This window comes from Papio anubis, chromosome 13, assembly GCF_008728515.1.
Source record: "Papio anubis isolate 15944 chromosome 13, Panubis1.0, whole genome shotgun sequence".
Classification (NCBI taxonomy): Eukaryota; Metazoa; Chordata; class Mammalia; order Primates; family Cercopithecidae; genus Papio; species Papio anubis.
In genome coordinates, this window is record NC_044988.1 from 97,137,475 (window position 1) to 97,265,720 (window position 128,246).

At 53.2% G+C, this 128,246-nt stretch overlaps 6 protein-coding genes across 23 annotated transcripts in view; 3 read left to right on the forward strand and 3 right to left on the reverse strand.

The window, feature by feature from the left end:
* Window positions 1-30,020, forward strand: part of STXBP1 (syntaxin binding protein 1) — an 81,678-nt gene extending 51,658 nt beyond the window's left edge. The window contains exons 7-20 of one of the 2 annotated variants that reach the window (XM_003911919.3): window positions 47-195; window positions 2,093-2,177; window positions 3,251-3,381; window positions 5,081-5,188; window positions 7,225-7,285; window positions 9,641-9,706; window positions 10,784-10,864; window positions 13,406-13,544; window positions 14,245-14,354; window positions 15,754-15,855; window positions 17,472-17,557; window positions 19,749-19,903; window positions 21,709-21,834; window positions 28,093-30,020. In XM_003911919.3, coding sequence (XP_003911968.1) covers window positions 47-195; window positions 2,093-2,177; window positions 3,251-3,381; window positions 5,081-5,188; window positions 7,225-7,285; window positions 9,641-9,706; window positions 10,784-10,864; window positions 13,406-13,544; window positions 14,245-14,354; window positions 15,754-15,855; window positions 17,472-17,557; window positions 19,749-19,903; window positions 21,709-21,818 — 1,383 coding nt within the window. In that variant the 3' untranslated portion in view covers window positions 21,819-21,834; window positions 28,093-30,020. The remainder of the gene's footprint in view (window positions 1-46; window positions 196-2,092; window positions 2,178-3,250; window positions 3,382-5,080; window positions 5,189-7,224; window positions 7,286-9,640; window positions 9,707-10,783; window positions 10,865-13,405; window positions 13,545-14,244; window positions 14,355-15,753; window positions 15,856-17,471; window positions 17,558-19,748; window positions 19,904-21,708; window positions 21,835-28,092) is intronic. The other variant, XM_003911918.3, reaches the window with a different exon arrangement.
* Window positions 30,021-46,222: 16,202 nt separating this feature from the next.
* Window positions 46,223-53,660, forward strand: CFAP157 (cilia and flagella associated protein 157). Its single transcript, XM_021927630.2, has 9 exons — window positions 46,223-46,497; window positions 49,073-49,344; window positions 50,246-50,399; window positions 50,878-51,145; window positions 51,457-51,587; window positions 51,844-51,994; window positions 52,356-52,522; window positions 52,667-52,853; window positions 53,471-53,660. Exons 1-9 carry the CDS (start codon window positions 46,262-46,264, stop codon window positions 53,540-53,542), a joined length of 1,638 nt encoding a protein of 545 aa, XP_021783322.1. The 5' UTR covers window positions 46,223-46,261; the 3' UTR covers window positions 53,543-53,660.
* Window positions 53,436-55,652, reverse strand: PTRH1 (peptidyl-tRNA hydrolase 1 homolog). Of its 3 annotated transcripts, XM_031654537.1 has the most exons (5): window positions 55,190-55,652; window positions 54,621-54,840; window positions 54,240-54,339; window positions 54,016-54,061; window positions 53,436-53,919 (listed from the first exon to the last, which is right to left on the reverse strand). In XM_031654537.1, exons 1-5 carry the CDS (start codon window positions 55,325-55,327, stop codon window positions 53,737-53,739), a joined length of 687 nt encoding a protein of 228 aa, XP_031510397.1. In that variant the 5' UTR covers window positions 55,328-55,652; the 3' UTR covers window positions 53,436-53,736. The 3 variants fall into 3 exon arrangements, with proteins under 3 accessions (XP_031510397.1, XP_021783323.2, XP_031510398.1); XM_021927631.2 differs by lacking the exon at window positions 54,240-54,339 and having other exon boundaries at window positions 53,580-53,919; XM_031654538.1 differs by lacking the exon at window positions 54,016-54,061 and having other exon boundaries at window positions 53,580-53,919.
* Window positions 55,653-55,665: 13 nt separating this feature from the next.
* TTC16 (tetratricopeptide repeat domain 16) lies at window positions 55,666-71,931 on the forward strand. 4 transcript variants are annotated; one of them, XM_031654536.1, is made up of 14 exons: window positions 55,666-55,818; window positions 56,423-56,668; window positions 56,986-57,076; window positions 57,283-57,426; window positions 59,758-59,858; window positions 59,947-60,076; window positions 63,068-63,282; window positions 64,054-64,298; window positions 64,700-64,841; window positions 65,873-66,081; window positions 66,542-66,788; window positions 66,945-67,176; window positions 69,926-70,013; window positions 71,013-71,931. In XM_031654536.1, the coding sequence occupies exons 6-14, from the start codon at window positions 59,948-59,950 to the stop codon at window positions 71,741-71,743; spliced, it is 2,238 nt and encodes a 745-aa protein (XP_031510396.1). In that variant the 5' UTR covers window positions 55,666-55,818; window positions 56,423-56,668; window positions 56,986-57,076; window positions 57,283-57,426; window positions 59,758-59,858; window position 59,947; the 3' UTR covers window positions 71,744-71,931. The 4 variants fall into 4 exon arrangements, with proteins under 4 accessions (XP_031510396.1, XP_031510393.1, XP_031510394.1 ...); XM_031654533.1 differs by having other exon boundaries at window positions 56,496-56,668; XM_031654534.1 differs by having other exon boundaries at window positions 56,496-56,668; window positions 65,916-66,081; window positions 66,646-66,788.
* Window positions 71,863-76,585, reverse strand: TOR2A (torsin family 2 member A). 3 transcript variants are annotated; one of them, XM_003911916.4, is made up of 5 exons: window positions 75,460-76,559; window positions 74,651-74,916; window positions 73,727-73,902; window positions 72,908-73,035; window positions 71,863-72,623 (listed from the first exon to the last, which is right to left on the reverse strand). In XM_003911916.4, exons 1-5 carry the CDS (start codon window positions 75,608-75,610, stop codon window positions 72,379-72,381), a joined length of 966 nt encoding a protein of 321 aa, XP_003911965.1. In that variant the 5' UTR covers window positions 75,611-76,559; the 3' UTR covers window positions 71,863-72,378. The 3 variants fall into 3 exon arrangements, with proteins under 3 accessions (XP_003911965.1, XP_017805470.1, XP_017805471.2); XM_017949981.3 differs by lacking the exon at window positions 74,651-74,916 and having other exon boundaries at window positions 75,460-75,844; XM_017949982.3 differs by lacking the exon at window positions 72,908-73,035 and having other exon boundaries at window positions 72,488-72,623; window positions 75,460-76,585.
* A 1,928-nt stretch (window positions 76,586-78,513) lies between these two features.
* SH2D3C (SH2 domain containing 3C) lies at window positions 78,514-120,258 on the reverse strand. Of its 10 annotated transcripts, none has more exons than XM_021927620.2 (12): window positions 120,072-120,256; window positions 115,873-116,350; window positions 103,423-103,462; window positions 92,436-92,564; window positions 89,922-90,376; window positions 87,897-88,021; window positions 84,981-85,516; window positions 83,251-83,366; window positions 82,276-82,447; window positions 80,745-80,919; window positions 80,180-80,386; window positions 78,514-79,121 (listed from the first exon to the last, which is right to left on the reverse strand). In XM_021927620.2, exons 1-12 carry the CDS (start codon window positions 120,106-120,108, stop codon window positions 78,946-78,948), a joined length of 2,646 nt encoding a protein of 881 aa, XP_021783312.1. In that variant the 5' UTR covers window positions 120,109-120,256; the 3' UTR covers window positions 78,514-78,945. The 10 variants fall into 10 exon arrangements, with proteins under 10 accessions (XP_021783312.1, XP_021783313.1, XP_021783318.1 ...); XM_021927621.2 differs by having other exon boundaries at window positions 80,745-80,856; window positions 120,072-120,254; XM_021927626.2 differs by lacking the exons at window positions 115,873-116,350; window positions 120,072-120,256 and adding an exon at window positions 113,006-113,313.
* Window positions 120,259-128,246: the final 7,988 nt, after the last annotated feature.

Sequence of the window (128,246 nt, forward strand, 5' to 3'; positions counted from 1 at the left end):
ACTCCGATAGTTCGCAATATGTATTAATACTTTTTCTCCTCCCCAGGTCTATTCCTTGGACTCTGCTGACTCTTTCCAAAGCTTCTACAGTCCCCACAAGGCTCAGATGAAGAATCCTATACTGGAGCGCCTGGCAGAGCAGATCGCGACCCTGTGTGCCACCCTGAAGGAGTACCCGGCTGTGCGGTATCGGGGGTAAGACAGCGCACCTTTCTGCCAGAGTGGCATCCTGTGTGTCCCCCAAGCGAGGAGCTGGCCTGGACTCCTCCTCCGGCCTTAAAGTTCCTTTGACAGTTGTCTCAAGAAGATCAGGATTTGAGCATCTCTCACTTAAAATTATTCTTCCAATGGTTTTGTTATCTTCTAAATGCTATAGCAAAATATAATAATACATGCAGAAAAAAGCACAAATCAACTATTGAATAACGAAAATGTGAACCTCTATGTAATTGCAACTCAGGCTGCCTACCATTTTTAATGTCTTTCTAATCTTTAAAGACAAATACTATCTTTACTAAAGATGTTTCAGAGTAAGATAAAACACAAAGAGAGTAATTCTCCAAAGGACATGTTCCTCAGATTTTATAAAGCCACGCATTCCTCTCTTGCTTGCTGTGTGCTGAGTGCTGGGGCACCTGAAGCTGAAGACCCAGCCCATGATCAGGGAATATGGGTGGGATTGCCTTCCAGCGTGTGTGTGCATGAGAGATGCACCCCTGCAGGCTCGACCCTGCGAGACAGGACACGCCAAGTGCTGGGGGCAACCACAGTAGGGAGAGGGCCCTTTGAGCCAAGGGTGAAGCCAGTCTGCAGACCACAGGTGACAATAGGCTCATGAGGAGAGAGGGGCCAGCATTTTGTGTGTACAATTCGCTCTTGCATTTGGTATAAACAAAAACTTGGAGTTGGGAAAACGTGGGGCACATTTGGGGAAGACGGGTAGTCTAGCACAGTGTATGTGTAGGGCAGTGGCATGGGATGAAGCCAATTCTGGAGGTCTCGGAAGTCAGGTTTGGGATTATGTCCTTCAGTGGTTATCACTGGAAACCTATGGGGGATTTGGACAGGGGGGTGACCACAGCACTCTGGGAAAGTGAAGGCTGGAATATGAGCAGGAGTCAGGGCAAGGAAAAACCAGAAGGGGTGGCTAAACAGGAGGCCACTGCAGAAGGAACAAAGGGCCTGGTCTTGGAGTGATGGGAATGGGGTGGACAGGTAAGGATAGAATCTGAGAGGGTGCAGAGGTAGACTCGTAACTGCCAGCAGGTTAGGAGTAGGGCAGGAAGGGCTTAGGCTGCCAAGGCATTGTGCTGGGTTAACCAAGAACTTGGTGTTGCCACGGATCATGGGTTCACCCATCCTGTGGCCTCATTGTCTGCTGGAAGTTGTGGCCATAGAAAACACCTCGTGATTGCTGTCCCAGTGCCTGGCTTCCCTCCACTGTTGGTACTCATGACAAAGCCGGCTGGCAGTTAAGAAATGGGACCTAGGTGGCGTCTCCTGACTGACCAGCAGGAGCTCAGGCTGGTAGCAGGGCTGCTGCAGTGCTGCCACTGGCCAGGAGGCAGGCAGCCACCGGCCCAGCATCAGGTCAGGTGGGGGCCAGGGAGTGCCATCAGACCCAACCATGGGGAAAGGTTCAAAGGTTCTCACATTGTTCTGGCCATGCCAGCTGAAATGTCACTCTCCAACAAACAAAACAATACAAGACCCAAGAGAATGTGAACTGAGGGAAGTGAGAATCATGGGAGTTAGGCTGGGGGCCTGATCGTGGCAAAAGGTTGACTGACTGGTCAGGGCCCCCAGTGGAAGTGCGGTGGTTTATCTGAAGCTGCTTGGAAAGATGTACGTTTCCACTTAGATAATTCTGGGAAAAAAGCAATAAGAAAATCACTTATTTATGGTCCAGGCACTGAGCTAAGTGTTTTATTTTGCTTTTCCTTTTCTAATTATACTCTCATTGTAAAAACACCAATACAGATGATGCTCACATCTCCCCTAACCCCCTGCACTGCTTGACTTCCTTTCCCGGGGGCAGCTAGCACCATCATGGTGCTGGGTGGTTCATGCTCTATCACTCCTCCTTTGTCAGGGAATACAAGGACAATGCCCTGCTGGCTCAGCTAATCCAGGACAAGCTTGATGCCTATAAAGCTGATGACCCAACAATGGGGGAGGTAAGTCTGGCTTGGACCACATTGTTTTCTTACCAAGGACCGCAGTGTTTGTGTGGCAGTCCCAGAGACAGCTTGGTTCTGTTGCCACAGAGTGTATGTCAGTGCTGCTTTTCCCGGGGACTGGCCTCCAGCGAAATGCCCGAAGCCCCTGGGGCAGGGCGATCTACATGTGTTCAGCGTGGCCAGGGTGACCAACTTGTTCTGTTTGCCAGGGCTTTCCTGATTGCAGCTCTGAATGGCCCACGTCCTGGAAAACCCACAGAAGCACAATAGCAAACCAGAAAACCAACACTGACACGCTCTTCAGAGCTCATTCAGCATTCCCTCGTTTTTACACATGCTCTGTGTACAGTCCTGTGCAGTTTTACACATGGATAGATTCATGTAACCATCTTACAATCAAGATACAGAGCTGTTTCCTCACCACCTTGATTTTAAAACTAAAAGTCCCAGGTCCTGGGAACCCGCTCAGTCCCGGGCACACTGGAGGGTGGTTGCCCCATTTGTAGTTGAACTTGGGCAGCACGCTCCTACAGAAACTCACTTCGGCTCCTAGCATTTCATATCTGCCTCTAAGTGCGCTTGCTATGAAATGGAAACACTGGAGTCTTTTTTTTTTTGAGACGTGAGTCTCATTTCCCACGCCTAGGTTGAGGCAGGCTGGATCTCCGGGCCACTGCAAGCCCACTTCCGGTTTACTGCATTCCTCCTGCCTCAGCCTCCCAGTGGCTGGGACTACAGGCTCACCACTCCTCGCCCGTGCTAGTTTTTTGTATTTTTAGTAGAGACGGCTTCTACCTGTTAGTCAGGGATGGTCTCGATCTCTCCTGACCTCGTGATCCACCGCCTCGGCTCCCAGTGCTGGGATTACAGGCTTGAGCCACGCCCGCCACCCTGGAGTTCCTTTAGGGTGTTTTTGGTGATCTTGTCCAGTGGTAGACTTCTGTGCTGCGTTAATAGCTTTGCACCTCAGAGTTTGCTTCCTGCTGCCCTCCTTTGCAAGAGGGGTTCACTAGGTGGAGAAGCCGGAGTTGGCTGAGTAGCTTGTGAAGCATCTCCCTGTTTTCCCCCAGGGCCCAGACAAGGCACGCTCCCAGCTTCTGATCCTGGATCGAGGCTTTGACCCCAGCTCCCCTGTGCTCCACGAATTGACTTTTCAGGCTATGAGTTATGATCTGCTGCCTATCGAAAATGATGTATACAAGTAAGTATAGTGTTACAGACCCCAGAGCTCTGCACATGAACCAAAAATATGTCTAGAAAAAGAACGGGTTTTTTTGTTTGTTTTGAGACGGAGTCTCGCTCTGTCGCCCAGGCGGGAGTGCAATGGTGTGATTTCGGCTCACTGCAACCTCTGCCTCCTGGGTTCATGCAATTCTCCTGCCTCAGCCTCCCAAGTAGCTGGGGTTACAGGTGTGTGTCACCATGCCCAGCTAATTTTTTTTATTTTTTTTAGTAGGGATGGGATTTCACTGAGCTACCACGCCTGGCAGAAAAAGAGCGTTTTTTGTTTTTTGTTTTTTTTTAAGACGAAGTCTTGCCCTATCACCCAGGCTGGAGTACATTGGCACGATCTCAGCTCACTGCAACCTCTGCCTCCCAGGTTCAAGCAATTCTCCTGACTCAGCCTCCTAAGTAGCTGGGATTACAGGTGTGCGCCACCACGTCTGGCTAATTTTTTGTATCTTTAGTAGAGATGGGGTTTCACCATGTTGGCCAGGCTGGTCTCGAACTCCTGACTTCATGATCTGCCTGCCTCAGCTTCCCAAAGTGCTGGGATTACAGGTGTGAGCCACCGTGCCCAGCAAAAGAGTGTTTTTAACCCTAGGAAAAATGGTTCATTGATACAGCCTTGCAAATTAGCCTGTAAGTTCTTCTGTGAGTTCCACAGATCCACGTGGCATTTCTAGGCAGGAACTCATGACCTGTCCTCTTTTTGGGGAGGACAGGCACTTTAGGTCTTCATTTCCCGGCTCACATCACCTCAGGTCATAGCCTACTTGGATATGTTAATATGTTGATTTTGTGTTTATGTGTGTATCTCATTCAGAGGTGAAATTTTTATTTTCTGTTGCACTGGTTCTGCCTCTCTGGAGGCAGAGTTGAAACTTCTTGTTTATAGATCCTGAAATATGGTGATGATGAAATATATCAACAGAAGTTTCATACTAAACTTTCCTTACAGAGAAGCTGTTTTCTTCATTTATAAAAAACATTTTTCTTGGTAACAATCATCAGAAATTTAGTTTCTAAAAACTAGTTTTTCCTTTTATGGAACCACACTGCATGAGAAACAGACTGTATGAGAACAGACATTGTTCTCATGGCATTTAATAGCACCCATCATAAAGATAGTGGTTTCAAAATGAAGATTCCAAAAATATGAGTGAATCTCGGTTCTCCCTGTTGGTAGCTATAATTTGTGCTTCCTCCAGCTGTTTGCGATTTCCCTTGTGATGGGTGCCGAGGGCCCATTGCAGGCAGCTGCTGGAAGCTATTTAGGCACCACACATTGAGGATGACATCCCAGTGCCTTTCCAGAGGGACAGATATGATCTTTACCTTTCCCCTATAAATAACTAAACTCATGTATGACCTGACTTCATGCCCTGGACAGGCAGCTCAGGTGGAGCTTGTATCAGCTGACCCAGAAGATTTTAAGACAGAGTTTCAAGTTGGTTGACTTTGAATAGAGCTTTGAGTCTCTCCTACCCAAGGAATTGCAGCCCAGGTCAGTGCTGCCACAGCAGGCCTGACTGACACGTCCAATGTTCGGGACTTGCTGTGACGGCACTTGTGAACATCTGACAGCTGAGGGTGGTGAGCTGTTGCTGTAAGCTGAAGAGGGTTCGATGACTGTTGTGGAGACAGTGCGCTCCAGCTGAGTCCCGTCTCCATTCTAGGTACGAGACAAGCGGCATTGGGGAGGCACGGGTGAAGGAGGTGCTCCTGGACGAGGACGACGACCTGTGGATAGCACTGCGCCACAAGCACATCGCAGAGGTGTCCCAGTAAGAGCCCCCTACCCCCTTCTCCAGCGAGGCCCCTCTCCCCAGCTGCTGTTGATGATGTGCTCACTCTGGGCTCCTCGTGGGGGCTCATCCTTGTGTGAATTCGTTTCCTTGGCAGAGTCATCAACATGCTAACCCATAATGATAAATCCCTTCTGTTCTCTGAGCTTGAGCTACTCCGACTTCGTGAAGTTAGAAAATCAATTTTGTATTAGGGCTGCTTTTAGGATTCTTGGAAAACATATGTAGCTCTCTCAGAAAAATGCATTACAAACATTAAAAATTTAAAGCTAGTTCATTCCGTTGAAAGACCCAAACACCACAGTATACAATTGGACTTTCTTTTTTATAGCTGCTATATTCAACCTTCCCTGTTTTACCTACAGTTCCTGAGCAATAGCTGATGTCTCCTTACTAAACTGTATCCAGCTCTGAAAATGTTTCAGAATGTTTCTAATATTTAAACATTGTTGTAAGACCTTTAAACTGTAGATAATGATTCTGCTTTTTCAGAAAGACACATTCTGCTACCCTGAGTTAGCGATATATTCAGGAAATTTCCCAGGAAGAGTGAGAAAATAATACAGCCTTGGATAGTTCTGTTGTTTAGAGAAGAGGTCTCTAAACTTTTTTGATCACTCAGCTTAAAAAGATATTAACCCATGGCCTGGCATGGTGGCTCACACCTGTAATCCCAGCACTTTGGGAGGCCGAGGCAGGTGGATCACCTGAGGTCAGGAATTCGAGACCAGCCTGGCCAACATGGTGAAACCCCATCTCTACTAAAAATACAAAAATTAGCTGAGCGTGGTGGCGTGTGCCTATGGTCCCAGCTACTTGGGAGGCTGAGGCAGGAGAATCACTTGAACCTGGGATGCGGAGGTTGCAATGAGCCAAGATTCCGCCATTGCACTCCAGCCTGGACAAAAGAGCAAAACTCTGACTCAAAAAATAAAAAAGATATTAATCCACATTTCAGTAAATTAAATGTATTTATGAATTTAAAATATGCTTTATTGTACTAATGTGTGTATTTATAACATATATATATGTTTGTATATTTTTCAAACATGAATTATGTTTCACTATTTATATTCCAACATAAATTTGAAAAGAATGAGGTAAAATAAACACAGATATTCTAATATTTTCTTCTCTTTTCTCCTTGAATAATCTGGTACACCCCACTCTGGAGATCACTGGTTTCAAATATTAATTAGAAAAGCTACGTGTCTCTCTTCTCTCTTAGAAAATAACTTCTTTTCTTTTCTTTTTTTGTTTTTTTTTTTTAAGACCAAGCCTTGCTCTGTCACCCAGGCTGGAGTACAGTGGCACAGTCTCAGCTCACTGCCACCTCTGCCTTCTGGGTTCAAGCAATTCTCATGCCTTAGCCTTCCAAGTAGCTGGGATTACAGAAGCGTGCCACATGGCCGGGCACGGTGGGTCACGCTTGTAATCCCAGCACTTTGGGAGGCCAAGACGGGCGGATCACGAGGTCAGGAGATCGAGACCACCTTGGCTAACATGGTGAAACCCTGTCTCTACTAAAAATACAAAAATTAGCCGGGCGAGGTCGCAGGTGCCTGTAGTCCCAGCTACACGGGAGGCTGAGGCAGGAGAATGGCATGAACCCGGGAGGCGGAGCTTGTAGTGAGTGGAGATTGCGCCACTGCACTACTGCCTGGGCGACAGAGCTAGACGCCGTTTCAAAAAAAAAAAAAAAAAAAAGATGTGCCATCATGCCCAGCTAATTTCTGTATTTTTAGTAGAGACGGAGTTTCACCATGTTGACCAGGCTGGTCTCGAACTCCCAACCTCAGCTGATCTGCCCGCGTTGGCCTCCCAAAGTGCTGGGATTACAGGTGTGAGCCACCACACCTGGCAAAAAGTAACTTTAAATGCATACCTTACTGGCAGGAAAACCACTTTAGGAGTACCACATATTCCTAAAGGAAAAAATTGCATGACTCCTATAGCATCCATAGCAAGGCCTATGGTGTTGCTGTGAAACTTAGCTGCCTCCTTTTATTTTCCAGGGAAGTCACCCGGTCTCTGAAAGATTTTTCTTCTAGCAAGAGAATGAATACTGGAGAGAAGGTAAACCCATGCCATCGCTCAAATGCTCAGTAAATTAGTCCCTGCTTTCTCTCTAAGAGCAGGGAAGTTGCCTCCTCTGAATAGGACTAGTGGGTTAGAAAGGTCATATCCCTTTTTTCGTTTACATCATTTTGCCTTATTTTTATTTTGTTTTTATTATTATTATTATTATTATTATTGACAGAGTCTTGCTCTGTTTCCCAGGCTGAGGTGCAGTGGCAGGATCTTGGCTCACTGCAACCTCTGCATTTTGGGTTCAAGCAATTCTCCTGCCTCAGCCTCTTGAGTAGCTGGGATTACAGGCATGCAACACCACGCCTGGCTAATTTTTTTGTATTTTTAGTAGAGATGGGGTTTCACCATCTTGGCCAGGCTGGTTTTGTACTCTTGACCTCAAGCGATCCACCCACCTCAGCCTCCCAAAGTGCTAGGATTACAGGTGTGAGCCACCGCGCCCAGCCATTTTTACACTTAAGATACAGATCCAGGCTGGGCGTGGTGGCTCATGCCTGTAATCCCAGCACTTCGGGAGGCCAAGGCAGGTGGATCACAAGGTCAGGAGTTCGAGGTTAGCCTGGCCAACATGGTGAAACCCCATCTCTACTAAGAATACAAAAAAATATCTGGGTATGGTGGTGGGCACCTGTAATCCCAGCTACTTGAGAGGCTGAGGCAGGAGAATTGCTTCAACCCGGGAGGTGGAGGTGGAGGTTGCAGTGAGCCAAGATTACGTCATTGCACTCCAGCCTGGGTGACAGAGTGAGACTCTGTCAAAAAAAAAAAAAAAGATACAGATCCAGAACCCCTAGATTTCGATATTTACAGAGAACTGCTTTTTGTTACTCTGAGGGTTAATATTTACTGTTTTGGATCATGCTTCATTTTAAGCCAGAAGAACAAACTGCGAGACCTTTTTTTAACTTGTAGTGAAATTATAATTTATGGCCGGGCGCGGTGGCTCACGCCTGTAATCCCAGCACTTTGGGAGGCGGAGGTGGGCGGATCACAAGATCAGGAGATTGAGACCATCCTGGCTAACACGGTGAAACCCTGTCTCTACTAAAAATACAAAAAGTAGCCGGGTGTGGTGACGGGCACCTTGTAGTCCCAGCTACTCGGGAGGCTGAGGCAGGAGAATGGCATGAAGCCGGGAGGCAGAGCTTGCAGTGAGCCAAGATTGCGCCACTGCACTCCAGCCTGGGTGACAGAGCAAGACTCCATCTAAAAAAAAAAAAAAAATTAGAATTTATAACCTACCTTACCTGAGCCTCTCCATATCCTGCCTGTTTATCAGAGGTGGCGCACCTTTCTTAGTCAAGGGAAGTGGAATTACCAAAATGCAACTCTGGTTGTATTACTCCCTTGCTTAAAACCATTTAGGGACTTCCTGTTCCCCTTAGAATAACTCCCATCTGCAACACACACACACACACACACACACACCCCTACACCCCTTCCAAAGCCCAGATCATGAGCCCCACAGGCCTCTCTCTGGTCTCATCTCTGCCCCTGTCCTTCTTGCCCTGCCTTCCTGCTCCAGCCATGCCAGGGTCCTCTTGCCTCAGACCTGGCCAGGTTCTTTGGCTCAAGCATCATTTCCTCAGGGAAACCCTCCCGGGTCCCCTACCTAGACTAGGCAGACGTCTGTGCCATGTGCACCCACACTACCTGGTGAGTCCCCTCGAAGGGCCCTGATCTCTGCAGTGCTTTATCTGGCTCCTCTCCTGGATGCTCTGATTCTCTGTGAATCAGAGATTCTTTTTTTTACTTTTGTCCTTGTATCTCCAGCACCTAATAGTTCCTGGTATATAGTAGTAATTCGGTAAATTTTTGTGGGGTAAATGGATGGGATTAGATGGCCTACACAGTTAGAAAGCACACAGACCCATCTTGCCCCTCGGGTGCAGATTCCCACCCTCTCTGACCTCCCTGTTCTCCTGTCCACGCAGCCACAGTCTTTCTGCCGGGAGAAAGTGCAAACTTGATGCTAAGGCTGCTTGAGCTGAGGATGAAGAAAAGCAATGAATAGAAAGATTTTTTTCCTCACCAAGAATTAGCTCTCAACAGCTTTCTAGTTCAATAAGCATAGAATAAAATGTAACTTCTAGAGACTTCAGAGTTCAGTTCCCAACCTGTAAGGCAATCATGTTTGGATCAAAAAAATTTTTGAGCCAGAGGCCTGGAAATCTAAACACACATGATCTTGTGTTTCACAGATTCATTTTGAGGGTTACGGAGAGTGCACTTGGGAACCCTAGTGAGGGCGGCTGTCCTGTCCTGTGCCCGCCAGCCTTGCAAAGCCTCCTGACATCAGGGCCATTAGAGTGACAGCATATGCTTTCCTTTCCCTTACAGACCACCATGCGGGACCTGTCCCAGATGCTGAAGAAGATGCCTCAGTACCAGAAAGAGCTCAGCAAGGTATGGCAGCCCCAAATCATCTGTTTGAATCATTGAGTAGAAACAACCGCAAAAAGACTTCTCAAAGCCCTACTACTCTAATTGATCTATGGAAAATCACAGATTTTGAGTCATCTTCAATTTTTATTAGAAAAGAAAATGAAAGTCTGGGATAGGCACCTTATTTCCTGTCACTTTCTTTTCCCCTCTTTATGTTTTCCGTCCTATTCCCCTGCTGTTGGCAGGAGGCCTCAGTTTACCACATGAGCCTCTCCACAGGGCTGCTTGAGCATCCTCCCAACAGGGCCACTGGCTTTCCCCAGAGTGAGCCGTGTGAGAGAGAGAGTGCTAGGAGGAAGTCACAATACCTTTTCTGTCCTGATCCTGGATGCCATGCATTATCACTTCCTCCACATTGCTTATTAGAAGCAAGCTACTAAATCCAGCCTACAGTTAAGGAGGGAATGAAGCTCTGCGTCCTGAAAGGAGGAGTATCAAAGAATTTGTGGATGCATTGTAGTAATAAAACCATCATTTTTTTACTGGCTGGGTGCGGTGGCTCATGCCTGTAATCCCAGCACTTGGGGAGACTGAGGTGGGCGGATCACCTGAGGTCAGGAGTTTGAGATCAGCCTGGTCAACATGGTGAAACCCCATATCTACTATAAGGACAAAAACTAGCCGGGTTTGGTGGCGCATGCCTGTAATCCTAGCTACTCGGGAGGCTGAGGCAGGAGAATCACTTGAACCCAGGAGGCAAAGGTTGCAGTGAGCCAAGATTGCACCACAGCACTCCAGTCTGGGCAACAGATGAGACTCTGTTTCAAAAAAATAAAATAAAACCATGGTGCCACCTGCCCTCATAAAGGAGTTCTCCTTCCTCTTAACTCTTCGAATGTGGTTTGTCCCTCTCTTTTGACATGTAACATTTTCTACTTTGTAGTGATTGTGTACCCGCTTGTACACACGTTTTACCTCCTTTCTGAGGCTAGAGACTCCTTGGTGCCCAGCGGTGTTTTATACATAATAGGTGCTCAGTAGATGTTGCATGCATCCGTGATTAGTCCCTTGGTCACAAACTGTTGTGCTTTTTCCTAGTACTCCACCCACCTGCACCTTGCTGAGGACTGTATGAAGCATTACCAAGGCACCGTAGACAAACTCTGCCGAGTGGAACAGGTAGGACTCTCCTCCTTCTGCCATGGCAAGTTTTTGCCAGGTCCATTTACCCAGCAGAATTTTAACATCTGACCTTGAACATCCTGCAGAATCATAGGAAATAGAGACGGGAAGGCCTGCTAGATCGTGCTGTCTCAACTCTGGAGCCAGTGCGGTTGCACTGTCCATGGTAGGGACTAGATTGGTCTGGAATGCTGTGCCGTTTGGATTTTGCATGCCTATTTTGAAAGGCTCTATTTTCCCTGGAATGACTGAAGAAAGATGTGTGGGGTTCTGAGCCCTACGTTGACAGGGCTGGCAGAATTTTATATTCTGAATGTATTCTACTCTTGCCATGGCCAGGCCAGCTTTGGAGACCTTGAGCCTGACAGAGGGTAGAGCAGTAGCAGTCAGAAATTTGCTAGGATTGTAAATTGAGAATTTGGGATTTGAGTTCTGTCTCTGTCACTGATTATTTGATGTATCTGCTTCTTTGTGTTTCATTTTTCTAATCTGCAAAAGGGAAATCAGTGCTGACATTTTTCAAGGCTGTCTTGTGGAGTCACTAATCCTAGCTTAGATTCATCCTAATTCTTTAAGTGTTGCAACATTATAAAACCATCGTTCAACTTCTAAGCGAAGAAAGTTAAAAGATTCTGAAGCCGGCTGGGCGCGGTGGCTCACGCCTGTAATCCCAGCACTTTGGGAGGCTGAGAGGGGTGGATCAGAAGGTCAGTAGTTCAAGACCAGCTTGGGCAACACAGTGAAACCCCATCTCTACTAAAAATACAAAAATTAGTCGGGCGTGGTAATGAGTGCCTATAATCCCAGCGACTTGGGGGGCTGAGGCAGGAGAATTGCTTGAACCGGCAGGTGGAGGTTGCAGTGAACAGAAATTGCGCCACTGCACTCCAGCCTGGGCAACAGAACGAGACTCCGTCTCAAAAATAATAATAAGATTCCGAAGCCTCAGCTTGGCCTCTTTTCATGGAAGAAAAAAATTCAGGATCTCAGTGTGAAGCTAAGATTTCAATCCTCTGGTTTGATGTGACAGGCTCAGCTTAGGATTGTAAGCCCTGTCCTGTATCATTGAATATTTTATAAGGGGAAGCAGCCCTGCTAAAATCCATCAATTTTACAGGGGATTATAGCAAACACAAGGTATCCTCTCAAATAGAACCTGACCATCTAGAAAATAGGTCATACCTAAATCAGTAAAAATGCAACTTGGGATTAATTTTGGAAGTTTACAAATTTTCAGAAGTGATCAAAAGTATGGTTGAACTAGTTGCATGATTAAAATCATGTCCTGCTAGTCAAATGTCTGTTGAGGCTGGTGGTAGGACTGAAAGGTGAAGGGGCCTGTGAGAGGTGTCCTGCCTTCCTGGGACACAGACTGGAGACAGACTATGAACTCGAGATCAGAATTTGTCTGGACTCTTGGGGTCTTGAGAGAAAAAAGGAGAGCCTTCAGGCAACCTCCTGAGAGCCACAAAGGAAGCTGCAGCTGAGTCCTGGTTGGCTGAGACCAGCGTGCTGCCTTCTCTGGCTCTGAGTCTCACCTGCATCATGAAGTGGGGTCAGAAGCTTGTGTTCACTTCACTCTTTCATTTCTAGTTTTTTCAGCTCTTATCTTCCCCTTCATCTCCTGGGGTTTGGATTTGCCGGTTTGGGGGCTCTTTTTTTTCCCTTTCTCACACATGGAACATGGCAGAAAGATTAAAAACAGGTTAAAACCCTGGAGCAGTTCAAACTCAAAAAGCATGTGCTTCAATGAGAGGGGAAGCAGAGTGGAAAGAATCTGCCCATGCAGAGGCATCCTAAAATCCCAGCACTTTTCATGGGGGGGAAGCACATCCCTTTAAGCCCTGCTCCCTCATAGGGCCTTGTACCTCTAGAGGGCCTACCAAGATTTAGTCTTTTTTTTTCTTTTTTTTTTTTTATGAGCCAGGGTCTTGCTCTGTCACCCGGGCTAGAGTACAGTGGTGCAATCATAGCTCACTGCAGCCTTGAACTCCTGGGCTCAAGCAATCCTCCTGCCTCAGCCTCCTGAGTAGCTGGGACTACAGGCATGCGCCACCATGCCTGGCTAATTTTTTTTATTTTTGGTAGAGATGAGGTCTCCACTGTGTTGCCCAGGCTGGTCTCAAAACTCCTGGGCTCAAAAGATCCTCCCACCTCAGCCTTCCAAAGTGCTGAGATTACAGGCATGAGCCACCACCCCCAGCCAGGATTGAGTCTTTATCTGAGAAGCTGGCACAAGTATGCTGGCACTCACCTACAGTGAACAGCCTACTTTAAAACAAGATGGGAAATCATTGTGGTTTCTGTCGGGCAAGTGGCACTCAGGGCTTTTATCCACCCTCACTGATGCTGTGGGAGACAGTGCTGATCACACTCCTGCTAACTACAGTGCATGATGAGAATAGAAGCACCTGTTTTAAGACCTTCCCCAACCAAGCTGGCAGTTCTAGACATTTGTGGATCCTGAATTTCCTAAGAGCTACCATCCCTCCACACTGTCACCAGAGAGATGGGGCCAACGAGATATGTTTTCCATAGGACCTGGCCATGGGTACAGATGCGGAGGGAGAGAAGATCAAGGACCCTATGCGAGCCATCGTCCCCATTCTGCTGGACGCCAATGTCAGCACTTACGACAAAATCCGCATCATCCTTCTCTACATCTTTTTGAAGAATGGTAGGGCTGTGGGACCTAGAGAAAGGCACAGGCCCTGTCTTGGGGAAACTGAGACAGCTGAGAAAGAGGAAACAAAGTAGAGAAGTCATTTAAAAGATACGTACTGGGGAAGGGAAAGAGGATCCCGCGGGCCCTTCTTGTTTGGGGAAATACAGTGTAGTCAGATCATTGCAGCTAGAGGCTGAATGTTCCCCGGTCATTGTAGAGTTAATAAATGGTGTGGAGTAGATGGAAGACGACAGGGCTGGGGAGGGAAGGAACGCTGCTTGGCCTCGTGGCCAGTTTACCAGAGCTCTGCCCACCAGGTATTTTTAACTTGCATCACATTGGTAATCTCTGCCTTTAAAAACTGACTTTTACCCAGTTCAATCACAGTTGCCCAGGAATGTCCATTGTACAAAAGATAGATAATAAAACTCTCGTCCAGTTTGACTTGATTCAGGGTGCGGGTGGGCAGGGGTTGCTGAGAAGCCAGGGGGCAGATGGAAACACAGACTGTGAGGAGCAGCTGCTGATGGTCTTCACTCAGGCAAAGTGGCTGGAGGGGAATCGGGATCCTCATGTTGTCCTCACCGACAGTGAAGCTGATGAGTTAGAGGAGCAATGTCCACTAACGCTGAGGGGAGAAGGGCCACCATCCAGCCTGTCCCATTGGGTGCATGGGGGCTGTGTGTGGTGATCGGGTGTCTTGTGCCCTCAGGCATCACAGAGGAAAACCTGAACAAACTGATCCAGCACGCCCAGATTCCCCCAGAGGACAGTGAGATCATCACCAACATGGCTCACCTTGGTGTGCCCATCGTCACCGATGTAAGAGGCCAGCTCAGGTTCTGCAGGGAGGCGGGAGGGGAGCTGGCAGATCTGTCTGCTTCTGCTCTCTGACTGACGTACAGCATCCTCTGATACACACTCGTACGTCGAGAGAGAGAGACACGGAATCAGAGGATAAAGGTGTAAAGCTATATATAAACTAGAGGCACAAAGCCAAGAACTAGACCTGAACAGCAGTGAGTCATTCACAGACGTGAAAGCTGAGCTGTCTTGGAACCAAACCATAACAGGGTCCCCGCCGTTTTATCTGTCTTGTCTCAGCGTCCGTCTGGCCTCACCTTTGGACAGCTTAGCCTCAGCGTCCCCTGTGAAGATGAGAATATGATGCTTAGAGCTAGCAGTTTGGCCACCTTTGAGTCTACTGCACTGGGTTGGTTCAGAGCCAAATTAGGGCAGATTATCTGGGAGGCCTGGACCATGTGATGTGCTCTAGAAGAGGTGGGGTGAAGCCTCCAGGACCCTTGCAGAGGACTCTGCCATGAGCCTCGTATGTCGCAGCCCCACTGTGCTTGTCTTCTATAGGCACAGCACTAACAAAGCTAGGGTTGCAAATATTCTCCCTCTGGAATCTTATAGACAAAACTGTTCCAGTGCCACCAGACCATAGCCCTGTAACTAGCAGGAGTTTGGCATTTTTAAACCCTTGCTCACAAGAGGGATCAAAATGAGAATGGAGACATGCATTCATTCAGTACAGCTATGCTGCTGAAATCCAGTACGGCATGCTCCAAGTAGTATGCCCTCCTCTAACAGGCAGCAAACTACTTTTTCAACTGCCTGGTGTTTGTTGTTTTTTTTTTTTTTCTAATGGCACTTACATACTTGACCTATGTTTGCCATTTTTTATGAGTTGTTTTTTTTTTTTGTTTTGTTTTGTTTTTTTTTTTTTTTTTGAGAGAGAGTCTTACTCTGTCGCCCAGGCTAGAGTACAGTGATAAGATCTTGGCTCACTGCAACTTCTGCCTCCCAGGTTCAAACAATTCTCCTGCTTTGGCCTCCTGAGTAACTGGGATTACAGGTGCACACCACCATGCCTGGCTAATTTTTGTATTTTTAGTAGAGACAGGGTTTCGCCGTGTTGGCCAGGCTGGTCTTGAACTCCTGACCTCAGGTGATCTGCCCACCTCAGCCTCCCAAAGTGCTGGGATTACAGGTGTGAGCCACCACACCCGGCCTTTTTATTACTTTAAAGAACAAGTTTGCTCCAGGTTCCCAAAAGGGCACATTTTGGGCTATTCCAAGGAAAACCATGCCCCCCATTACTCTTTGCCATTGCTGCCTCTGGGGTCCTTCAGAGAATTTCTAGAGAGTAGCAGAGGTCACCTAGGGCCCAAGTGGCCCTGACTCAGGTTCTCACCTGGTGTGTGTGTGCATGCAGTCCACGCTGCGTCGCCGGAGCAAGCCGGAGCGGAAGGAGCGCATCAGCGAGCAGACCTACCAGCTCTCACGGTGGACTCCTATTATCAAGGACATCATGGAGGTCAGTGCTGGGGCGTGGGGAGGAAGAACCAGGCCCAGGGCCCTTGGATTGTCGGCCTGGATGCTTCCAGCTTCACCTGCTGCGAGGTGCCACTGACTTCACGGGTGCTGCCTCCACTTGAGGATTCCCATCCAGGCCTCCTTCAGCCCTCGTGGCGCCCCTTGCCCTGCGGGTTTATGAAGAGCTGATAGACTGTTAAGCACAGCCCCAGATCTATTTGTCGTTATGTCTTGGAGGACTCAGCTCCTATAACAGAGACCCCTCTAGGGTGCCGCATCCAGAGGGGCCCAGGTGCCTCTCAAAGGTCAGATGAGTGACATCATATCTCCACACAGGTGGCTCAGCACACCTCCCCAGTGCAGCCCTGCCTGCCCTGCCCTGCCCTCCTCCTGTTGCTCCCTACCTGAGCCTCCACACACAGCAAATCAGACTCTGCTCCTCTGGCCAAAGCAGCCCCTTGCCTGGCATGTTCTCACCCTTCCACTTCCCTTCCCAGATCCTGCTTTCCATCAAAGCCCCTCTTGAATCTCACCATTTCCATCTGCTGCCCCATCTGTCTGAGCACTCAGCACACGGAGGCCTCCCCTGGACTCCTTAGTGCACATGTGCCACTCGGTGCCTTGGGTCGCCTTTTCGTTTGTTGGTCCTGTCCCCTCAGCTGCTGTGTCGTCTGCACAGAGCCTCTAGTGCAGCAGGTGTTTTTGCAGTTGTTGGCTGGAAGGTGTATAAGGTGGTGGCCACCACCATAGCCCTGTGGGGTCACTCCCTTCTCTCCTTGTAGCGGGAAGAGACCCTGCATAGAATCCCGCACCACTAGATCTTTCCAACTTGATTGGTGAACAAAACTAGGGTCTAGAGAATGAAGGAGTTTTTCTTGGGATCCCTTAGTTAATTCCTGGCAGCCCAGGTGTTCCTATTGAATTGTACATTAATATAAATGTATTTTAAATATATAGAGTGAGTCAGCTCCCATTTTTAAAATCCACAAACTAAAAGGATGAGTGAACATGAAACATCTAGAAACCTATTATATCTCTTTGCTTGTTGGGATAGCCAACCCCTCTGTCTCATTCCCTCCTTTGTTCTCTGCTCCCTTTTGCTCCCCCTCCTCTCCAATCCCCTAAAGAGACATGTGTAGGCTTCATGTGGGAGCTGTAAGGAAGAGTGTGGATTTCTAGGCAGCAGGAGGTAGATGGTGAGAGTCCACCCACCAGATAATTAGACACTTGGAAAACGGAGTGGGTAAGACTCCTTTGTGCAGGAGAGACTGCTTGTGCCTGGTTTCTACAAGGCTGATGGCAAGTATCAGGAATTTATTGGACAAAATGCATCATTTATAAAACCTCACGTAGATTATGAAAGTGAATAAACTGGAAGAGAAGCAAGAAAAAACTTCTCTTAAAAAGCAGGCTATCTCAGCGTCCAGACAGTTACAAAGCATCTGGTCTAACCGAGCCCTGTGCTAGGCACCTCTGGCCGCAGGGAAGGGAGCTCTGGTTGCTGCAAACCTGGCCATGGCTTTGCCAAGTGACATGTTCTCCAGATCATCTGGCCTTGGTTCCCGTCAGCACTTTTCAGACAGATGGCAAGCTAATATCTGTCTCTTTTCCTTCTAGGACACTATTGAGGACAAACTTGACACCAAGCACTACCCTTATATCTCTACCCGATCCTCTGCCTCCTTCAGTACGACTGCCGTCAGGTAGGTGAAAATCCCTGAGCAAGGACAGAGCGGGGCCAGCTCTGGTTGGATGTCAGCTCTGCAGCAGTCCCACTGTGTGGCTATGTGATCTGCCAGAACCCTCTTGCTGCTGCTCCCCACAGCTGCAGCGTGGGCCAGGTCCGCACAGTGGCCCCACGGCCCTTCCCCCTCCAGCATCCTGTTCCTCTCTGATTCATCCCTCACACCTCCCTCCCTTACTCCGCATCAGCCGTGCCAGCTTCCTCGCACTTCTCGAACAGTCAGGCCCACGTCTGCCTCAGGACCACTGCACTTGCTTTTCCCTCTGCCTGAAATTATCTGTCCCCAGATATATCTGCATGGGTTGGGCACGGTAGCTCACACCTGTAATCCCAGAACTTTGGGAGGCCAAGGCGGTTGAATCACTTGAGTCAGGTATTTGAGACCAGCCTGGCTAACATGGTGAAGCCCCATCTCTACTAAAAATACAAAAATTAGCTGGGCATGGTGACTCATGCCTGTAGTCCCAGCTACTCAGGAGGCTGAGGTAGGAGAATTGCTTAAACCCGGGAGGCGGAGGTTGCAATGAGCCAAGATTGCATCACTGCACTCCAGTCTGGGTGACAGAACAAGACTCCGTCTCAAACAGACAAACAAAAGATATGTCTGCATGGCTTGCCGCTTATCTCCTTTGGTCTTTAATCAAGTGTTACCTTCTCCAATCTTGCCTCACCACCGTGTTTAAAATTGCAGCGCATCAGCGTTCACAGCTTTACTCCTGCAGTCCAAGTGTGGAGCAGCCCACATGTCCCCCAGCTGACAAGTGGGTACCACACGTGGTCTCTGCACACAGTGGCTCCTGAGAACAGTGAGGGCTGAGCACGCACTCGGGATGGTAGAGTTATCAGCTCGAGAGGGCAACCCTGGCACTGCAGCTTTGCCACTCCTGGCACCCCAGGATGTGCACGTCTCTGTCCCTCCTCTCCTACTTTCCCCGCCTGTCTTCTCTCTTGCGTCTCCTCTCTCTGTGTTCACTTTTGGCCTCAGCTGGGCCAGAGGCCTGTGGCGGCCTCTGTGTCATTGTGCAGCCCTTCTCATGGCAGCAGAGGCAAAACGAAAATTGCCAAACATGGCATAAAATACAAAATCCCCAGTAGCGCCACAGTCAGGCTGGGTGATGAGAACGGGATGTCAAATGATTGCACAAGGAACGAAAGTGACCGTGAGATTCTCTGTTGGCCCAAACGGTGCCCCAGGCTTCTTCCTGGTTTGGAAAGTGACTGTAAGGCTGTCATGAGTCAGGAAGAAAGGTGATGCATTGCAGTGGCCAGAAAGGACTTGCTCCTTTCATCTCATTTTTCTCATTTTCTTAACCTGGGAACAACCCATTTGTTCCTATTTCTCAGTCAAAGGTAAAGGCTATTGAAGGAAACCCAGGGACAGAGGGAGGCCCCTCTGGGAGCAGCCCCACCATTGAAGTACTCTTCTTGCCTGGCTTCACCGCGATTTCCAGAAGGCAGCTCAGGGATGGAGAAGCCTCCCCCGTGGTGCCTGGACAGGGTTGCAGGGCTTCCCTGTGCTTGGCCCTATAGCACAGAGCTCTTCATCAGACCAGGATTTGGGCTCACTTCCTTCTCCCTACCTCCCCATTCAACGACGACCTTTTGGTCAAGGCCTGTGTCTCCTTGGGATGTGGTACTGGGGAGGCCCTCACTCAGTACATGTTTTCAGGGGATCTGTGTGCCAGCCTGAAGACAGCTCTTAGACTGTCATCACTGCGCAGTGACAGCAGAGTGTCCCAGGCAAGCTCAGAGGCATGCACGACTTGGGGTAGACGTCTGCATGAGCCTGTAGCAGGGGGATGCTACTGAACTTGACCCAGCAAAACGTCAGAGCTGAACTGATCCTGTCTGTCGCCTGCATGTTTCTAAGAGTGACAAGGTCACAGCAGCACAGGCGTTCATAGTGACTCTTCTCCTGGGAACCAGACCACTTGAAAATTGCATTGCAGTGAAATTCAGCCAACACTCACTAAGCGTCTACTCTGTTTGGGGCACAAGTGTACAGACCTAATATGTAAACAAACCACTGGGGTATGAAGCACTAGATGCCGTGAGTGCAGATAAACTGACTGATATACGTGCACTCTCTCTCTCTCTCTCTCTCTCTCACTCTCACTCTCCCTCCCTTCCTCTCTCTCTCTCTCTCTCAGCGCCCGCTATGGGCACTGGCATAAGAACAAGGCCCCAGGCGAGTACCGCAGTGGCCCCCGCCTCATCATTTTCATCCTTGGGGGCGTGAGCCTGAATGAGATGCGCTGCGCCTACGAGGTGACCCAGGCCAACGGAAAGTGGGAGGTGCTGATAGGTGAGTGGCCATGCTTCCAGCGGAAGGCGCCGCCGCATCGCACCTCAACTCCATTCCACGCTTTGGTGTCGCATTCTGTCATAGACTCCCTTGACCCACAAAACTTAGTCTCTGTGGACAGCAGAAGCTAGGGGACAAGGGTTCCCTCCTTGGTCTGCCCTGCTGCATCTCTCAGTGGAAGGCAGCCTCATGAGGTAAGAAGTGCCTGATCGCAGGGTCTGGCAGACTCAGGCTCAGGTTCCTGCTCTGCAAACTGCAAGTAGGGGACCTTGAGCAAGTGGCTGGAGCTCTCCAACCATTTTTTTACTCAACAAAATGGGATCAGTAATACTCACAGCATGGAACTAGGCCCAAGATGAGGTCTGTCAGTTTCCTGGCATTGGCCTCATGCCCAGGCAGAAATGGGCAGTGAATGGCAGTCAATCGCTGCCCTCTTCACTTGTCAGGTGGAGATGGACGGACAGCTGTGAGCAGGTGCTGCCTGAAACTACTGCCTGACCGTTGGACTCTGCTCAGGGCTACCCCAGCCACCTCCAACCACTTTCTAGCTCTGCCATGCCCTTTCTCGTATTTCCTGTTCGTTTTCCAAAAGAGAGGAAGCGACTCGTAGGAGCTGACTTAACGCAGCAGGAGCTTTTTCTCCTTTCTCTTGCCTTTGGGGGCTTCTATGATGTTTAGGGCTGGAAGAAGATGAATGAGCTAAGAAAAGTCTTGCTTTCTCCAGATGCCTCCCTTTTTGTTCTGTTTTGCCCTTAACAAAATGGAGGGAACCCACCAGCCTGGGGGGCCCTCTCAACACTGGCAAGAAGCTGTCATGTTCACTACCCTGGCTGGGCTCTGTTCTCAGTGGAAACAGGCTCACGCTGAGCAAGAAGAGGCGAAGGCTCTTGGCCTCCATTTGTAAAGGGGTGTGCTCTGCACCCGGTGGGGAATTATACTCTCCAGGGCCAAGGATGGCTTCTCAGGCCACTTACACATGAACTGCTACAGGGAGAGGCCTGGAGCTGCCCCGGCTGGGAGGCATCGCTGACCTTCTGCCATAGGTGCCCACCACTGGTCTTAATCCCAGGCACAGTCATTATCTCAATAACAAGTGGCGGTTTTATACTTCCAATTTGGGGTGAGCAAGTCACAGCACCTCCACAAGGTATCCAAGTGAGCAGACTCCGTGGACCAGTCCACATGGCTGTTCCTGGGTTTTTCAAGATGGATCTGGGGCTGTCAGCCGCCTCTCTGAGAGCACAATCCGGTGGGGAGACTGTACCTCCCCGCCACAGCCCTCCAGCTTCCCGTGTCAGGTCACCAGCTCTCCACATAACTGTTTCGCCCTCCCGTTGTGTAGCCCCTGTGAGAAAGCCCTCTGCTTCCTGCTTGCATATGTGTTGCATGAATGTAGGGAGTAATTCTGGAGCTCAAACACAGCTTTTCTGGACAGAAGCTGTCACAGCCAGGCTTTGGGTGTAAATCTTCCCCTTCATCTTTAGACCTGACTTGAGGTTCCATATACTGGGAGGTGGGAACCTGGGGGTATGAAGTTGCCCATGAAGATTCATGGAGGGGCCTTGCACAGACAGCTGACGTCCGCTGTGTTGCCTCCCCTGCTTTGTGCATGCCAGCCGCCTTGCTGCCATGTGTGTGCGTGCACGCTTGTGTGTGTGCGCTTGTGTGTGTGTGTGTATGCATGCACGCATGTGTGTGTCTGGCTTTCTCATACCTCATTGACTGCATAAAATGTAGGCCTAAGTTGGCATGTTCCTGTGACGTACCTTTGTTCAAGCAGTCAGCTGGCCTCTGTTCTCCCACAGGTTCTACTCACATTCTTACTCCCACCAAATTTCTCATGGACCTGAGACACCCCGACTTCAGGGAGTCCTCTAGGGTATCTTTTGAGGATCAGGCTCCAACAATGGAGTGAGAGCCAAAGAAACAAAGTAAAAGCAGCTTATTACAGAAAAGAAACTCTTCCACTCTGAAGGGCTTTCTTTGATTATTCCGTCACTCTTTTTCTTTATTTCTTCCTTTTTAGTTTATTATTTATTTGATTTTGTTTCAACAAGAAAATGCTTGCAGTTCTCAACACCGATTGAAAATGTGTCCAGTGCTGCCCTCACAGCCCTGCCATGAACCCTCCGGGCTCCGACCTGCTGGCTCACTCATGCCTTGGGTTCCACACTGCTCAGTCAGGCGCCTGCAGGCCGCTGGGTGGAAACCAAAAATGATAATGACTGCTGTGAACAGTTGTCAGAGAGGGAGCTGGAATTCTGGGGGATGCCTGAGGCACAGTGCCCAAGCCTGCTGGTCTGGGATGCATTTGTGGCCCCCACAAGGAATTTAAAGTTCCTGATTTTGCTGGGTGTGGGGGTCTGAGAGCGAGGCCAGTGGACATTTGGGGAACACCTTGTCCAGGAAGGCAGGCGGTGGTGGAGATGGCTGGTCATGAGGGAAGCTTGGCAGGGAACACAGAATAGACCCCAGGTCAGTGGCAGCTGGACAGATGGTGTGAATACCTTTTTCCTAGGACAGGCACTTCTCAAGAAATAAGTGATAAGGAGTAATTGGGTCACAAGCCGCCATCTCCTTGGGGAGCTCCAATCGTTAGTGGGAAGAGCTTTTGTTTCATGTTCCTCTGTAGGAAACAGCACTTAACAGTCATTTGCTCTTTTAGTAATTACTTTTAATTCTGTGGATCCTTTCGAGAGTTGAGTAGTCATACCCCTCTCTCTCCCACTGAAGGTCCGAGAGCCTTTCAGTAGAAATGTATTCTCTTTTTTTTTTTTTTTTTAAAAGATGGGGTCTTGCTGTGTTGCCCATGCTGGAGTGCAGTGGCTCTTCACAGGTGTGATCACAACACACTGCAGCCTCAAACTCCTGGCCTCAAGAGATCCTCCTGTCTCCACCTCCCAAGTAGCTGGGACCATAGGCCCACACCGCTGTGCCCAGCATAAACCTATTATTAATGCTCTGTGTGGTTTTAGAGAGTGTATTCTGTCTCCCACCAAGCTTGTTACCCAGAACCTGTTGTCTGCTTAGTAGACTATCCAAATTTTATTTTATTTATTATTATTATTATTATTATTATTTGAGATGGAGTTTCGCTCTCGTTGCCCAGGCTGGAGTGCGATGGCGCGATCTCGGCTCACCACAACCTCCGCCTCCTGGTTTCAACCGATTCTCCTGCCTTAGCCTCCTGAGTAGCTGGGATTACAGGCGTGTGCCACCACGCCTGGCTAATTTTTTTTTGTATTTTTAGTTGAGACGGGGTTTCTTCATGTTGGTCAGGCTGGTCTCGAATTCCCAACCTCAGGTGATCCGCCTGCCTCAGCCTCCCAAAGTGCTGGAATTATAGGCATGAGTCACCGCGCACAGCCGACTATCCAAATTTTGATCTTCAAAATTGTCCTCATTCCCTCCTCTCTCTTTCCATCCTTCAGATATGATGGGAACCTCCTATGTGTTTAAATGGCAGGCTTCCATCATCACATCGGTGACTCCTTAGCTTGTTATACATTCTGTCATGAGGCCATATTTTGTGTACCTGACTTTGTGTATATTATTGACAATGGACCCTTGAAAAGCCCCTTCACCTGAGCCAATATGTGGCCCAGTGAGTCACAGAGCTTGAGTCCCCTGTGAGCAGTGGAGAGAGACCTGGACTCAGAGCCAGGAGGACTGGCCTCCACCCCAGCTCCTCCATGGGCACCTGTATGGCTGTAGGAAGATACCCTCGCTCTCTCGGCCATAGCATAGGAGCACAGGGAAGCTGGATCGCAGTGCCCCCAGGCGTGCAGGACCTCTGACATTCTGTACATTCAGTGATTACGATTTGTGCCTCAAACCGTGCAGTCCTGCCCACTCTCTCACTCTCTGGTGAGCCTCAGGGGAATGGCCCATCAGAACCTTGGCTAGGTGGCATCAGCAGCTGCTTGTGTATGTTAGGAAAATGATGCTTCCTCCTAAAAGTAGGAACAGGAGGCTACGCTGCTTATCTCCTCCTCTCTCCCTTCCTTGACATGAACGTCAGGGCAGCAGTGTGCTAAGGAACTGAAAGTAGCTGGGAAAGCAGAAAGTGGACCTGGTTATAGCCCTGGGCTATAGCTCCCATCCTGCGTGGGCTGGCCCTCCCTATAAAGCAAGGCCAGTACGGGGTGAATAAAAGCCATTCTTTAAAAAAAAAAAAAAAAAATCATTCCTTAGAAGCACCTTGATAGGTTGTAAATCAGAGACATCTGGTTCTGTGTGCAGACTGCAGGTAGGTGGATGGATTTGCTGCAGTATGTATTTTAAGACTTCTAGAAAGACAAATGTTCAGTCGAGTCTGCAGCAATACCAGACCACTTGCAGCATCTGAAAGCAACACAGGCTCAAACTGCAAAAGCTCCTGCTAGGATGGGCTTCCCTGCTGGGCTTCCCTGCTTCAGAACAAGCTTCTCCTTTGCAGAGTATTTTCCTTTGCATTATATTTGATCAGCACAGTAGGTCTCAGCTGCCATCAAAACAAAGAGAAAGTAAACAGACTCCGTATATCCCTGGCTTCTGAAATCATTTGCTGAGTGGTGTTGGGTTTTAGAGCATTCAGTTAAGCAAGGCACAGAGCCCTAATACCAGTGAGGTCAGAAAGCAGATTAAGGTCTGACTTGCCCTATTCTGTTATGATCGGCCAGGTGACCAAAGTGCAGGACAGTGCAGACCATCAGAAAACCTGAGTGTCCTAAAGACCAGTATTGTGACAGCATATCTTTTGTGTCTTTTTTCTTTCTTTTGAGTCAGGGTTTCACTCTGTTACCCAGGCTGGAGTGCAGTGGCATGATTTCAGCTCACTGCAGCCTGGACCTCCTGGATTCAAGCGATCCTTCCACCTCAGCCTACCTAGTAGCTGGGACCACAGGCATGCACCACCACGCCCGGCTAATTTTTTTGTATTTTTGGTAGAGGCTGGGTTTCACCATGTTGCCCCAGGCGGGTCTTGAACTCCTGAGCTCAAGTTATCCTCCAGCCTTGGCCTACCAGTTGCTGGGATTACAGGCATAAGCCACTGCGCCTGGCCCAACATATCTTTTAAGAGAGGATGAGTTTTCCTACAGCAAATGAGAGGGTTCCTAGCAGACACCGTGCATGGGTGATGGGGCAGCACCCTCTCTTCCCGGCTCCTCTCCCTCCTGTAGCTGAGGCTGGCTCCCCCGAGGTCAGGGTTAACCAACAGCTCTCGCTAAATCCTCACCAATCCCTCCACGTTGTCTAAGAAATGAAATCTTTTGATTAGATTTTCACCTCTCTGCTCTGGTTGGTTTATGATAAAAGTACTCTTCACTGGGGAGTACCCAAGAGATTGTCAGAAGCAAATGAGGGAGAGCTGAAGACTGGATCAGATCTTTGTACTACATGGGGGCCACCTGGGAGAAAGTTTGAGGGTTTTTATATTGATTACTTTGCTTCATTCCACATTGGGATCAGGTACGTTTCATTTTTCTTTGGTACTCAGATTTGAATCTGAATTCAGGCCCACCTATTGCCTGGCTGCTATTTAAGCATCCACCTGCCCATCCCCTCCCCTCCCCTCCCAGGGGTCCTGAGAATCAAGAGTCTGGAGGCACTGCTTCTCCTGTCTATGCCACCCACCCTGAGCAAGCACCTGACTGCTCTGGCCTTCATGTGTCCCATGTGTAGGATGAGAGGGGAGGGCCGGATCCCAGTTTTCCAAACCTGGCTGATGATCATACTTACCTGGGCTGCTCTTAAACGTACACGTTTTCTGGCGCCACCCTGCATATTCTGAGTCAGTAGGTCTGCTTCAGCCAAACTCAAGACTGATTGGGCCAGCTAGCCTGCAAGAACACTTCCGGTTTTCAGATTCTGTCCGCATAGAAAGAAGGATTTTGTCCCATCAGAGCTTGCTGTGTCTGGCCCACAGCTTTGAAAACATGTACACAGTCATGTGGGTGGGCGTCAATTTAGTTTTTAGAGACCACTGTTTACATTTCATAATCTTCCAGTTATAGGGACTAAATAGGACCCTCAGAGCAATAGAGCCCACTTGCTGCTCTGTTCTGGAAAACCACTATGGTCAGTCATCTGTGGATTCAAAATGAGAACGTGTGCAAAATGTGGATTATGGACTCACTCAGCTTAATTTGCAATGTTTATAGTGGTGAGAAGCTTGACCAATTTATTAACACAACACGGATGATTGAGTGTGAAGAATTGGCTTTCTGATGGTCAGCATTTACACCAGCTAGTCTGGTTCCCTTAAGGAAACTACACAGGTGAAGTCCTAGGCCCATGCCTGTTGCCGAGGCTTCACTGATTGTCTCCAGTACTCAGTCCTAGAATTGTTCTTCAGTCAAGACTGGGAGCAATGAATGGTCAGTGATTAGATAATATGAGAGACTTCTAGTGCATGAATTCCCTAACCTCTGTCTGGTCTCCCCCAAATCCTAGATTGACATATCAGCAGAGACAGGGAGGACTTGGGAATCAGCATCTGATCAGAGGAACTCCTTCAGATGCAGCCTCTAAGATGAGTCTGCCCTGTTATTTCCTGGAGTCATTTGGATGGCTAAGGAGGGCCTCGGGGACGTTTTCTCTGGCACATGCGCTCCTTGCTGTTGCCTTTAACGAGGAAGCTCCCAAGCGAATCCCCACACTCTGCAGGACAGGCCGTCTTTCAGCATTTGGACACGTGGGCTACATGGAGTTGCAATTTGGAGGCCCCCCATCCTGGCAATGGTTCACTCTTCAGAGTCTGGGGCAAGCCTTGTAATGTGCGTCCTTTCTCCTCATTTGTACATCAGCCTTTGGCCTCTTTTAGGACAAGCAGGAGGAGTGGTAAGGTCACAGAAATGAGTGGACTTCAGGGGAAAGGAGTGCTATAAAGAAGCCCAGGGACACACTCCTGAAACCTGCATCACATTTGCTGAAGGAGCCTCGGGTCTGCAGAATAATGAGTCAGCTTTCCAGCACAGGGCCCCTGCAGGCCGCATGCACAGGGCGTCCATCTGAGGACAAGTTCCTTGCTCAGCCAGGAGTGGGCAGCTGGGGCCTGAACTGCAGAGAAAGGGATGTTGGAAGAACAGAGAGGGCTTTCCAAGTTTCTGCTAGTCTGGAGTGACCAGGAAGGGCTGCAGTTCCAGCAGTCTTGGGTCAGCTGAGCGAGTAGTCAGTGGTCAAATGCATAGGGACCCTGGTATTGGAGTCATGCCCAATGAGCCAGCCAAAGCCTTCTTTTGCCTGCCCTTGAGGTGGAAATCTGGCATCCAGTGGTTTCTGCTCCCCTGCTCCCATGAAGGCCCATTCCTTTGCCACGTCTCCAGGGAGGCACATTTTCAAGTACGGGTCTCTTTTGTTCCGTTCTTCTCTCCCACCAGGACCTTTCTTTGAAGCGCACTGCTGCATGCGTGCGGGCCTCATGCTCACCCACACACCACCCCGGTCACCTGTCTTCTGTTTAAGTCCATGTCCAAACCACACGACCCATGCATCTTTTTTTACTGCACTTACTAGATCTCTCTCTCTCTCCTTATGAAAAAGACTTTCATTTATTTTTATTTTTATTTTTGCAGTAGAAGTATATCTAATTCCATTAGCTTAAATTTTTGCAAGCATTTCTAATCTCTTACAATACGCGGTCTCTGCAAGGTAAGGCCTCAGGTCCCCTGGCCCTTTCCCTCTCACACCTGAGGTCCCACCCACCAGGGCAGTACCAACTGGCTGGCTCCCAGAGGTCAGTGGATTCTCCCAGGGGGCTTTGCCTGTCAGCATCCTCTCCCAGGCACCATGCTTTCCACACATGGTCCCCCTACCAACTCTGGCCCCATTTTCAACCTTTCCCCCTTGCCATGTTTGGAATTTCTCTCCCGGCTTCACTTGGAGTTTGAGAGTGAATTAGAAATGCAGCTGCCCATCACCTGCAGATGGCTCTGCACCCTGATGGCGAGGCGGCTCGTTCCTTGGTGCAGCCTGGGACCCTGCCTGAGCCAGAGGATGTGTTTTGTTTATCCACAGCCCCTGAATATCTCCCAGGCCTATTGCAATGGGACCCCAACCCCAACCCCCGCTCCCCTCCCTGCTTCCACTAGACCCAGACGAGGGTGGGGGAGGGGGGTGGGTGCAGATCTGGCAGTCGAGAAGCACAGGAAAGGAAAAGTGTTAGAAACCAGAACTGGCAAGCTCACTGTCTTCTCTGCCTCCTCCAGGATCCACGCACATCCTCACCCCACAGAAACTGCTGGACACGCTGAAGAAACTGAATAAAACAGATGAAGAAATAAGCAGTTAAAAAAATAAGTCGCCCATCCAAACACGCCCCATCCCACAGCGGTCCACAGCTTCCCACCACCGCCCGCCTCAGTTCTTTGCGTCCGTTGCCTCCCCAGCCCTGCACGCCCTGGCCGGCACTGTTGCCGCTGCGTTCTTGTGTTCAGTGATGCCCTCTTCTTGTTTGAAACAAAAGAAAATAATGCATTGTGTTTTTTTAAAAGAGTATCTTACATATGTATCCTGAAAGGAGAAGTTCATGTGCAGTTGGTGTGCAGCAGGAGAAGTTTCTGGACTGTTAGGATGAATGGACGCCTCCTCCCCGTTATTTAAGATTTGTGACCTTGTACATAACCCTGGGTGACATGTGCACATTGCTTGGGTATGGAACGGTAGAAATTTGGGTGTTTTTAAAACCTTGTTTGGGGTTGTTCCTGTCCTCGTTGAGAATCATAGAGATGTCTGTGTTCTTGGAGTATTTCACACTGAGGACTAATCTGTTATCTTCATTCCAGTCTCTACCCCTCAGGGCCTGCTCTCATCCAAATAACCTGGGAGGTGACAATCGGGACATCTCAGGAGGTCCGAGGTGGAACAGACCTCTTTGCCTTTCCCAGTGTCTCAGGCCCCCAGTGGTGTGGCTGTGGGTGGAGGCTGGGGTGTCTGCACGAAGCCAGGCCAGCGTCCTCCTCCACAGCCCGTAACTGTCTCCTCCCCGGCCTGTGTCCACAGTGCTGGGATCCTGAGGGAAGTCCTCCAGTCTGTCACAGTGCCCCGACAGGTGAGAAGCAAACTCCCGCTGGGAGCCTCCATCTCTTTGGAAAAACAGTCCGGAGCCTGTGGCCCAGGCCCTTCTGTCCCCAGGCATCACCCCAACAGCTCATTTTCCCTAGTCAGCCTTCGTTCAAGGGTCAGGAATGAACCAGAACAGATGGGTTCTGGAGGTGCCTGAACAGAGGGCTGTGGCTGTGGAGAAGGTTCTTGGCCCACTGGATTCACACAGACCCTGTACCCTCTCGGCAAGAATCTTCAGTCAGATTATCCTCAGTTTCAGATACTTCGTAATACCTTATTTCGTGTCGTGTGGGGTCATACGTCATCGTGTTTGTAAGAGAAGATGGTCATTTTATTCTCTGTATAAAACTTAGCTCTAAAGCAGAAACTAAAGCAGCAAATGCAGGAAAGGCTGTCTCGCCATCCTCAAGACTCAGCAGCTCTCATTCTCCAGTGGTGAGCACACCATTTGTCCTGCTGCTGTTGTGAAATATAACAGTGGAAGTCACAAAAATGTCCCCTGCCCAGCCCCCTCGCCGCCCTTGACCTCCTGCAAGCCATGTGTGTATTACTCGTCTAGTGATGTCCTCGCAAAGTGCTGTACACGAGCTCGGCGCCGCCTCCACCTCCCTTTCAGAGCCTGCCCCCCGCCCTCTCCGCTCGCTGCATTGTGGTGTTCTCTTCTCAAGGCTTTGAAATCTCCCCTTGCACTGAGATTAGTCGTCAGATCTCTCCCCGTCTCCCTCCCAACTTATACGACCTGATTTCCTTAGGACAGAACCGCAGGCACCTGCTCCGGGTGTCGTACTCCCACTGCTTGTTCTGTCCCCTCCCTCGGACCAAACAGTGCTCATGCTTCAGGACCTTGTTTGTCAAAGATGTTGGTTTCCCTTTCTCTGTTATTTATATGAAAATAATTTATCAAAAGGATATTTTAAAAAAGCTAGTCTGTCTTGAAACTTGTTTACCCTAAAATTATCAGAATCTCAGTGTTTGAAAGTATTGAAGCACAAACATATATCATCTCTGTACCATTCTGTACTAAAGCACTTGAGTCTAATAAATAAAGAAATCAGCACCCCTTCCCGGTGTCCAGGGGCCTGTAGTCTGGCTTTCCTTTGGGCAACAGAAGGAGAAAGCTTTTACAGTGGTTCGTCACAGAGGAGGCGGCCACCCCGAGCTGTGGCATGGTCAAGTCAGGTCCCCATGGCTTGCATTAAATCTGTAGCTGCCTCGCACTGGGGACTAGCCATGGAACTTGTCTTGGGCCTCTAGCTGCAACAGGACGCTGCCTAGAGATGAGGCCATTCTTCCATCGCGTTTCTCCTTATCTACAATGCCTGCCTCCCTCCTTCCCTCCCTCCCTTCCTTCCTTCCTTCCTTCCTTCTTTCCTTGTTGGAATTACAGGCACCCACCACCATGTCCAGCTAATTTTTGTATTTTTAGTAGACACGGGGTTTTGCCATGTTGGTCAGGCTGGTCTTGAACTCCTGACCTCAGGTGATCTGCCCGCCTCAGCCTTAGAATGCTTTTCTAATGCAGACACTGCGGGGCTCCATCTTTGCAGATGCTCCCTCTCCAATCATGTGGTGCCTGTGTATTTAGGGCACGCAGTGAGGTCACTTCACCAGCATTACACCTCTCCTCTGCTCCTGCTGCTGCACCACCCACCCTACGTGTACAATGAACTTCTCTCCAGGATGGAAGCTGGTGCGTGTCCTGCTTGTCTTGGAACCTGCTCATGACCTGAGAAGACTGTGATGAGGTGGGCCCAGCTCTCAGAGTGGACCCTAGGTGAGGGTTGAGGCCACACAGGAAACTCGCTAGAATGCTGGGCGCAGGGGAGTGAGACCCTTTGCAGGGACTTCTGTCTCTACTTCTTTTTCCCCATCATTCTCGTTCTGATCCTGATCTCCTTTACGGCACTGAGAAAGCTACCAACTCGACGGCAGTGGCTGGAATTTGCACCACCATAGCCTGCTATAGTCTGGTAAGACATGTCTCATACGGAGGTAACAACCATTGACTGACCATGCCAGGCCCGTCACATACTTGCCTGTTAGGCAGATCCTCTCCCATTCTACAGACGAGGAAGCTGAGGCTCAGAGAGATGCAGAAATTCAGAAAGCTCACTCCCCTGACACCCATTGTCTTGTTGTTTTGAGACTGGGTCTCACTCCCTTGCCCAGGCTGGAGTGCAGTAGCCCAATCACGGCTCATTGCAGCCTTGATCTCCCGAGCTCAGGTGATCCTCCCACCTCAGCCTCTCGAGTAACTGAAACCACAGAACCACAGGCACGTGCCACCATGCCCAGCTAATTTTTGTATTTTTCTGGAGAGACAGAGTCTTATTGTGTTGCCCAGGCTGGTCTTGAACTCCTAGGCTCAAGCGATTGGCCTGCCTCAGCCTCCCAAACTGCTGGGATTACAGGTGTGAGCCACTGGGGCCCCCATTATCTTTATCATTAGTTAGTTCACCAGCAAACAGAAGGTTTTGGAACGAGATCCAAGATTGGAATTTTAAAAATTCTAAATTGTTCTAAGCCAAATTTACATTAAAGCAAAAGCAGCACTGTTTGCTGCTTCCTGGGATCATCTGTCCCTCCAAGCTCATGGGAGTGGTTTTCTAGTATCTCCCTGGTTGTTTCTGAAGTCTTCTGTCCCAGCTTTCGTCACCTCTCTCCATTCCACCCCTTCACTGCCACCCAAGAGCAAATGAGTGTGGCCCTTTAGGTTCTGGGCCAAAGCCCTGGTCCTTCTGTTACCAGCAGAGATGGAACCCACAGGCTAAAAAGTCTCCAATGGTGTTAAATATCCTTGGAGGAGCAGGGAGCTCCAAAACAACCCAAAGCACCAACTGAGCCATTCTAAAGCCACGCCTGTGAGCTGCAGCCAGACACTGTGCCTTTCCGGAGGCCCTGGTCCAGGCTGTGGGGCTCAGCAGAGACTGCCAGGGGCCTGTACACCCCCCTCGGAATGACACCAGGCATTTGTTCCTGAGGAAGCAGAAGGCCAGAGTGGTTAGGCGCACAGACTTTAGCATCAGCACACCTGGGTTAAATCCACCCTTGGCCTCTTTCCACATGATCCTGACAGGTGACTCTGTTCCCTCCTGTACTGCCCGTGGAGGCGGGAAGCTGAGCCCAGCTCCCAGGAAACAGTGAGGGCTCAGCCATTGATGATGATGATGGTGATGATGAGTCCAAGCCAAGCCTGGGGAGAAAAGAATAAATAGTCTCATAAATTTAAAAAAGCCCAATGCTCATCAACAAGAGAACAGATAAACTGTATATTCACCCAGTGGTGAGTTTAAGGCAGTTAAAAATGCATGACACACAGTTGCATATATCCACATGAATAGATCTCAGACACTTGACAGTGAGTGAAAAGAGCACAGCATGGGAGGATACAGACAGGATGGTGCATTTATATAAAGCTTCAATGTTGCAGGCTGAAAGAGTGAGGGTCGTGATGAACTCAGTATCCTGGAGCCTATATGAGTAAACAGCAAACTGTTCTCATAAATGCAGAATGTTGGCAAACTGACAAACAGCGTCTGCCGCCCAGAAGGAATGCAGAGGGCAGTCATGCCCTAAGCACAGTTTTCTTGTGATTAGGTGCATCTGAAGCCTGTTAGCAATAATGTGAACCTGTGATCAATTAAGCAGCTGACCAGTCATTACCTCCTCCTCCCTGCTCTTTCTACCCCGTAAATACGAAGGGCTGTAGAAGCTCAGAGCTGCTGCTTTTGCTCACTAGAAGCAGGGAGCCTTCTTGCCCCGACCACTTCTTTAAAACAGTTTAAGTTTTCATTTCTGCGTTCGTCCTTCATTCAGTCCCGTAGTAACCGTGGCAAACCACGGCACTTCAGAACCTCATAAAAAGCACTATATATTGTGGATACATATGTTGTAAATGTGTGAAAACACGTGTGGAAATAACAAATACCGAAGTCAGGATAGTGACTGGCCAGGGGGAAGGGATGGTTATTATTGTTGTCTTATATCTTCAATTTCAAATGAGCCACGGGCTTAAAAGTGCTTCATTGAATTAAAAAAAAAAAAAGTATTAATACAATCATTCTGATTGTGGTTATACATTAAGGCCAGGCATAGTGGCTCATGCCTGTAATCCCAACACTTTGGGAGGCTGAGGAGGGCGAATCACTTGAGCCCAGGAGTTTGAGACCAGCCTGGACAACATGGTGAAATCCTGTCTCTACAAAAAATTTAAAAATGACCCTGACATGGTGGCATGTGCCTGCAGTCCCAGCTACTCAGGAGGCTGAGGTGGGAGGATCACCTGAGCCCAGGAGTTCAAGGCTGCAGTGAGCTGTGATTGTGCCACTGCACTCCAGCTGGGACAACAGCAAGACCCTATCTCTAAATAAATAAATAATACATGGCACTTATTATGTGCCAGGCACTGAGTGCTTTATATGTGACTTGCTGAATCCTCTCAACAACTCTACAAGTTAGGTGCCATTATCAGCCCTACTTACATATGGGGAAGCAAAACCACACAGAGACAAAGCAACTTGGCTAGGGCCCTCCAGTTAGTACATGGCAGAGACTAGATTTAAACACAGCCGTCTGACTCCAGAGCCCTCCACTATCACAAAAACATTATCAGCTGGGTGCAGTGGCTCACGCCTGTTAATCCCAGCACTTTGGGAGGCCAAGGAGGGTGGATCACTTGAGGTCAGGAGTTCAAACCCAGCCTGGCCAACATGGTGAAACCCCGTCTTTACTAAAAATACAAAAAAAAATTTAGCTGGGCATGGTGGTGGACACCTGTAATCCCAGCTACTTGGGAGGCTGAAGCAGGAGAATCACTTGACCCCGGGAGGCAGAGGTTGCAGTGAACCAAGATTGTGCCATTGCACTCCAGCCTGGGGAACAGAGCGAGACTCCATCTCAAAAAAGAAAGAAAACATTCTCGGTATAAGCAGAAAGTGGGATTCCAGTGTGAATACAGAGTGTGAGTCTGTATAGGCCGGAACAAATGACTCGTGAAGGACGATGATTTTACACAAGCAACAAAAAAGAAGAAAAAGAATGGAAATAAAGTGGTACAATAAAAATTTGATTTTCCTGGGCCAGTGAGTTATACCTGCCTGGTCCCCTGTGCGTTACCTGTTATAAAAGAACATTGTCAAAGAGTGGATGAACACACTGAAATATTTTAGTTATTTCAATTATTTCAATCAAATATTTCAATCAATTTCAAATGAAGCACAGTAACCTAGTCCATAAGCCAAGCACATTTTTCCAGACCAAGCACTAAAGAATACATTCTAGGCTGGGCGCGGTGGCTCAAGCCTGTAATCCCAGCACTTTGGGAGGCCGAGACGGGCGGATCACAAGGTCAGGAGATCGAGACCATCCTGGCTAACATGGTGAAACCCCGTCTCTACTAAAAAATAGAAAAAACTAGCCGGGCGAGGTGGTGGGCGCCTGCAGTCCCAGCTACTCGGGAGGCTGAGGCAGGAGAATGGCGTGAACCCGGGAGGCGGAGCTTGCAGTGAGCCGAGATCGCGCCACTGCACTCCAGCCTGGGTGACAGAGCGAGACTCCGTCTCAAAAAAAAAAAAAAAAAAAGAATACATTCTAGAATGAAACTGATGAATTCCATTGCTAAAGGTTGGGAAGAAACCCAAACTACAGAGACAGTGATCTGAGTTACGCTCCTTGGAGTACAAAGTGGCACCAACTGTTGCCAAGAAGCTTGTAAAAGCAGCTACTGCTGGCCGGGTGTAGTGGCTCACGCCTGTAATTCCAGCACTCTGGGAGGCTGAGGTGGGCGGATCACCTGAGGTCAGGAGTTCAAGACCAGCCTGGCCAACATGGTGAAACCCCGATCTCTACAAAAAATATGACCTCCAGCATCCTTTGAGCAGATGACACTGTTGGCTGGTGGGGAGTGTCCGTGGCAGACTATGTAGAAGGATGCTGTCAACACTTGTGGTCCCTCTTACAACTGGGTTGAATGGTGTGGAGCAGGATTTGAGTCTCCTCCTGGTGGGAGCGCTGCCTCTTTATGAAGGGGAAGTGCTCAGATAGTGCTTGCTCTGTTTATCATTAAAATCGCGTGCTCAGATGACACCAAAAGAACAGACAAAACAAGAATAGGTAAATTGTTCTACTTCAAAATTTAAAACTACAATCAAAGGACACAATCTGCACGGTGAAAAAGGCAGTCTCAGAGTAGGAAAAACTGTTTGCAAATCACATATCTGATAAGGGGCTAATATCCAGATCCAAGAACTCCTATACTCAACAACAAAAAACAATCTGACTTAAAAATGGGCAGAAGTTGGGCATGGTGGCGTGCACCTGTAGTCCTAACTACTCGGGAGGCTGAGGGGGCAGGATGGTTTGAGCCCAGGAGTTTGAGACCAGCCCAAGCAACACAGCAAGACCCCGAATCTATTTAAAAATAAATGAAATCGCCGGGCGCGGTGGCTCAAGCCTGTAATCCCAGCACTTTGGGAGGCCGAGACGGGTGGATCACGAGGTCAGGAGATCGAGACCATCCTGGCTAACACGGTGAAACCCCGTCTCTACTGAAAAATACAAAAAACTAGCTGGGCAAGGTGGCGGGTGCCTGTAGTCCCAGCTACTCGGGAGGCTGAGGCAGGAGAATGGCGTAAACCCGGGAGGCGGAGCTTGCAGTGAGCTGAGATCCGGCCACTGCACTCCAGCCTGGGCCACAGAGCAAGACTCCGTCTCCAAAATAAATAAATAAATAAATGAAATCAAAACCAGAAAAAAATGGGCAAAGGATTTTAATAGCCATTTCTCTAAATAAATTATACAAATGGCAAATAAACACACAAAAAGATGCTCAACTTCATTAATCATTAGGGAAACGCAAGTCAAAACCACAATGAAATACTACCTCATACCTATTAGAACGGCTACTAGAAAAAGAAAAAACAGGCTGGGCATGGTGGCTCATGTCTGTAATCCCACACTTTGAGAGGCCAAGGAGAGCAGATTGCGTAAGCCCAGGAGTTCATGGCCAGCCTGGACAACATAGTGAGACCTCATCTCTACAAAAAAAGTAAAAGAGCCAGGCGCAGTGGCTCACGCCTGTAATCCTAGCACTTTGGGAGGCCGAGGCGGGAGGATCACGAGGTCAGGAGATCGAGACCATCCTGGCTAACACGGTGAAACCCTGTCTCTACTAAAAATACAGAAAATTAGCTGGGCGTTGTGGCAGGCGCCCATAGTCCCAGCTACTTGGGAGGCTGAGGCAGGAGAATGGCGTGAACCTAGGAGGAGGAGCTTGCAGTGAGCTGAGATCGTGCCACTGCACTCCAGCCTGGGCGGCAGAGCGAGACTGTCTCAAAAAGAAAAAAAAAAAAAAAGTAAAAGAAAAATTAGCCAGTCATGGTGGCACATGCCTGTAACCCCAACTACTTGGGAGGCTCGCTTGAGCCCGGCAGATCAAGGCTGCAGTGAGCCATGATTGCACCATAGCACTCCAGCCTGCGCAACAGAGACCCTGTCTCAAAAAATAAAAACGGGTGGGGCAAATTCCTACCTATTCTCTCTGAAGCACGTGTGCCCCTCCCTATGGATATAGAATCCCTGGATCTAGTGGGTGATGGTATGGGGATCCACTACCTTCTCTGTTTCTAAGAAAAAACAACAAAAAAAGAAGGGATGGGTTAAAGGTCCTGAATTAGCCGCCCCTGGAGCTGTCCCTGTCCCAGCAGCGGCTTCCCACAAGACCAACTTTTTTTTTTTTTTCTTTTTTTGAGACGGAGTCTTGCCCAGGCTGTAGTGCAGTGGTGTGATCTCGGCTCACTGCAACCTCTACCTCCCGGGTTCAAGCGATCCTCCTTCCTTAGCCTTCGGAGTAGCTGGGACTACAGGCTAATTTTTGTATTTTTAGTAGAGATGGGGTTTCACCATGTTTGCCAGGCTGGTCTCGAACTCATGTCCTAAAGTCATCCGCCCGCCTCGGCCTCCCAAAGTGCTGGCATTATAGGTGTGAACCACCGCGCCCGGCCAAGGACAGCTTCTTGGTGTTCCACAGAAGCCAAAATGCCCGGGGAAAGCCCGGCGCTGCGGCAAGGGTGGGACTCCACCCGGAGCTGCCGCCAGGGCGCCTTCTGCCCCGCCGCCCGCGCACCCCTCAACCAACGCGGAAACGACACTCTAGGCCGAGACACTGTGAGCAAGGAAAAGGCCGCCACCCGACACCGGTCACGCGGCGGGTCAGACGCGGCCTCGGGACTGAGCTTGGGGAGGCCGGGCTTCCGGGGCTAGTAAGCGTCTGCTAGACGGGATGTTTAGGGATTGGTCGTCTCTGGCCCTGGAGGCGGGGTTCCTGGAGTAAGACGGTTGCCGATTGGCTGGCTTTCCCAGGCGGGGTTGTGAAGTGTTGGTCATTCTGTCTGGGTGCTGGGTTAGGCAGTAGGAATACTAAAATTGGAACCAATGACACGCAGATTGGTGAAGCGTTCCATATTTTGTCCATGTGATACCCTAAAGTAGGATGAAAGACTGTGCTGAGCAAAATAAAATGGGCTATCAGGGGGAAAAAAAAGAACTGGTTCTGGGAGTTAGCTGTTACCAGAAAAGTCTCTTCCTAGGAGAACAGGCACTGTTAATTCTGTGTTTATTGCATAATGGTTACCAGACGGGCTATGGAGTTGAGCCTGAGATTTGACTCCTGACTTCCCTGTGTGACCTGGAGAAGTTACTTAACCTCAATTTTCACATCAACATAATGGGAATAATATAAGTGCCTCCAGAGACCGAGGCGGGCAGATCACTTGAGGCCAGAAGTTCGAGGCTGGCCTTGCAAACATGGTGAAACCCCGTCTCTACTAAAAATACAAACACTAGCCGGTTGTGGTGCACTCCAGCCTGGGCAGCAGAGCAAGACAGTCTCAAAAAAATAATGAAGTCAAATAAAAATAAAGCAATTTGGGGCCGGGCGCGGTGGCTCAAGCCTGTAATCCCAGCACTTTGGGAGGCCGAGACGGGTGGATCACGAGGTCAGGAGATAGAGAGCATCCTGGCTAACACGGTGAAACCCCGTCTCTACTAAAAAAATACAAAAAACTAGCTGGGCGAGGTGGTGGGCACCTGTAGTCCCAGCTACTCGGGAGGCTGAGGCAGGAGAATGGCATGAACCCGGGAGGCGGAGCTTGCAGTGAGCTGAGATCCGGCCACTGCACTCCAGCCTGGGTGACAGAGCGAGACTCCGTCTCAAATAAATAAATAAATAAATAAATAAAGCAACTTGGAACCTGCACTTCTGCTGCTGATCAGATAATGCACTGCTCCTTCTCCGGTCTAGGAAGCTTATGTGTTAGGGTGTCTCTCTGTCCCCCTCTTGCCTGCTCCCTCCTTCTCTCAGCTGCAGCTTCTCTGGCCTTCATCAAACTTGAGTTATTTTTCTTGCCTTAGGCCCTGCGCTGTCTTTCCACCTCCCACCCACACCCATTATGGGCAGCATCTCCTTCTCCTCCAAGCCTAGTGCCTCCATGATGGGGGCTCTTCCTGGCTCCTCCTCGTGCTTTTGGAGCTCTCTGTACCTTTCCTCTGTCGACTAAAAATGAAATCAGCCCTTCACCGACTGAACAGAGCCCCTCTTGGCTAAGGAACCCCAGAAAAACCTTAAAAACAGTTCCCAGGGGCTGGGCGCGGTGGCTCAAGCCTGTAATCCCAGCACTTTGGGAGGCCGAGACGGGTGGATCACGAGGTCAGGAGATCGAGACCATCCTGGCTAACACGGTGAAACCCCGTCTCTACTGAAAAATACAAAAAAAACTAGCCGGGCGAGGTGGCGGGCGCCTGTAGTCCCAGCTACTCCGAAGGCTGAGGCAGGAGAATGGCGTGGACCCGGGAGGCGGAGCTTGCAGTGAGCTGAGATCCGGCCACTGCACTCCAGCCTGGGCGACAGAGCGAGACTCCGTCTCAAAAAAAAAAAAAAAAGAGACTCTGTCTCAAAAAAAAAAAAAAAAAAAACAGTTCCCAGCCATGATGAGATGGGGGGTCAGACACGCCTCATGAAGCCCCTCCGTCTTACAGTTTAGAAACAACAACTGACCAGCATTCACGTTAAAATAGAAATCATAAGACTGGCAGAACAGACTCTTTATGGCAATACAGTGTCAAATTATAAACAGGACCTCGGGCCATGGCAGGTGAGGGTTAAGTCACACACTCCACAGTTGCCACAAGCTTTTCTTTTTCTCTAGCAGCTAAACAAGCTCTAGATGGCCTGGAGATAAGCAATATTAAAACAATTACAGGCCGGGCGCGGTGGCTCAAGCCTGTAATCCCAGCACTTTGGGAGGCCGAGACGGGCTGATCAATGCAGGTCACAAGATCAAGACCATCCTAGCTAACATGGCAGGAAACCCCGCCTCTACTAAAAATACAAAAACTAGCCGGGCGAGGTGGCGGGCGCCTGTAAACCCCAGCTACTCGGGAGGCTGAGGTGAGAATGGCGGAACCCAGGAGGCATGGAGCTTGCAGTGAGCTGGAGATCTGGCCACTGCACTCCAGGCCGTGGCCACGGGGAGCAAGACCTGGGCTCCCAAAACAAACAAACAAAAAAAACAATTACACCGCCCCAGCTCCCAGAGGCTGAGGGACTGACCACCTGTTCCACCAGCCATAACTACAGCTTCTTACTGGACGAGAGGCTGATCTCAACTTTCCAGATAAGACCATGGACTGACTGGCCAGTTTACAGCGACAGTGCACTTGCATGCCCTCATTTTCTGAAAAGTCCTTTTGACGAATAGGGCCCCAACTGTAATATATTTAAATGTCAAGTCTCCACCCCAAAGTAAACATATGAGTCAAATGGTACATGCATGTTTGTTCGATATGCATGTGTCGAACTACCTTCATGAATACTCATATCTCCTCCTGCAATCTGCTGAATATGTATGTTTAGCCAACCCATTCAGCATCAAGCTCCCACCCCAACCCTCCCTCCTATCTGTCTCTGGTCTTGGCTGGAGGCACGCTTCCTAGCCTGTGGGATGACCACCTTGCAGTGGCTAAAATCCTCCTCTAAAGGAGCCCCTCCTTTCCCAAATTCTATAAATCGACTTTTTCAAGTTAACGATCACAGTACCAAATCACAGGTGTAATTCTCCCACTCTGTGTTCACATCTGATTGACATCTTCCCCAAGCAACACACACAGGGCCACCTACCTTTAGCTGGCGCATAGGGAGCAGGACTATTCGCTGGAATAAAGAAAGGGAAATGGAACAAACGAATCAATGAATCAATGAATGGCACTGAATCAAGACTCAGCTGTTTGCCAGACAGGCTCCAGTCCAAGCATCGGGAGCAATGGACCGGCTGAAGAAAAAGTGTTTTCCTCTCAGAGCTGATGAACCTGAACGCTTCAGTCATTTTCCTGCTGAAGTGCCCAGTCTACTTGAAATCTTTAAAAATTCATGTTTGGGTCAAGGCTGTGGTCACGCCTGTAATCCCAGCACTTTGGGAGGCCAGGCACCGCACCACCTTGAGGCTGTGGAGTCACACCAGCCTGACCAACATGGAAATACCGCCTCTACTAAAAATACAAAATTAGCCAGGGCGCGGTGGCACGCGCTCAGAATCCCAGCTACCGAGGCTGAGGCAGGAGAATTGCTAAACCTGGTAGGCGGAGGTTGCAGTGAGCCAAGATCGCCACCCATTGCACCTCCAGCCTGGGCAACAAGAGTGAAACCCACCCAGGAAAAAAAAAAAAAAAAATTGGCATGTTTGCTGGGCATAGTGGCTTATGCCTGTAATCTCCATGACACTTTGAGAGGCCGAGGCAGGAGGATCACTGGAGCCCAGGAGTTGGAGACCAGACTGGGCAAACACAAGGAGACCCCCATCTCAAAAAAAAAAAATTGTTTAAAAAAAAACAGCCAGAGGTAGGCCGGGCTGCAGTGGCTCAAGCGCCTGTAATCTCAGCACTTTGGGAGGCCAAGGTGGAGATCATGAGGTCGAGATCAAGACCATCCTGCCTATCATGGTGAAATCCCCTGTTCAGGTTTGTAAATACAAAATTAGCTGAAGCAGAGCTGTGGCTCTGTAGTTCCCAGCTACTTGGGAGGGCTGAGGCAGAATGAAGATGAACCCAGGAGGTGTAGCCAGTGAGCCAAGATTGCCCCACCGCACCCAGGCCAAGGCAACAGAGCGAGATGCTGTCTCAAAAAACAAAAAAGCCGGGAGGGTGGTGCATGCACCTGTAATCCCAGCTACCCCGGGATGAGGTGGGAGTGGGGGGAACCCACTTGAGCCCAGGAGATCAAGGCTGCAGTGAACCTGTGGGTTGTGCCACTGCACTCCAAGCACCCTGGGAGACAGAGGAGACCCCGTCTCAAAACAAATAAACAATAAAACTGGCGTGGTTTGTGTCATCTAAATTGACAAATCATCATCATGATTATTGGGTCACCACAACCATTTGTTGCGAACTTATCAGGTGCCAGGTGCTGGGCTTTGAGATGAGCCTGCGACATTGTGACATGCTTACCATTTGTCACATATTTGTCTTTTTTTTTTCTTTCTTGAGACATGTCTTGGCTCTGTCACCCAGGCTGAGTGTAATGTGGCACGTATCTCAGCTCACTGCAAACCGCCTCCTGGATTCAAACCATTCTCCTCCTGCCTTAACCTCCCAAGTGGCTGGGACTACAGGCATGTGCCACCACGCCTGGCTAATTTTGTATTTTTAGTAGAGACACGGTTTTGCACGCCGGGCCAGACTGGTCTCAACTCCTGACCTCAGGTGATCCATCCGGGCCAGCCTCCCAAAGTGCTGCTGGGATGACAGGCGTAAGCTGCCAAGGCCCAGCTGAAAGTCACTTTGAAACAACCAATCCACTTTTTGTTCTGGCCTTCAGCTTTGTCGGCCTCCGCTATCACACCAACCTCCTCTGTTCAGCTCATCGGGACATCTATCTCATTACCCAATTCTAGAATAATAACAGCCCATCCAGCCTAGGTGCTGTGGCTGAGATCATGCCACTGCACTCCAGCCTGGGCGAAGGAAGATGCAAGACCAGAGAAGAAAGAAAAGAGAAGAGAAAGAAGAGAAGAGAGGAGGAGGGGAGGGAGGGAGGGAGGCAGGGAGGAAAGAGAGAAAGCAGAAAGAAAGAAGGGAGGAGGGAGGGAAAGAGAGAGAGGAGAGAGAGAGAGAAAGAGAAAAGAAAGAGAGAGGGAAGAGAGAGAAAGAGAGAGGAAGAGGGAAAGAGAGAGAAAGAGAGAGGGAAAGAGAAAGAGAAAGAGTCAGCTACGATATTTAAACTGATCGGTTGTAATTCTGTCAGCCTTAGACATGGATTTTTCTGAAGCTGTGACCGGGGAAGTCAAGTCCCTCGGCAGAGTGACAGAGCTCTTTGTTCTCCTCCCCTGCCTCTTCCCCAGAGCAAAACCCACGCGCCACGGCACCCAAACTGGGAGGGACCTGCTCTTCCTAAGCTCACACCCTGCTCTAGGCGGAAACAGGGTGGCAGCCACTGATATTCTCAGCTGGTCTCGCCCTGCCTGGTGAAAGCCTCCATCCCATGAGCTAGCTGGATACAGAGTGGGCCCAAAGCGCTCTCAACCCCGCACCTGGAGAAGAGCGGCCCATGCTGCAGGTGGGCCTTGTGAGAAAGTTCTTCTGCTGCACCTGCTTGCGATAGAGATTCTGCAACACAGGGATGGGCAGGGAGGGGTGGGTGCTGCTTAAAAAGGCCAGCAGCCTTCCCTCCCACAGCTTAAATGAAGAGCTGTGACTAGGGGCTGAGAAGAGCTCCGCCTTTTGACCACATCTGTTTGATCTGTAAACACCCCAGGTAAACTCCACCACACAGAGCTGGGGCTGAGAATGGTGTTTTTTCTTTCTTTTTTTTTTTGAGATGGAGTCTCTTCATGCCCAGGCTGGAGGTGCAGTGGCCGGATCTCAGCCACTGCAAGCCCGGCCCCAGTTCACGCTTTATTCTCCTGCCTCAGTTCGGAGAAGCTGACTACATACCACCACCTCCGCTAGTTTATTTTTTATTTTTAGTAGATTTGGTTTCACCTGTGGTTAGCTGTGATGGTCCTCGACCTCCTGATCCTCGTGATCCCATCTGTCTCTGGCCTCCAAAGTTATCATAGGTTGAGCCATCACACCGAAATGGTGTTTTTTCTTTATTTTTATTTTTATTTTTTTTTTTTTTTTATTTTTTTTTTTGAGACGGAGTCTCCCTGTCACCCAGGCTGGAGGGCAGAGGGCCGGATCTCAGCTCACTGCAAGCTCCGCCTCCTGGTTTACGCCCATTCTCCTGGCTCAGCCTCTCCCGAGTAGCTGGGACTACAGGCTTGGCCACCTCGGCCTCGCTAGTTTTTTTGTAATGCTTTAGTAGAGACGGGTTTCACCGTGTTAGCTAGGGATGGTCTCGATCTCCTGACCTTGATCCACCCGTCTCGGCCTCCCAAAGTGCTAGGATTACAGGCTTGAGCCACCGCGCCCGGCCGAAATGGTGTTTTTCTAACACCAAGTATTTGTTACTTTCACACCAATGATCTGATACCAGCTGGGTGTCCAACATGTGAGAGTAAGTAAAATTTAAAAGCTGGCCGGGTGCAGTGGATCATGCCTGTAATCCCAGCACTCTGGGAGGCCAAGGCGGGCAGATCACTTGAGGTCAGGAGTTTGAGACCACCCTGGGCAACATGATGAAACTCCATCTCCACCAAAAAAATTTTAAAAATTAGCCAGGTATGGTGGTGCATGTGTGTAGTCCCCAGCTACTTGGGAGGCTGAGGCAGGAGAATCGCTTGAACCCAGGAGGCAGAGGTTACGAGCCGAGACCGCACCACTGCACTCCAGCTTGGGCAACAGAACGAGACTCTGTCTCAAAAAAAAAAAAAAAAAGAAAAGAAAAAAAAATGTAAAAGCTGTTGGAACCCCAAAACCGCTTTAAGCCTTGAGAGAGATGTGACTGTGACGTGGGTCACAGAGCCTGTTCTGCAGATCTGCCTCTTAGACTAGAGCTTAACCCTCTTCCCCATTGTTCCCGTTCTGTAAATGACGAGGAAAGACCAGAGACCGGAACTCCCCTCCCCATCACTGACCTTGTTGTAAATTAACTACCTCCTTTATTGCCCTGTACCTAACTCAGACCAGATGGTGGTATGAACAGAGACCCTGTGGCACGATCATAACTCACTGCAGCCTCGAACTCCCGGGCTCAAACAATCCTCCCACCTCAGCCTCCTGAGTAACTGGGACTACAGGCGTATGCCACCATGCCTGTTTTATTTTTTTAGAGATGGGGGTCTTGCTATATTGCTCAGGCTGGTCTTGAACTCCTGGCCTTAAGTGATCCTCCCACCTTGGCCTCTGAAAGTGCTGGGATTATAGGCATGAACCAGTGCACCTGGCCAAGGGCATGTTTAATGATGCCTGGCCTCCCTGCCTCCCTAGGGCCTAGGTTTCTTCCCTCCAAAGCCTCCCAGAGGTGACAGTGCCCCAGGTCACTGTCCACTGTCCTTGGCCGGTGCTGCAGTCTGCATGGCTTTGTGCACTGCCTGCCTCCCCTCAGAAGATCCAGCTCCTGCGGGGCTGCTGACTTTGTGTCTCACAGCTCCAGCAGCTCTGGGCCCATCCGTCTCAGTCCCCAGGAGACTACGGAAGGCAGCTGCAGAAACGATAATGAGACAGTGCCCCTGTTGGCAAGTAGCGGCCTAGGGTCCAAAGTAGGGAGCTTTGGGGAGAGTCTCCAAGCAAGCTCCAGGAAGTGCTCTCCCTCCAACCTGCAGCGTCCCCTCCCTGCCTCCACCAGGAAGGCTGGCCGAGAAGTTCAGCTCATCCCTCTTGCCACGTGGTGCTGACAAAGCCATCCTGGTGCTGACGAAGGCGAGGAGGGCAGGTGTCCAAGCTGACACCCTCTGTGGGTTCCAGGCTGCCTGAGGGGCCGTGGGTCCCCAGCAGGCTGGGAATTCAGAGCTAACCCCTGCGATGGGCCTGGGGAAAAGACAATAGAAATGGGGGAGGCACAGGGAGGTCCCCAGTCAGCTGGGAGCACCGTGGGAATTTTTGCCCACCTAGGCTCTGCAGGAGCAGCTGTTCAGGTGGGAGGGGGGGCAATGTACAGCAGGAGCAGGGGCATCGCGTTGGGCTGGAAGGGCACTGGGCCAGGCCTCCCCTCCTCTCCCCTCAAGGCCTGGGCAGCCAGAGCTCCCTCACTGTGGTGAGTGCACTCAGCCTGAGGCCTGTGCAGAAGCGTGGGGGTCTCTTCCCTCTGCCAGTCACATTTTTACCCTCCCAGGGCTGCCCTGCCTGCAGGGAACAGGCACCCTGGGAAGGGCAGACCACCACAGGTGGGGTCCAGGGGTGCTGGAAATTCCAGGAGCTGCCTGCCTATCACACAAAGTGGACGGGAGCTTCATGGGCCAGCACTCACTAAGTGCCCCCAGCATCCCTGGACCGTATCCCTGCGCAGGGAACTGTTACAACTTTACAGATGAGGTATTGTGAACTCTTTCACAGAGCAAGGTTCAGGCCATTGGCCCAAGGACTCACTGGAGGTCAGACAGAGCCCAAATGTGAGCCCAGTTTTGACCAACCAATCACTTCTCTGACCTTTCTCATCACCAATAGTAAAAACGCCCCCACCTCCCTGTGCTTCTGACCCCTCACCGTGCCCCTAAGTTCTCCTCATCCCCCCGCCCCGCCCCAAGGGTCCTACAACTTGTGAGATCTAGTGGCTCCAAGAAACCATATTTGCTGAAATGCCACTGCCATTCCCCTTGGCTACTGTCAGAGTTTTTCAGGGTGGTGCTACAGCCATCTCTTGCTAAGTGCCAAGCCCTGGGATGACAGGGATGGAAAAGACCTGCCCACTGTCCCAGGGAGTGAGTGCCTGGGCTGGTGAGGAACACAGGCAGGCACACAGGCATGGCTGGCTGAGATCGGGGCTGGGGATGGAGCTCATAGAGGCACCCAGCTGCCGGCCAGGGCCCCATCAGCTAGACCCCCTACCGCACCCACGCCAGGACACTGTCACCCCAGGCCAAAGCTGCAGAACAGGCTTTGTGTGCCCGGGGTTAGTGTCTGATCAGCACAAAGGACAGGATGGCGATTTCCAGGGCCCTGACCCACATGAACATTCCCCATGGCGCTTATTTCCACGTGGGGGAAAGAGAGGTGTCCCCAGAAGCCCAAAAAGTTGCCCTGGGAGCCAGGCATCCTGCCTGCCGTGGCCTAGGACTCCTGGGCCCTCAGTGATGCATCTGCCTTGGAGTGGGACCTGGTACTGGCGCCCAGCAGGAACAGGGCAAGGTCCCTTTAAGCCCAGCCTCACTCCCTCGGCCTGTTGCTATGTACGGGACCAGCTTCCTTAGCAACCACCTGGCCTCTTCCTGGGGCTTGGAGCCCTGGTTGCCATCAGCCATGGCTCCCAAAAAGAGTGTGAGCAAGGCAGGCAAGGAGCTTGAAGTCAAGAAGAAGAAAGGCAGCAAGAAGGAGCCGGTGGTGGCCGTGGAGCCGCCTCTGGCCAAGGAGACGAAGGAGTTCTACCACATCCAGATCCGAGACCTGGAGGACCGGCTGGCCCGGTACGTGGGCTGGCAGGCAGGAGTCTGGTGCCCTGGGTCAGACGCCCATGCTCAGGTGGCCCCCGTGTGGGTTTGGCCAAGGGGCCCTAGGCCTGTGTTCTGACCTCCCCTGGGATGTCCAGACCCCATCCCGTTTCCTCATTTCCTCATATGTACCTTTGGGAGGTTTCAAGATTTTAAGGGTAAATGGATTTCCCCACCTTCCCAGCTCCTAGAACCCTGGGCCCAGGATGCTAACTCGTGGCCCCGCCCCAGGCAATCCCTACTTCCCCCTGCCTCACTCCTGCCCCGTGGGATCACAGGCTTTATGAAAGGGTAGAAACAGCCCTCTGGCGGGTGGGTGGACCCCCGGTCCCACTTCCACTTCCTGGCAGTGGCGCCTGTGCCCCACTGACTCACCCAGCACATGACCCCAGTTGTTTCTCCATGCTGGGCCTCAGTTTCCCCAAATGTAAGTGGGGAAGGTTGATTCCCCCTCCATGGATGTGACATTCTATTCTAGAGCCAGTTTTGTGTGTGACATGGTGGTGGGGGGAGATCCTCTAACTCTTCATTCAGAGCCATGTTCACCTGCCCATCCTTTTCTTATGTTACAACCAGTTTCCTCCCAGTTGTGAGGTACCAGCCCCAGTCTCAGGGTGACCTTAAAAGACAAACCAGTAGGCAGCAGCTCTTCCCCACGTGACTGATGCTGTGGGTAACCACAGCTAATGCTGACTCCCTCGTGGTGCCAGGCAGGCCACATACTGGTGCCCACTGAGTCCTCACAGCAGTCTTACTAGAGAGGTCAGATGTCATCCCCATTGCACAGATGGGGAAGACTGAGGCTCAGAGAAGGGAAGTCACCCCCAGGAAGAGGAGGCACCAGGATGGGAGCCCTGGCCTCCTGACTCCCCTATGCAAGATTTCTTCCTCAGCCCACACCCCTGAAATGCTCTGTGTGCAGTCACTATTTGAAAGATGTTGGTCAACTAAATTGTGATGCAAAACAACTTTCCAGGCCAGGCACAGTGGCTCACGCCTGTAATCCCACCACTTTGGGAGGCCAAGGTGGGCAGATCACCAGGTCAGGAGTTCGAGACCAACCTGACCGACATGGTGAAGCCCCATCTCTACTAAAAATACAAAAATTAGCCAGGCATGGTGCCATGCGCCTGTAATACCAGCTACTCAGGAGGCTGAGGCAGGAGAATCACTTGAACCCGGGAGGCGGAGGTTGCAGTAAGCCGAGATTGTGCCACTGCACTCCAACTTGGGTGACAGATCAAGACTCCGTCTCAAAAAATAAATAAATAAATAAAATGTAAAAAAACAAAAACAAAAACAAAAAAACTTTCCAAGTAACTTCGGTTATTCTATTGAAAACCAGTAAACTGGTTATGTAATACTGATTAAAATTAACATACTTCCCTTGAAATTCACAAACTTCCCTTGAGCTATCAGGTAGAATGTATTCAAGGCAAATGTATTTTTTTTTTTTTTTTTTTTTGAGATGGAGTCTCGCTCTGTCGCCTGGGCTGGAGTGCAGTGGCCGGATCTCAGCTCACTGCAAGCTCCGCCTCCCGGGTTCACGCCATTCTCCAGCCTCAGCCTCCCGAGTAGCTGGGACTACAGGCGCCACCACCTCGCCCGGCTAGTTTTTTGTATTTCTTAATAGAGACGGGGTTTCACCATGTTAGCCAGGATGGTCTCGATCTCCTGACCTCGTGATCCGCCCGTCTCGGCCTCCCAAAGTGCTGGGATTACAGGCTTGAGCCACCGCGCCCGGCCAAGGCAAATGTATTTAACAGAGTTATTGGGTGCTTACTATTTGCCAAGTTGTCTGCCAGGCCCTGAGAATACAGAGGTGGAGGAGAGGGACATGTTCTTAGGTTTTGACCACCCAGTGGGACAAGGGCCAACTTACAGGAGAGCACCAAAGAGAGGGCCACAAATATGGCTCAGGGCCAAGAAGGGTCCACTGAGAAGAAAACACCAGGGTTACTGGATGGAAAAAGGTAAGGGAGATGCCAGGTACAAAGACTTGGGATTGGAAGGTATGGAAGAGTTATGGAGGGATGAAGAGCTGGCTGACGGCAGCAGGCATTGTGGCTAAGAGCCTTGATTCTGGGGGTCAGACTGACTCAGGTTCAAGTCCTGGCTTTGCCACTTACAAACTCAGAGTTCCTTTATCCTTCTGAGCCTCAGTTTCCTCATCTGTCAAACAGGTATAAAATCATCATAGTATCTACATTCTTATAGGTTGTTGTAACGATTTAACAAACACACTGCACGCCTGCTATGTGCCAGGCACAGGTGTTGGGGACATACTTGTGAACATAACAAGGCTCTGCCCTCATGGAGTTTGCATTCTAGTGATGTAATGAAAATAACATGCTAAGCACAGGCATTGGCTGCAGTCATGACTGTCGGATCAGGGGGCATAGTGGGAGATGAGGCTGGATTCTGATCACAAGGAATCTCAAAAGCCCCTTTGCAGGACAGGGGGTCCAGGAGAGTGGGCCCAGCTGCACCGGAGGCCTGGCTTGCCCAGCCAGACCCCTGGACCACGGCCCCACCCCCGCTCCCGCCCCAGGTACCAGCGGAAGTGGGATGAGCTGGCTGTGCAGGAGAAGCTGTTCCGCCAGGAGTTCGAGCAGCTGGCCAATAACAAGAAGGAGATTGTGGCCTTCCTCAAGCGCACGCTCAACCAGCAGGTGGACGAGATCACAGACCTCAATGAGCAGCTCCAGAACTTGCAGCTAGCCAAGGAGATGGAGAAGGATGCCTTCGAGGCACAGCTAGCCCAGGTGCGCCACGAGTTCCAGGAGACCAAGGACCAGCTCACCACGGAGAACATCATCCTTGGTGAGGAGGGAACTGGCTGGCAAGCCTGCAGCACACATCCTAGCTCTATCACTGACCCTGTTTCTCACCTGGGGAAACAGGGATAATAGCCACGTGCTGCTTGGCACGCACTGTCTTCCTTAATTGTCCCAGCAATCCTGCGAAGCTGGAAACATCCCCCAACCAGTTTGTAGACAAGGAAGCACCTCAAAAGGTGAAGTGTCGTGACCAAGGTCCCCCAGTTGGCAAGGGTTGTGAGGCTCAAATGTCAGACGGCATTAGAACCTAGCCCAGAGAATATATACAGTCCAGCTGCCGGTTGGGCGTGGTGGCCTACGCCTGTAAACCCTGTGCTTTAGGAGGCCAAGGCGGGAGGACTGCTTGAGCGCAGGAGCTGGAGACAAGCCTAGGCAACATAGCAAGACTCCATCTCTACCAAAAAAAAAAATACAAAAATTAGCCAGGTGTGGTGGTGCACGTATGTAGTCCCAGCTGCTTGGGAGGCTGAGGTGGGAGGATCTCTTGAGCCTGGGAGGTTGAAGCTGCAGTGAGCTGTGATTGTGCCACTGCACTGTAGCCTGAGTGACAGATTAAGATTCTGTCTCAAAAAAAAAAAAAAAAAAAAATACAGTTGTTGTTGTCAGTCACTTTCATGAGAGTATCAAGGAAGGCTTCCTGAAGGAGGTGGAACCTGAACAAAGCTTCATAAGATTCACGGAGGGGTGGAGGGAGGGCAACCCAGATGAAGGCAGTAAAGGTGACAGGGCCAGGCAGTGTAGGTGGGGGATGGTAGACCTGCCCCACTGAGACCTCACAGGGCACACAGGAAGGGACAGGGACCTAAGGGCCATCTTTAAGGTCCTCGCCAGGCCCTGTCCTCTGAGGCAGCCCCTTATTGGGCCTTGTGCCCTGTGACGGCCAGGGGGGAAGCTGGCAGCCCTGGAGGAGTTCCGGCTGCAGAAAGAGGAGGTCACGAGCAAGTTTACGTTGCTGGAGGAGCAGGTGCGGAAGCAGGAGAATGAGTTCAGGGACTATGCGTACAACCTGGAGAAGAAGTCGGTGCTGGACAAGGACAGGTGGGCAAGCGGGGCACCCTTTGGGGCCTTTGGAGCCTTCATCCCTGGGACCACGAACATCCTAGTCTTCAGGCCCCAGCTTCTAACTGGGGCGTTAGATGGGGTAACTGACCCCTGCCCCCACAACCTGCTACTCCTTGGAATCCCAGCTGGTGATTATGAAGGGGTGGGAGAAAGGGAATAAGCTCCCAACTGCAGTCCTCACGCTGGCATTGGAGACTCCCAGGGCTTCCTTTTGCCACGTACTGGGATTAAATCATGTTTCCTTAATAGGGGAGAGTACACTGAAATGATACCAATTACAAAGGTCCAGAGGATCTACAGGGAAAGCCTCCTGCCTATAGCCCCAACCCTCCCTGGGAGAGAGTATGCTGGTGTTTAACAGCCCTAGGTGTTCTGGGAACCTCACAGAGGAAAGGGTGTGGCCAGGGCTTGTGCCCGCTCTGTCTGACCCCTTCTCTCCCACCTTTCTGGCCAGACTGAGGAAAGAAATCATCCAACGCGTGAACCTCGTGGCCAGTGAGTTCCACAAGGTGACCACGAACCGGATGTGGGAGACAACGAAGCGGGCCATCAAAGAGAACAACGGCATTACCCTGCAGATGGCCAGGGTCTCCCAGCAAGGCATGAAGCTGCTGCAGGAGAATGAGCAGCTCAAGGGAAGCCAGGGCAATCTGTGCAAACAGCTGGAGCTGCTGGAGAACACCCAGAAGGTCATGGCCAGGCACAAAAGAGGCCACCAGAAGGTGCGCCTGCAGGCCTCAGTACAGGGCATTTGGCATACAAGGCAGGAGGCCGCCCTGGGGACCCTGCAGGGAAAGTCAAGTCAGGAGGGAGGGAGGCAGCAGAGAGAGGACTGGGCCTCCTGTGGGGGCTGCAGGGCGCTGGGCCTAGCTCTGGATTGTATTTACTTAAAACCCCCATAACTTATGGAAGCAGAGCCCAGTCCTGGAGAGCTCACTGGTCGCTCTGCACGGGGGAGCAGGGGAGGCCTGGCTGTGTCCGCAACTGGGGGACAGGGCTGGCTGAGGGCATGGCCACCTGTCCGCACCCGCAGATTATCCTCATGCTGACCAAGAAATGCCAGGAGCAGCAGCAGGACACCAAGGAGGCCGAGCAGCTGCGCCTCCTGCTGAGCCAGTTGGAGCAGAGATCCCTGCAGCTGCAGGGGGACAACCAGGCACTGAAGTGCGTATGGCCCGCGGAGGGGTGGGTGGTGGGTGGCGGGTGAAGGCTGGGGCCAAGCTCCGACCCAGCTCTTTCTGATCTCACGACCCAGGCCAGTGACTTCCCCTCTCTAGAGGAGCCTGCCAGACAGGCTGAGGACTTGGGGCTGGATGGGGGCCCCTCTGGGCTTGGAGAGAAATGGCAGGGCCCCTGGCCCCAGGTGGCGCCAGTCCTGGGGAAGGGGGAAGGCTGTTGACTCATCCCAGTTGGGGTCCAGGAGCCAGAGAGACCAGATGAGCTTGCAGCTGGGGCAGCAGCAGGGGGATCTGCAGCGGCTACAGCAGGAACTGGCTAATGAGCAGAAGGTTCGGGCCAGCCTGGAGGCGGCCCTGGTCCAGGCCACCTCCTTCCTCCAGAACATTCTGCAGGTGAGCAGAAGGGAGGGAGGGAGGGCGCAAGGGGGTGGGGGAGTGAGCCCAAGATGTAAGCTGCTTGCAGAGAAGAGGCTGCCTCAGGATCAGAGGCCCCTCTTTTCCCTGAGAGCCTCCTGGAAAGTCTGTCCTTCGCTGATTCTGGCCTTCAAAGATCCCTCCAAGGTCTTAAAGGAGCTGGATTCCTTCTCTGAGGCTCTGAAAGGTCTCAGGCCTCAGTCTTCCCGACTGGAGAATGGGTATCCCACCAGAGACAGGGAGAACTTCGTGGAAACGGGGCAATGAGGTTGGAGGTTCCTGGAGGAGGGTGGGTATTGGGGCCACTGTGGGCCTGCTGCCACCCCACCCTCACCAACAGATGCACCCCGATGAAGAGGACAGCGACTTCGACGTGACATTCCAGCTATGGCACAAGGAGATGCTGCAGCAACTGCTGGTCATGCTCAGCTCCACTGTGGTCCCGAGACCCCAGAAGGCTGGCTGTCCCCACCCGGAGTCTCAGTCCCATGGCCCACCCAAGGAGAGGTGAACAAGTGGCCCTGTGTGGCCTCAGAGGCGGTCATAGAGAGCAGGGCAAAGGCATGCAGCCATGGGGACAGTGCTCGGCTCACCCTGGGCCAGAAACCTGGCTCGTGGAAGGCTCTGTGACCCTCGGTCCCCTCCCCACAGTCGGCCCAGCATCCAGCTGCCCAGGACTGGGTCTCTGCTGCCGCAGCTCTCTGACATCACCCACTACCAGCCGGGGGATCTAGGCCTGGTACCTCGCCAGGCCCACATCCCACCCAACCCCCAGGACCTCAGGCTGCTGTCATATATCACCCGTGTGGGGACCTTCCGGGCACATAGCAGCCCTGAGGTGAGGGTACTAGGGGCCCCAGTTAGCCAGTCCTGGGAGCAAACTGAGGCTCTGCCAGGCCACAGCTGTGTGGTCCTGGGGATGTAACCAGACCTCTCTGAGCCTTCCCATCTGTAAAATGGGCTGAAGAAAGGGGTGGCCAAGCCTCAGTGGGCCAAGGCATGCTCACACATGCCCTGGGAGGGGGGTTGGCTGGACCCTGTTGTTCCCCCCCACCAGCAGAGTGGGATCCCCCTGAAGAGGCCTCAGCTTCCAAGCTAGCATCTTTTTTTTTTTTTTTTTTTCTTTTTGAGACGGAGTCTCACGCTGTCACCCAGGCTGGAGTGCAGTGCCGCAATCTCAGCTCATGGCAGTCTCAGCTCACGGCAACCTCCGCCTCCCGGGGGTTCAAGTGATTCTCCTGCCTCAGCCTCCCAAGTAGCTGGGATGACAGGCGTGCGCCACCACGCCCGGCTATTTTTTGTATTTTTAGTAGAGATGGGGTTTCACCATGTTGGCCAGGCTGGTCCCGAACTCCTGAGGTCAAGCAATCCCCCAGCTTCGGCCTCCTAAAGTGCTGGGATTACAGGCGTGAGCCACTGCGCCAGGCCTCCAAGCCAGCATCTTTAATCTTACAGATACGTGCCCCTGCTTCTCTAAAAAGGCTCAAAACGTTTAGTCTTCCTGAAGTTCCCCTACGTTCCAAATAGGACACAGAGAGAAGAACCTACTTCAGAAATGGACTGGTCCAGTCACAGTCACCCCCACTTTAATCCGCAGGCAGCCTGGAACAGTCTAGAGGACAGTTGTATAAAAAGTAGATACCAAGGCTGGCATGGCAGCTCTGTGGCCCTGGCTGGGTTGGTGGGCCCTACAGTCAGGCGGGCAGCCATGGCCACTGGTGTCACGGCCCCAGTGAGGGCCCCTGGCTTCGCTCACGAATGTGGTCCAAGATCAGGTCGGTGGCTCGATCCAGCAACAGAGGCAGCAGCTCCTGCTCAGCAGGGGAGAAGCAGCCCAGCACATGGGCCTGTACCGCCTCAGGGTGTGTCGGGCGCCCGATGCCCACCCGCAGCCTTGGCATTGCCTGTGGGAGAGCCAGAGAGGCCCAGGAAGCTTTGGCGAGGTGCTGGGGGACCCCTGGCCCACCCGACCCAGTTGCACAACAAAAGGGTAGACTCACATTGGAGTTGAGGCAGCTAATGCAGGAACGGACTCCATTGTGGCCCCTTCAAGGGATATGGGAGGGGCAGTTAGTGCCTCCCTGGGGCAGTGTCCTTCCACCCCTCCCTGCCCCGGCTGGGTCAGAGCAGCCCATTTCCTGTGGAGACTGGGTCAGCAGCCCTACTCCACCCCAACTGGGAGGCCTGAAGCCCTATCCCAACCCTGACCATCTCAGGACCTCACCTGGCACTGCCCCCCAGCTTCAGAGCCAGTCTCCCCAGGGGCTTGTCCAGCTCATCATGCACCAGGTACACTTCCTCGGCAGTCAGCCCAAACAGCTCCGCTTAGCACAGGGAAACGGCAGCCCTGGTTACGGCCCATCTGCCCAGAGGGTCACTGTCCAGACTCCCATGATGAGGGGCCACAACTAATCAATCCCACTTCACTTATAAAGAAACGGAGGCCCCCACAAGTACCCAAGGCCATGCAGCAACTGGAGCTCAACAGGTACTTGGAGGTGAACCCGCGGATCTGTCACAGCCAGTCCCGCTCTGGCCCCTGCACTCCCACCCTCACCCCCCACCCCCTCGGCCGGCCCGCCCGTCCCTGGCGCTCTCAACTCACCAGCCCGGGCCACGCTGCGCCCGTTGGCATTCATAAGCCGCCGTGGCCGGAGCAGGACCAGCTGGGCATCCCCCAGCGGGGCCAGGGCGAGGTCGGCGGCACAGTGCCGGTCGCGCGTCCAACTCTCCGCCACACCCAGCCGCCGCGCCAGCTGCCCCAGCACCGCCATGCCTACGCTGTGTCGCGTGCCGGGCAGTCCGGGATTCCCCAGGCCAGCCACCTGCGGGCGGCACCAGGGAAACTGAGGCCCAACAACTCTCGCCACCCCCGACCTCACAGCGTCCCGTGGGCTCTAAAGCAGAGGAGCGGAAACGCAGAGCAACGCTGCAGTGGGGAAGGGGCGCGAAGAAAGGGCCCAGAAACCCGACCCCCGAGAACTCCAGAAGGCTGGGCAGGCAGGGCGCCCTAGTGCAGGAACGGAGCTTCTGGAAGTTTGGAGCCCGTCGAGCACCGGACCCACCAGTTAAGAAAACAGAGCAGCAATTTGGGGGCACTCGGCTCCCGGGACATAATGGCCGAACTGAAGCTAGGGACCAGGAGCCCCTACGTCGCCGCCCCACGCCACTCACCATCCACCGCTTCCCCGGGGGCCGAGGCTCCAAAACGCATCGGCTCATGGCTCGACTCAGCCACTGTCCGGCGCCCAAAAAGCCGCGCGGCCTCATGCTGCCCCCATTCCCGGCCCGGACACCACCCCCTGACGTCATCACCCCGCAGCAGCCAATCGCGTTGCCATTTGTTTGGCGTCGACCGCCAACGTCCAATCCGAGCCGGGCTGCATGGCCGCCATGCTTCTGAGGGGCGGAAGCGGCGAGGTGGTGGCCGAGTCCGGGAGCCCAGGCGCCTTCAGTGGCGCGGCGTCACAGTGTCCCTGCGGGGTTTGTGTGGGACGCTTGGAGCTCTTGCTTGACCTTCGGTTGGGAGGCGGAAGCCTTGTTATGCTCCCGGCTATGGCCCTGCCTCGCGGCGAAAATCTGGCAAGTCCTTTCCCCGATGTAGGCCTCAACCTCCCCAGCTAATAAAAGTTTTCTACCTCCCTCCGGCTCAAAAAGCTTGGTTCCCGGGGGCGTGGCCAGAGGGGCGGGGCCTGTGGGCGTCCTGGTGATGGTGCCTAGCAACGTCAGGGCCGGGGCCGCGAGGTAGTTGGCAGAGGCCTCGGGGTCCTCCTGGAAGGGGCCTTATGACAGATTCGGACGAGGTGCGGGCTGGGGAGAAGACTAACGCAAAGGCAGAGGGCCAGGCAGAGAGACCGAGGCTGGGTTCGCAGGAAAGGGTGAAGGCCGGGAGGGGCAGGGGCAGCAGTCCGACTCAGGGAAGGCCCTGGCCACCATGCCAAGAACCAGGGATGTGAGAGATCCTTGTAAGGCTCGGCGGCTGCTTGGACAGAGGTTTCTGGCTTGGGTAGCTGGTGAGGAAGGTGACCTCACCAAGATGGGAGAGCCTGGGGCAGAAGTCAGGTGAGGTGTTCAGTGTGGCCTGCTGGAGTCAGGGTCCTGAAGGGTACCCAAGGGGCTGTAGGACCCCCAAGGCCTGAGACTTGGGACCGGGCCTGAGCTGGAGACATCAGAGCTTGGGGTGTCAGTAGCCGGAAGTGGGAGCTGGGAAGGCCTAGGGGGGAGAGCAGATGGTGTTGTGTGAGGACCCTGATCCCTGACCTTGACCACAGGAGAGGGAGAAGGGCAGGACTGGAGAGGGACAGGTTGGCACGGCCCTAAGGGGAATGGGACTGGGAGTGCCACCGGACCCCCGAGTGGGAGTGCCTCCTTCCAGGCCTCATTTCTGCCTCTCCTCCCTCCCTGCAGAATGCTGGCGAGTATGTCAGTGGGTGGGGGTCATCTCGGGGGCCTGCTGCAGCTTGCTGTCCTTCGGTTCTAGGATGCCCTGAAGGTTGACCAGGGCCCCTCACAGGACATCCCAAAGCCATGGGTGATTCCAGCCCCCAAAGGGATCCTGCAGCACATCTTTGGAACCAGCCAGGTGTTCCAAAGCATCTGTGATGTAAAGCCAAAGGTCACGGGGTTAACAGTGCCCCTCAAAGTCAGGGAGTAGTGAGTGACTACCTTGCTTTGGGGTCCCAGGTTCCTGCCTGACACAGCCATTCCCATACTGTGCAGCTTTGAGCCACTTACTCTGTTCGGGCCTCAGTGAACTCAACTGTCTAATGGGGCTCTTCCACCTCAGTGGAAATGAGGCTGATGGCCTGGCTGGACTCCAGGAACACCAGCCTGCCCTCCCTGGACTTCTGTCTACTCCTCCTGCCTCTCTACCCAGCTCCCTTGCCTCCCACAATCCCCACCCCAGCCCTATGCTCTCAGCTGGTCCACAGTCAGGGCCACCCCTCTGCCTGTCCCCACTTTCTCCACAGCTACTCCAGAGGCCAGCAGTGCTTGGAGCAGGCAGACTGGGAGACAGCTGTGCTGTTCTTCTCCCGCGCGCTCCACCTGGACCCACAGCTGGTGAGAGGCAGACCTGGGTGGGCACAGACAGTTGCTGGAACATGCTTCCTCCCTCCCTGTTGCACCTGCCAGATCCCTCCTCTCAGGGCCACCAAGTCCCTGATGGGAATTGGGTGTCAACCCTCGGCGGGGGCGGAGACTTTCCCCTACCCTCCAGGGGGCGGATGGTGGGGAGGATCCAGCAGCCTGGGTCCCCTCACCCTTAGGTGGACTTCTACGCCTTGCGGGCCGAGGCCTACCTCCAGCTCTGTGACTTCTCCTCGGCTGCCCAGAACCTGCGAAGGGCCTACTCCTTACAGCAGGACAACTACAAGCACCTGAAGCGCCTCACCTTTGTGCTCTACCTACAGGTGCCTGGGGCTGCCAGGGCCGATGCAGGGCACACACCTCACACCACTGGCTTTCCCTCCAGGGGCTCTCCTGGCTCCTGGGCCCAGCTCCGTCTCCTTGGATTCCTCCTTGTCCCTGTGTCTGGGTCCCCACCTGCTGCCCCTCTCACCTCCAAGGCTGGTTTAATGCCAGGGTTGAGTCAAGTTTGGCAGCACTGTCCATTCGGGTTTCTGCCATAATGACAATGTCCAATATGCTACCCACCAGCCACGTGGAACTGTTGAGCCCTTGACATGTGGCAAGTGTGACTAAAGAACTGAATTTTATATCTTATTTTTATTTTATTATTATTGTTGTTTTTGAGACGGAGTCTCGCTCTGTCACTCAGGCTGGAGTGCAGTGGCACGATCTCGGCTCACTGCAACCTCTGCCTCCCGGGTTCACGCAATTCTCCTGCCTCAGCCTCCTGAGTAGCTGGGACTACAGGCACATGCCACCATGCCTGTCTAATTTTTTGTATTTTAGTAGAGACGGGGTTTCACTTTGTTGCCCAGGCTGGTCTCGAACTCCTGGGCTCAGGCAATCTGCCCTCCTCGGCCTCCCAAAGTGCTAGGATTACAAATGTGAGCCACTATGCCCAGCCTCTTTTTTTTATTTTAATTAATTTAAATGTGTATAGCCACACAAAGCAGTGGCTATTGTCTTGGATGGGATGGCACAGATCTAGAGTCCAGAGGCTCTAAGCACTAAAAAGCTCACAGTGACCCCCAAGTGTATTTCAAAGGAAAAACAATATTAAACTATAAAACACCAACAAAGTGTTCCTTTTTTCCATTTTGATAATCTTGTTGTCTTTTTTTTTTTTTTTTTTTTTTTTTTTGAGACGGAGTCTTGCTCTGTTTCTGAGGCTAGAGCGCAGTGGTGCAATCTCAGCTCACAACCTCCACCTCCCTTATTCAAATGATTCTCGTGCCTCAGCCTCCCGAGTAGCTAGGATTACAGATGTGCATCACCATGCCTGGCTAATTTTTGTACTTTTAATAGAGATGGGTTTTCGCCATGTTGGCCAGGCTGGTCTCCAACTCCTGACCTCAAGTGATCTGCCCACCTCGGCTTCCCAAAGTGCTGGGATTACAGGTGTGAGCCAGTGCGCCTGGGCTTGATGTCTTTTGTTTATGTCAAAATATATTCAGTTCTTGGCCGGTTTGGGAGGCCAAGTAGGGCGGATCATGAGATCAAGAGTTTGAGACCAGCCTGGCCAACATGGTGAAACCCCGTTTCTACTAAAAATACAAAAATTAGCTAGGCGTAGCACACGCCTGTAATCCCAGCTACTTGGGAGGCTGAGACAGGAGAATCTCTTGAAACCAGAAGGCAGAGGTTGGGATGAGCCGAGATCGTACCACTGTACTCCAGCCTGGGTGACAGAACAGGACACTGTCTAAAAAAAAAAAAAAAAAAAAAAAAAAAAATCTCTTCTTAAAAAGAAACATTTGGGGCCCTCAGACCATGTGCTGAATCTGTCTGTTGCGGGCCCGTGTCCTGCACAGCCACTTCCTGTGTGCCCTTATGCAAGTCACTCCACCTCTCTGAGCCTCAGTTCCTTTATCTATAAGAGAAGCATGCTAGTGCCAGTGAGAAAACAAGTTGAAGTTCTTAGCACAGGGCTCAGCACCCAGGGCCCAGGGCCAGGCTACAGCATGTTCATGTTAGTTCTGTTGGTCTCTTCTGCCATCTGAGATTCTGTTTTTTGTCTTTTTGTTTGTTTTTTTGTTTGTTTTGAGATGGAGTCTCGCTCTGTCGCCCAGGCTGGAGGGCTGTGGCATGATCTCGGCTCACTGCAACCTCTGCTTCCCGGGTCCAAGCGATTCTCGTGCCTCAGCCTCCTGAGTAGCTGGGATTACAGGCACGCACTAACATGCCTAGCTGATTTTTGTATTTTTAGTAGAGACAGGGTTTCACCATGTTGGCCAGGCTGGCCTCAAACTCCTGGCCTCAAGTGATCCACATGCCTCAGCCTCTCAGAGGGCTGGGATGGGATAACAGGCGTGAGCCACCGTGTCTGGCCCAGCCATCTGAGTTTTCTCCATTTCTCTTTGTTCCTGAATCTCTGTATTCCTGTCTCTTGCCAAGTGTGTATCTCTCACCGACTCTTGCTGTCTTTCCCCAGATCTGTATCTCTCTCCATCTCTGTCTCTGTGTCTCTGCCTCTTCAAGTCTCTCCCAGATCTAAAAGGCTCTATCCTTATCTCTTGTATCTCTCCCTCCTGCCTCAGGGCTTTCGGCTGCCAACCAGGGGGTGCAGCGGGGCTGGGGTGGCAAGCAGAATTGACTGTCCCCTGTGTCCCCAGGGGCAATGCCTTTTTGAGCAGTGTGCCTTCCTGGACGCCCTGAATGTCTTCTCACATGCTGCCGAGCTCCAGCCTGAGAAAGCGTGCTTCCGTTACCGATGGTGAGTGCCCTTGCTGGACCCTTCTCCCAGCAGCGGCTTCCTGACGCCCCACCCGGGAACCAGAGCACTCTGTTCCCTCTGCCCTCAGCATGGCCTGTCTCCTGGCCCTCAAGCAGCATCCGGCCTGCCTCTCACTCATCACCGAGGAGCTGAAGCAGGACACCACCAACGCCGACGTCTACATCCTCCGGGCCAGACTCTACAACTTTCTCCAGAAGGTACGGTGGAGAAGGCGGGCAGGGGCGTGCCTCCCAACCTGGCGGTCATCAGTGTGCCCCAAGATTACAGGAGGAGGCAAGGCTATCAGCTAGCCCAGAAGCCCCATCCCACAGTGCCGTGGGTGCTGTCCTCCCTGGGAAGAGGCCCACACTGGCCTGGACCACTCAGCTACCACTTCAGGTCCTTGTTCCATTGTTGCTCAGCCCTGGCTCTGTGCCAGGCCTGTGCTGCACCCCAAGGGAAGCAAAAGATGAGAGATTCATATCATCCCTGTCCCGATGGAGCTCGCAGCCTGGGGGAGGTATCCCTGGGCAGACGAGTACACTACGAAGGATTTAGCCACAATCCTGTGAAGCCACACACGGGGACACCCAGGGCACCTAACATGAGTTAGCCCTTCTCCCTCCTCCCTTCCTCCCTCCTCCCTTCCTCTCTCTTCCCTTCCTTCCTCCTCCTTTTCTCCCTCCTCCCTTCCTTCTTCCTCCCTCCTCCCTTTCTCCCTCCTCCCTTCCTTCCTTCCGCCTTCCTGCCTTCTGCCTTCCTCCCTTCCCCCCTCCTCCCTTCCCCCCTCCTCCCTTCCTCCCTTCCCCCTTCCTCCCTCCTCCCTTCCTCCCTCCTCCATTCCTCCCTCCTCCCTCCTCCCTTCCCCCTTCCTCCCTTTCTCCCTCCTCCCTTCCTCCCTCCTTCCTTCCTCCCTCCTCCCTTTCTCCCTCCTCCCTCCTCCCTTCCTTCCTTCCCCCTTCCTCCCTTCTACCTTCCTCCCTTCCCCCCTCCTCCCTTCCTCCCTTCCCCTTCCTCCCTTCCCCCCTTCTTCCTTTCCTCCTCTCCTTCCTTCTCCTCTTCCTCCCGCTTCCTTTCTTTTTTCCTGTTTGCCTCAATGAATCACCCCTACCCCTGACCACCCGCACAACCTGGGCTGGGCACAGGGACAGACAGTACAGGAAACAGCTTGGGAGCAAGAGAAACTTAGGGTCACAAGGGAGGAGGTGGAGGGGGTGCTGGGCACCAAGGAGAGGAGGGCAGGGATGAGAAGTCTCCCCAGAGGCAGTGGGAGCCTCCATCAGGTGTCCCCAGGGCAGGGAGCTTTAGGAAGATCATTCTGGTATCCACAAGGAGTGTGGGTCGGAGGGGAGGCCTGGAGGCAGGAGCCTGAGAAGGAGGCTGGGCACCACTGCAGAGTTGGGTGAGGCTGAGGGAAAGGTGGTCATGAGGGCAGCAAGGAGGGGCAAGTCCCACAGCCCTTCAGAAGGCAGGGCTGGAGTCTGGCTTGGGGGGTGGGCTTGAAGGAAACAGAAGGATCCAGAAGGGTTCTGGCTTGGCCTGGGTGGATGGGGAGCTGGGAAACTAGGATGCGGAGGAGCAGGTGGGCGGGGTGGGGTGGGTTCATCTCATTCTCCAGGTGGGGACATCCTGGGGGCGGCTGAAATGCCAGCCTGCATTGCAGGAGGGAGCGCCGCCGCCCTGGCAGGAGCGACTCCAGGGAGCGTGGTCCACCCTGGCGACTCCTCCCTGTGCCTTGGGGCTGGGCTGCAGTGTCCCACAAGCGATTCAGTGGCATGAGACTAGTAATTTGTTTTGTTTTTGTTTTGTTTTTTTGAGACAGAGTCTCACTCTGTCACCCAGGCTGGAGTGCAGTGGTGAGATCACAGCTCACCACAACCTCTGCCGGCAGATTCAAGCGATTCTCATGCCTCAGCCTCCTGAGTAACTGGAATTACAGGCGCCTGCCCAGCTAATGTCTGCATTTTTAGGAAAGACAGGGTTTCGCCAGGTGATCCCCGCTGCCTCAGCCTCCCAAGTGCTGGGATTATAGGTGTGAGCCACCGCGCCTAGCTGAGAACTAGTAATTGATAATTATTGGTGACTGTTGCGATTTTAGCCCCTCCCATGTGTAGGCGTGTTCTCAGCACTTTGCCCCTGTTTAACTGTGAGGCTGCAGCAACCCTTTGGGATAGAGACACACTGTCCTCTTTTCACAGAGGAAGAGCCACCCCCAGGTGACTTGCCCAAGGTCACACAGCCTGTTCCCAGTGGCACTGCCTGGAGCCCAAGGCTGCCTACTCCAAAGCCCTGCCCCTAGCTCCTGCCATTTCCCTCCCTCCATCCACCCATGCCTGCCGTCCACTACACCCCGTTCGACTGCCAGCCAGTCACCCCGCAGGGAACAGGGTGGTGTTGAACTGTCTGTTGCTGGGCTGAGCTGTGCCTTCCTCACCCACCCCTCCTCCCGGTGGAAGGGACTTGCTGGGGGAGGTTTCCGCTGTACCCAGACCAGAATCTGGGCTTGGGCAGAGTGGTCTTGGGCTCAAAGGTCAGGGAGGGGAAGAGGGAGTGCAGGGGAGGGGAGGGAGGACACAACTGTCACAGTCAGGAGGTCACACGCTCCCCACACCTTGAGTGGGCTTCACAGAGGCCTGACAAGGAGGCAGCATCTGCAGAAACCACTGGGGTGGACCTGGCTCACCTCAGGTCACATCTGCAAAGGGCCAGCTGGCATGGGGCCTGGGATGGAATTTCCCCATGATGCTCCTTGTGTCCTTCAAGAGGTAGAAAGGGGCTGGGTATGGTGGCTCAACCCTGTAATCCTGGCACTTTGGGAGGCCAAGGTGGGTGGATCACCTAAGGTCAGGAGTTCGAGACCAGCCTGGCCAACATAGTGAAACCCCATCTCTACTGGAAAAAAAAAAAAAAATTAGCCAGGTGTGGTGGCATGCACCTGTAGTCCCAGCTACTTGCGAGGCTGACGCGGGAAAATCTGTTGAACCTGGGAGGCAGAGGTTGCAGTGACCCAAGACCACACCAATTGCACTCCAGCCTGGGTGACAGAGTAAGACTCCATCTCAAAAAAAAAAAAAAAAAAAAAGCAGAAAAGGGTGGGACGTGGGGGGCATGGAGGAGGCATGGTGTGATGCCACCCTGCTGAAGAAAGGCCTCTAGGTCCCATGGCTCAGTTGACCTGTGCCCCTGATGCCACCCCTGGCCTCCTGCAGCCCCACCTCTGCTACCGGGATCTGCACGGCGCCTTGCTGTTGAATCCCAAGCATCCCCAGGCCAGGATGCTTCTCCAGAAGATGGTGGCCCAGGCCCAGCAGGCGCGCCAAGACGCGGGGATCCTGGCCGTGCAGGGCAGGCTGCAGCACGCACTGCAGCGCATCAACTGTGCCATCGAGAACAACCCTCTGGACCCCAGTCTCTTCCTCTTCCGGTACTGCATGGGAAGGTGCTGGCCTTGGGTCCCAGGCCCTGCCCAGCCACAGACTTTCTGTGTGGTTTAAGGAGAGTCCCTGACCCTCTCTAGGCCTCAGTTTCCCCAGCTAGCCTCTAACAGTCTTTCCCTACTTCCTACTGGGTTAAGGCATTACATAGGTGGTCTCTTACAGCTGGAAGAGGGATGGCAACAAATGTCCCAGTTACCCCAGGAATCCTAGAGCCCCAGCCTGCTAAGCAGTTCACACTGGGCGCTGAGCCCAGCTCAGTGGATGAGACTTAGGCTTGAGTCTGGTCCCCAGGAACTTACCACATCCTGCTGCATTTCGGAGGGAGCGCCGCTGCCCTGGCAGGAGTGACTCCGGGCCGTTGTCCACCCAGTCAACCTCTCGCTATGCCAAGGGGCTGGGCTCAGTGTCCCACAAGTGATTCAGTGACATGAGAGGCCACTGTGATTTCGTGCCAATTAACCTCTCCAAACAGCGGTGGTAAAACACCTGTTTCTTGTACAAAATGTTTTAATGTAGAGACTGGCATACACCTGGCTCCCAAAAAGAAAGAGGGAGGGTATTTTTGCAAGAAATAAAATGATCAGTGCCTAGTGGGTTATCTGAGTAGCAGTCCAGAGCTGGCCCCACGGGACAAACCTGGCAAATGAGGTGGGGATGGCCACTGCCTCCATGGGTCAGGAGGTCTGGCCACTCACCAGTCGGTGGGGGTGCACTGGCCCTCATGTCCCTCCTACCGTCTGCCACACCGTCCCCCACAGGGGCACCATGTACCGACGGCTCCAGGAGTTTGATGGGGCAGTGGAGGACTTCCTGAAGGTGCTGGACATGGTGACCGAGGACCAGGAGGACATGGTGCGGCAGGCGCAGCGCCAGCTGTTGCTTACCTACAACGACTTTGCCGTGCACTGCTACAGGCAGGGCGCCTACCAGGAGGGCGTGCTGCTGCTGAACAAGGCCCTCCGGGACGAGCAGCAGGAGAAAGGGCTCTACATCAACCGAGGCGGTGCGCAGCGACCGGGGACCGGGGCGTTGGGGAGGGGATGCGGGGAGCCTCGCCATCTTTAAGGCCCCCACTGGGCACTTGAGGCCCCTGCGGGGGAAGGAGGAAGGGAGAGAGGAAGGAAGCGAGGGAAGAGGAAATGTAATAGTCTCAGTATCCCAGGAACACACTCTGGGAAATGGTACCTTAGACAAACTGGTTCCAGACTCCTTAAAATGCTCCAACAGGCGGCTGGGGAACAGTGCCCAGACGCCCAGAAAACTAGAGGGGACGGGGACCGTGACCGCCGATGGGGGTTATCAGCCACCAGTTTCAGGCCCTGGCCCCAGGGCTGGAGCTGACTGGGCTGGGCCTCCCAGGCACTGGGAGTTGGGGGTGCACTCACCCCTGCCTCCGGACCCTAGATTGCTTCTTCCAGCTGGGCTACCTGGCCTTTGCCGAGGCAGACTACCAGCAGGCGCTGGCGCTGAGCCCGCAGGACGAGGGTGCCAACACCCGCATGGGCCTGCTGCAGGAGAAGATGGGGTTCTGCGAGCAGAAGCACAGGTGCGTGGGCTCCGGCCCCCACGGTGGGTGGGGCAGGCTCTAGGGCGGGGTGGGCAGGAAGCCAGCTGCTGGGATCCCTGGGCCAATCAAGTTGCTTCTCTCCCCAGGGCATGGGCGCGGTTGTTCTCCCCTGTAATCCCCACACTTTGTGAGGCCGAGGCCTAGGCAGGTGGATTGCCCGAGGTTGGGAGTTTTGAGACCAATCTGGCCAATATGGTGAAACCCCATCTCTATTAAAAATACAAAAAAATTAGCTGGGTGTGGTGGCGTGCACCTGTAATCCCAGCTAGTCGGGAGGCTGAGGCGGGGGAATCCCTTGAGCCAGGGAGGCGGAACTTGCAGTGAGCCAAGATTGTGCCACTGCACTCCAGCCTGGGCAACAGAGCAAGACTCCATCCCCACCCCCGCCCTCCCTCCCCCCAAAAAAAAGCTCCTCTCCCAGTTGTGCTTCCTTTTTTTTTTTTAAACGGAGTCTCGTTCTGTCACCCAGGCTGGAGTGCAATTGCACAATCTCAGCTCACTGCAACCTCCACCTCCTGGGTTCAAGCAATTTTCCTGCCTCAGCTTCCCAAGTAGCTGGGATTACAGGCGCCTGCCACCACACCCAGCTAATTTTTGTATTTTTAGTAGAGACGGGGTTTCACCATCCTGGCCAGGCTGGTCTCAAACTCCCCACCTCAGGTGATCTGCCTCCCAAAGTGCTGGGATTACAGGCGTGAGCCACCGCTCCCTCCCTATGCTGGTTTTCTTTGTAATATTTTTACTACTCAATAACTTGGAACTTAATCATAGTCAAATTAATATTTTCATTTTAGCTGATGGGTTTATGGCATTCTCAGAAAGGCCTTCCCTACCCCAAGATCATAAAAATATTCATTGATGGTGGAGTTTCACACTGGCATCTAAGTGTTGGCTCCATCAGGGACGTCGCTGGTGGAGAGAGAGGAGAGGGGCGTGGTGGGGGGAGCAGACCCAGCCTGGTTTCCGTCTAACTCCTCAGTGGGGCCCAGAAGCCACCCTTTTCCCCACAGATGGCCGAGCTCATGGCAGCTCAGAATCCACTGTGTCCTGCAGGCAGTTCCAGAAGGCAGAGGACCACTTCTCCACGGCCATCCGGCACAACCCCCAGAAGGCCCAGTACTACCTGTACCGGGCCAAGAGCCGGCAGCTGCTGCAGAACATTTTTGGGGCACGCCAGGATGTGGCCACTGTCCTGCTCCTCAACCCCAAGCAACCAAAGGTAGGTTCCTGCCACGTCAGGGGTTTAGGCTCAGGAGTCATGCCTGGTGCATGAAGATACTCCTTGGCCCCCAAAGAAATCTGGTTTGATAACAATCATAAGGCCAGGCATGGTGGCTCACGCCTGTAACCCCAGCACTTTGGGAGCCAGAGGCAGGTGGATCACCTGAGGTCAGGAGTTTGAGACCCGCCCAGCCATCATGGTGAAACCCCATCTCTACTAAAAATACAAAAATTAGCCAGGCGTGGTGGTGCACGGTTGTAATTACAGCTACTCAGGAGGCTGAGTCATGAGAATTGCTTCAACCCAGGAGGCAGAGGTTGCAGGGAGGCAGAGGTAGCAGGGAGCCAAGATGGTGCCACAGCACTCCAGCCTGGGCGATAGAGTGAGACTCTGTCTCAAAAAACAAAACAAAACAAACAAGCAAACAAAAAACATTGCAAAACTCTTCCTTCTTCAGTCTTGGGAAGGGCCAAATCTGGCTGTGCGGGATCAGGGCAGCATCACGCTGTGTGCCCGCTGCTCTGGCCCTCCCCTGGCTCTGGTCACCCCCTTTCATGGCAGCTGTCCCTGCTGATGACCAACCTCTTCCCGGGCATGTCTGTGGAGGAGGTGCTTAGCACCCAGATAGCCCACCTGGCCAGGCTGCAGCTGGAACGGACGGTGGAGGGCAGCCTGCAGGCTGGAGGCCCACAAGGCATTGTGGGGTAAGCCCTGGAGCAGGGGGCACAGGCCAGGGCTGGGGAATGGCTGCGGCTCTAGGCTCCTCTGGCTCCAGCTGCATGCCAGGGCCATTGTCTAGTCCTTGGAGAGACCAGCATGGGCCAGGGAGACTGACAATGCCCGGGGGGCTTGTTCGGCAGGATGCTTAAGCAGTGGGAGTTGGAGCGCCAGAAGGCCTTGGCCCTGCAGCTCTCATGGAAGCAGGAGGAGCCTTTGATTGAGACCTCCGAGAAGCTGCAGGCCACCCCTGAGATTCCCCAGGTAGAACCGGGAAGCTCAGAGGGACAGGCTGAGGCCCCCGAGGAGGAGGAAGAGAAGGAGGAGGAGGAAGAGAAGGAGGAAGAGGAAGAGAAGGAGAAGGAGAAAAAAGAGGTAAGTGGAGCACACGCCAGGGCCCGAAGCCCTTGGGGTCTGGGGCAGAGCGTACCCCAGTCCAGGGCTGAAGGACGCAGGCCAGTGGAGTCTGGCTTCCAGGCCTGGCTCTGCACTCCCTCGGTTGTGTGATGGACTGGGGACATCTTGCTATGAGATGGGGATGGTACAAGCAAGGGGTGCTCCTGAGGGAGGGTGTGTGGGGATGTGGGCCCTCACAGAGAGGAGTCACACCCCTGCTCATGGTCACTGTCACGAGTTCTACTGTATGCACTAGCCACTTGCCACTTGTGCCAGAATTTTTTGTTTTTGAGACGGAGTCTTGCTCTGTCACCCAGGCTGGAGTAGAGTGGCATGATCTCGGCTCACTGCAACCTCCGCCTCCTGGGTTCAAGCAATTCTCATGCCTTAGCCTCCCAGGTAGCTGGGATTACAGGTGTGTGCCACCACACCTGGCTAGTTTTTTGTATTTTTAGTATTTTTATCAGACTTAAGCGATCTGCACGCCTGGGCCTCCCAAAGTGCTGGGATTACAGGCATGAGCCACTGCGCCCGGCCCCCAGAATTTTCTTTTTTTTTTTTTTTTTTTTTGAGACGGAGTCTCGCTGTGTTGCCCAGGCTGGAGTGCAGTGGCCGGATCTCAGCTCACTGCAAGCTCCGCCTCCCGGGTTCACGCCATTCTCCGGCCTCAGCCTCCCGAGTAGCTGGGACTACAGGCGCCCGCCACCTCGCCCGGCTAGTTTTTTGTATTTCTTAATAGAGACGGGGTTTCACCGTGTTAGCCAGGATGGTCTCGATCTCCTGACCTCGTGATCCGCCCGTCTCGGCCTCCCAAAGTGCTGGGATTACAGGCTTGAGCCACCGCGCCCGGCCAGAATTTTCTTAATTCTTAAATTTGTTTCTGAAAACCTCTTATTGAATGTAACATAAATATAGGAAAGTGCACAAATCATAAGTGCCAGTTTGATGAATTTTCACAACTGCATGACACCCATGATATCATTATCCAGATCGAGAAAGAATACTTTCCCAGCTCCCAGAAGCCCACTGGGGCCCCCTTCGAGGCCCCTCCCGTAGCCCACCCTACCTACAAGGCTGTCCTGATTCCTAATGCCAAACATGAGTTTTTGTCTTTTCGTCACATAAATGGACAGCATGGTGAGCGTCACTCACGCTGCAGCAGGTGGCAGCAGCCTGCTCCCCGTCTCTGGTGCTGCAGAATATTCCGTCCTTGACAATCCCACAGCGTGTTTCTCTGTTCTACTGCTGGTAGACATCAAGTACACTAATGTTCAAAGGAAACTTTACACAATTGAAGTACAGGAATACCAGTATCCCTTGCCATCAATAGAAAACGTGGCCGGGCGCGGTGGCTCATGCCTGTAATCCCAGCACTTTGGGCGGCCAAGATGGACAGATCGCTTGAGCCCAGGAGTTCAAGACTAGCCTGGGCAACATGGCAAAACCCTGTCTCTACAAGAAAATACAAAACTTAGCCAGGCATGGTGATGTGTGCCTATAGTCCCAGCTACTTGGGAGGCTGAGGCAAGAGGATCTCTTGAGCCCCAGAGTCACTTGAGGCTGCGGTGAGCCGTAATCATAGCACTGCATTCCAGCTTAGGTGAGAGAGCAAGACCTTGTCTAAAGAAGAAAAGAAAAGAGGAAAGAAAACGCTAGCTCTTCAGTTTTCTCTTTTTTTTTTTTTTTTTTTCTCACTCTGTCGCCTTGCCCTGTCTCACAGGCTGGAGTGCAGTGGTGCAGTCTTGGCTCACTGCAAGCTCCACCTCTCAGGTTCACACCATTCTCCTGCCCAAGCCTCCCAAGTAGCTGGGACTACAGGTACCCGCCACCACGCCCAGCTAATTTTTTGTATTTTTAGTAGAGACAGGGTTTCACCGCATTAGCCAGATGGTCTTGATCTCCTGACCTCGTGATCCACCCGCCTCGGCCTCCCAAAGTGCTGGGATTACAGGCGTGAGCCATCGCGCCCAGCAGCTCTTCAGTTTTCTAGCTCATGTTAGAATGAATATTAAAGTACACACCTTCCCTCTGTGTGCCCCCCGAAGTCAGAGGCTCCCTCCCCCAGGGAGATGTTGGGCTGAAGTGGATGGAGCCCAGAGCACAACTCCCAGCTGGCGCCTGGAGCACTATGGTGCACCTCGCTGTCTGCAGCTGTGAATGTGGGCAGAGACCTGCAGCCTAGGTAGGGTCTGGCTGTGGTGGCCAGCAGACCTGGATTCAAACTCGGCCTCTCTGCTCCTTGGCTGAGTGGCCCTGGGCAGGTTGCTTATGGGCTCTGAGCCTTAGTTTCCTGGTCAGTGAAATGGTCATTAGCAGCTCTCCCCATCCCTCCGTCCCCACTTGTATTGGGAGAATGGAAGGGGGTAAAGCCTAGAGAAGCTCCTCAAGTCCTCCCTAAGCATTCCCCAGGGCACAGCCCTTTATAATTTACAGAAGCCTGTCCCATGCCTGAACTAATTTTCATTTTGCAGTTGAAAAAGCCAAGGCGCTAGCAGCCCCTTCAACACAACCGTCCTCATGGCACCATATGCCTGTCTGTCCAGCCTGGCCGCCCCGTTCCTGCCAGGCTTAGCCTCTGTGTGTCCCCACCCCACCCTAACCTGGCACCTTCAAGGACCTCCGAGCTCAGGAGAATGACCACCGAGCGGCCCAGGGCTGCTGGCCTTCTAGAGGCGCAGCTGCGTGGGCCTCCTGCCATCTGAACTACAAAGCCTGTTTCTTGCCATAGGAGAAGAAACCAAAGCTCACACCTAGCAAGGTGGCGTCCCTGTCTGAGAGCTACCTCGACCAGACCTCTTTAGCCTCCAGCATGAGCTGTAAGTCCCTGGGGCTCCCGCCAGGCCTCAGGAAGCTAAGGCAGCAGGGTGGTCAAAGGTCAGGGGTCGAAGAACGCTGGCCTAGGTGTGAGTTTGGCTCTGCTGCTGACAGCTGGGTGGCCTGGGGCGAGTGGCTCTACAGCGGGAGTAACACTCTTGCTGGGCCTGCCGAGGACTCAGCGGGCAGTGCCCAACACGGGCAGGGAGGCCGAGGCTTGCTCCAGGCCCTTCATGATAGCTGCTACTCTGCTCTCATCCCCTCCCAGCCCTGTCCCTGAAAAAAGCCCACAAACCTTGTGCATGGCCAGGAGGCTTTTAGCCCCAGTTCCTTGGGGCCCCAGCCTGGAGGAGACAGAAGTGAAGAACGGGGAGGCTGCTCCTCAGAGGCCCCAGGGCGGGTGTGTGCAGTCCTCGGTGGGGAGGGGAGTGGCAGGGCCCAGGCCCCTTCTTCATTTCGTGCATCCAGCAAACCCACCGAGTGCCCTGGGCCAGGCCTGTGCTCAACACTGGGCACAGGGATGACTGGCATAGTCCTTGCCCTGGGACATGAGCTCTAAGCTCCAACAGGAAGAAGGCTCCCAGGTGACCCGACAGCCAGGAAACAGGGCAGACACAGTGCAGGGGAAGCTGGGGCTGTGGGTGCATTTAGCGCCTTTTAGTGGGGACAAGGATGGAAGGGCAGGAGGGTGCCAGGCAGGGGGATGCAGGGGCCCTGCTGGGGCTGTCTGCTGCAACAGGAGCAGAGGGTAGGGGCAGCCATAGAGCAGAGGCCTGGGACTGGGAGAAGGGGGCTCTTAGGCATCTCCCCCATCTCACAGCCCCACCCCTCAGGGTCTGGGGCGCTGGGGGGCTGGGCGGGGGTGATCTGCAGGTCTTTCCCTTTGGCAATGTGAAGCCTCAGGGCCACAGGCCAGTGTGAAATTGGGAAGCCCCTTTTCCCGGAGCTGTCCAGGGCAGGTGCGGCAGGCCTGATGGGTGCTCTTGGCACACCCTTCCCAGTCAGGACCACATGCACCTCAGAGACTGAGACGTCGGCTATCTGCCAGGAATACAGGAGCACCTCAGCCACCGCCATGACATTCTCTGACTCATCACTGCTGAAGACGCAATCCTCAGACTCTGGGAACAACAGGGAGGCATTGAGCCATGGTCCCAGAAAAATCAAGGACATCCAGGGCCAGAGGCAGAGCCTTAGCAAGACCCAGGCCACCCAGAGCCAGAGGCAGAACTTCAGCAAGACCAAGGCCGCCGTACACAGGAGGAACTCCAGCAAGACCCAGGCCACCCAGGGCCAAGGGCAGCGCTCCAGCAAGACTGAGGCCACTCAGGGCCAGAGGCAGAGCTCCAGCGAGACCGAGACCTCCCAGGGCCCAAGGCAGGAGCCCAGCAAGACCAAGACCACCCGGAGCCCAAGGCAGAGGCCCCGAAAGGTCAAGGCTGCTCGTGGCCGGAGCTGGAGACCCAGCAAGCTTGATGCCACCCAGGGCCGAAGCAGGGGACTGCTCCGAAGTTCCACCAAGACTGAGGCTTTCTATGACTCAAACTGGAGCCTCAGCAAGACTGAGGATGTTCAAGGCCAGGGCCAGAGAACCAGCAAGGCTGAGGCTGCCCAGGGCAAGAGCCAGGGCATGAGCTCAACTTCCAGCAAGGCTGAGTCCACCTGGGGACCCAGCCCGAGTGTCAGCAAAACTGAGGTTGGTCAGGACCTCACCTACTACGAAGCTCTCTGAAGGGACCATCTAGCCCCTCACTTCTTGCTAGGGAGGGGAGCAGTTCTACTCACCCCCCAGCACTGGCACTGAGCCAGCTGCCTCCTTCCAGAGCAATTAAAAGTCTTAGCAAACAGTCCTCTGGTCCCATAGCTGAGTTTATTATACTTGTTCTCTTCTTTTACAAAATTAAAAACTTCTAAAACCAGGCCCAAGTGGCAGCTTGAGTCCCTCCATTTATAGAAACCAAGAAGGCTCCACCTGGCTTGATGAAACGGACACAGGGTATGGGGTGGAGGGGAGGGGGCATGGTGCCCGACCAAGGAGGCAAGGGGCAAGGGTGGCAGACTGAGGAGGGAGCGCCGCCATGAGCCACAGTCCCTGAGTTATAATTCACAGTAAGAAGGCTCAGGCTGCAGGGGGAGGTCAAGGCTCAGTGAGGTTCTGGGGTGACCAGGGGTTTCCCTGGGGAAGGTGGCCAGGGCCAAGATGCTCTTGAGCCAGGTTAGAGGCCAGGGCCCTTCCCAGCCATCTGTCCCGTGGCCCAGCCGCCACTCCCTTCATCTCACTTGGTGCGCTGGGTTCCTGTGACAGAGGCCCCAGGCCTTTCCTGCATGGCCTGGCCATTAGAGGGGCCAAGGATACCACCCGGGGAGTCAGAGAAAGAAGGAGATTCGGGAGGCCACGGTCTTGCAGCCATTGGAGGAGAAGAGCTGCTCGTCCTCAGGGAAGAAGGTGGTGCTGTCCAGCACAGCCTGGACAACCTCATCCCTCGGCTCCAGGCCCAGCTGGGCCAGCTCGTTGAGCACGCAGTGCCGGACGTGGTGCCGCTGCAGTGGGAGGAAGGGCACCACTGCGTCTAGGAGGCGCTCTTCCATGATGCCCGAGTGTGAGAAGCCATCTGCAGGAAGGGCAGGTGGGGAGGGGGCCTTGTGCTTCACAAGAGGAGAGAAGCTGGCCCCCAACCCCCAGGGGCAGGACGGAAGATGCTGGCCTCAGTCCCCTCAGCCGCCTTCTGGGTGTAGGACTCAGGGCCTGTAAGGCTGACCCAAGGTCACAGAGCTGGGAGTGCCAAAGCCGGGCTCAGAACTAGCAGGTCAGTGGGCAAAGCATGAGACCCCGGGAAAGCCTGGCCCCTGGGTGTGGGGTGAAGCCACCCGGGGAGGGCTGCTGAGCCAGACTCACGGTGTGGGTTATCCAGCACGGCGCGGGAGATGACTGGCTCCAGCTCCTGCAGGAGGATCTCCTCGCGGTCCCGGCGGCTGCGCCACGCCTCCAGTGCCACCTGGTTGATCTGCTCGCCACCCGTGTTGCTAAAACCATGGGGGACCCAGGCTGAGACTCAGACGAGGACTAGCGCAGGGCAGGATTGGACCCTCGCCTCCCCGCTGCCACCTGACAGGAGCACAGCCCGGTGCAGGTTGAGGAGCCAACCCCACTGAAAACGTTCCACTTCCCCCTCCATGGTGTCCATATCCACGGCCCCTGCAATTCACCTACACATGCCATGTACTTTACAGTTTACAAAACGCTTTTGGGTCCCTCAACTGACTTTCCCTCACTAAACTTCCAGGAAGGTATCGGGGCATCATTATTGGCCCCGCTGTTCAGAAGCAGAGACAGAGGCTCAGAGAGGCGGAGCCATGCTGCCTGAGGAAACGCAGCAAGGATTCTGAGAGCTGGGACTAAAGGACAAGAACTCTGTTCCTGTTTGCCCCAGGCCTGTGTCCTCCTCACCACAAAAGAGGGAAAACTTCTCGACCTGGCAGGGCTTCCACAAGGAAGTGGTGATCAAAAAGACTGAGCCCAGAACGGGCTGAGAGTGTCCAAAGGGAATCAACCAGGCGGAATGACAATGTCATCTCTGAGAGGGTGGGGGGCACTGGGAAAGCCCAGCTAAGCCCACGGGGAATTGGATTCTGCTGGGAGCACAGGCCAAGAGCTGTAGAGCTGAACCTCTGCGAAGTGACCCCCCACCGTGCCCGCTGCAAAGCCGGGCCCCACCTGATGAAGATGAAGATGGCTTTGCGATAGTTGGTCCCATATACAACCCAGGAGGAGCCCAGGAAAGGCCGCAGGACTTCCATCAGGCCTGGGGGCATCTTGTCCATCTCATCGAAGAGGAAGAGGGAGCGGCCACAGGCAGTGAGGTTCCCTTGGACCCAGCTCTTAAGATCCTTCTGTAGGGGAGAGACAGGAGTTCCAGGCGGGGCTGGAGAAACTCCCCCAACCCCAGACCTCTTCCCAAACCAAAAACTAACCTCCTTTCTAGGGAGATGTGGTCTCCCAGAGAGCACCAACCTCTTAGTGAGACTGATGGTGAAACTGTATCCCAGAGAGGGGCAGAGACTTGCCCAAAGCCACACAGCCGGTCAGCAGCAGAACAGGGACTCAAACCCAAGCCTCCCACTTCCCTGTTCAGGGCTCCTTGCACGACACCTGCTGCTTTCTATAAAAGAGGAAGGCTCCTTCCCGCTCCCTGAAACTACACAGCAGTGTTGACAGCTGAAACTGATCAGCCTGGAGGGTACCTTGCAATCAACAACAGTAGTAGCAAGAGCTAGTATTTCCCGATGCTTACTCTGAGCCACAAATTGGGGCTGATTTCCAGCAAGACAACAGTGCACATTATCTGACAAACACAGGTGCTCCATAAATAATATCTGCAATGATATAATCTCATGTCCCTCACAACAACCCTGGCACGTAGGTACTGCCAGGTTCCTTACTGCCCCAAGGAATCAAAGTACTCCCTGCCAGGTAGAATGGCACCTTCCCAAGTTCTGTGCAGGATGGGTCCTGAGGGCTGGGGCTGCAGCCGGCTGTGTGGCCTGGAGCAGGTGACTCCCCTGTCTGGGCTCAGGACTTACTCCCTAGGGTGGCACCCCATGGTGAGGAGAACAGTGGTCAAGGACGCATCCAGCCTACCTTGTAGCGCTCGATGTGGCTGGGGTGGGGGAAGTGGATGACGGGAGAAAAGTGGTGCACGCGGGGGCTGCGGAGGCCGCCCTGGAAGAGGTAGTGCGCCAGCAGGGAGCTGACATAGGATTTGCCGGTGCCGGTCCAGCCGTGCAGGGAGAGGACCAGCGGCTTGGTGGGGGCAGGGTCGCGCACAAAGGCCTTCAGCGCCTTCACCACCAGCGCCTTGGCTAGATGCTGGCCGGCCAGGTGCTGAGCCAGGTCACACTCCAGACCTAGGGCCACAGGAGGATGGTGAGGACACATCCCACCAAGGCAGAGGTTCAAGGGGAACGTCATGTCTGGAACCTGGTCTGGAACGTCATGTCTGGACTCCTGTGTCCTTACGTTTGTCCAAGCTGTCTATGCACATGGCACGGGGACCTTGGGGTCTGTGGCGGAAAAAAGCCACCTTCGGGCCTGATTCAGCTCGGCAGCGCCCCCACCAGGCAGTCATCTAGATTGCACTCAACCCTAAATGCGAGCTGTCAACGAGGTCAGCCCCAGCCCCGGCCATCCCCACGGTGCTCTTCTCCCTTGACGGCCAGGCCATTCCGGGGAGGCCCAAGATCTCCCCAAAAGGGCTCTGCTGGCTGAGGCCTCTCTCCAGGTTGGCAGGGCCTCCTGGACCTCAACGGGTACCCTCCACCCTCGCAAGTCTGCCGGCCCCGCCCCCCGGTCCCACCCTCTGAGTCCTCGGCGGCTCTGGCCGGGGCCAGCCGGGCTCCCAGCGCGCCCGCGTCCGCCCGCCCCACGCTCCGGGCTCCCTGGCGCCTCACCCGGCAAGTCGGGCCGGAAGTCGCATTCGCAAAAGGCGCCCAAGTTGCAGCGCAGGGAAGTCAGGTCCCAGGCGGCGGCCGCGGCCGAGACCAGCCCGAACAGCCCGAGGAGCGAGCCCCAGGGCCGGCAGCTGCGCGTCACAGCCGCCATCCGGGTGAGGCCCGAGCTCTGTGTGGAGCAGCCAACTGCCTCGCCCGGGAACTGCAACTCCCGGCGTGCAGCGCTCCGCAGCAGCCACGCCCATCGCCTACAACTCCCGACACCCCTCTCCCCGTCTCAAAGGCAGGCCCAGTCTTTCCGCAGCAGGACCAGAAGGTGGCCTCCAGGGGGAACCCGCGAACCGTCCAATCCGGGACGGCGGGCCGCGTTTCCATGGCCACGGTAACTAGGGGACCATCGTAGTAACTCAGAAAGAATAAATAAAGGATTATGACCACAAAGGGCGACGTAACAATTACAGCAAAAACTTGTGCGGAACCTTACACCTTGCAAAGCGCCTTTCCCATGCTCCTTTTTTCTTTTATGTGACAAAAGTGCCCTTGCTAACAGTTTTTGGTGAGCACTTACTCTGTGCCATTAGTGCTAAATGTCTATATAACTTATAATATGGTAATAGTATCTGCTATCCAGAGAAATGGTGGTGTTTCAATGAGATAAAGGCACACAAATTGTTTGGCTCTGAAAGTGATCAATAAATGATTATCAACATTCCGTTGTGTATGAAACAGGACTGTCCCTCACCTAGCAGCAACTGTGGCCAAATGCTTGGCATCAGTTCTAGGAGATGGGTTTTGTTGTTGTCCCCATGTTAATAAGGAGGCATTTGGGACCGAAGAGGTTAAGCCTTTTACTCAATGTCACACAGCTGGTAAACAATAGAACTAAACCCAAGTCTGGCTGCTGCCAGAGCCCTAGTGCGCGGTTGCATGTTATCAGCCTCTCTTGGTCAAAAGATTCAGAAGGCAAAGGACTCCAGACGTTTGAGGTTCAGCGCACAGGATTCCCAGGCCTCCAGCTTGGCCTGGATTCGTTTTGATCCCTGTTGCCCACCTCCCCCTCCCACTGGAGTAAGGGAACCAAGACAACAGCCTTCATGGCCCACCTCAAAGACCCTGTCCCGGCCGGGCGCGGTGGCTCAAGCCTGTAATCCCAGCACTTTGGGAGGCCGAGACGGGCGGATCACGAGGTCAGGAGATCGAGACCATCCTGGCTGGGCCGACGTGTGAAAACTCCTTTCCTACTAAAAATACAAAACTAGCCGGCTGCAAGGGCGTACGCTCAGTCCCAGCTACTCGCTGGGAGGCTGAGGCAGGAGAATGCATGGAACCCGGAGCATGAGCTTGCAGCAGCTGGAGATCCGGCCATCGTGACTCCAGCCCACATAGAGCCAGACTCCAGTCTCCCAAAAGATCTCTGTCCCTACCAACTCAACAACACACAGCCCACACACACACACACACACACCCCATGGCTTCGGGGGCCAAATATCAAAGCCTGAAAAGAAAGAAGTAGTTGCGGCGGGTGCGGTGGCTCATGCCTATAATCCCAGCACTTTGGGAGGCCGAGGCGGACGAATCAACATGGCGAAACCCCGTCTCTACTAAAAATACAAAAATTAGCCGGGCGTGGTAGCAGGCGCCTATAATCCTGGCTACTCTGGAGGCTGAGGTGGGAGAATCATTTTAACCCGGGAGGCGGAGGTTACAGTGACATAAGTGAAACTCCGTCTCAGAAAGAAAAAGAAAAAAACAAAAAGGGAAGGAAAGGAAAGGAAGGAAGGAAGGAAGGAAGGAAGGAAGGAAGGAAGGAAGGAAGGAAGGAGGAGAGAGAAAAGAAAGAGAGAAAGAAAGAAAAAAGAAAAGAAAAGAAAAAGAAAATGAGTAGTTTCCACTATCAAGGAGAAAAAAGGAGAGAAGTCTGGGTTTGGGAAGCCAGGTGGAGCCTTTCCCGCTCTGCTGCTGTGACCCGGGAAAAGTCCCTTCTCCTTTCAGGTATCAGTCTTCCAGAGGGGAGTTGGGATCATAGATTTCAATAAGCCCTTCCACCCCAGTTCCTCTGATTTTTGGTTGTGCATTTGTGGGAACTGTTGCCATGGCATCCCGGGGCAGGGCAGGCGGTAGGAGCACTGGGTTGGAATTAGCTGTTTATCTCTCCCACTGGTTTGTGAGCTCCCAGAGAGCAAGGACTGGGATTTCATACTTGCTGTAACCCTGGCTCCTGGCACAATCTGGACTGTTGCAGGTGCTGAAGAAGTATTTGTTGTGAAGTCCTGATTAGGGAAAATGAGTCATGCTGATAGGACCAGGGGAAAGCAAAAAGAGAAAGCAGATAAGCTCAAAGTCGGCCTTTTTTTTTTTTTTTTTTTTTTTTTTGAGACAGAGTCTCGCTCTGTCACCCGGGCTGGAGTGCAGTGATGCGATCTTGGCTCACTGTCAGCTGCATCTCCTGGGTTCATGCCATTCTCCTGCCTCAGCCTCCCAAGTAGCTGGGACTACAGGCGTCCACCACCACACCCAGCTAATTTTTTGTATTTTTAGTAGAGACGAGGTTTCACCACGTTAGCCAGGATGGTCTCGATATCCTGACCTCATGATCCGCCCACCTCGGCCTCCCAAAGTGCTGGGATTACAGGCGTGAGCCACCGCGCCCAGCCAGACGTCTGCCTTCTTGGTGGTTCAGGTCACACAGCCCTCCTGTGCCCAACTTCTCACCAGACACCTGTAGGTTAGCCCACTGCAACCTTGGTGTTATCAGTACTGCGGAAAGCCCTGTTGAGCACACAGCGGAAACACCATCCCATAAAAACTCACAGCAAGGCTTTGTCTCTTCGCAGTCAGCTCCTCTTCTGCTGACCTGCCCATCGCTACCTTGCAATGCATTTTCATGCTTTCTCTAGTAAATCTGCCTTTCTTTACCAACAACTGTCTTGGTAAATTCTTCTTACTCCCATGCCACTGGCCCCAGGTACTCGCCACTCGCGCACAACATTTGTTGAATGTTCTTTCACCTGAGAAAAGGTGCTTCCTTCTACCCCAGGAGCCCGAGAGACAGAATAAAGAGTCATAAAAGTTTATTATATGAAAGAAATAACATGGCTTCTGTACATCTATTTACAGAACACAGAGACTTATTTACAGTGAGACGGAGGCCTTGGTGTGGGTGAGGGACAGACGGAGAGTGAGGAGGCATGAGCAGCCTGCCTCCCATGGCTCGAAAACAGGGAACCCCAGCAGGAAGGGGAGCAGCAAAAGCTGGTGGGGGAACCGGCGTTCCTGTTCTTCCTCAATGGAGACCTGGTGAGCGTGTAGCAGGTGGGATGGAACCCAGGGTCCACACAGGACCCTGGAGGTGCAAGGGAGATGCTTGAGTTGAACCCAGAACATTCTCGGGTTGATCACAGTGTCCTTGGGGTGCTCTGGGGAAAGGTCTGTGCCCCCTCTGCCCCTGACGCTGTCCGCAGCTGCAGAGGGGAAACGTCCCTGGGATCACAGCTCGCTGGAGCGGACGGCAGGCTCCAGCTTGTGGGACAGGGCAGTGAGGACCTTGTCGAACTTCTCATAGCGCCGGGCCTGACTGCTGCTGGCACCCTGACTGCCCCAGAGGAGGCGCATCTGGAACTCCGTGCTGAATACCTCCAGGAGCTCCGGCCGGGCCTGGAACCCTGCGGTGTTGGGGCATAGGGTCAGGCCAGAGGCTGGGGTTCCTGTCCAGAGCCCTGGCATTCTTCAGGGCCCCCCTGTTAGGGACCTCCCCTCAACTCCGCCAGGGATCCAACAAGGTTTGTGAATCAACATGACCCTGTCGTTTAGCATCTTTGTCCTGTTATTTGCAGCGTATAATTTAAAAATGATTAGACCATAAAATACTAATGTTAAATATGTTTGCAGATTTTTGGTGATTTTTTTCTTTTTTCATATTTTTCTGTTAAGTTCCAAATTATTTCCTAAGAAACACACATAAATTTTAGGCCAGGCGCAGCGGCTCACACCTGTAATCCCAGCACTTTGGGAGGCTGAGGCAGGCGGATCACCTGAGGTCGGGAGTTCAAGACCAGCCTGGCCAACATGGTGGAACCCCGCCTCTACTAAAAGTACAAAAAATTAGCCAGGTATGGTGGCCCACGCCTGCAACTGCAGTTACTCGGGAAGCTGAGGCAGGAGATTCCCTTGAACCTGGAAGGCGGAGGTTGCAGTGAGCTGAGATTGTGCCACTGCACTCCAGCGTGGGCGACAGTGTTAGACTCCATCTCAAAAAGAAAAGAAAAGAAAAGAGGCCAGGTGCGGTGGCTCACGCCTGTAATCCCAGCACTTTGGGAGGCCAAGACGGGCGGATCACGAGGTCAGGAGATCGAGACCATCCTGGCTAACCCGGTGAAACCCCGTCTCTACTAAAAAATACAAAAAAACTAGCCGGGCGAGGTGGCAGGCACCTGTAGCCCCAGCTACTTGGGAGGCTGAGGCAGGAGAATGGCGTGAACCCGGGAGGCGGAGCTTGCAGTGAGCTGAGATCCGGCCACTGCACTCCAGCCGGGTGACAGAGCGAGACTCCGTCTCAAAAAAGAAAAGAAAAGAAAAGACATGAGAGGAAGGGGTCAGGGAGACAGGGCAGGACAGAGGAGTGCAGAAATGTGAATGGATGCCTTGGAGGAAAGGGAAACAGTGAGGCAGGTGGAGGGAGGCCCAGGCCTGCAAGCCCCCGAAGATGCCACCCGCCACTCACCCTGCAGCTTGACCTCAGCATTGGTGTTGTACAGGCCTCCGTGGTGTGCCACTGTCCGGGCAGCCTCCAGGTGGGCCAGCACCACCTCCACGCCATGCTCCGTGCTGCCCCAGGGCTCAGGGCCCTCGGGTGGGGCCGAGTCACACTCCAGCAGGGTGATGAGGGGCAGCACATGAGGAAACGTGGTGTTGCTCAGCGGCGGGCCTTCTGCAGGGAGAAAGGCAGCAGGCACTTAGAGATCCTGTAGTGCCCACCATCCACTGCAGTCCCAGAAGCCGAGGGGCAGGAGGGAACCAGCCTGGCTGAGGTCCCGGAGAGAGCCCCAAGGGCTTCTGACTCCTGGGACAAACCCTTCCTTTCGGATTCCCCCAACTGAACCCACAGCAGCCCTGGCCCAGCCCCAAGGGCTGAGCCTGGATGTGAACAAGGCTGACACAGCTGCCAGCAGGGACAGTGAGCTCAGGGAAAGTAGCTTGCACAGAGCTCAGCCAGGCTCTCATCCCTGTCCATGCTGGGACCCCAGGGAGGGCTGCAACCTGTCCAAGGTCACACAACAAGAAAGTACCTTTGCCCTCGTTGAGGCTCTTGAGAAAAGGCTTGAGCTTCTTCTCGTACAGGATGGCACCCTCCGTGTGTCGCTGCCGCAGGGCCACCCATGTCTGCTCCAGTCGAGAAATCTGGGGAGGCCAAACTGTGAGAGACCAGCCAGGCAGAGGGCCTGCAGCGGCCACCCTGCTGCCCTGCTGAGTGGACATCCAGATGTGGGATCAGTATTATTATTATGGCCATCCTTCGTGTACTAGGGACAGTGATGACTGCTTTTCATGTCTACCATGAGGCTCTCACAAAACCCATTTTACAGATTAGGGGACTAAGACTCAAGAGAGGGGAATGACTTGCCCAAGGTGATTCTAAAAAAAGTGGCAGAGCTGGGAGCTGAACCCAGGACACTGCCTCTGGGACCTTGTTGTTCTTATTTATTTATTTATTTATTTATTTATTGAGATGGAGTCTCGTTCTGTCACCCAGGCTGGAGTGCAGTGGCGCAATCTCGGCTCACTGCAACCTCCACCTCCTGGGCTCACGCGATTCTCCTGCCTCAGCCTCCTGAGTAGCTGAGACTACAGACATGCACCACCACATCCGGCTAATTTTTCTGTATTTTTAGTAGAGACAGGTGTCACCATGTTGCTCAGACTGGTCTCGAACTCCTGACCTCAGGTGATCTGTCCTCCCTCCTCAGCCTCCCAAAGTGCTGGAATTACCGGCATAAGCCACCGCGCCTGGCCGTTGTTCTTATTTATCAGGCAAAGGAGAGGCAGGCTCAGCTCTGAAGTCAGCTAGACTTGGTTCAAGTCCTAATTCTTTCAGCCTCTGACCGTGTGACCTTAGGCAAGGACTACTCTGTCTCAAACACTCCATTTGTAAAATGTGGACGCTGAAGGCACCTACTTCATGAGATGGTTCTGAGGAATCAGTGCTGGTTAAGTACTTAGTATACTACCTAGCCTATAGGAAATACTCACTAAATGGTTACCACTTTATTCTTATTCTTTTTTTTTTTTTTTTTTTTTTTTTGAGACAGAGTCTCACTCTGTTGCCCAGGGTGGAGTGCAGAAGTGTGATCTCGGCTCACTGAAACCTCCGCCTCCCTGGTTCAAGCGATTCCCCTACCTCAGCCTCCTGAGCAGCTGGGATTACAGGCACGCTAATTTTTTGTACTTTTTAGTAGAAACGGGGTTTCACCATATTGGCCAGGCTGGTCTTGAACTCCTGACCTCGTGATCCGCCCGCCTCAGCCTCCCAAAGTGCTGGGATTATAGGCATCAGCCATGGCGCCCGGCCTATTCTTATTCTTTAAACTCATATAATGCTCCTCATTCGTTTTATTTTACAAGCGAGGCAACTGAGGCCCAGAGAAGGGGAAGAACTTGCTGTGGGTCGGCACTTGCAGAACTCAGTTCTCCCGGGTACTCTCACCAATGGTGCCTAGAAACTCCAAAGCTCCTCCTGATTCCATACACAGCCATCCCAAAGGCACCCCAGGGCTCTTCCAGACAGTCTACCGGATGCCGGCTCTGCACGGCTCTCAGTACCTGGGCCATGTCCAGGGCACCCATGACCGCCGCGAAGCTGAACATGTTGCCCATAGTTCCCCGCAGCTCTGCCGCCAGCTGAATGGTCTTGTGCAGCAGTGCTGCCCGCTCCTCCGCAGAGCCAGTGCAGCCCAGGATGTCCACGGCCAGCATGATGGACATGGTGTGGAACCTGTCAGAGCGGCGGGGTAAGAGGCGGCGGGCTCAGGGACAGCGGTGAGGGGTGCGGGCCTGGGGCGCTGCCTGCGGTTGGGCCGGGAGGGGCGGAGGGCGGAGCCAACGTGAGAGGTTGTAAGGGTCAATGGGATAAGGGGGCGGGGCCAGAGCTGTGGGTGAACAGGGAAATGCGTCACGCAGAGCAGTTTGTTTTTTGTTTTTGTTTGTTTGTTTTTTGAGACAGAGTCTCACTCGTCGCCCAGTCTGGAGTGCAATGGCTCGATCCCGGCTAACTGCAACCTCCGCTTCCTGGGCTTAAGCGATTCTCCTGCCTCAGCCTCAAGAGTAGCTGGGATTACAGACGCGCGCCACCACGCCCTGCTAATTTTTAGTAGAGACGGGGTTTCGCCATGTTGGCCAGGCTGGTCTCGAACTCCTGACCTCAGGTGATCCGCCCACCTCGGCCTCCCAAAATGCTGGGATTACAGGCGTGAGCCACCGCGCCCGGCCACGCAGAGCAGTTTTAAGAATGCACAAGGAGGACCCCGAGCTGATAGGCGAGGCCAGGCTGACGGTCAAGGGGATGATTGGTCAAGGGGATGCGAAAGGAAGGCGAATGTGGAGATACAGGATTCAGTCTTTGGAAATCAGCTTGCTTAGAGCGGGTTATCAGGGGTTGCGATTGGTCAATGGGATGGGAGGCGTGGCCAGAGCCCTGGGAGCCGAGCTGAGGCTGTGATTGGCCAACCCGCCCTGTCCAGCGGGGAGTGCGGTAGCCGGGGGTTCCCCGAGAGTCCCCGGGTGCCGGCGCTGTCTCACCTTTCCAGCAGGTCTAGGCGTAGTTGCCGGCCATGGGGGAGGGTGAGCAGTTCCATGCCCCAGCGGACTCCCATTAGGGTCTGCATCTCCTTGGTAACGCCCAGTATCCTAGCAACCTGCAAAGACGCCCAGAGGGCTGATTAATATCCTGTCAGGGCTGGCCCCAGCCATCTGGGAGTCAGAGAGCTTTATCTAAGTGGGTAGTCTGGTTGGAAGGCGGAGTTTGAATTCCAGCTCCACCGCTAACCCTCTGATATGGAGCAAGTGACTCTGCCTTTCTCAACGAGCCTCAGTTTCCCCATCTGTGAAGTGAGAATTAATAGGAAAATGCCCAGAGGTGCCTGGCATATTAAATATTCAGTTAAGGTCGGCCGGGCGGGGTGGCTCACGCCTGTAATGCCAGCACTTTGGGAGGCTGACGTGGGCAGATCGCCTGAGATCAGGAGTTCGTGACCAGCCTGGCCAACATGGCGAAACCCCATCTCTACCAAAAATTCAAAAATTAGCCGGGTACAGTGGCGTGTGCCTGTAGTCCAGCTACTCGGGAGGCTGGGGCAGGAGAATCGCTTGAACCCAGGAGGCAGACGTTGCAGTGAGACGAGATCACGCCACTGCACTTCCAGCCTGGGTGACAGAATGAGACTCCATCTCAAAAAATAAAAATAAAATAAATAAATAATTAATTATTCAGTTAAGGTTAAGAGCCGGATACTGGTCCATTGCAGAGGGAAACCCTGAAGCCTAGGCAGGGAATGGGCTTGCCCAAGGTCACACACTGGGCCTAGAACCTGGGTCCTCCCTGCCACCCTGGACTCTTCATGGAGCAACATCTCTGCCTTGACGCTTTTCTTGCTTCCCGTGCTCTGAGACCAGTATAATCCGATGATCAATTTCTCCCAAGAAAGGAGAAACTGAGGCACAGAGAGAACTGGGGTCTTCAGATGTTCAATGATTCAACACAGCTAAGGCCCGGGCATTGACAACTTATGGGCCAAGGAGGTAATGATTTCTGCTTATTTGTCCACTAGAGGGGGTGGGGGCGGAGAGTCAGGCCTTTTCTAGTCCCAGGACAAGCTGGCTAACCCTCAAGGGGCTCTACGGCACACTACAGAAGTGTCCCCAAGTGCCTCAGGGAGCCAGAGACCACTGGGTTTCAGGTCTGCCCAGTTGTAGCCAAACTGACATCTGGAGGAAGCAAGGATATCGTGTAACGTGTGTGTGTGTGTGTGTGTGTGTGTGTGTGTGTGTTTTGAATAGTGTCACTCTGTTGCCCAGGCTGGAGTGCACTGGTGCGATCTCAGCTCACTGCAACCTCTACCTCCCAGGTTCAAGTGATTCTCCTGCCTCAGCCTTCCGAGTAGCTGGGATTACAGGTGCCCACCACGACACCTAGCTAATTTTTGTATTTTTAGTAGAGATGGGGTTTCCCATGTTGGCCTGGCTGGTCTTGAACTCCTCACCTCAGGTGATCCGCCCGCCTCAGCCTCCTGAAGTGCTGGGATTCAGGCATGAGCAACCACCCCCGGCCTTATGTGCTTTTTAAAAGGAGAAACTGGAGGCCCAGTGAGGCTAAATGACCAGCCCAGAGTCACAGAGCAGGCAAAGGACAGCCATGGAGCTAGAATCCAGGCCCACTTGTTGTACTTGGGGAATCTGGAAGCCAGTTTCTCATTGCCCTGCCCCATAGAATGGAGATGCTCCCTCTACCCCAGTGCACAGCCAACACCTACCAGGCAGTCCACCTTGGTGACATGCCGGGCCAGTGTCCGGGCATCCACCTCTGCCAGCAGCTCCTTCACCTTGCGCAGAAGGCCCACCTCCAGCGGTCGGTTATCCCTGGGGATCAGTAGTGACTGGAAGGTGGCCGGGTTGAAGGAAGAAGTGACTTCCACGATGGGGACTGTGAAGGTCTTGCCCCAGTCCTCCTCGGGGGCCCCATTTTCTGACAGTTCCTTTAGCTTCTCCCCATAGCTCCTGGCCTGCCGGCTGGAGGCCTCAGCTGCTGCCCACTCTCGGCTGCCACGCACGGGAGGCTGGAGCTGGCAGTAGTGGCCAGAGTCCGGGTCACTGTAGCTGCTGAGTGATGGTGACGGGGAGGTCTTGCAGAGGGTGTGGGAGGGGCTGGTGTGGGGGCCCTTGTCTGACTCCCCATGGGTCTTTGGGGCACTTCCGGGACACAGCTGGGGCTCACTGGAACGGCGGGTGACAGGGGAGGCAGGCAGTGCTGTGGCAGAAGGGGCTGCAGGGGCGGCATGGACACGGGTTACTGCAGAAAGAGAGAGAGGCCCCGTTATAGCAGCTCCCCACCAAAGTGAGATTCCCGCACCCCTTCCCAAAGAGCAGGCTCCCTCACTCCTTGTAGGGAGTACAGAGGTGATGTCCCCACCTCCCTGCATCACCAGAGACCAGGGCCAGCTGACTCTGGCAAGCTGACCAGCCCAGGTGATGCTCTGAAATCACCAGGACCTATGAGTTTGCATGGCCCCACCCTGAGGCTGCTGCAGCCTTGGGGACCCACTGCTTGGAGAAGCTTCAGTGATCCAGGGAAGCTGAGTATCTGCTGGAGTTTCTTGTGCCACACGTGATTGTTTCTCAACGAGTTAGCAATAATTATTTCCTTTTTTTTTTTTTTTTTTTGAGTCAGTGTCTCGTTCTGTCACCCAGGCTGAAGTGCAGTGGCGCCATCTGGGCTCACTGCAACCTCCACCTCCTGGGTTTAAGCAGTTCTTCAATTCTTGACCCTCAGCCTCCCGAATAGCTGGGATTACAGTCATGCACCACAACGCCCAGCTAATTTTTTTTTTTTTTTTTTTTTGAGTCAGAGTCTCGCTCTGTTGCCTAGGCTGGAGTGCAATGGCACAATCTCAGCTCATTGCAACCCCCGCCTCCCAGGTTCAAGCAGTTCTTGTGCCTCAGCCTCCAGAGTAGCTGGGATTACAGACGTGTGCCACCGCGCCCGGCCTGAATTAGCAATAATGATTTGTTGCTATACATTGTGTGCCCAGGAGCTGGCAACATGCTGGAGACATAACCACGGTAAAACCATCATCAAACCTCAAAGACGATATTTACTGAGCTCTTAGTGCCTGCAAGACCCTTCTTTGTACCTCAGTCTATTTAACCCTTTCAATGTCCTATGAAGTAAGTACTTTTATAATCCTCATTCTACAGATGAGAAAAGTGAAGCTCAGAGAGGTGCACTGACCTGCCCAAGGTCACCGAGCCAGCAAGCAGTACAGCCGGGATTTAAGTCTTGACATCTGGGCTGCTTTACTATAACAGATTGCTTAGAAATTGTCCAATAAGTCATTCTGGCAAGGAATTTTAGGTTTTATACTCAGGGGTATTGCTTTGAAATCAAGTTTGTAGTTATGACAAAGTTGGTGGCTCTGTGTTTAGGGACGGATTTGTGACAACTGATAAAGACAGCAAGACTTCAATGGAATGCCACCCTAGGCAAAAGTTCCTCCTGAGACAGCCCCCTCTCACGACACTTGGCCTGCCACATGGACAATATGGCCTGTTGAAAACATCCTTTTCATTTTTTTCCAGAAATGACCTATTGGAATGTTTCTAACATAGAAACTTTCTTCGTATTTATAAGAAAGCACAGTGTAGGCCGGGCGCAGTGGCTCAAGCCTGTAATCCCAGCACTTTGGGAGGCCGAGACAGGCGGACCATGAGGTCAGGAGATCGAGACCATCTTGGCTAACACAGTGAAACCCCGTCTCTACTAAAAAATACAAAAAACTAACCGGGCGAGGTGGCGGGCGCCTGTAGTCCCAGCTACTCGGGAGGCTGAGGCAGGAGAATGGCATAAACCCAGGAGGCAGAGCTTGCAGTGAGCCGAGATCCGGCCACTGCACTCCAGCCTGGGCGACAGAGCAAGACTCTGTCTCACAAAAAAAAAAAAAAAAGCACAGTGTTCTGTACTTTCCACTTAATTTTGCTGTGAACCTAAAACTGCTCTAAAAAATAAAGTCTATTAAGAAAAATAGAGGCCGGGCGTAGTGGCTCATGACTGTAATCCCAGCATTTTGGGAGGCCGAGGTGGGCAGATCACCTGAGGTCAGGAGTTCGAGACCAGCCTGGCCAACATGGTGAAACCCTGTTTCTACTAAAAACACAAAAATTAGCTGGGCATGGTGGCACACGCCTCTAATCCCAGCACTGTGGGAAGCCGAGGCAGGTGGATCACCTGAGGTCAGGAGTTCGAGACCACTCTGGCCAACATGGCGAAACACCGTCTCTAATAAAAATACAAAAATTAGCCAGGCATGGTGGCGGACACCTGTAATCCCAGCTACTCGGGAGACTGAGGCAGGAGAATCACTTGAACCCAGGAGACGGAGGTTGCAGTGAGCCAAGATCCCGCCACTGCACTCCAGCCTGGGCAACAGGAGCAAAACTGCCTCGAAAATAAATAAATAAATAAATAAATAAATAGTTGCTAAATAAACAATCCATGGATACATCTTATATGTTGATATCAACAGTTCTGCTAGCAGGTTTTCAGTGTCAATTATTGCTCTTAGTAAAGGTCTCGCCTCAGAAAAGAGGCGGAAACATACATAACCACACATAGGTTACAGAAGTCTTCAACAACAGATTCCCTCCACCTGCTCCACCCCCTCTGCTGGCCATACCAGTGCTGTAGGCAGGGGAGCTAGGGCTCTCGGAGATGGGCGACATGGGTGAGTGCAGGTCCGGGATCTGGTCCATGCTGAGGGCACAGCTGCGGATGGAGTCCCGAGGGCGGGGCAGCGACGTACTGTGGAGCAGACACCATCATGGGCAGGGAGCCCAGAGGTCAGGGGCCTCAGCCTGCCTCTGGGACCCCCCACCTCTTCACCTTGAACTTCAGAGGCAGAGAAGGCTTGGAGATTATCAAATCCAACCTCCCGACTGATAGGTACAAAAAAACCTGAAGCCCAGAGGAGGGAGGGGACATAGGGAGTCAGGAGCAGAGCTAGGAACCCTGGTGGTGAGCACGCCTGGTTTCTTCCCTTTTTTTTTGGAGATGGAGTCTCACTCTGTCGCCCGGGCTGGAGTGCCATGGCGTGATTTCAGCTCACTGCAACTGCTGAACCCACCTCCCGGATTCAAGACATTCTCCTGCTTCAGCCTCCAAGTAGCTGGGATTACAGGTGCCCGCCACCAAGCCTGGCTAATTTTTTGTATTTTTAGTAGAGATGGAGTTTCACCATGTTGGCCAGGCTTGTCTTGAACTTCTGACCTCAGGTGATCCGCCCACCTCATCCTCCCAAAGTGCTGGGATTACAGGCACGAGCCACCGCGCTTGGCCATCAGCCCAGTTCCTAGTCAGTATCCTCCTCATGACCCTGCTCTCCTCCATTCCTACCCAGCTTCCCCTCCCACGAAGCTTAGAGCAGCCTGAGGATGAGGCTTGGGGGCACCCAGCTGAGCCAACACTTCTCACGCTCCTCTGTTTCTCTCCTTTCCCAAGGAGGAGGGGATGGGAAAGGAGGTACAGGCCAGAATTCAACACCCCACGAGTGCCTTTGTGCAAATTAGTCGACTACAACCATTCTCTGGGCAGACACGGCTCCTCACTAGTGCCCTTAGCTTGATAAGCAGACTCTTTCCTCCGACCTGGAGAACGGTCTGGGGAGAGGGGCTAGCAGGAAGAGTGGGGAGCCTTAGGAAGTAGGCCCACCATTCTGACCTCTCCTCACTGCTCCCAGCTACGCTCAGGATGCCTCAGGCACACATGGTCTGTGGATCCTGGCACCATTATGTTTACTGGCTCCAAACCACAGGCCAAGTGGCTGCTGCCCACAGGGTATCCATTCATCAATTCCTTGACTGGGAGCACCCAACCCAGCCCCCGGGAGATGGGGCCTCAAGGGCCTATCCAAGTGCAGGTGGCACAGGACAGCCGATCTCTGCAAATAGCCAGGGAAGCCACAGAAACTTGGGGCACAGACTTCAGAGTCTAAAGACCTGGGTTCGAATCTTGATCCTACCCATTCTCTAGCAAGCAGCTTCCCCCCTTTAAGCCTATGTCCTCATCTACAAATTGGGTGTATGGGCAGGACCCACCTCCCAGGAGGAAGTGGGCATTGATGAGATTGGCCACGTACAGCACTTAACACTTAGTAGGATCTCAGGAACCAGCAGCTGCTGTGGCTTTTCCTGGCATCCAGGGCCTGGTTTTAGCCCCAGAGACAACCAGGTGTAATTAAAATTTGCTGAGAACATCCCATTCTCTGTGCAGTGATTTCCATGCTGTAAAGTCCTCTGCTCGGATGCCCACCTTGGCCTAGCTGCGTAGGATGGAGGGGTGGCATCAGGTGGCAGGGACCAGGCCCCTCTCTGGTTCAGGACTCAGGCCTCCCCTGGCATAGGGAGGGCTGCTTGAATGAAAGCCTTTATAGGTAGGAACATGGAGATAATAAAGGAGAGGTGACAGGGTCAAGGGCACATGGCCAGCAAGTGGCAGAGCTGGGACTGCCACTTGGGTCTGACTCCCTGCAAGTCCTTCGTTCCGTACATCCACACAGTATGGCCCAACCTTCCTCCCATTCCTCCCTGCACACAGAGGCTCCAGGAGGGGAATTTCATCCCATTTCAGTGTGCCTGGCCCTTCCCTTTCTCACTAGCCCTCTCATTACCCACATCCCCATTTGACAAATGGGGCCCTGGCTGACCTGGTGGGGCAGCCATCGCTGCGGGTGACCTTGTCCGCAGTGAGTCCGTCGGTCATGGTGACGCTGCGCCGCTTCATGTGGCTGCCCTTGGGGCCTGAGGGGCTGACGGGGCTGGCGGGCTTGCTACTCCCCTGTCCCAGGCCATAGCTGGCCTCGAGGTAGCGCAGTGGGAAGGTGCGGTTCACCGGGCAGTAGATGATGGCACCACTCTGCTCCGACACAGCCTTGCGGCTGCCCACATGATAGCGCACGAGGGCGGGCACGTGGTCGAAGCTCTCCTGCTCAAACAGGTACTGGATGTGTGTGTAGCTCTCGCCTGCCTTCACCACCACCTTGTTGATCTTGAAGTGCAAGGCCTGGTTGCGCCAGCGGCACGTGAGCACATAGTCGCCCAGGCTGGTGAGCGAGTCCCGGATGAGGAAGTCGCCATTGCGTTGTACCAAGGTCTCTGAGACCTGCAGAAGGCATGGTTAGGCTGGAGTAGGACAGGGCCAGAAGAGGGTCAGACCCAGGATCTGGGGGACAGAGCAACTCAGGATTAGGGGGGACAGCAAGCCCAGATCCAGGGTATAGAGGACCCAGTGAACAGAGACACCTGACATCTGAGAGTGGGGATGCAATGACCCAGGTTCAGAGGGGGCACCTCAGGCAAAGGCCCAGGGTCTGCAGCACAGAGGCCCAGGGTCTGGAGGAGTGAGAATGGCTGATCTGAGACCCAGGTCTCAGACCCATCCCTTCTCAGGGTTCCGGTGGGGCAGAGTGAATTCCTAATCCTCATTCTTCCAACCTCTCAGTGCTCTGGCATGCCTCTGGCCCTTGCACCCTCAAGCTGCTTTTTTGTCCTGGAACACCGTTCCTGCCTTGTCCATCTGATGAACTTCAGATGTTTATTTATTATTTATTTATTTTTATTTATTAGTATTATTATTATTATTTGAGATGGAGTCTCACTGTGTTGCCCAGGCTGGAGTGCAGTGGCGCGATCTCGGCTCACTGCAAGCTCCGCCTCCCGGGTCCATGCCATTCTCCTGCCTCAGCCTCCCAAGTAGCTGGGACTACAGGTGTCCACCACCACGCCCGGCTAATTTTTTGTATTTTTAGTAGAGACGGGGTTGGCCGGGCGCGGTGGCTCAAGCCTGTAATCCCAGCACTTTGGGAGGCCGAGACGGGCGGATCACAAGGTCAGGAGATCGAGACCATCCTGGCTAACACGGTGAAACCCCGTCTCTACTAAAAATACAAGAAAATTAGCCGGGCGAGGTGGTGGGCGCCTGTAGTCCCAGCTACTTGGGAGGCTGAGGCAGGAGAATGGCGTGAACCCGGGGGGGCGGAGCTTGCAGTGAGCCGAGATCGCGCCACTGCACTCCAGCCTGGGGCACAGAGCAAGACTCCGTCTCAAAAAAAAAAAAAAAAAAAAAAAAAGTAGAGACGGGGTTTCACTGTGTTAGCCAAGATGGTCTCGATCTCCTGACCTTGTGATCCACCCGCCTTGGCCTCCCAAAGTGCTGGGATTACAGGCGTGAGCCACCACACCCGGCCTTATTATTGTTATTGAGATGGAGTCTCACTCTGTCACCCAAGCTGCAGTGTGGTGGCACAATCTCCACTCACTGCAACCTCCGCCTCCCAGGTTCAAGTGATTCTCCTGCCTCAGGTGCGTGCCATCACACCTGGCTAATTTTCATTTTTTTAGTAGAGACAAGGTTTCACCATGTGGGCCAGGCTGGTCTCAAACTCCTGACCTCAGGTGATCTGCCCGCCTCAGCCTCCTAAAGTGCTGAGATTACAGGCGTGAGCCATCACACCTGGCCCCACCTGGTGAACTCCTATCTATCTCACAAAGGCCTCCATCCTCAGTGTCCCCTCCTCAGGACTTGCCCATATTCATACTAGGCACTCTATTCTTGCACTTCTTCCACTAGGCTCTGACTGTCAGCCCCCTACCCTGGGCCATTAGCCATCAAAAGAAGCCACCACCTCTTCTACCTCTGCAGCCTTGGTGCTTAGCACAGGTCCTGGCAAAGTTGATGTTTGACAAAGATTATAGCATGAATGAAAGAAGGAACAAGTGATCTATAAACTTAAGTCTGTGGCTTATAAAGTCACCTCAGCCAAGAAACTCAACTTTGCCAAAACTAAGTAGCCCAAAGATTGGTACTCACTAAGCAAGCATACAAAAGGCAGATATACAGACCAGACAATAACAGTAACAATAATAAGAACAAAGGCCAACATTCATGGTGTCAAGCATCATGTTAAACATTTTACCTGCATTATTTCATTTAATTTTCACAAGAACCCTTTGCAGTAGATACTGAGGCTCGGAGAGGTGAAGCAACTTCTTCAAGGTCACAGTCAGTAAAGGGCAGAGCTAGACCTCATCCCAGTCCATTCCGATTGAACCCATCAAGCAATAGGACAGAGCGTCCCAGGTGGCTGCAACCAGGACTGGGGCTGCCCAAGGCAGTGGGTGGGAGGGTCCGGGGTTGAAGTTCCAGCTGGGGGCCTGCTCACCTCTCGGGGGATGCGGCCATGGTACCAGGCATGGCTGCGGAGATCCGTGCTACTGAGTTTGAGCTCCTCCTCCAATTCCTTGTGGAGTTTCTCTGGCGATGAGTCCAGGATGTACTTCTCCTTGGAGAACTGAGTAGGAGACAGCAAGAGTTGGCATCCAACTTAAAGCCCCCTTCTTCCTTCCCTCCCAGCTTCACTCTACCATGGATGAACTCCTCCTATCCTGGGACTCTGGGAACACTAAGGCACAGGTGCCAGAAAGGTCCTTTACCTTGGGTCCCAGAAAGAGTAAAGAAATCTCAATTCCTTCAACCAAACAATGCCAACTGCATTCCAGGCCCTGTGCTATATGCCAGAGGTGGATGCGGTGACACATAAACCAAGCCTGGCCCTCAAGGCAGTGCCTAGGCTGAGGAGAGGCAAAAGCAATGGGAGCCTCTGAGTAGAGGGCGGTCAGCACCATGGCGCTGGACAGCGGCAAAGAGCCAGGTGGCTTCTACAAGTAGGATTAAGCCTGGGCAAGGCAGAGGCGTCTGGGAAGCCTTTCTGGAGGAGAGGGCAGTAAGAAAACACTCATTATGCACCAACGGCACCAAACTGATCTTGAAGTGTTGGAGGGGGATTTCTACAGGTGAATCTTGGAGGCAGGGCAGCAGGTAACTGCAGGAAAAGCTATGAACAAAAACCACAGAGCTGGTTGGACAAGGATACATTCTGGGATGGCGCATTCTACAATGCAAGGGTGGGGAAGAGACTATAAACAGGGACACGGGGACCCCACACAGACATCTGCATTGCCCCTTACAATTTCCAAAGCCATTTCTCCCTTGAAATCCCCAGCAATCCTCACCAGATGAGGAGGCCATGGCCCAGCAGGGAAGCCCAAGGCCCCCGAAGGAGATAATGCCCAGTACTCCACCCTTCCACCTGGCCCAGAACCTCCTGGTTTCTTGATCACTGTGGCCTGAAGTTGGAGGCTGATGGATCTCAGGGGCCCTAAAGGCAGAGGAAGGGAAGCCCCTAATGCCAGGTGTGCGCCCAGCAGAGCCCAGTCCAATCCTGGCTGTGCCATGTGAGCTCTCTGGGCCTCAATTTCTTCCTCATTAAAATGGGTACAGTGACAGAACCTGCCTCACCTCACTGTGAGGATGAAAAGAGACAGCACTCCAGAGTACTACTAGCACACAGACATCCTCATCACTGCAAGGACATGGGACGGTTCTTCCTCTCCTTCCCCCAACTCCAGGCCCCAAAGATGGCTACTCCAAGACAGACAGACCCCAGCACTGGCCAGAAGGCAAGATCAATGAGGGAGGGCAGTAAAGGTCCTTCATCCCAGGTGAGTCTCTCCCTGGGGTCCCTCGCTCCCCAGAGTCCAAGGGTCCTCCGGTTCGCTCCCTGCCTCCTCAGACCATCCACAGATTTTGCCTCCTAATTCTATGACTACATCCCTTACCCCTCTGCTCCCATACTGCCTGGGTTTACCCCAGTCTGCATTGCTCCCAAGACACCATGATTCCCAGTGTCAGAGATATCTAGAATCTCTGACTCCATTCAACATTGACTAAGTCCTTATCCTGGTCCTGTCCCAGGGGTGAGGACCCAAGGTGGCCCCTGCCCTGGGGGAGGCCTTGCAAACACTGACAATCAATTCCCGGTCTCCCGAATGTCCCGAGATGCACAGACAGAGATGGTGCACCACCAAACTAGTCAGGGGACAGAGTCAGGGATCACTTCCCAGAAAAGGTGACATTTCTGCTGAGGTCTGAAGAAGGACTGGGTGAGCCAAGCAAAAGCACCAGGGTGGAGAGGGCAGGTGGACAGGTGGGCAGGGAAGAGCTTCTGGACAGAGAGCAGCAAAGTCAGGGCCCTATGGGCAGAGCCAAGGGGAAGGAGGGGAGATGAATGAGAAGCTTCCAAGGGGCTGTGGGGGCAGGGGCAGGTGTGGCAGGTGTCTTAGCGAGCTGGGGATTAGCCGGAGGCCACAGCACAGCCATGGAAGGGTTTGGAAGTGTTGGGGCAGGTTTAGACCACTTGGGGAGAGCAGTCTAGGGGTTTCTAGGCAGTGGCAGGGCAGATAAGGTGTGGGGAGAAGGAGTGGGGGAAGGGGAGTTTAGATGGCCATTGATTCATGCGGGGGAGCAGGGCGGAGGGGTCAGAGAGGACTCCCGGCCCAGATCCTAGAAGGATGATGGGACACGCTGAGTGGGCAAGGCTGGGGCAGGAGCAGCTTGGCGGTGGGCCCATGAAAATTTGGACCTTGAGGAACCTGCAGGACTCTGGGGACAGATGGTGGGAGTGGGTGGTTTGCACAGGTGCTCAGGAGAAAGGCCTGAGGGTGGGAATTCTGCACATCCTCCAGCCGTGGTAGGAACCGACACTCCCGAAGGCAGAGAGGCCCAGGGCTGAGCTAGGATCCCGGCCTTCTCAGACACCTACACTTCTCCAAGGGGTCCCCTACTTCTGGGGGTCCCTGTTCTCTCTCCCTCTCACTCTGCGGTGCTCACACCAGCCTAGTCCTCTTTCCTTATATCACATCAAACCCTGGGAAGGGAAGAGTGGGCGTCACAGGGAAAAAGGGACCCAAGATCTCAGCCTTCTGGCGTCCTCCTTGACAAAGGGCATGCAATTGAGACCTTCCCCCAGTTTCAGCTGGAGCCCGAGGGACGCGGGCAAAGGAGGGAGGAGGCTGGATGTTGAAGAACCCGCCCCAAGGCTGCCACTGTGTGACCTTGAGCCAGTCACTTCCCCTCTCTGGGCCTGAGAAGACTCATCCGTTAAAGGGGGCTGGGAGACTGGGCTCCCCTTTTCCAGCTTAATCACTGGTCACGGAGAGTCTGGGGGGACCAACTTGGTCCTCCCACACACCTGAGGGTGAGGAATCCTAGGGTCCCTGTGCCTTGATCTCACATCGACCTGGGGGCCCCCAGCTCCCTAGAGTTGGGGGTGCTGGAGTGCGAATGCAGCATCCCTGTGCTCGGCGCTCTGCTATTGGCCAGAGATGATCTCACCGCCTCCTGGCCTGCGCGCGCCTGATTGGCCGGTGCGGGGATGCTCCGCTCCGCAGCCGGCGGGGCCGTCCTTCAGGCGGGCTCCGCGAGCGTGTGTGAGCCTGGGGGAGCGAAGAGCCAACGCGCCTGGCATCTCCCAGGGGGCTCAGGGAGCAGGAGCGCGGAGACCCCCGGACAGGGTCTTAACCCTTTCCCGCCAGCCCGAGCCCAGCATCCCCTCCAGCTCACCTCGGAGTCCCAACCCCAAGCAAAGCCATCCCCAAAGGATGCTCCGCAGAGAGGCGGGGTCCGGGTCCTCCCCTCCACCCCCTTCCGTTTAACCCTCTCACCGCCGCGGCGCCGTCCTGCACTGCCCGGCCAGCTGGGCTGGGAGAGACCTGAGCCCCAGGCATGTCCAAGCACACTTAGAGGGCGGGAGAGAAGCGGGTGCTCTGGCCCCAACCCTGGCACCCGAAGCATCACCCGCATTTCCTGCTCCTCACTCAGCTTTCAGATCCCAGCCCAGCGCCCCCGGTACAATGGGGAGCCAGGGTGCCCAGGTCAGCCGCAAGGGCCAGCGTGCCAGGCGGAGGACCAGCAGTGTGCCAGGGACCCCATGTCCCGGTACCCTCTGCCCCAGCTCTCTCCCTCCTGCAGAGAAGGCAGAAACGGACCGGCATCCACCATAGCCCGGAGTCCCAGGAGTGACCGCCGAACCCTCACCCCGCGGAGCGCCTGGGCGCCCAGAGGTGAGGCTGGGGCGACCCCGCCCCCTCCCCTGACCCGCCCGGCCGGGCCGACCCTGCCGGGCGGGCGCCACAGGACTGCAGCTCCCCAGCTGTCTCTAGGGCCCCGGGCGGAGCGGCCGGGGTCCCAACCCGGCGCGCATGGCGGGGGCCGAGCCGCCCCCTCACCTGCACCTGCACGAAGGAGCCGCGGTAGAAGCAGCAGGCGGCTGCCGACAGGGCGCTCCACAGGCTGCACCGCTCGGTCATGGTGGGGCCGGGCTGCCGAGGCCGGGACGGTGTGGGGGGGCGGTGGCCGGCGGGGCAGGGGAGCAGGGACCAACCGGCTGGGCACCGGCTGCGCGTGCCTCTCAGCGGCGCGATTACCTCATCGCCTTGTCGGGGGAGGAGCGGGGAGGCGGGGCGGGGAGACCCCACCCTCCAGCCGGTCAGGGGAGGGGAGGGGGCCATTGTTCCTCCCTCTGCCCGCCCCCCGCTCCCAGCCCCTCGCCCCCCGCCCTCCAGTCCCGCGCGCTCGAGCTGCCTGGAGCTGCGGGCGCGGAGCAGAGGACCTGCCAAGGAGGGTATTACCCGGGGCAGCGGGATCGGGTGGGGACTCATGGACCAGCGAAGGGAGGTTCCTGCCTCCGCCACTCGCCGCACCTCTAACAGACCGGGAGCGGGCAGAGACTTTGAATTAAATCATATCTAAAACTGGAAAAATCCCTGTATGTGCTCGACCAAATTCTTTGTGGCCTCAGGAAATCTCCCAGAGTCCAGGATTTCTCACCCCTGGTTTGGAATCAGAGACTCTGCTGGGAATCGCGGATGTTCACTGATAAGACTCTGGGGGTGCAGAGAGCCAGTAAAGCCCAGTGGTTAGAGGGGCAGCCTGGGTTCAACTGTCCCCTAACTACTGGTGCGCCCACTCCCACCAGCCCCTTCCCTGGGATCTACGACTTACTTGTGGAAAATGCACCTGTCAAACGCAGCTAAAGCCTGCGCTGACCTCATAGAACTCTTGTAAGCTTTTGCTGAGCTGGTGCATGTAAGTTGCCAGGCATGAAATAAGCGCTCAATAAGTGCACGCTATTATTTTCAAGCTTCCTGTCTTAGAAACTGGACTTTTTGGCCCGGCATGGTGGCTCACGCCTGTAATCCCAGCACCCTGGGAGGCCAGGGCAAGTGGATCACTTGAGGCCAGGAGTTCGAGACCAGTCTGGCCAGCATGGTGAAATCCTTTATTAAAAACACAAAAAAAATTAGCCAGGTGTGGTGGCACATGCCTGTAATCCCAGCTACTCAGGAGGCTGAGGCATGAGAATCGCTTGAACCCAGGAGGTAGAGGTTGCAGTGAGGTGAGATTGTACCACTGCACTCCAGCCTGGGTGATGGAGCAAGACTCTGTCTCAAAAAGAAAAAGAAACTGGACTTTTTGTCCCAGAACCACATACTCTTCAATGCAAAGGGAGCCATTGCTGATTCCCCATCAGTCAGGCCTCAGGTCTAAATCCTTCTGACAGACTGTGTGACCGCAGGTGGGTGAGTCCACCTCTCTGAGCCTCAGTTGTTTATTTGTTTTCTGTAAATACATCTGATGCTCTGGGCAAGCAGCCTGGAATTTTATGGTCTTGGAATTTAAGAATCCTTTCCTTAGAATCAAAGGATACACAAAACAGTTCTGGAAGCTGACTCCTCAAAGATGAGTATCTCAAGGTAGGAGGGGGCTTTTGGTTTTGTTTTTTTGAGACAGAGTTTTGTTCTTGTTGCCCAGGCTGGAGTGGAATGGAGTGATCTCGGCTCACTGCAATTTTGGCTGCCCAGGCTCAAGCAATTCTCCTGCCTCAGCTTCCCGAGTAGCTGGGATTACAGGTGTGCGCCACTATGCTTGGTTATTTTTTTTTTCTTTTCGTAGAGATGGGGTTTCACCATGTTGACCAGGCTGGTCTTGAACTCTTGACCTCAAGTGATCCGCCCGCCTCGGCCTCCCAAAGTGCTGGTATTACAGGCATGAGCCACCACGCCCAGCCTAAGAGGGGGCTTTTGGAACCCAACTATTGATTCCTTTTAACCCTCATCTGACTTTTTTTTTTTTTTTTTTTTTTTTAAAAGGAGGCAGAATTATCCCTCGCCAGGCTGACTGGAGCACAGTGGGGTAGTAATCCGCAGCGATGACCTCCTGGGCTCAAGCGATTCTCTTGCCTCAGCCTCCAAATGGCTGGGACTACAGGTCTTTACCACCACACTCAGCTAATTTTTCTGTTTTTTCTTTTCTTTTTTTTTTTTTTTTTGGAATGGAGTCTGGCTCTGCCCAGGCTGGAGTGCAGTGTGTGATCTAGGCTCCTGCAAGCTCCGCCTGCCTCACGGGTTCGCGCCGTTCTCCTGCCTCAGCCTCACATGAGGTAGCTGGAACTACAGGCCCAGCAGCCATTTAATTTTTTTGTATTTTAGTAGAAATGAGGAGGTTTCCACGTGGTCTCGATCCTCCTGACCTTAGCGATCCATGCCGGCCTCAAAGTGCTGGGATTACAGGCGTGAACCACCACATGCAGCCTTTTTTGGGAATGAGTCTCACATGTATCACCAGGCTGGAGTGCAGTGGCATGGTCTCGGCTCACTGCAAGCTCCGCCTCCTAGGTTCAGGCCATTCTCCTGCCTGCCTCAGCCTCCGAGTAGCTGGGACTGCAGAGGCCGCCACCCGCGCCCGGCTAGTTTTTGTATTTTAGTATTAGGGCAGGGTTTCACCATGTGCTTGGGATAGTGCCGATCTCCTGTGACCCTCGTGATCCACCGCCTCGGCCTCCCAGAGTGCTGGGATTACAGGCTTGAGCCACGGCATGCGGCCCTTTCTGTTTTCAAGACACAGTCTCACTCTGTCACCCAGGTTGGAGTGCAGTGGCTCAATCTCTGCTCACTGCAGCCTCTGCCTCCTGGGTTCAAGTGATTCTCATGCCTCAGCCACCCAAGTAGTTCCTAGTAGCTGGGATTACAGGCATGCACCACCATACCCAGATTACTATTATTATTTTATTTTATTTTTTTTTTTTGAGATGGAGTCTCGCTCTGTCTCTCAGGCTGGAGTGCAGTGGCACAATCTCCACTCACTGCCAGCTCCGTCGCCTCCCGGGTTCACGCCATTCTCCTGCCTCAGCCTCCCAAGAAGATGGGACTACAGGTGCCCACCACCACGCAGGGCTAATTTTTTTTGTATTTTTAGTAGAGATGGGGTTTCACCGTGTTCACCAGGATGGTCTCGATCTCCTGCCCTTGTGATCTGCCCGCCTCGGCCTCCCAAAGTGCTGGGATTACAGGCGTGAGCCACCGCACCCAGCCACTATTATTATTATTATTATTATTATTTTGAGATGGAATCTCACTCCATTGCCCAGACTGGAGTGCAGTGGCAAGATCTCAGCTCACTGCAACCTCCAATTCCCAGATTCAAGCAATTCTGCTGCCTCATTCTCCTGAGTAGCTGGGATTACAATAGTGCACCTGGATATCTTTTTTATATCTTTTTTTAGTAGAGATGGGGTTTCACCGTGTTAGCCAGGATGGTCTCGATCTCCTGACCTCATGATCCACCCGCCTCGGCCTCCCACAGTGCTGGGATTACAGGCGTGAGCCACCGCGCCCGGTCAATTTTTTTGTATTTTTAGTAGCGGGGTTTCACTATCTTGGCCAGGCTGGTCTCAAACTCATGGCCTCAAGTGATTCGCCAGCCTTGGCCTCCCAATTCCAAGGCCCAAGTCCCCCAAAGTGCTGGGATTACAGGTGTGAGCCACCGCACCCAGGCTTCCCAGCTAATTTTTATATATTTTTTGTAGAGACAGGATCTTGCTATGTTGCCCAGGCTGGTCTCGAACTCCTGGCCTTAAATGACCCTCCCACCTCGGCCTCCCAATTGCTGGGATTACAGGCATGAGCCACTGCGCCCAGAACCTCATCTGAGTCTTGAAACTAAAATTAACATTCCTTTGACTTTGTCCTTTGGGAGACTGTTTAATCAGTTCTACTGAGCAGATATTACTTATTTTACAATGTTTAAAACAAACAAACAAACAAAAAACCCTACATTTTTAACCCCTAAAAATAAACTATAGGAAAAAATATAAAGCTAATATTCTTCACAGGGATCTCACCACCTTACAGGCAGCTGGGGTCTGCGGGATGCTGAAATATGCCCCCTGCATTCCACCCGTTGCCTTTGGTGTTAGTTTTCCCCAGATCCTCCCTCCCACAGTGGCATAAGGGTTCTGGAACTTCTGCTAGACTTGCTCCTACCCTAGACTCTGTTTCTGGGCTCACGCAGTTTACTTTCTGACTTTGTCCACACTCCTGCCTCTGCCAGGACAACTCTCCTACCCATCTCTGCTTAACTTTGTCTCCTTTCTAGCATTTCACTCATGGAGAGATCTCAGTGAATGTTCCCAGTCAACTGCAATGGCCTGGCTCCAATGCCTCCTCCTCCAGAAAGCTTTCCTTGATCTCCAGCTCCCCAGCTCCCCAGCTGAAAGTCATCCCCCACGTCTGGAGCTCCCACAGCTTCTGGTGATGGTGAGGGGGCAGCAAGCTTGAGGACTTCCCACGCTGCTCCATTACTAGTCACTTACATAGAGTTGTGCAGGTAGCATCTCAGGGTGATGAAATGTCCCTGCAGTGAGGAGCTAGGCCAGCCCACGCTGTTCCAGGCCCAGGTCCCCCACTCACGGTCATGGGCTCCCTGAAGCCATAGCAACCCTGGGTTGGAGGCACCCTTGTTACCATTTCACATAGTCAAACACAGGCTCAGGGAGGCGATGCCACACCCAAAGCCAGTGGCAAGTAAGTGGCAGATCTCAGACTAAAATTTGTTTTTTAGTTTTGTGGGGTTTTTTATATCAGCCTACATCATGCTTTTTTTTTTTTCTTTTTTGAGATTGAGTCTTGCTCAGTCGCCCAGGCTAGAGTACAGTGGTGCTATCTCGAGTCACTGCAACCTCTGCCTCCTGGGTTCAAGGAAGTCTCCTGCCTCAGCCTCCCCGGTAGCTGGGATTACAGGCATGTGCCACCACGTCTGGCTAATTTTTGTATTTCTAGTAGAGATGGGATTTCGCCATGTTGGCCAGCCTGGTCTCAAACTGCTGACCTCAGGTGATCTGCTCGCCTCGGCCTCCCAAAGTGCTGGGTTTACAGGCATGAGCCACTGTGCCTAGCCTGAGCCACTGCACCTGGCCCATCATGCTTTGACGGGACTAAAATTTGGATCTGCTAGGCGTGGTCACTCATGCTTGTATTCCCAGCACTTTGGGAGACCGAGGCAGGAGGATCACTTGAGGCCAGGCATTTGAGACCAGCCAGGGCAACATAGTGAGACCCCATCTTTTAAAAAAAAATTTTTTTTTTTTGGCTGGGCTTGGTGGCTCATGCCTGTAATCCCAGCACTTTAGGAGGCCAAGGCAGGCAGATCATGAGGTCAGTAGATCGAGACCATCCTGGCTAACACGGTGAAACTCCGTCTTTACTAAAAATACAAAAAATTAGCTGGGTGTGGTGGCGGGCGCCTGTAGTCCCAGCTACTTGGGAGGCTGAGGCAGGAGAATGGTGTGAACCTGGGAGGTGGAGCTTGCAGTGAGCTGAGATCGCGGCACTGTGCTCCAGCCTGGGTGACAGAGTGAGACTCCATCTCAAAAAAAAAAAAAAAATTTTTTTTTTAAATTAGCAGTGGCACACACATGTAGTCCCAGGGACTTAGGAGGCTAAGGTGGGAGGATTGCTTGCGCCCAGGAGCACAAGGCTGCAGTGAGAGACAGAGACAGATCCCATCTCTTAAAAAATAATAATAAAAATAATAGTTGGATCTGGTGGATTGCAAAAAACAAGCGCAAAGCACTGTATGATTCTTCCGTGGGTCCCACCTGGACCAGGAGCCCTTTGAATTCAGGGCCTGGTGCTCCTTGCCCTCTGCCTATTCTCAGTACTTGGCACAGGGCCTTGCTCAGGGTGGGGGCTCCTGGGGGTAGAAGGCCAAGGGCTTTGGCTATAGTCCTGGCATCAAACTCGGGGTGTAATCCCAGTTCTTCCTCATAATATCAGGTTGGTGCAAAAGTAATTGTGGTTTTCACCATTAAAAGTATGCGGGGTAGGGGGCTAGGGGAGGGAGAGCATTAAGAAAAATACCTAATGTAGATCATGGCTTGATGGGTGCAGCCAACCACCATGGCACGTGTATACCTATGTAACAAACCTGCATGTTCTGCACATGAACATGTTACCCCAGAATTTACAGTATTTAAAAAAAAGAAAAAAAAAGTAATGTGACCCAGGGCAAGTCACTGCACTTCTCTGGACCTCAAGTTTCCCATCCGTAAATGGGCACAAGAAGGCTCTCCCTACCCAGTGATGAGGGAGAGAATCAAAGATCTCTCATGTAAAGAATGCCTCTCCTCCAGTGTCTAGCAGCCAGCACAGGGTCTGCACACAGTAGGCACTCAATATGTTATTTATGATTATGATTATTACTATCATTGTTATTTCAAAACTGCATTTGCTTTTTTTTCCCCAGGCTGGAGTGCAGTGGCGCAATCTCAGCTCACTACAACCTCTGCCTCCTGGGTTCAAGCAATTCTCCTGCCTCAGTTTCCTGAGTAGCTGGGATTACAGGCACGCACCACCATATCTGGCTAATTTTTTGTATTTTTAGTAGGCAAAGGGTTTCACCATATTGGCCAGACTGGTCCTGAGCTCCTGACTTCAGGTGATCCACCCGCTTTGGCCTCCCAAAGTGCTGGGATTACAAGCATGAGCCACCGTGCTCTGCCAAAACTGCATTTCAGTGTTCCCAGTGCCCAGGATAAATTAAGCTTTGGATAAATCTGAGCTGTGCCCATTATCTGTGATAAAGAACTGAGTCATCCTCTCCTGCTCCCTGCTCCCAGAGACAGCACACAGTAGGTGCACAAAGATTGGGTGGGATTGGAAGGCTGCATCCTTTACACAGAGACACTGTTGGGGACCCATCCAGCTGGCAAGTGGGTGGGGTCAGATGATATCAAATACTGGGATGCCCTGAGTTTGGGGCCAGGAGAGAATAATGGCTGGTGTAGGAAGAAGGTGCGGAGAATGAAACTGGATCCAAATGCTGCCTCGACTCCGAGAACCTCCCCTCCCGGGGAATACACAGTGAGGTCTGGCTCCTAACAAGGCTTGAGGAAGGGCTCTGCCCACCCGTAATGGAACAGGCTCTGAGACCTTCAGTGTCCTCTGACCAACCCCTGGCCCAGCCCCTCCTACCTTCACATAGTCGCCGCCAGCCTCCGGCTCTCCAGCAGCCCTGGAAGGAGAGGAGACAAGTGAGCATCCCCAGCCCTGCTTGGCTCCCCAGATGCCAGTCTCTTGCCTGCCTGCCTGCCTGGGGCCAGCACCTGGCCCTTGGGACCCCAGCAGGCTCACCCTGAAGGCAGGAGGGGGCACTTATCAGCTGGCCTGGCTCCTCCACTTTCCAGCTGTGCACCCCTAGGCAAGTCCCTTCACCTCTCTGAGCCTGCATTTCGTATCTGTAAATCAGGAATAATGACAGTCTCTGCCTAATGACTTTGACTGGAGGACTCAGGGCTTAATGAACGTTACCTGCTTATTATGGAGCCTGCTTCCCGAACCACTGTCTTCACTGGACTACGGACACTATGCTTCCCTGGTTTTCTTCTTCTCTCTGCCCTCCCCACCCCCTCCTCCCACCCCACCCCCATCATCCCTGACTCTAAACCCTGGAGGGCCCCAGGCTGGGGATCAGCCCCTGTCCTCCTACCCTGCGCTCACTTCCTAGGGTAGAGTGACCTAGTCATGGCCACTGCCAAGCACACTGCGGAGCCACTGCCGATGCTAGAGGGCTAAGGAATTGACTCTGCCCCCAGGGTGGAGAGCCTGGAGAGGCCAGAGGCCAGAGGTGGCTATTTTTCCTTCCTTCCTCCTGAGGGCCACCATGAACCACTCCCCGCACTGCACTGCCTTAAATGCTACCCCTACCCTCAGGCAGCCTGGACCTGCCCCTCCATCCCCGGACTTGGAAACCCAACTACCTCCTGGACGCCTCCCCTTGGATATCTGAAGGCTATCTCCAACTTGTTGTATCCAAAGCAGAACTGTGGCTCCTCCCCGCCCCCTCCCCATCTTCCCCGGCTCAGCTGATGTCAGTTTCCTCTTTCCTGCCACTTTGGCCAAAAACCATATGGTCCTTTGTGCCCCTTCTCTTCCATTCAGCTCCACACCCAGTCCACCAGGAAATCCTGCCGCTCCACCGTCAGAATCTTCTCCGCATGTCCACCCCGTCCCCACAGTGGGGCCACCCTCGTGTCTCCGGTGGAGCAGAGGAGCCTTCCCTCGGGCTCCGTGTCCACTCTCATCACCCACAGTCAGCTTCTGCCCTGAGACCAGAAGGCGCCCAAGCTTACAACCTAAGCAGATCATGGCACACACACCATCCTCAGCCTTTCAGCGGCTCCCATCTCTAGAAGAACACAATCTAAACTCCTCTCTGCGGCCGTGCAATTTATCATCCAAACCAGAACTTTTCTTCCTTTGCAAGAGTAAAGACGGTACCATGATTATGCCAGAAAAACAGGCAAAAATTGGCTCATCTGTTCCCTAACCCACAAGGTCCTGTGTGGCCTGCTGGTACCCAACAGCCACCCCACCACCTCTCCAGCCTGTCTCCCTTGCACCTCCTGTCCCTTATTCTGCCTCTGCCCCACCCTCCTTGGCAACTTGTTCCGGCCACAGGGCCTTCGCTCTTGCTGTTCCCTCTGCGTGGAATGCTCTTCCCCAAGGGCTTCATGAAGCTTGTCCCTCCTCCCTCTTTATTCAGGGCTTTGCTTAATGTCACCTCTTTGGAGAAGCCTTCCCTGACCTCCCCACCTCGAATAGTCCCTCGTTCCTTCACTCTGTGTTCCCAATCCTACTTTATTTTCAATTTTTGCAATTTCTGCCTGAAATGGCCACTTTATATTTAATTGCTGACTTAATTATCTGATGCCCTTATGAAAGTGTTGACTTTGTCTAATTCACCATTGAGACCCAGTCCCCAACATAGTGCCTGCAGGAGCTCAAGAAATATTGCTTAAAGAAAAATTAGCCGGGTGTGGCAGCGAACGCCTGTAATCCCGGTTACTTGGGATGCTGAGGCAAGAGAATCACTTGAACCCAAGAAGAAGAGGTTGAAAGAAAGCAATATTGCTTAAAGGGATGCATGAATAGTAAACAGTCAATGTTAATTGTTAATCGCTGTCATCATTAATTTTGTTAGGTTGGGCCCAGGTTCTCTGGCTAAGAAAGGCCTCAGCCTTCCCATCTGCAAAATGGGGAGGGGAGGTCGAATATTGGACCACCTCCTCAAATACAGGAGCTTCATATTTTTAAAAAAAAGGAAGCCGAGATAAAAAATAAAATTGTGGGTTCCCCCAATCCTAAGGCCAAAAGCTCCTCCTCCTTGAGACGTTGTCTGATAGCCCTCCGTGTTCTAACATTCTAGGATTCTTCATCGCTAATCTTCTCTCCTAGAAAGCCCTAGCTGGTATCCAACCACAGTTCCTCAAGCTACAGCCCAGCAACAGTAGGCTTTTGGGCTCTCTCTGTCCAGCAGCAGTGGAGTGAGCTACAGTAGGGACCCCTCCCCCATCCACCTCCGCCCACTCTTCCCGGGTGAGGCATCCCATCCCAACATTTCCTGCTATTCAGGCCCGGAAATCCTCCCACTGCTGGGAACAAATTGGCCAGGACACTGGATCAACCCAGCGCTTCCTCCTGCTTCCTGTACTTCCCCTCGGGCTCTGGAACAGGGGTAGAGCCTTGGAGACAGGGTGCCTGCACAAGAGATCAGGCCTGACTAGGGTGGCCAGAGCCTATAGGGGTGCTCAGGGCAGAGGCCCAGGTCAGGGAAGCTGAGGCTCTGGGGCCACTCTTCCACCCCATGGCCTCACCATAGGGTGGCGCTACAACACTCTGACATGTCCAAGACACAATGACCATGCCCAGTTACGATCTGCTACCATCACTTGCCTGGACTATCACCACCACCTCCCCCTGGCCTCCCTGCCTCCATCTGTGTCCCTGCGACCTATTCTCCCCACACAGCAGCCACAGCAGTACTGTTCAAATGCAAGTCAGATCACAGCTTTCCTCTGCTCCAACCCACTTGCGTGGCCCCCAGCTTCACTTACAGTAAGAGCCAAGGTCTTGGAAACAGCCTTGCACACTGACCTCATGGCCCACGACATTCCTCCTCACCCGCGCTGCTCCATCTCCCCCGCCCCATCTCAGGGTCTTTGCACTTCCTATTCCCGCTGCCTGGAATATTTTCCTCCAGACATCCCCTGGGTTCCCTCCCTCATGCTCTTGGCTGTTGTTGTTGTTGTTGAGACGGAGTCTCACTCCATCGCCCAGGCTAGAGTGCAGTGGCGTGATCTTGGCTGACTGCAACCTCCGCCTCCCGTGTCCAAGCAATTCTCCTGCCTCAGCCTCCCAAGTAGGTGGGATTATAGGTGACCACCACCACGCCGGGCTAATTTTTTGTATTTTTAGCAGAGATGGGGTTTCGCCATGTTGGCCAGGTTGGTCTTGAACTCCTGATCTCAGGTGACCTGCCTGCCTCAGCCTCCCAAAAAGTGCTGGGATTACAGGCATGAGCCACCATGCCTGGCCCTTCAGTTCTTCTTCTTTTTTTTTTTTTTGAGACAGAGTCTCGCTCTATCGTTTAGGCTGGGATGCAGTGGTGAGATCATGGCCACCATAGCCTCGACCTCCTGGCTGGAGCGATCCTCCCATCTCAGCCTCCCAAAGTGTTGGGATTACAGGTGTGAGCGACCACACCCAGCCCCTCCTTCAGTTCTTCACTAAAATGTCCCCTGCTCAGCAAGGCCTTCTGGCCACCCTTTCTGAAAGTGTGATCTTCCCCAACTCCCACATTCCCTTCCCTGCTTAATTTTGCCCTGACCCCTCATCTGACTTAGCACACATTTCCTCTCATGCAATGACTAGCTCCTCTCACTACAATGTCAACCCCACGAGGACAAGGGTTTATGTTTCTGTCTAGACAATGTTAGGAACCATCAGGAACTTAGTAAATATATTTTTTTGAATGAATGAATGAATGAATGAGTAAATGAGTGTCACAGCAGCCCCCTGCAGCCCTGAGGACAAAGTCTAGTCCTCCTGGCTGGGCCATCTGTGACCCAGCCTCTGCTGGTCAAATCCCTTCTCTCTCTTCTCCCTTCCTTGCACTCTGGCCTTCTCAAACTTCCTCCAAAGAGCTCCACCCCCTGCGGCCTCAGGGCCTTTGTACGTGCTGTTCCCTCTGCCTGGAATGTCCTCTCTCCCTTTTGGCTAGGGTTGGTCATTCCTACGCAGCCTTCAGAGTTCAGTTTGCTTGGGGATTTCTAGAAAACTCTCCCTCCCATTGTAATGATCAAATCCAGGAATCAAAGCATCCATTTGTAAAACTCAGCTCCACTAATTAATTCCTTTATTCCTCATTTTACAAACCTAAAAGAGACTTCTCCTGCCGTATTAGTGGTGAAATCAATTAATAAATAATAGTGACAATTGAGCTAAATCAGTCCCATTAATCATCAGCTTTAATTATTTAAATAACCAACCCCTTTCACTGCCTGTATTAACTGATTTGTTCTGATAACTGATAGCACTTACTGCATACATTAGCTTAATTAATTGGATTAATGAGCAGTAATTAAAGCCCATTATCCTTCTTTTCCCCCAATGCATGTTTAAATCTAAGCTTTACCTTCAGGGCCTTCATCCTGGGCCAGAAGGAAGGGTGACATTCCCCCAGAGGACCTGTAGGAGAAGGGGTGGGGAGAGGCTGCCGTCCTGCCCCACCCTGGCCCTCTTTCATGATGGTGGCCTGGTCCTCTGCAGAGGCCTGTCTGCTCTCTGTCCCTGTCTGTTCCCTTGGGCCTTGAGGCCTGGATATATGTCCTCAAGTGGAGACCTCCCCAAGCTCTGCCACCTGCCTCTCAGCTTTTCCCCTGTCCCTGATCCCTGGCTCCCTGCCTTCCCTCTCTGAAGCTCAACTTCCTCATCTGTAAAGTGGGCACAGTATAACTACCTCCCCAGAAGGGCGTGAGAAGGAGGGGTGCAAGTTCCCTGGCCCATGTGGGGCTCCTCTTGCTGTCCCAGCCTCTACCCATGAAGATCGGCCACCCTCCCACCCTGCCCCTCCTGGGGGGCTGGGCTGAAGTTGCTTTCCTCCCTTTTTTTTTTTTTTTTTTTTTGAGATGCAGTCTTGCTTTGTTGCCCAGGAGTGCAGTGTCATGATCTCGGCTCACTGCAACTTCCGCCTCCCGGGTTCAAGTGATTCTCTTGCCTCAGCCTCCTAAGTAGCTGAGACTACAAGTGCGTGCCACCATGCCCGGCCAGTTTTTGTATTTTTAGTAGAGATGGGGTTTCACCACGTTGGCCGGGCTCGTCTTGAACTCCTGACCTCAGGTGATCCACCTGCCTTGGCTTCCCAAAGTGCTGGGGTTACAGGCGTGAGCCCTGTGCCCAGCCTCTTTCCTTCCTTCACGCCCATCTTCACTCCTTCCTTCATGCCCATCTTCACTCACCCACTGCAGAGAAGCAACAGGCACCTGCCCGCTCTGAGCTTCTCAGTCCTTAAAGGCCCTGGGCAAAGAGAGCTGGGTGGAAAGCCCCATCTCGCCCAGGATACCAGCCATGGGGCCTGTGGGATTCCCTGCCGGGACGATTCTTGGCTTTAGTCCTGCCCCACTCCCCAAGATGGGCCACTATTGTGTCCAGCACATCCTGCTCCCTCTCCACCGTCTGGAGCCCTCAGTCTTCCTGAGCAGGCTGGGGTGTCCAGCAGGAGCTCAGGACGGGCGACAGCCCTGTGAGGAGAAGGCCATTCTTCCCAGGGCAGAGCTGAGGATGCTGGGCCCTGAGAGCTGCCACCCGAGTCTCAAAACCTGCCAAAGAAGAGAGTGAAAACAAAAGGCATCTACTGAGCGCTGGCGGCTGATGGAATGCCTGTGATCTCGAAGCCCCATTTTACAGCGGAGAAAACTGAAGCTTGTAACTTGACCCAGGGCATGCAGCTGCTCAGACTAGAACCAGTTGGCCTGATGTCTAATTCTCTGCTCTGTTCCTTACATGGGTGGACCCCCCCCCGCCCCCAGATATTGGGAGCCATTTCTGGGTGGAGAGGAGGAAAAGCTAGAGAGGGAAGGCAAAGAAACAGACAAACAAAAAAATAACATTTCAACCAGAGCCCAGAACCAATGTCAGGCAGAGGAAATGGGGTGGAGCCTGAGCGGGCCCTCAGCTGAGAGGTAGGAAGTGGCGTGGCTCTGGGCAAGTCCCTCTCATCGGGCCTCAGTTTCCCCTTCTACAGCATGAGTGGCTCCTGTTTACTGGTACTTACTTGGGCCAAGCCCAGAATAAATGCTTTACCTGACATATCCCATCCTCACAGTGACTCTATGAAGCAGCTGCTGTCATTGTCCCCAATTTACTGATGGGGAAACTAAGGCTCAGAGAGGAAAAGGGACTTGCTCAAAGCCACACAGTCAGTAGGCCTCTGAGCTACTCTGCTGTACCTGACCCCTATCCTCCCCAGCCCTCACCCCACACAGGTCCAGCAGCCTGCAACAGGGTCCCCTGAGGGTTTGGGGGGATGTGGATCCAGCTAGGGATCGGGGGAACAGCCCATCCTTCCCAAACCAGCCCAGTTCCCACAGCCCAAGGCGTCCGGGGGTCTCAAGGACTGTGAGAAAGTCTCCACAGGAAATGAGAGCCAGGAGCAGCTGGGCCCCTTCGGAAGACAAGGACCAGCCTCCCAGAGCCTGAAGAGGCTGCACAGACGGGGCCCACCACGACCCCCTCCCCTGGTGGGTAATCGCTACCAGATGCCCGGCAGCTGACGTCACCCTGCAGGGCCGAGAGGGTCGTGGGACTCTGGGGAGAGTTGGGAACTCTTGGACCAGAATCAACATTCCAAAAGGAAATGGGGTGGGGGGTGGGGGAGTATCCTGGCCTGTTTTCAGTGCCTGGCACCAGGTCTGTGGCAGGGGCAACACAGGGTATCCCTGGTTCTCAAGTCTCCGTTTCCTTCCAAACAGCCCCTTGGGAGTGAGGGTCAGAGCTTGGATCTCCAGGTGGGAGGCAAAGGACACTCAGATGAGGCACTAAAATGCGACACAGAACAGCAATCAGATTATCCTAAAAGTTCGAGGCTGCCACAAGCTATGATCGAGCCACTGCACTCCAGCCTAGGCAACAGAATGAGACCCTGTCTCAAAAAGATATCAAACACAGAAAAGATCCTCCTAAAAAAAGGTCTTTTAAAAACATAAGTCACAGTGGAGCGTGTCGCTGTTCAAGGCCAGCAATGGCTCCCGTTTTGCTCAGAGCCAAAGCCAGGTCCTCGCTGGGCCCTTCCAGGCCCTATGTTATCTGTGCCCATTTCCATCCCAGCCTCCCAGACCACTCCTCCCTGTCCTCCCCACCTTGCTCTGCCCCAGCCACACTGGTCTCTGCTGTTCCCCAAACATGCCACCTCAGGGCCTTTATACTTGCTGTTCCCTGGGCCTGGTGTGCTCCTTCCCAGACAGTAAGAGGGTCTGTCCCTTCGTCTCCTTTGTTCAAATGTCACTTCCTCACTGAGCCTTTCTTTCTGGTTAATCTTCTTAAATTGGCACCGCCAGCCACTCCCTGCTTTCGCCAACCAATTCTAGAGCGGATTTTAAATTTTCTCGATAAGTCTTTTCTCTTCTAGTCGACCACAGAACTCATTTATCTTGTCTATCATCTGTCTCCCCTGCCCTGGAATGGGAACTCCCTGAGGGCAGGGTTTTGTCTGCCATGCTCACCGCTATCTCCCAGAACCTAGAACAGTGTCTGAGGCATAGCTGTACCTCAGTCAATATGAAAATGAATATCATTCCAACTCAACTGACTGCATCACCTCAAGCAAGTTATTAGCCTCACAAAAATCTCAATGTCTTCATCTGCAAAATGGGTTCCTTTCCAGGGGGTCATGGGAAGTCATTTGAAATAATGGTAGAAAAAGCTGGCTGGGCACGGTGGCTCACGCCTGTAATCCCAGCATTTTGGGAGGCAGAGGCAGGCAGATCACCTGAGGTCAGGAGTTCGAGATCAGCCTGACCAACATGGAGAAACTCCGTCTCTACTAAAAGTACAAAAAAAAAAAAAAAAATTAGCCAGGCGTGGTGGCACATGCCTGTAATCCCAGCTACTCGGGAGGCTGAGGCAGGAGAGATGCTTGAACCCAGGAGGCGGAGGTTGCAGAGAGCCGAGATCATGCCATTGCACTCCAGCCTGGACAACAAGAGTGAAACTCCATCTCCAAAAAAAAAAATAAAGAAAGAAAGAAAAGAAAAGAAAAAGCTTTGAGATCTTTACTTGCAGGAGGGGAAATATGACCTAGTGGTTAAGAGCTTGGGCTTAGGAGCTAGTCAGGCCTGGGATCAAAGAGTCAGGCCTGACACCCAATTTCTCTGTGACCCCAGGAGAGTCCCTTCCCCTCTCTGAGCCTCAGTCTCCTCACTGGCAAAATGGAGCAAGTAGAGGCTCCCACTTCACAGGCCCCATGAGCTAGACAACACCTGTCAGGTGCTCACTTGCTGTCAGCTGGTGATCATGCCTGGTGGGACCCTCGCCTGACAATTCCAGTGTGGGTGGGCATGGGGTAGGGAGTGCTGGGGCTTCCTGTCCCTCTCCAGGCTTGTGCTTCCTCCTCTGTAAGATGGATTGAGGAGCGAGGGTGCCTCTCTGGGACCTGCAGAAGACTGAGGGTCCTTGGGAGGTAGGCTAGGCTGGTGCTTTCTTTTTTTTTGAGGGGGGAGCTAAAGGTCCCTCCTCCCTCCTTCCTCTTCATCCCTATGATCTCAGCAGGGAACAGGACACCAGGAAACCCCTGCAGCCTCACCTTTTCCCCTTCCTTCCTTCTGCTCCAGGTGCACCCTGCCTCCCCAGGGGTGGGGGAGGGACAGTCTCCCCAGCTTAGGCCTGGGACAGCCTCCTCTAGACACTCAGGAACAGGGCCCCCGAACTTGCTCACTAGCATTTCCCTAATGTCCTCCTCCCCAAACTGGATGGATCCTCCGAGACCATCTCAGGCCCATCTGAACCACTGGGGAGACTGAGGACCAGAGTGGGGCAGGGCTAATCTGAGATCTCACGGACCAGACTGCTCCCCCAACTCCAGGGCACAGGGCTGAGGTTCAGAGACTTCTGGAAGGAATGTTCAACCGTGAGCCACCAGTGCAGATAGAGCACTGGGTCCCGGGGCACCAGAAGAGGGCTCAATCTGGTCTGCTAACCCCATCCTCCTTGGGACACTCCAGATGCTGGAGGGCAAGAGTCTCTCCATTTCCTTGGTCAGCTCCTGGCTAAGCATGATGCCAGAAGCACTGCTAGGCCCACCAGGGCTCTGTCCACAGAGCAAGAAGGCTTGGGCTGGGTCCTGGACTTGCCATTCTCAGAGGCCCTAGCCCTGCTGGAGAGGGATGTGTTGCCCAGGTGTTAAAAGCATGGGCCAGGAAGCTGGGATTAAACCCTGATTCTGACGCTCACCGGCTGTGTCAAACGCGGCAGGCAAGTCTTTCTTTCCTCATCTATAAAATGGGGGTGATAATAGTACCTCTCTCCTGGAGCTGTTGTGTAGAGTAGATAAGCAGATGCCTGACCTGCGGTGATAAAATTACACCCAAAGAAAGCTGGCTTAGAAAAGTCCCTGATGCTAACCCCACCCTCAAATTTGTCAGTTGCCCCAGGGGTGCAGATTTCCTCCTTCGACCTCTCCTGCTCCCCGCTGGCCCTCCTCAGGCCCAGCTCGGTCACTCACCCTCGGGACCCCAGCGCGGGGCACCTTCGGCCCACAGCAGTCATGCTTCCCCCGCTGTCGCCGCCTGCAGCCCGGGGACCTCCTAAGCTCAGCGGCTCCCGCCTTTCTCAGGCCACGGGGCTGCGGAGTTCAGTGCCGGATTCCGGGGGCGGAGACTGACCTGTAGACCACGCCCCCCAGACACGCCCCTGCGCTCCTTGCCTGGCCCGGCTCCACCGCCTACTCCACAGGCAGGGAAGGACGCTCCCCGCCTCGGACACGGCCCTCCGCCTCCGGTCTCGCTCCGCCTCCGGTCTCGCTCCGCCCCCTCCCCATCAGTCCGTGTTGGGAAGGCCGCGCCCCCTAGCACACCCCTCCACCTCGCCCGCCAGGCACCGAAGCTCGCTCCCCGAACAGCTCTCCGCGCAGCCTGGGTTAGGCCACGCCCCTATACACGCCCTCAACTCCGCCTCGCCTCGCCCCACCCCGCCCCGCCCTGCTCCCGCGAAACTCGGCTTCCCTGAGTGGGAGGGGCCAGGCCTCTGGTGCAGTCTCATACCTTGGGATGCCTTAGAACGCCCCAGGACCCATCATCCAGCCCTCTCCCCTACATACAATCCTTGGTCCTCTACTCCCGAATGAGGGCGAATGTAGGAGGGGATGGCAGAAGGCAGCCAGAGATAGTGGAAAAACATGAGTTCTATTAATCGTAAAGATAGCGTTCCCATTTACTGAGTGCAGCATGCCAGCCACTGTGTTGAGATTTTACAGGTATGTTATTCTTGAATCCTCACCACAACCCGACCAGGTAGGCGCTATTGTTATGTTCATTTATCAGATGAGAAACTGAGGCTCCAAGAGAGGAGCAGATTTGTCCACTCATGCAGCCAGTAAGAGGCAGAATCTGGACTGGATTCATTCTACCCCTTTACATGGTCCTCTTCGCTGATCAGGGGTCTAGGCAATTACAGCTCAGAGACAGAGGCTGTGCTTGGTGTCTCAGGAAAAAGCTGCTCAAGAAAGTTACCAGAAAAAGAAAGAAAGAAAGAAAGAAAGAAAGGTCCCAGAACTGGCCCTACAATTACTTTTGCTCAGCTGGCTTTTCATTTATTTATTTTTTTTTTGAGTTGGAGTCTCGCTCTGTCACCCAGGCTGGAGTGCAATGGCGCGATCTTGGCTCACTGCAACCTCTGCCTCCCAGGTTCAAGCAATTCTCCTGCCTCAGCTTCCCGAGTAGCTGGGATTACAGGTGTGCGCCACCACGCCCGGCTAATTTTTGTATTTTTAGTAGAGATAGGGTTACACCATGTTGGTCGGGCTGGTCTCTTTGGCCAGGCTGGTCTCAAACTCCTGACCTCGTGATCCGCCTATCTCGGCCACTCAAAGTGTTGGGATTACAGGCATGAGCCACTGCGCCTGGCCAACTGACTTTTTTTCTTTCTTTCGACAGGCACATGTGACTGGTGTGGTTGATACAAAGGTTCTAAGGATTGAAAAGTTGGGGATGCCTTTGGCTGGGATTGAGGGGTCTCCCGGGATGTGAAAGACATGGCCCTAGGGTTGAGAAGGTGGTGAGTCCAATGTGGTACATAAGTGTGCAGCCTCTGGAGGCAAGCAGATTCTGCTCAAATCCCAGCTCTGTGTAACCTTGGTTGAGTCTCAGTTTCCCAATCTGTAAATGGGGCTAATAATTGAATCTTTTTTTTTTTTTTTCCGAGAGTGAGTCTTGCTCTGTCGCCGAGTCTGGAGCACAGTGGCATGATCTCGGCTCACTGCAACCTCCACCTCCCGAGTTCAAGCAATTCTCATGCCTCCACCTCCCAAGTAACTGGGATTACAGGCACATGCCACCACGCCCTGCTAGTTTTTGTATTTTTAGTAGAGATGGGGTTTCACCATGTTGGCCAGGCTGGTCTCAAACTCCTAGCCTCTCAAAATACTAGGATTACAGGCATGAGCCACCGCACCCAGCCTTAATGACTGAATCTTCTACTGAGTTTTCAGGGAGATATTTGTTCTGATACCCAGTAAAAATGCTTACTAAATGGGAGCTATTGTCCTATTATCACAATTTGTATTTTTGCATGAACTCAACTCACCCTATAACCAAACTAAGCTAACAAATCAAATGGTTTTCTAGACTAGGTGGAGGTATTGTCCAGCAGAACTAATGGTGACGATTTGGGTGAGGGGATTCAGGGCAGGGATCTAGTGACTGGGTTTAGGATCCATCCAGCAGCTGAGGGCCCGTGCTAGAGGCTGACTGGGGCTTTGGAGGCAGGGGGGTCTCGGTTCACATGCTGGCTTTGTCATTAGCAAATGTGCACCCTGACTGAGGCAGATGACATTACCATGTGAATCTCAGCTTCCTCATCTGTCCTATGGAAACGGTAACAGTCTCGCCTTGCCAGTTTTATTTTGCTAATTACAAGTAAAGGGTTTATCACAGTGCCTGGTCTACAGTAAGCACCTGGTCAATGTGTAGGTTTTTTTCTTTTTAACCCAGATGTGTACTGGGTTTAAAAGAAGCCCAGGCGTGGTGGCTCATGCCTGTAATCCCAGCACTTTGGGAGGCCAAGGCGGGCAGATCACCTGAGGTCAGGAGTTCGAGGCCAGCCTGGCCAACATGGTGAAACCCTGTCTCTACTAAAAATACAAAAATTAGCCGGGCGTGGTGCCTGGAGCCTGTAGTCCCAGCTACTCAGGGGGCTGAGGCAGGAGAATCGTTTGAACCCGGGAGGCAGAGGTTTCAGTGAGCCAGGATCATACCACTGCACTCCAGCCTGAGAGACAGAGCAACACTCTGTGTCAAAAAGAAAAAAAGAAAAGAAAAGAAAAAAAAAACAGAAGCCATCCCTGCAGGTCCCAACCAGTCCCTAGGCACCTACCTTTCTGAGTGCACGTCCCTGGGAGGTCTCTCCTCTTCTGTGTCTCCTGTGGGGACCTCAGGCTTTCTGATGGGGTCTACCTCCACTGCTGAAGGGTTGGGTTCCACTGCTGGGATGTCCTCTAGAGGGCCATTGGCCTTCACCATCACCTCCTTGGCTGCCTCCAAGCCTGGGGGGTCGGGTACACCTCGGGGTACCAGGTTGGGCTTGGGACCCACCTCCTGGGCCTGCCGGACAGCCTGTGAGTTCTGTGCTTTCTTGATGCTGGGGCGAGGCATGGTGCCCATGTGGCTGTACATGTCACTGGAGCGGGCATAGGCTGGGGGACTCTTGGGCACCGTCACCATGTCATCCTGCGTGGCTTCAAAGATGTCAGGCTCCAAATGGGACTGCCTACTGATGGGAGCTAAGGATCGTCTCAGAGTGAAGGACCGAGGGAGGTTGGAGAGACTCCCAAAGCCCTTGAACTTGAAGAACTCTAGCAGAGGGGAAGGGAAGGAAAAGAAGGTAATGACAATGTCAACATCAGTAATAATAATGAACAATTCCTGCAGTTTCACTCGGTGAGGGGCTAAAGAGGGCTGGGGGCTTCCTGGATACCCCTTCTAATTGTTAACACACCCCTGGAAGTGGTATAAGATGGGAGCTTTGGGATCACATAGTCCTGGACTTGAATTCCTGCTCTTTCACATCCTAGCTGTGTGACCTTAGGCAAGTCACTTGACCTCTCTGAGCTGAACCTCATTCTCCACATCAGTAAAATAGAGATTCCAACACCTACCTCCTAGGGCAATGTGAGAATTAAAGAAAAACTTAGGCCAGGCATGGTGGCTCACGCCTGTAATCCCAGCACTTTGGGAGGCTGATGCGGGTGGATCACCTGAGGTCAGGAGTTCGAGACCAGCCTGGACAACATAGCAAGACCCTGTCTCTACAAAAAATAAAAAAGTAAGGCCAGGTGCTGTGGTTCACGCCTGTGATCCCAGCACTTTGGGAGGCTGAGGCAGGTGGATCACCTGAGGTCAGGAGTTTGAGACCAGCCCGGTCAACATGGTGAAAACCTGTCTGTACTAAAAATACAAAAGTTAGCCAGGCGTGGTGGTGCATGTCTGTAATCCCAGCTACTTGGGAGGCTGAGGCAGGAGAATCACTTGAACCCTGGAGGTGGAGGTTGCAGTGAGCCGAGATTGCATCATTGCACTCCAGCCTGGGCGATAAGAGTGAGACTCCATCTCTAAATAAATAAATAAATAAATAAAATTAGCTGGATATGCTGGTGTGTGCCTGTAATCCCAGCTAGTTGGGAGGCTGAGGCAGGAGGATGGCTTGAGCCCAGGAGTTCAAGGTTGCCGTGCACTATGATGGCACCACTGCACTCCAGTCTGGGCAACAGAGCAAGAACCTGTCTCTAATAGTAATAATTATTTATTTATTATTTTTTCTTTTGAGACAGGGTCTCGCTCTGTCACCCAGGCTGGAGTGCACTGGTGCAATCTTGGCTCACTGCAACCTCCGCTTCCTGGGTTAAAGCGATGCTCCTGCCTCAGCCTCCCGAGTAGCTGGGATTACAGGCAAGTGCCACCACGCCCGGCTGATTTTTGTACTTTTAGTAGAGACAGGGTTTCACCAGGTTGGCCAGGCTGGTCTCAAACTCCTGACCTCAAGGGATCCACCCACCTCAGCCTCCAAAAGTGTTGGGATTACAGGGGTGAGCCACCGTGCCCAGCCACTGACAATAATAATTTTAAAATTTCTGAAAATGATTCTGCATCTGCCAAACATGTGCTGCAAGAATTCTCAGCATAACTCGGTGACACAGTTTAATTCCCATTTTCCAGATGTGAAAATTGAGATTGAGAGCAGTGTAATGAACTGAGGTCACGCTGCTGGTAGGTGGAGCAGGTATGCGTGTTTTGTGCTCGTATCGGGGGTTGGGGCGTGTTCCAGCCAGCCTCTGTGCACCTGGGGTGGGGGTGGAATGAGGAGGGGGTTGTTGCGAGCCTAAGGGTCGCACTGTCTGTGGTTCTCTCCTTCCTGTCAGCTGAGCCCAGCTCCAGACTCAAGAGGAACGGCTGGGGTGATACCATCTCCTGGTTTCCACAGGGGTGCATGTGAGTTCCCTACCCCTGCCCTCAGCTGTGGGACTGTCCCTTCTCACAGCCACCACCAACTGACTTCCCCATAGCCCCCAGATGAGCAAAAAGGAAAAACTCTAGCATTTTCCACGTCCTCAGCATCCTCCACCTCCTCAGCTGCTCGCACCCGTGCTGGGATGCAGGTAGGATGCCCCCAGTTGACAAGGGAGGAAACTGAGGTCCAGAGATGGGGAGGGACTCCCCCAGGGTCACACAGCAAGGCCACAGCTGAGCCTGGACACAGACCAAGGGCTCGGCACAGCTGGGTCAGTGCTCAGGGGTTTGTGTCCGAGCCCTGCTGGCCCCATTTGGTTATTGCCTTGGTCTCCCGAGAAACGTGGTCGCAAATGTGGCCGCTCTGCCCTTCCGCTGCATGCGGTGGGGGTGGAAATTGCATCAGTGGCCAGAGGGAGGACCCCCAACCACCTTCTTTCTCAGCATCATTGGTTTTGCCTCCTGGGCACCAGGCGTTTGGAGGAGATAGTGGGGGCCGGGAGGGAAACTGAGGCCCAGAGTCCAGGGTCTGGGATTGGGCCCTGCTCAATAGCCAGTGTGACCTCAGGCAAGTCTCCGGGCCTCAGCATTGCCCTCTGGGAAATGCAGTCATAATCGCTGCCCTTTACACCACCTGTCCCCCACCCTGGTGGGGTCAGATCAAAGGAATCAGGAGACAGAAAAAGTTTGCTGGGACTGGGAAGGACAGACACAGGAAAACAGAGCAGTGGGCCAGTGTGGCCCCTCACCCTGGAGCCTGGTTCTAGTAGCTCTGGGCTCTTTCCCTACCCAAATGTCGGCTCCCAGCCTCACTGCTGTTGGGAATGTGGGACAGCATCCCAGGACACCCCCATCCCCCTGCCGCCCCAGTAACTCCCCACCTGGGATCCCATGACACCCCCATCCCCGCCCCAGTAACTCCCCACCTGGGATCCCATTACACCCCATCCCCTGCTGCCTATGCTCACTGGGATTCTGACACCTCTCCATCCCCTGCACTTGTGCTCCCCACCTGGGATCACTGACACCCCATCCCACAGCCCCAACTCCCCACCTGGGATCCCACGTAAGCCCAGGCCTGTGGGCAGGCAATGGAGTGTGCGAAGGCCTCCCCTGCCCAACTGCGAGGTCAGAGACAGCCAGAGACACAGTGGACTGCAGAGATCGAGAGACATGGTGGGGAGACAAAGAGACAGAGACAAGAGAAGCACAGAGATGGAGAACGAAGTCAATGAGTCAGAGAGAGAGAGAGAGAGATGCTGGGCCAGAATGACAGCTAGAAAGCCACGGGGACGCCCAGAAGCAGAGACGTCTGCAGAGAGACAGTGATGGACAAAGAGAAAGAGAAACAAGGCTGGAAACAGGAGGATCGCTTGAGCCCAGGAGATCGAGACCAGCCTGGGCAACAAAGTGAGACCCCACCCCGGACTCTACAAAAAAAACAAAAAATCAATTTTATTGTTTACTTATTTTTTTATATTTACTTATTTTTTGAGATGCAGTCTTGCTGTGTCGCCCAGGTTGGAGGGCAGTGGTGCAATCTCACTGCAATCTCCACCTCCCGGGTTCAAGCGTTTCTTCTGCCTCAACCTCTTGAGTAGCTGGGATTACAGGTGCTTGCCACCACACCCGGCTAATTTTTTGTATTTTTAGTAGAGATGGGTTTCACCACATTGGCCAGGCTGGTCTCGAACTCCTGACCTCAGGTGATCCCCTGGCCTCGGCCTCCCAAAGTGCTGGGATTACAGGCGTGAGCCACCACCGCACCCAGCCAAAAAAAAAAGTTAAATTGTGCCTGGAGTCCTAACTACTTGCCTAGCTACTTAAGAGGCTGAGGTGGGAGGATCACTTGAGCCTGGGAGGTCAAGACTGCAGTGAGCCGAGATTGTGCCACTGCACCCCAGCCTGGGTGACAGAGACACTGGCGTCCAAAGGTAAAAAACAAAAAAAGTAAAACAGTGAGAGAGAGAGAGAAACGGAAATGAAGACAGTGATGAAGAAACAGATGCAGAGAGAGGCCCAGAGGACAGCCAGGGATGGAGGACAGTGAAGACGGCACCCCGCACTCACTGAACTTTTTGCTGGTCTTCTTGGTCCCCTCTGTCATCTTGGCAAGTTGTGTGAAGCCCTTGGCCAGCTTTCGAGTGGCTGCTCAAGGCTCTGGACATCAAAGTTGAGGTGCCTCTCCCACCTCCCCTTCCCCTTTCTCTCACTCGCTTCCTCTGTGTATTTTTAAACCAGTGAAACTCCCACAGCTCCACCCTCCCCACCCTCTCCGCAGGGGGCGGGGGCTGGGGCCTCTCCTAGCCCCAGCCCCTGTGGGCCGCCTCCTTGGCCTCAGCAGCAGGGGCAGGGGGCAGACCGCAAGCCCGTGGGACCTGGAAGGTCTAAGGAGCAGGCCGCAGGCTCTGGGAACAGAGCCCAGTGGGCTGGGGGCCGCTGGGGACCTGCCAACAGCTATCAGGGGGCCTGGCCGTCGGGCTGGGAAGGTGAGGGGAGTCAGGCCTGTGTGCAGGGCAGTTGCTTCTCAGCCTCTCTACCCAGGAGAGGGACTGGCAGCCGCAGATTGGAAAGAGCTGTGATCAGGCCTGTGGACTCTGGGCCACCCAGACCCAAGTTCCACTCTTGGCTGGCCATTTTGCCACGGTGTGTCCTCCCTGTGAACCGGGGGTACTTGCAATGCTCACTTCACCAGCTTCAGCCGTTAGTGTAGGGCCTGGCACAGAATCGGTGCCTACCAAAGCACAGTCACCGCTTTCCAAGCTATCAGGGAGATGTCATCATGTGGTCCACTGTACCCACTGGACAGAGATGGTGAAACCGAGGCACAGAGAGGCAGAGAGATTCCCCCAGGTAACACAGCTGGTTGCTGGCCCAGACCGGGTCACAACTCTCCCTTCTAGGCCCCTTAACCCATGGGCTGGTGCCTTTCCACACTACAAACTTACCGTGTGTGCAGGCTCAGGTGGGCAGACCAAGATGAGGAAATGCAACCTCCCCTCCATGGTCATCCTGAACATCTGCAAAGGGTGTCAGCAGCTGCTGGGGCTTGGGGCGGGGCCCAAGACCCAGGGCTTCCAATCCCAGCTACTTCCACCTCCGAAGCTTCAGTCACCTGATTTCTAGAATGGGGAGAAGTGGGAGGTATGCAGCCAACCTGCAGGGTTTCGGCATTTTATCTTGGACCCCAGGATGGCAACCCACGCTGTGAGAGGAGTCCACTGCCATCTGATAGGGCATTTCCTGCATCCTCCATTAACAGTAACAGCCCCAGGGCGGGCATGGTGGCTCACACCTACAATCCCAGCATCTTGGGAGGCGGAGGCGGGTGGATCACCTGAGGTCAGGGGTTCGAGCACAGCCTGGCCAACATAGTGAAACCTCGTCTCTATTAAAAATACATTTTAAAAAATTAGCCGGGTGTGGTGGTGTGCACCTGTATCCCCAGCTACTCGGGAGGCTGAGGCAGGAGAATTGCTTGAACCAGGGAGGCAAAAGTTGCAGTGAGCCAAGATTGTACCACTGCACTCCAGCCTGGTGACAGAGGGAGACCCTATCTCAAAAAAAAAAAAAAAAAAAAAAGGGCCAGGCGCGGTGGCTTACGCCTGTAATCCCACCACTTTGGGAGGCCCAGGTGGGTGGATCACGAGGTCAGGGGTTCGAGACCAGCCTGATCAACATAGTGAAACCCTGTCTGTGCTAAAAATACAAAAATTAGCTGGGCATGGTGGCGGGCGCCTGTAATCCCAGCTACTTGGGAGGCTAAGGCAGGAGAATTGCTTGAACCAGGGAGGCAGAGGTTGCAGTGAGCCGAGATCGTGCCACTGCACTCCAGTCTGGGCGACAGAGCAAGACTCCGTCTCAAAACAAAAAAAAAAAAGCAGAGGCAGACAATGGACAGACCGACAACCAAGTGTCCTAACTCCCCGGCTGGTATCCCCTAGCGGAAGATAGAAGGTAAGTCCGCCCGGTAGCAGTTAAGCTCCGCACGCCTGTAATCCCAGCAGCACTTTACTGGGGAGGCCAGTGAGGCGGGATCCTAAGGTCAGGAGATGAGACCACTTGGTGAAACCCCGTTTCTATAAAAATAAAAAATTAGCTATGAGTGTGGTAGCCTGTAGTCTAGCTACTCAGGAGGCTGAGGCAGGAGAATGAAGTGAGCCGGGAAGACTTGCAGTGAGCCGAGGGTGGCGCCACTGCACTCCCAGTGGGCAACAGAGCGAGACTCCGACTCAAAAAAAAAAAAAAAAAAAAAAAGAAGGTAAGTCCCCAGCTTCTCTCCTGGGAGGGGGTTGCAGTGTGACTTGGGTTAGCTGCCAAGGCTATGCTGCTTCCTGGCCAGGCCTGCTCCTGACTTGCTATGTGATCCCGCACAAGACACTTTGCCTCTCTGGGCCACAGTTTCCTCATCTGTGAAATGCACCCACCGCAGCCCCCACTTCCTTGGGTTGTTGGGAGGGCGAGAGAGGCAAACGCAGGTCCAGCCTCCGCAAGCCCTGGCTGTGGTTGCTGAGAGATAGGCACAGATAAGGGGCAGATTGGCACAGGACAGGGAATCCTGACAGGCACGCACAAGGCATGAGACCTGGGAATCCCAACCACAGAGATGCTGTGTTGCTGCGGCAGAGGCACCTCGTCAGTGCTGGGGCCCGTCTGCTCTTGGCCCGGGCGCCAGGGCAGTTTCTGGCACCCCTAGGAGAATGAATAGGGCTCAGTGTGGTGGCTCCGCTGAGCTCAGAGCCCCCTTTGTGCTGCCTGGAGTGGCCGTTAGGAGTGCAGCCGAGGACCTGCTGGCGGGTGGCTGTCCTGCGGGAGCTCTTCGGCTTGCCCTGCCCTGAACATCCCTGAGTGCTTTCCGACCTCCAGGCCTTTTGCTCAGGCTGGCCCCACCTGCCTCAGGCTTTTACCTTCTTGGGATCCCTCCAGGTTGGCTTGAGGCTATAGGGCCCTAGGATCCCTGAATTCATTTCTTTCTTTTTCTTTTTTTTTTTTTTTTTTTTTGACAGAGTCTTAAAAAAACTACAGACAGAAACTTAAAAAAAAAAAAGGTCTGGCCGGGCGCGGTGGCTCACGCCTATAATCCCAGCACTTTGGGAGGCTGAGGCAGGCGGATCACGAGGTCAGGAGATTGAGATCATCCTGGCTAACACAGTGAAACCCCGTCTCTACTAAAAATACAAAAAAAATTAGTGGGACGTGGTGGCGGGCGCCTGTAGTCCCAGCTATTGGGAAGGCTGAGGCAGGAGAATGGCGTGAACCCGGGAGGCGGAGCTGGCCGTGAACCAAGATCGCGCTACTGTACTCCAGCCTGAGGGACAGAGCGAGACTCCATCTCAATTAAAAAAAAAAAGAAGCTCCAGGCTAGAGTTCAGTGGTGCTATCTTAGCACCACAACCTCCGCCTTCTGGGTTTAAGGAATTCTCCTGCCTCAACCTCCCTAGTAGCTGAGATTACAGGCGTGCCCCACCACGCCCGGCTATTTATTTATTTATTTTTTAGTAGAGGCGGGGTTTCACTATGTTGCTCAGGCTGGTCTCAAACTCCTGATCTCAGGTGATCCTCCAGCCTCAGCCTCCCAAAGTGTTGGGATTCCAGGCGTGAGCCGTGGCACCCAGCCGCCTGCTCTCACTTCTGTCCCCTATCCTTGCCCCTCTTCCTCAGTCTGTGACTCAAGCAGGGACAGTGTGGTGGGGGCCTATGGAGAGGACGGAGAAGACAGGCTCACGGACAGGGCAGGTACCATGAAGAGTTGGAGACCTTAAACTTCATCGTCAAAGGCATCAGACCCATAAATTCTGGGTTCAATCCCCACCTCCATGACCTTGGGCAAGTCATGTCACCTCTCTGAGCCTCTCTCTTTTTTTTCCCCATCAGTAAAACAGAATATAACATCCCTTACATGATCTCATGGCAGTGAAATAAAATATTTATACCAAGGGTATAATTTTGATTTAATTCCCTTGTGTCCTTATTTGCATATTCCAAACAGACCTGAAGCCTTCTGAGAGAGGCCAGGGCCCCTTCCATATGAGGACTGGATCATGCTTCCCCCTCAGCTGATCTGACACTGGGGACAGTGTGGGCTGATGGCAAATGACCGTGGGCTTTAAGAGTAAAGAGACCTGGCTTTGAATCCCAGCTTCATAGCTTCCTGGCTGTGGAGCCTGGGGCAGGCCACACCAATCTGGGCCTCAATTTCCCCTTTTGTAACTTGGGTCTAGTAATAGCAACCTCCTAATAGGGGTGATGGAGAGTTTCAGGGAGACAACATAAGTCAGCCCCAGGCCAGGCACTGAGTCAGTTCCTGGCTAGTGTGGGCAGAACTTCTGTGATTGATTAATTGGAAACGGAGTTTCGCTCTTGTTGCCCTGGCTGGAGTGCAGTCGCCCAATCTCAGCTCACTGCAACTTCCCCGTCCTGGGCTCAAGTGATTCTCTTGCCTCTGGCCTCCTGGGTAGCTGGGATCACAGGCACCACCATGCCCGGTTAATTTTCTGTATTTTTATTAGAGACAGGGTTTCATCGTGTTGGCCAGGTTGGTCTTGAACTCTTGACCTCAGGTGATCTACCTGCCTCAGCCTCCCAAAGTGTAGGGATTACAGGCGTGAGCTACCACGCCTAGCCGATTTTTTTTTTCTTTTTTTTTGAGACGGAGTCTCGCTCTGTCACCCAGGCTGGAGTGTGGAGCGCAGTGGCGCGATCTTGGCTCACTGCAAGTTCCGCCTCCCAGGTTCATGCCATTCTCCTGCCTCAGCCTCCCTAGTAGCTGGGACTACAGGCATGTGCCACCACACCCGGCTAATTTTTTTTGTATTTTTAGTAGAGACAGGGTGTCACCGTGTTAGCCAGGATGGTCTCGATCTCCTGACCTCGTGATCTGCCTGCCTCGGTCTCCCAAAGTGCTGGGATTACAGGCGTGAGCCACTGTGCCCAGCCTGATTTTTTTTTTTTTTAATTTTTTTGAGATGGAGTCTTACTCTGATGCCCAGACTGGAGTGCAATGGCACAATCCTGGCTCACTGCAACCCCCACCTCCCAAGTTCGAGTGATTCTCCTGCCTCAGCCTCCTGAGTAGCTGGGATTACAGGTGCGTGCCATCAGGCCCAGCTAATTTTCCTATTTTTAGTGGAGACAGGGTTTTACCATGTTGGCCAGGCTGGTCTCGAACTCCTGACCTCGAGTGATTCACCTGCCTCCTCCTCCAAAAGTGGTGGGATTACAGGTGTGAGCCTTTTGGAGGAGGAGGCAACTTCTGTGATTTTAGAGGGCTGTGGGTATCACATGGCTGTTCTCTGTCCTGTACCCCTGCTATGCAGTTAACCCACTGTCTCTTCAGATGCACCAGCAACCAAGAGCAGCCCATTCCATGACTCCATCTTCTCCTTCTCTCCCATGCTTCCCGTCTGTCTCTGCTCAGAGGAAAACAGGGGGTCCAGGCTGTGGTCAGACAGCTGTCCAGCGCCTCCCTTTACTGTGCTGCCTTTACCTTCTCTGTTAAATGGCAGCAGGACCAGCAGCTCTCTTGGGGCAGACATCTACCAAGGACTGGCCACATGCCCAGCCCAGCCTTGCCAGTTTAGCCGATCCCTGGGAAGCAGGAAACGTTTCCAGTGAGAAATCACTCGTTTCTTCTTACTTGTGCCTGGGTTTTGCCAGCTTGGTGATCTGGGGCCCCGGACCTGGGCAGCCTGGGTAGCCTTGTGACAGGCATCTGGTCTTTCCTGCCTCTCTTGCCTGCCTGCATCCTACAGTGGGGACTGAGGCCCTGAGGCCCCAAGGGGAAGTGACAGGCGGATGTTGGGGTTCAGACCAGGGATGGTGGGGTGTAGGTGACAACTCCACCGGAACTTCTGCTAGGGCCTCTGCCCACAGGATGTGACTTAGGGAAGGCTCATGGCTTGAGCTGTAGTCGGATAGTGGAGGCCACACAAACCCACCATAGATCCCCACCCACCGCGCTACTGCTCAGACCAATGGTGCCATGCCCCAGCAATGCCGTGGCTCCACCCCTAGGCCAGATGGGCAGGGCCCTGAGATGGGGAAGTGCTGGGGTTTGTGCCAGACTGACCTGGTTCAAATACCAGTATGGTCACTGACCAGCTGTTTGACCCAGGCCAAGTGATGTCACCTGTGAGTCTCAGGATCCTGATGTGTACAATGGAGGTGACAACAGTACCCATATGGTTGAGTGGCAACCGAGATAATTCTCATAAATCGGTAAGTAGGGCTGGGACCATTTATTTTCCATCAATAAATTGTCATTACTAAAATTTTTTTTTTTTTTTTTTTGAGACGGAGTCTCGCTCTGTCACCCAGGCTGGAGTGCAGTGGCCGGATCTCTGCTCACTGCAAGCTCCGCCTCCCGGGTTTACGCCATTCTCCTGCCTCAGCCTCCCGAGTAGCTGGGACTACAGGCGCTCGCCACCTCGCCCGGCTAGTTTTTTGTACTTTTTAGTAGAGACGGGGTTTCACCGTGTTAGCCAGGATGGTCTCGATCTCCTGACCTTGTGATCCGCCCGTCTCGGCCTCCCAAAGTGCTAGGATTACAGGCTTGAGCCACCGCGCCCGGCCTCATTACTAAAATTTTTATGGTCTCCCTCCTTATCCTCCCCACCTCCAATTTATTTATTTATTTATTTATTTATTTATTTATTTATTTATTTTTCAGACGGAGTCTCGCTCTGTCGCCCAGGCTGGAGTGCAGTGGTGCGATCTCGGCTCACTGCAAGCTCTGCCTCCCGGGTTTACGCCATTCTCCTACCTCAGCCTCCCAAGTAACTGGGACTACAGGCGCCCGCCACCTCGCCCGGCTAGTTTTTTGTATTTTTTAGTAGAGACGGGGTTTCACCGTGTTAGCCAGGATGGTCTCAATCTCCTGACCTTGTGATCCGCCCGTCTCGGCCTCCCAAAGTGCTGGGATTACAGGCTTGAGCCACCACCCCCGGCCCCCACCTCCAATTTAGCTAACAGCCTCCTGCTTCTAATAGTGTACCCATGAACCTGACCCTACGTCTCTCCCTGCCTAAACCCCTCTCTGGTTCTACACTACTCTCAGGAGGAGAGGCTCCTTCCTCCTCAGCCTGACTTTCCAGCCCCTCCCTGGTAATGCCCTTCCCCAGAACAGGACCTCTTGTGACATCAAGGTCATCAAAGCCATTCCAGCCTCCTCCTAGGAGGCTTTGAGGCTAAGCAGTGTGGGGTGAGAGCTGGGAGCCACCCCGAGGGTTTTTTTTTGAGACGGAGTCTCACTCTGTCACCAGGCTGGAGTGCAGTGGCAAGACCTCGGCTTACTGCAACCTCCACCTCCTGGGTTCAGGCGATTCTCCTGCTTCAGCCTCCTGAGTAGCTGGGACTACAGGCACCCAACACCACGCCCGGCTAAGTTTTGTATTTTTAGTAGAGATGGGGTTTCAACATATTGGCCAGGCTGGTCTCGAACTCCTGACCTTGTGATCTGCCTGCCTCGGCCTCCCAAAGTGCTGGGATTACAGGCGTGAGCCACCGCGCCCACCCTAAGGGCAGGAAGAGAGGGTACTTCTTGCAGGAAGAGAGGGTACCCAGAGTCTAGGGGAGTGTGGAATCAGGGGAAAACCGCCCCGAACGCAGGAAGGCTTAGGGAGACAGTAGAGAGATTTGCATGGCCACAGCCTGGGAGGTGGGGTGTGAACTGGAAAGAGCTTCCAATGTCACATTCAGGTTCTTCGGGGACAGAGAGGCCAGACTGGGGGGCCAGGTCTCAGGATCCACCCGCAGAGGGCTGGAGAGGAGGGGGCAGATTGAAGCAGGGCAAAGGAGGCAGAAAAGACGGCTTTGCTGGAGGCTGTCCTTGGGCAGAGCTGGAGGGGGGATCTGGGGGCCGCTGGAGCCAGGAAGATGCAGGCGAAGGGATGGGCGCGATGGGGGAGGCAGATGGGGGGGTGAGTGGTGAGCTCCCACCTGCATAAGGACAGCAGGCCTCCCCAATGCTCTCCTCCTGGCCCAACCACGGATAGACTGAGTCAAGAGAATCCCCTTCACAGTCAGACACCCAGCTTCGGGTCCCAGCTTTGTCGCCGTGTGACCTTGGGCAAATGACCTCACCTCTGAGCCTCAATGTCTTCTTCTGCAAAATGGGTTAGTGATCCTGACTATGGGGCTGTTGATTCAGGATTCGGCGGGAACGCCCAGCACTTCCTGAGCACACAAGAGTGCTGAGAAAATGGTAGCTGTTTTTTGCGATTATTGACCCGGGGCCTGATCAGCTCT

Excerpts from the sequence above, each read along its gene's own strand:
- CFAP157 (XM_021927630.2), top strand. The coding sequence starts at position 46,262 with ATGTACGGGACCAGCTTCCTTAGCAACCACCTGGCCTCTTCCTGGGGC. Across the intron at positions 46,498-49,072 it reads CTGGAGGACCGGCTGGCCCG|GTACCAGCGGAAGTGGGATG; the intron begins GTACGTGGGCTG and ends CTCCCGCCCCAG. Across the intron at positions 51,146-51,456 it reads ACAAAAGAGGCCACCAGAAG|ATTATCCTCATGCTGACCAA; the intron begins GTGCGCCTGCAG and ends CCGCACCCGCAG.
- PTRH1 (XM_031654537.1), bottom strand. The coding sequence starts at position 55,327 with ATGACGTCAGGGGGTGGTGTCCGGGCCGGGAATGGGGGCAGCATGAGG. Across the intron at positions 54,841-55,189 it reads CCCCGGGGAAGCGGTGGATG|GTGGCTGGCCTGGGGAATCC; the intron begins GTGAGTGGCGTG and ends TGCCGCCCGCAG. Across the intron at positions 54,340-54,620 it reads GCGCAGCGTGGCCCGGGCTG|CGGAGCTGTTTGGGCTGACT; the intron begins GTGAGTTGAGAG and ends CCCTGTGCTAAG.
- TTC16 (XM_031654533.1), top strand. Across the intron at positions 57,077-57,282 it reads TCCACCTGGACCCACAGCTG|GTGGACTTCTACGCCTTGCG; the intron begins GTGAGAGGCAGA and ends CCTCACCCTTAG. Across the intron at positions 64,842-65,872 it reads TTCTGCGAGCAGAAGCACAG|ATGGCCGAGCTCATGGCAGC; the intron begins GTGCGTGGGCTC and ends TTTTCCCCACAG.
- TOR2A (XM_003911916.4), bottom strand. The coding sequence starts at position 75,610 with ATGGCGGCTGTGACGCGCAGCTGCCGGCCCTGGGGCTCGCTCCTCGGG. Across the intron at positions 73,903-74,650 it reads GCCACATCGAGCGCTACAAG|AAGGATCTTAAGAGCTGGGT; the intron begins GTAGGCTGGATG and ends TCTCCCCTACAG. Across the intron at positions 73,036-73,726 it reads GCCATCTTCATCTTCATCAG|CAACACGGGTGGCGAGCAGA; the intron begins GTGGGGCCCGGC and ends CCATGGTTTTAG.
- SH2D3C (XM_021927620.2), bottom strand. The coding sequence starts at position 120,108 with ATGACAGAGGGGACCAAGAAGACCAGCAAAAAGTTCA. Across the intron at positions 83,367-84,980 it reads TCACCAAGGTGGACTGCCTG|GTTGCTAGGATACTGGGCGT; the intron begins GTAGGTGTTGGC and ends GCGTCTTTGCAG. Across the intron at positions 80,387-80,744 it reads GAGCCTCAACGAGGGCAAAG|AAGGCCCGCCGCTGAGCAAC; the intron begins GTACTTTCTTGT and ends TTCTCCCTGCAG.